The 144,179-nt window shown below is 45.2% G+C and overlaps 1 protein-coding gene across 2 annotated transcripts; it reads right to left on the bottom strand.

Annotated features, from left to right (window-relative positions):
- Positions 1 to 36,662: 36,662 nt before the first annotated feature.
- On the bottom strand, positions 36,663 to 141,919 carry ache (acetylcholinesterase (Yt blood group)). 2 transcript variants are annotated; one of them, XM_080023424.1, is made up of 9 exons: positions 141,773 to 141,919; positions 100,936 to 101,444; positions 90,758 to 90,981; positions 62,924 to 63,184; positions 62,079 to 62,301; positions 61,335 to 61,583; positions 58,842 to 59,034; positions 53,841 to 54,019; positions 36,663 to 39,678 (listed from the first exon to the last, which is right to left on the bottom strand). In XM_080023424.1, the coding sequence occupies exons 2-9, from the start codon at positions 101,363 to 101,365 to the stop codon at positions 39,557 to 39,559; spliced, it is 1,881 nt and encodes a 626-aa protein (XP_079879550.1). In that variant the 5' UTR covers positions 101,366 to 101,444; positions 141,773 to 141,919; the 3' UTR covers positions 36,663 to 39,556. The 2 variants fall into 2 exon arrangements, with proteins under 2 accessions (XP_079879550.1, XP_079879551.1); XM_080023425.1 differs by lacking the exon at positions 141,773 to 141,919 and adding an exon at positions 141,489 to 141,498.
- Between the last annotated feature and the right edge of the window lie 2,260 nt (positions 141,920 to 144,179).

Genomic DNA, 144,179 nt, shown 5'->3' with positions numbered 1-144,179 from the left:
CAGATGCTCTATCTCAATCCAAATGCTATATTTTAAACAAATGCCAATATCTCTTCTCCCCTTGTCACGTGGTACACACCAGGGTTGTCCCTTGTCTCCACTTTTCTTCTCATTGGCAATTGAACCTCTCGCCATCGCTATAAGAGCACACCCTGTTATAGAGGATGTTTTGGTGGAACAGGAAAAGCATGTAATCTCGCAATATGCTGATGATATTATGTTGTACTTGACCAATGTGGGGTCATCTCTCCTGGCCCTCCGTATTGGATGAATATAGTTGTATCTCAGGATACAAAGTAGACACAAATTATAGTGTGATAATGCCTCTCAATTCAGAGGCCCGAGTATTACCAAGGGAAAAAATCCCCTTCCGTTGGGAATCCCATATGCATTTTTATCTTGGTTTGCAAATACCCAACCAATTAGACCAAATCTGAGGGCTTCCAGATCTGATCTGATCAGATCTGGAAAGTTGGAAGTCTTTACCTTTATCCCTAATTGGATGAATAAAACTGTATAAAAATGAATACCCTACCCAAATTTCTTTATCTGTTTCAAGTACTTCCAACACCAATCCCGAAAGCCTTCTTTAAAAATTTGGATAGACAGAATTATAGATTCCTGTGGAATGGTAAAGTTACTAGAGTCAAGCTTAAAACCGTATGTTGTCCCACTGAACCTACCTGACTTTCAGTTATACTATCTGGCTGCTCAATCCAGAGCTATTTGGACATGGATTAAAGACTTGGAACTCCCTCCAGCGTGGAAACAAATTGAACAGTCTCATGCAGCAGAAGTGTTGTCGAGTATTCCACTTATTCACTGTTATCACAGTCAGAAAAACGTAACCCAAAATCCTTTGATAAAACATACATCTAAAGAATGGCATGAAATGAGAGTAAAGTTCCAAAGTTGCTGCGCAATATACAGATTTACCCCATTCCATTTCAATCCTGTTTTACCCAGAGGATTGAGAGATGGCATTACTAGAGACTAGTATAACAGAAGTATATGTACATTTGGACATCTTTGAGCACAACAATCTGAAGTCCTTTGAACAATTGAGATCCTCTTTTGGGCCTCTGTCGGCACACTTTTTAAAATACCTACAAGTTAGATATTATATTAGAGTGCAGCAGTGTGGGAAACTTGTCCCGTTAGAGAACCTCCAGATAGATTTCATAATTCAGGAAAAACATAACTCTAAAGCTTTTCTATCCTTTGCCTATAACAGACTCATGAGTCTCACAGAAAGTAAAGTTCTTACTGTAAAGGCTAAATGGGAAATGGACATTGGCTATTCTTTCGGGGACTCTGAATGGAAATGGATTTGTGACAGCTCTCAATCATTCTCCCATAACAGTCGACACAAACTCATACAGTTTAACCTTATACACAGGGCTTACCTAACACCTCAATGCCTCCATAAGATTAGTTACTCAGAATATTTTCCTAGATGCAAGACTAAAACAGGGAGTATTTTATTATGTTCTGGATGTGTAGATGTCTGGAGCAATACTGGAGGTCTATCTTGGATCCCATAAAAATAATTGCGGGAGTGGATAGCCCGACTAACCCAGGACTGGCACTTCTGGGGGACATCTCAGTTTGCCAGTCAATATGAGGTGCAATGTTTGCTTTATCAGGCTAGCCCTAATTGCAGCAAATAAATGTATAGCCATTCGCTGGAAAAGTGGGGCTTTGTAACGTTTTTACAGAATAGGACTTCTGTGGGGGTCTTGGGTGCTCCCTGGGGCTGTCGGCTCTGTTTGCTGGCCCTGGTGTGTGCGTAGGGCTTCTGTATGGTTCTATAAAGTCTATAAAGTCTGGGTAAACCACCAGAAAGGCTGAGTGCACTGTAACAATAAGGAATAATATAGTGCTTTCATTACCCTGTTAGTATGTCTACCTCCTGTACTATTTCTGTTTTTTACTGCTATACCTGTCATAATGAATACTGTTAGTATAAATCGTGTTATAATTATGATTTATTTTATTTTATTTCACTTAATTTATTTACTTTATTATTTTATATATTTTTACTTATTAACTTATTTATTTATATATGGGTTTTTTTTGTTTGTTTTTTTCTTTGTCCATTATGGACATTCTAAAGGCGGGGGGGTCGATGTCTAATGCTGTTGTTTCTGATTGTATTGTTGTATTGTATCTTTTGTTGTGGAGGGGGAATAACAAACTCAATAAACATTTTGTTAAATTAAAAAAAGAATGGTTACAGAGATTAATTCAGCCTCCACCATGCCTCTGCACATGAATACCGCTTTCATTTTATTTCAGTTTTGCTCAAACCCATAAGGACTGTTGGGATCTGGAAAAATGGATCCCTCCCAGGTTGGTTGATGTGTGGAGCTTCCTCAATAAGATGGAGACGGGTGCGATGCAAAATGGATCCTTTATTGGTGCAGCGACAAAGACCAAGAGACGAGCCAAACGCAAGAGCGCGCCAGAGAGGGTCAGAGAGAGGGATAGAGAGCGAGATTGTGTGTGTCTTTTTAGACACACTCCTATATATTTCCTCCTAGGCAAGTCGTCATAAAGGTTATTTGGATGAGAGATGTCATAAAGAGACATTTTCTATGTTGGGCGCCATTTTAAGTAATATGCCCTGTCATTTCTATCAGGCGCCATTTTGTGCGCTATACTACATCCAACAGGACCCAACCCTCACCTCCAGTGATAGACCCATAATAGTTATTAATTGTGATTTAAATATTATTAGTAAAACACTAACCAACATAATTGAAAAAGTGATTCCATTTATAATTCACCCAGACCAAACAGGCGTTGTCAAGGGCAGACACTCAGCCATCAATATGCACCGTTTAAGCAGTCTGATCAGAATATCTCAAAGGAACAAATTAAATACTATTATTGCCTTTCTAGATGCCGAGAAAAGCATTTGACAGAGGACATATCTTTTTAAACCCTCAACAAATTTGGCTTTGGCTTTGGAGAGTCACTCCACAACACGGCACAAGACAAGGATGTCCGCTCTCCCCTTCACTTTTTGCCATCTTTATTGAACCCCCTGTAACAGCCATCCATCAAAACAGTAATATCGTTGGCAAACAAACAGGAAACTCTGTTCACAAAATCAGTTTGTATGCAGACAATATTTTGTTGTACTTACGGAACCCAATATCATCCCTACAAGAAGTGTTTAATCTTATATCTAAATTCTAAGCTATCTCAGACTCTTCAGTAAATTGGACTAAAACCACAGTCTTACCAGTCAGTGGGGGGGACTGCAATGCTGTTGTGATTGCACATGCGAAAAAAAAAAACGAGTGGGAGACAGTTTTCCAAGGGAGGCCGGTTTGTTCGCACATTTTAGCCAGGTTGCTTTTGATGGTACCGTTTTCGCGTTCTCTGGCGGCAACCTGCGCGGACAGATGATTAAGCCAATCCGTCCGCACAGAGGGAGAGGTCTGGGTCAGGGATATGGTCCTCACGGAGGTCAACCCTAGGCCTGCACATGATTTAGATGGTTCGTAACAGTCGTGTGGTGTTTCATTTTCTCTGACGTTAGTGGGGGTGAGTAACGTGGCTGGGTTGAGTGGGGAACAGTGTTGGATTTTTATGTTTTGCCTGTCAAGCAGACACACATGGTAACGCTAAAATCTTTGTGGTGTCATTTGTGCACAAGTTTTTAGGATCAATTCCACAGCATGGGGCACCATCAGCGTGCACTGCGAGTAGCCCACATACGGTGTGGCAGCAGTTACTGCCTTTTCCGCTGCGGCCACTGCACGTAAGCACGCCGGGAGTCCAGCTATTACTGGGTCTAATTTAGAAGAAAAATGTGCCACTGGGTGGAACTTTCCCCCATGGCGCACGACAGTGCATGTATCGGTGCTGCGTGTACATACGACAGAACAGCTAGCGCCCTAATCTATGAGAAATTCCAAATCATGATTTTCAATTTTTTATGTGGTGGTTTCATGTCCGAGGAGCCGTAACTCCAACACGTTTGTGAATTGTCTTTGCCAGAGCCTGAAGTTCACAGCTGGAGACATCAGATGCAGCTAGGTCGACGTCAGTGTCTGTCCATGGCCTATACACTACAATAGGTCCATCTTGGCCAGATACCTCGAACATGGGGTTCAGTTTTTCTATTGGTTCTTATTTTGGTCTCAAGATCATGATGGAGGTTCTTTTCTTGCTGTCTTTAGGCGGGTTGGGTGGAGGTAGAGGTGGCCATACCTGCGGGGCGGCCGCTCTTTGTGGGGCATCGTCGTCGTCACTGTCGAGGTCGATCACTGGTATGTCAGCGTTGATGATGTTAGGCTTGTCCTTAAGGATGAGGTTTGGTGGATTATTTGGAGGTTGACGCCGTAGGGTGGTGGGAGTCCAGGTCCAGATCCAGGGGAATTCCGGCCGGTAACATAGGATACAAAGAAGTACATCATGCATCATACATGGTGATGCTGATAGTTTCTGTATTCCTTGTCCCTTTTCCTGGCCCTGTCTCTTTCCCTGATCTTCATCTATCTGTCGCTTTTCCTCTCCCTGTCTTCTATTCTTTTTCTTGTCTCTATTATTAGTTTCCGCTACCTATTCTCCAAATGCCACCAATCGGCTTTGTACTTCCTCTTTTTCTTTTCTTTGTCCTGTAGTCTAAATTTCAACTGTTGTAGTTGATTTAGACTAAAACTAGCACCCGTGGAGGGTCCCACTCTCCCATTCTACCAAACGGCCTTCATCTTTTCCCTTCATACATTTGTAACATTCTTTCGATTCCCTAACTTGCTGATCCTTCTGTTGCGCCTTGATATTACTGGTACCCATTGTAAAATTCAGCTAACAGTCCCAGACGGTACTCTATATGTCTATTAGAGGGCGATTTCACAATTCCTTCAGCTTCCAAAGCTATTTTATTTAAAAAAAAAACATTTTTTTATTTTTTTTTAGCTAGCTTTATTTTAAATTTTTTATGATTGCCTTTTAACCCGGGGATTTCCTTATTCTCCCTTTTTATCTATTTTATGTAATTAATACCCAGTATGTTATTACAGTCTCAATAGATAAACCAAATTCTATTTCACGTATTTTATGATCTTAATAGAATTCTAGATTCTATTTCACTTGTGTTATTACGGTCTTAATATCAAATATCAAATGACCAAAAGGTGATGTTCCCGCTCTGCAGATGCAGTGTGGCGAAAACGAAAGCAACGACAGCCACCAGCAGGAGCCCAAGGCTGACCGCAAGCACCTACACGTGTGTATGAGAGTATGAGAGTGACATTATGTGCTGACATAAAGACACAGTATGTGACTGGGCCTTTATAAGGTTATATTCTTCATTATGTGTGCTTGCATTTGTATACTGTATGTGTATGTGATTACATAGTGTGGTGTGTGGTTGGGTTAAGCAGCTACACTTGACGCTAGTTGGTTGGGCTAACGAGCAGCAGGTTTAACAAACCCATCCACACACTCACTCAGATAAAAGCCCATGTCATGACATGTTAAATCTGCTCCTGGCGAATTCCACCGAGCCTTCTCTCTACAATAAACTGGTGTTAACAACTCCCCATCGTCTGTGTCTCTGTGCCGGAGGGCCTGAAAACCCCACTTGGGTGGCGGGTGGTGGCAAAGCTACCACACATAGATTTATTGTCACACTGTAACCCAGAAACTTCCCTTAACCATCACAACGGGCAACATTAGATACCTTGGTATTGATATCTCCACCAATCTGTCAGATTTGTTTACCCTTAGCTTTACTGCATTGCTCAAATCCATTGAAGAAGATCTGATGCAATGGATCAACCTACCCATCTCACAAATTGGTAGGATAGCAGCAGTGAAAATGAATATACTACCAAAAATAAACTATATATTTTCAATGACCCCAGTGCAACCAACAGAACATTGTTTTAATACTCTAGACTCAATAGTCAATACATTTGATTGGAAATACTGCCCCAAACTTCAGATACTACTATCTAGCGAACCATCTTCAATTTAAAATTAAATGTATACAACCAGAGCAACAATTGGGCCATGGATGGCAAGACATTGAACAAACAGAATGTCAGTAGTTATCAATATCTGATCTACAATTTCTTACTGAATCAATAAGGAAACATAATTGCGTTAAAACCCATTCATCGCAAACGACTCTGGAGATTCATCAAAATCAGTGGTCACACTCTATATCCAAACAAATCCATGCCAATATGACACAACCTAGATTTTCTTGTTTAAAAAACCCAATAATCTTCAGGTGATGGAAAAGGCAAGGAATTACTCATCTGGAACACGTTTTTGAAAAAGAATTGCTTATATCCTTCCCAAACTTAACCCAAAGGTATCGGTGGCCACGGCTTCCTTCAATTCTTTCAACTACAGCAGTCTCTTAATAGTTAAAATAAAATTGACAAACAACATCCTACAACCACCTTCAATGAATGAACATCTAACTTATATCAGAAGTTAAAAAAAAAAACTATTTTCAAGAATATACAAACTTTTATTAAAAACAGATGACACTTTAACTTTACCTACAATGGATTTGGAAAGAGACCTTGCTGTTCCCACCAATATCAACTTGTGGAAGCTTATTTGCAACAACACCCTTTCTCCCAACTCCAAAATGCAATTCATCCAATATAAGTTTCTGCACAGCACTCATGTCACGGAACACAAAATGTTCAAATGGGTTTTGTGGATGGGGACGTTTGCGCTCACTGTTCCCTTTAATACCAGAGATGACTCTTTTCATGCCTTTTGGCTCTGCCCACATATCCTAGCATTCTGGACCAACATCACCATGAAGCTATCAACTCTTCTGGGTCGCAGCATTCCAGTCTCCCCGACTGTATGTCTTCTCGGTTACCTCTCCTCTCCACCAACCCATTTTGATTGCCTTAACAATTGCCAAGAAAATAATATTACTCAATTGGAAAAACAGAGATAATCTCACCACATCCCATGGTTAAATTTAATTATAGAATACATCTCAATGGAAAAACTATTGGCAATATTCAAAAACAAGCTCCTGGGGAGTACCTGCAGCTGGCGTCTGTTGGTTTGGGGCGTGGTTGCGGTTTTGAGGCTCTGGTTGGGGACGGGGGTGCGGGTTGTGGATTCAGATTTTGGCCCTGTGGTCGCCAGCTCGACGCACTGCTGGGGTCGCCTGCCCTGGTGCCGAGGCTGGTTAGGCAGCTGGTTCCTGCTGTTGTTTCTGCTGTTGCTGCTACTGCTGTTGTACTTGTTGTTGTTGTTGCTTTTGTTGTTGTTTTTGTTGTTGTTTTTATTGTTGCTGCTGCTGCTGTTGTTGTTTTTGGTGTTGTTTTGGTTGTTGTTTTTGTTGTTGTTTTGGTTGTTGTTTTTGTTGTTTCTGCAGTTGCTGCTGCTGTTGTTGTTGTTTCTGTTGCTGCTGCTGGTGTTGTTGCTGCTGTTGTTGCTGCTGTTGTTATTTCTGCTGTTGCTGCTGTTGTTACTACTTCTACTGTTTCTGCTGTTGTTGTTGTTTCTGCTGTTGCTGCTGCTGTTGCTACTTCTGCTGATGTTGCTGCTGTTGTTACTACTGCTGTTGTAGTTGATTTTTTTGTTGTTTATGTTGTTGTTTGTGCTAGTGATGTAGCTGCTGTTGTTGCTGCTGCTGCTGTTGCCGTTGTATTTGCTTGTTGTTTCTGTTGCTGCTGCTGTTGTTGTTGCTGCTGCTGTTGTTGTTTCTGTTGCTGCTGCTGTTGTTGTTGTTGTTTCTGTTGTTGCTGCTGCTGTTGCTGCTACTGCCTTTGTAGTTGTTGTAGTTGTTTCTGTTGTTGTTGTTGCTGCTGCTGTTGTAGTTGCAGCTGCTTTTGTTGTTGCTGCTGCTGTTGTTGTTTCTGTTGTTGTTTCTGTTATTGCTGCTACTGTTGCTGCTGTTGATGCTACTGCTGTTTTAGTTGTTTTTGTCCTTTTTGCTGTTGTTTTTGTTGTTGTGTTTTTTGTTGTTGCTGCGGTTGATGCTGCTGCTTTTGTTGTTGCTCTTGTTTCAGGGGCATTCTTTTGAAATGACCAGCTGACAACAATGTTCTTTCTTTTATTGTATTTCTTCGTAAAGCGCATTGTGTTGCCCTGGTATGAAATGCGCTTCATAAATAAAGTGTGACTTGACTTGACTTGACCACTATTATGTTGAAACTGTCATGAAGGAAACCCTAATTGTGGCGCAAAGACAGCTGAGGAGACAGCTGCTGAGGCCGCCGGTGACATCAGCCTCCAGAAACGTGGTCAGCAATAGTGGTTTGAAAATAGTGGTGGTGGGCAATACACACAGGATTCCTCACAGGCGGATCCTGAAAGGTGAGCACCAAGAATAGGTGTGTGCAAAGGTATAAAAGTGTGTGACATGGTTCAAAAATATGCTTTACTGCAAAACTGTTCAACCTGCTTACTACTGGTTTAAAGTTTAATAAAGGTTTTTTTGAAGTTAATTCCTTGGTTTCCTAATCTGTCTCTTATTTGTTCAGTGTTATTTTTCCATGACAAAGACCAGCAACTTTTCTGACCATATTTCCTCTGTCTCACGATCCTGCAAATTCACAATGTACAACAGGAAGATGTTCTCCAGGCGTTTGTCATCTCACAACTATACTGCAGGGCTCAACTGGCTCGTCTATTAGCGGGCTCTGTTAAACCTCTGCAGATGACTCCAAATGCAGCAGTGCACCTGGTTTTCAACCAGCCAAGCATGCGTATGTCACGCCTCTCACACTTCATCTCTCTCCACTGGCTCCCTGTAGCGGCCTGCATCAAGTTGAATTTCTTGATGCTGGCCTTTAGGGTACTGGATCTGCACCCACACATATTGCATCACGTATCAGGCCATATGCCCCAAACCACACTCTTTGGTTCTGCAAATGAGCGGTGGCTGGTGGTGCCTCCACAGCATGGAATGAGTTCTCAATCTAGCGTCTTCTCATGCGTGGTGCCCCAATGCTGGAAGGAGCTACCCAGCTTGTTATGTTCTGCAGAGACACTCACAACCCTCGAAAAACACCTGTTTCAGGAACTGATCCTATCCCATCCTATGACTAAATATTCTTGTTCTTCTTGAAGTTGACTCAATTCGTTTTAAGTTGTTGTAATGCCATAATGCACTAACAACATATTAGTACTTATCACATTCTCATCACATATCGAGAAAAAATAACCCAATTTCTTTTCACTAGTAACACAATTTTTATTCTGATTCCTTACAGCTATCTTGCACTTGTATCTGGTTGAATTTAGAAACAGGTGCCCTGGCCCTTAAATTCAAGGTTGCTCCAGTGGTTGATGTATGATTGATATTTCTAGCCTCTCATGTAAGTTGCTTTGGAGAGAAGTGTCTGCTAAATGAATAAATGTAAATGTAAATGTGAATATGCTATCCTACAACTTCTCTGTAACTGGCCTTGTGAAACTATCAGTAACCTAAATGCCTTCCACAAAGCTATGTGGCATAGATTCACAGGCAAATACAATATGGAGATCTCGTCTTTCCCGCTTAGTTGCTTGAATGCGGTGCCAAATCATCCTAAGCACCCAGAAAACCCTCTAAATAATGCTTTCTATAGTAAGGTGCCAAATTACCCGTTTGCCTTTATTTGTGCAACCAACATGTGTGCCTCTTCACTAAAGAAGACCTTACCTTTTACATTAAAAAGACAGATGTCCGATTTCTACTGCAAGTTTCTACTTTAGTATGAAAGCCCCCCCCCTAAACTCCAAGCCATTGGAATTATCTTTCCTTTTTCCACACTACAACCATTAACTTCCATAAACACTTCAAAACATCATGTTCATTCTTATATAGACATTGGACTGGACTGGACTCTCATCTTTCATCAACATACAATTATTTGTATGCATCAGAATTTCATAATTATTGTCGAATCATTATAACTGCATTTTTATTGTTAATACTGTTGTTTATTTCTCAGTGTATGTCTGCATCATAAATTGTATGTTTTTCTCTGTTTGCAGATCAGGCAAAGCTACCTCAATGTTCCCTGCTAATGCATGATATAGTCTCTATTATTGTTCATATACTACCTCAGAATTCTATCTATCTATCTATCTATCTATCTATCTATCTATCTATCTATCTATCTATCTATCTAGTCTAGTCTAGTCTATCTAAAAGGGGTCAAAGGTAAATTCTGCATCCAGTGTTTTGATTGACATTTCAAGGTTGGGAGTGTCTTGTTTGACAACAAGTGATTCCACAGGGTAACCGTTAAAGTCCCAGAGATTGAAAATAACATGGGTGTCTGGTCATGGCTGTCCGCCGTTACGTCAACCAGTCAGACTATGCAGAAAATGATTGCTGTCCTTTTCTACAAAGGTGACATTGCTTATTTTTCTGTTAGGGAGTGGTAGATATATAGAGAGAAGGGTACAATAACGTTCTTTTTTACGATTGTAACGGGTGTGGTTAGGACCCAATTGCAGCACAAAGACAGGCAGGGATGTACTCGTACTCGTACTCGTACTCGTTGGAGACCCCGTCCATCTCCACGTCCTCCGCTAAATGGGCCACGTGATCGTCATCAGAGTAGTTGGAGACCCCGTCCATCTCCTCGTCCTCCGCTAAATGGGCCACGTCCTCATCGGAGGAGGGACCTCCAGGGTCGACATCCTCCGCCTCTGAAACATCGCTGGAGGACGCAGACAAGAGAGGTGGTGGGGTCTGCGGTCGGAAGGGTTGACCCGGTCTGGAGGGCTGGTCAGGATGGTGCTGATGGAACCTCCTGATGAGGGTGTGGTCCAGAATGTGCCTCGCAGCGACCCAGGACCTCTCCTCCGGGCCGTAACTCTCCCAATCCACCAGGTACTGCAGGCCTCTCCCACGCCGGAGGGAACGTAGGAGACGGCGGACAGAGAAGGCAGGACCCCCGTCAATGAAGCGCGGAGGAGGCGGGGGAGGTGCCAAGGGGAGCAGAGCACTCTCCCGGACTGGCTTGACCTTGGACACGTGGAAGGTGGGATGGACGCGCATGGACCTGGGGAGCTTGCGCCGCACTGCCACCGGTTTGACGACCTGCTCGATCTTGAATGGGCCGATGAACCGAGGAGCCAGCTTCTTAGAGTCCACCTTCAGGGGGAGGTCCCAGGTGGAGAGCCAGACCTTCTGGCCCGGCTGGTACCTGGGGCCTGTAGGTACCGGGGCCTGGGAGTGGCGACGGTTGGCGGCAGAGGCGTTGCGGCCAGCGGCTCGGAGGAGGGCGGCCCGGGCCCGGGTCCAGGTCCTGCGGCAGCGGCGAATGAAGGCCTGGACGGACGGGCAGGAAGCCTCCTTCTCAAGGGCCGGGAACAGAGGCGGTTGGAATCCGTAGGCGCACTGGAAGGGGGAGAGGCCTGTGGCCAAACTGGTCAGGGTGTTGTGGGCATATTCCACCCACAAAAGCTGCTCGGACCAGGACGACGGGTGTTGTGATGTCATGCAGCGAAGGGCCGTCTCCATCTCCTGGTTCTTCCGCTCTGTTTGGCCATTGGACTGGGGTCTGGTACCCTGAAGAGAGGCTGACGGTGGCCCCCAGGAGCGCACAGAACTCCCTCCAAAAGACAGAGGCGAACTGGGGACCCCGGTCGGATACAACATCTACCGGGATGCCATGGAGGCGGACGACGTGGTACAATAATAGCCTGGCGGTGCCCTTGGCACGAAGTGAGCCATCTTGCTAAACCGGTCCACCACGGTCAGGATGGTAGTGTTGCTGCTAGACGGTGGCAGACCGGTAACGAAGTCCACGGAGATGTGAGACCGGGGCGATGAGGAACCGGCAGTGGGTGTAGGAGACCAGCAGGAGCAAGAAGAGAGGGTTTGTGCTGGTTACAGGTGGGGCAGGCATTGACGAACCCTCGGACATCCTCACCCAGGGAGGTCCACCAGAAGCGACGCTGGACAACCTCCTTCATCCGCTGGATCCCCAGGTGGCAGGTGAGTCGGGAGTTGTGGGCCCAGGCAGGACGAGCAGACGGTCGGGCGGTCAGCGCTGGGTCCAGGTTGGTCCTGGGCAGTGGCTCTGACCCTCTCTTCCACCTCCCAGGTGAGTGTGGCAACTAGACGGGAGGACGGTAGAATGGTGTCAGGGTCAGCAGCGTCTTCCTCCTCCTCCTGGAACTGCCGGAACAGGGCGTCAGGTTTGATATTGCTTGACCCCGGCCGAGCACCCAACGGGCCTGACGGGAGTTCAGTCTCCTGGCGGACAGGATATACTCCAGGTTCTTGTGGTTGGTCCACACCAGGAACGGCAGCTGGGTTCCCTCTAGCCAGTGTCGCCACTCCTCCAGGGCCAATTTGATGGCGAGAAGCTCCCTATTCCCGATGTCGTAGTTCCTCTCGGCCGGGGTTAAACGCCTGGAGAAGAAGGCGCAGGGATGAAGCTTCTGGTCGGAGGCGGTTCTCTGGGACAGAACAGCTCCGACTCCCACGTCGGAGGCGTCCACTTCAATCACGAACTGCCGTTCGGGGTCAGGCAATACCAGAATGGGGGCTGAAGTGAACCGTGCCTTCAGGGCCAGGAAGGCGTCGTTGGAGGCGGTTGACCACCGAAACGGCACCTTGGAGGAAGTTAGGGCTGTGAGGGGGGCAGCCACCGTGCTGTAGCCTCGGATGAACCTCCGATAGAAGTTGGCAAAACCGAGGAAACGCTGGAGTTGTTTGCGGGTGTCTGGGGCGGGCCAGGTGGTGACGGCGGAGACCTTAGTGGAGTCTATCTGGATGGTCCCCCTCCCTACGACGTACCCCAGGAAAGAGACAGACGGGACGTGAAACTCACACTTCTCCGCCTTCACAAAGAATGAGTTCAGGAGGCGCTGCAGGACCGTCTGGACGTGGTGGACGTGCTCAGCTTGGGATCGGGAGAAGATCAGGATGTTGTCGAGGTACACGAAGACGAATTTGTTGAGCATGGCCTGGAAGATGGCGGGGGCGTTGGTGAGACCAAAGGGCATCACCAGATATTCGTAGTGACCGGAGGGAGTGTTGAACGCCGTCTTCCATTCGTCCCCCTCTCGAACCCAGACCAGATGGTAGGTGTTGCGTAGGTCGAGCTTGGTGAACACCGTGGCCCCCTCCAGGAGTTCGAAGGCTGATGAGATGAGGGGCAGCGGATAGCGGTTCTTGACCGTAATGTCGTTGAGACCAGGATAGTCAATACAGGGGCGAAGCGACTTGTCCTTCTTCTCCACAAAGAAGAAGCCCGCCCCCGCCGGGGATGAGGAGGGACAGATGATGAGGAGGAGCCAAGGCCGCTGGTTCGATCCCAGGCTCCTCCTGCTAGCATGCTGTAGTGTCCTTGAGCAAGACACTTAACCCCTAATTGCTCCTGATGGCTGCGTCCGTCGGTGTTTGAATAATTGTAAGTCGCTTTGGATAAAAGCGTCTGCTAAATGCAATGTAATGTAATGTAATGTAATGATGCCTGCCGCCAGGGCCATGGCCTCTCTCTCCGGGGCGGACAGGGAATACAGGCGGCCTCTGGGGGGGGTGGAGCCGGGCTGGAGTTCGATGGCAATATCGTACGGCCTGTGCGGGGGAAGGGATGTCGCCTTGGCCTTGCTGAAGACCTCCCTGAAGTCGAGGTACTCGGCGGGGACCCCCAACATGTCGGGTGCGGAGCTGGAGCTGTTGGGTGGCTGAGGTGCGGCGGCTTGCTTCAGGCAGACCTGATGGCACGCAGGACTCCATCCCAGAATAGCCCCTGTGGTCCAGTCGAGGTGTGGGTTGTGACGCCGGAGCCAGGGGAACCCCAGGAGGAGAGGGTGAGTGCAGGATGCCGAACTGTATCGTCTCGTGGTGGTTGCCGGACAGGAGCATGCGGATGGGCACTGTCTGATGGGTGACTGTCCCCAGGAGGCGGCCATCCAGGGCAGTGACAGGTACCGGAGAAGACAGGAGAACTCGACCAACACCCAGCTGCCGTGCTAGGTTATCGTCGATGATGTTAACATCGGAACCAGAGTCAATAACTATGGCGAGGGAATGTGAGCCTTGGGGCAGGAGCAGCCGAGCCTGGCAGAGGGGGCGTAGGTTGGAGGGGGATTTGGAGGTGTGGCTCACCAGGACCTCCTCCCTCACTGGCAAGCCCGGCCCTTTTACCGGACACCCGGAAATGTAGTGTCCAGCTAGACCGCAGTAGAGGCAAAAGTTCCCCACCTGGCGTCTCTCCTTCTCTTCTGGGGTGAGGCTGGACCGTCCAACCCGCATGGGAGGGGCCTCACTCGTGGCTTGACGGGCCGGAAGAGCTGGCGGCCCGGAGGAACCTGGAAGACGGGTTGCTGGGTGGCGCTCCACTTGCCTCTGACGCCTCTCTCGCTGGCGGGCCTGGAAGGGGTGGGTCGATACGGGAAGCAAGCTCAATGATGCCATCAAGAGAGGTGGGCAGGTCGTGGGAAACTAGCTCGTCCTTCATGTACTCTGCTAATCCCATCAGGAATGCGTCAATCTGGACTGCCGGGTTCCACTCGCTCAGTCGAGCCTGAGTGCGGAAGTCGATCGCGTAATCGACCACGGAGCGGGACCCTTGACTGAGACCCAGGAGACCACCAGCAGCATCGGGACCTCGTGATGTCACCCCGAACACCTTGCGGAGCTCGGCGGCAAAGGCGTGGAAGGAGGAGCAGGCTGGTGTGCGTCGTTCCCACTCGGCCGTTCCCCATAGCCGAGTGCGGCCCGTCAGGTGATTTACGGTGAACGCCACCCTGGCTTCCTCGGAGGTGAAGGTGTGGGGCTGCAGAGCGAAGAGGATGGAACAGTTCATAATGAACGGACTACAGCCGTCTGCGTCTCCGGCGTAGCGTTCTGGAACCCCCACCCGGGGCTCCAGGGAGTACCCAGGCTGGGCCGGTGCAGGTGGGTCCGGGGAATGAACTGACCAACAGCGATGGCGAACTGCTGGACCTGGGCAGCTAACGTGGCGAGCCCTTGCTCCTGGCTAGCCGCTGCTAGCCGAACGTCCGCTGAGGTGGAGGCTCGGACAGCCTCCTGGTGTTGGAGCTGTGACTCCACCCTTCCCAGGCGTGCCAGCAACTCGGGGTTGTGTGCTGGGTCCATTGTTGGCCAGTTTGTACTGTAACAGGTGTGGTTAGGACCCAATTGCAGCACAAAGACAGGCAGGGATATTTGGTAATGTCTTTTATTTGTAGAGCAGACGGAAGACAGGCAGGGAGCAGGCAGGATACATCGTCGGGGACAGGCAGGTTCGATAACTAGGAGTGCAGACAGAAGACAGGCGGAGTGGCAGGCAGGATACGTGGTCGGAGCGAGGCAGAGTCGGTAGCAGGGAATCAGTCCGGAGAACGCTGGAGAGTCTGGTGCAAGCATCAAAGACAAACTGGCAATGGGTGACTGGTGAGAGAGGCATATATAGTGGTTAGATTACAGATCGGGAACAGCTCTGTGCGCAAGTGAATGGAGTTGGACTTCTTCTTCTTCTTTCGTATATCATCAGATGGCCAACTCAGTGTCATATAGCCACGCCCTCGTCTCCAGTCCTAGGTCAAAAAGGCCAGCTTCTGAGGGTGGGCTGTATAGGGGGCAGCTGGTGATTATGTGCTCGGCAGTCTGTTCAGGTTCGCCACACTCGCATGACGCACTGTCGGATAGGCCCCACTTCTTTAGAGAGGACTTGAAGCGCCCGACGCCAGTACGCAGGCGGTTCAGCGAGGTCCATAGGTGGCGTGGCATGTCTTCTCCTTTTACACCTCCTCCTGGGTCCCGGATGTATCGTTGGATGCGGGAGGGCGCAGCTGACTCCCACGATTGTCTCCAGGATGCTGCCAGCCAGGCGTCCTTGGACAAGTCGTCAGGGATCGACTGTAGCATCTCTGTGCTGCCTTGTTGTAGGGATGGCGAGACTTGAGCCTGCATGGTGGTGCCGGTGTTGTTGTGGCTTTGTGTAGGATGTGCCAGTCGTTCTTCTGGGCTTTCCTTGAGTTGGACTAATGGGACAGGAAATGAGAGGGAGGGAAAGTAGAAGAAGGCGGAGATCATGACAACGATAGTGATGGTGATTCCGTCAATAACCCGACCCCACTATGTTAACTCGGGTTTTTCAGTAATGGCATTATTCCAAACGCATGTAAACACCTTAATCACATTATTATCTTAACCTGACTATTGAGCTTAATCAGGGTTAAACATCTGTTATTACTTATTGATGCCACCATGTGGCCTAAAAATATCTTACATTTTCTTACCAAACCAGTACAGCTCATTTGGATCCTCTCTGATTGCCTACACCATAAAACCACATTTAGCAGATGAGAAAAAAATATTTAATTGTTTCCTTGAAATGTAAATCATTGCCTTAAATGTCTTAATCTGTCCCTTGAGATTACTTAATGGATGCCCTTCAATTATAAATGTGCTTCCTTAAAATAATAATTTGTGCCCAAAAACTGATTCTTCTTATTGACCTGAATAGGCTACCATGTTTCAACGGTAAGCGATAGGAATGAGAGATGAGTGATGAGTTAGAATTCGGTCATTAACGAATCACTCTGTAAAAAGCGGTTCAATGGTGGATTGTTGTCTTCATTTGCATACATTCATCTTATTTAGGGAGTTCTCCAAAGTAGAGGGTAATTGGCCCTGATGTTGAGACGGCGGGTTGTTCTGTGTGGGGCTTGTGACGGACTGAAATTTACTGCCAATACGACTGAGGAAAGAACAAGTCATAAAGGGTTGGTATAGTACTTAAGTATATTTATTAGAACAAGTACAAAGCAATGGTGCATACTGGTCTCGATATCATGATATGAGCCTTGAGAGGGGGCTCTGTCCTAACTTTATAGCCCACATGATTGGAAAATTACAGGAAGGACGGCATACAGAGTACAGTGGAAAGTTACAGTTACACAATATCGAAACCGAAAGTTACGGAGTTACAGACTTCAAGAGTGTGAGAGAGAGAAATATAAGGGGAGAGAGAGAGAGAGAGTGGGAGAGAGAGAGACGGAGAGGGAGAGAGAGAAGGGGTGGTTAACAGAAGTTCAGAAAATAGACTTCATATAGACTGTGGGGATAGCAAAGCGGACACTTGTTGCTCCAGTAGTTCTAGCATGAAGCTAATCAGAGGGTTAAAAAGAGAATATAGATAAAGGGGCCATTCCTTCATAATTATTTGTTTGGACACACCTCAACCTAGGGGTTAGCTGTACTACAGCAAGGCGGCACAGAATAAACCTGAGCTACGGCTTTCAACTGCATCATCATGTTGATCTCCATTGAGTCCTATCTGGTTAACACAGCCAAAATCCACATTGGTGTTAGAGGTGGGACTGGCTTTCTGTCATCGTTATCTAGACAGCCATGGAGGAGATAGGGATGCTCAAAGCCTGCTTTATAATCACAGCAAGTGAGCCGTGCGGCTCATGGCACACGCACTACCAGACAGCACAAGCTTTATAGTTCATGCACTGCCGTGTAGATGCCCTGGCGATATTCTCCCGAAAAACTGGGGTTGCTGTGCACAAACCACCAGGGGAAACTCAAAGAACTGACTTCTGGCTTTATGACTTCCGGCTTTTATTACCAGAAGCAAACATAAACAGACCCAGTCTATGAAAACAGACATGGCAGTTTACAATATGGAGTTGCTGAACCTCAAGGAAGAAGAATCAATCTGTTTATTGTTGCTTTTGGAAAAAAGACGACACAAGGAGATGGAACGTCATTAAAGCCATTGCGTGCTGTAGACGAGGAAATGCACTTTCGATATTTTCGCATATCGGCCCTCTGTTTCAAAGACTTGTATTCTCACTTCATCATACATACATCAAACATATTGCATCAGGCCATATAAACATCGAGGTTGGAACCCCCGAAGCCCAGTGAGTTTGCAAGAACGATTGACTGTTAGGCTGAGAATTCTAGCCTCTGGCAGTAGCCAGCAAATTGTTGCAGCAAGCTACAAATTGGGCACAATAAGTCTCACTGATAGTGTTACAGAAATTAAAGGGTTGCTTTAATCTGCAGTTTGTCAATTGGTGGTCTTAAATTAAGTGGCAGAGAGACGTTGGTTTTACTCGTACAAGGGTTGGATCAGAGATGTGCTAAGGAGCAGCTCTCTGAGTCTAACAGTTTCTTTTCAGGGAGTCAGAGAATATATGGTCAGTTTGACGTCACAGATACAGAGAATATACAGTCAGCTTGAACTCACACGTGCAGAAAATTATCGGTCAGGCAAAGATAAGGCAAACTTTGAGGATGGGGCAAGCTTTTGGGCAGGAACCCAAGGGAGGACACAATCTAAAAGGTTTGTGAAACTTTACCCTCTGTGCTAAAATAAAAGTGTGTGACTGGAAGCTACATGAAGTTGTGTTCTTATTTATTTGTGTGCATATATGTTTATGTGATAACATGGATTTAGATATATTGTTACAATAGTTTTGGAGGTTTGCAAAGCCATTTCGAAGCCGTGGGGAATGACACAATACTCGGTTTTAAAAGTGACAGATCTGCCAAAACATACTCTGTGAACCAACCACACTATCAAAACAATTGACCAGAAGGTGTTGAGACAAGTGAAAGATTCACTAAATCCCTCCTGGTGACTGACGACGGGGAGGACGGTGCCATGCCACAACACCTATGACATTCTTTCATCTGCTCTTCTGTGTGCCCAGTGAATCTGTGTGGCCGAGAACTGATGTGTTCACTGGGTATTTCCATGATTTGTGACAGTGCGGGTGTTAGGGTTGAGAGAAAGCAAGATAAAGCTGTGTGTCAATTAGTAAATTACTATTTGTGGGATTTAATCCCAGAGGGCCCAGTTCCATTTCCCATGATCTGTTAAACAAGCCCACATTTTGTGGGGAGATAGCCCTGACGTCTTTCCCCTGAATGACTAACACATTACAACACACACTGTAACTACCATTGACAAGTGTTATGACGGAAAATGGTTTGAGAAAGGGAAAGAAATAGATTTGTTGCAGGGAGAGCATGTGTATATCAGGAAGAAATATTGTTCTTTGTCCTGGACGATCTGAAACCCAATGGAAATTCTTGATGTAACATGTAGCTCACCACATGTCTTACTTTGTTAAACCCCTGACACCACATGGCAGGGTGTCTGCCCATGGATTGCTGATTGTAGGAGGGCGGCAGTTTGGACCCTGCATGATGATGGGAGCAAGCATTCGACTCATTTTGCTGCACTTTTTCTGAGAAACGACAAATACATCTCGTTCCTCAGAAATCTGTCAGTAACTACCAAATTACACAATTTGCCGCTGATCTTCTAGCGAACATCCCAAAATCTTTTTGGGCAAAAGACAAGTATAATTTGGGGTGCATTAAGGGGGCTATACTGCTTGTGGTACATCCAAAGGGGTCCTACAGACCATGCAAATATCCATATCTGTCATGATCCTCCCATGCCTTGATTCAATGTCTGTCTGTCTCTGGCTCCCTCTGTCCCTCTCTGGCTCCCTCTGTCTGCTCTGGGTCTATCTGTCTCTGTCTCCCTCTAGCCCTCTCTAGCTCCCTCTGTCTGCCTTTAGGTCCCTCTGTCCCTCTCTGGCTCCCGATGTCTGTGTCTGGTGTCATGTCACATCCCTCTCACTGCACACCTGTCCCTAGTTGGTAATCTCACCACCTGTCTCCACCTTCCTCGTCACTTCTTCGGTATTTAACCGGGTCCCATTCACTCTGTCAGTGTCGGATCATTGCATGTGTCCTTGCATGTCTTCTCGCATTTGTTTGATGTCTATGTTCCTGCCTGTTTCCGTCGTTGTGTGCCCCGAACTCCCAATTTCTGATTCTCCACCGGCTCCTCTGCTCCTGGTACCTGGTTCCTGACTCACTGCCCGGTTGTGAGCCCCTGCCTTCCCCGTCATGAGTCCTTGCCTGTCCTGATCCCCCTTCTGTTGCCTGTTCCTGATTCCCTGCCTGTCAACCCGTTAAACCCGCGTACAAACTACTAAAACTGTGTGTCCTGCGTTTGGGTTCATCCTGACCACCATCCCTAACAATATCCCCTTAGAGGAGATGCGGAAAATAGTATTACTCCAGTGTTTGAGTCTCTCCTCGAGAGGGGTATTGTTACATTGTGTCTGACCTCCCATGCAAAACAACACGAGACCCCATCCGGCCAACAGGCAGGGACCAATGTCACAATGCTTCGCTGAGTCTCGAGCGGTTTTTAGAGCCGCCCTCAAAGAAAACATAGAGACTTTCTTTTTCCCTGCGGGCAGCACGCTGATCCAACACGTGGATGATCTGCCTATCGGTTCTACAGGTCATGCAAAACAGATACAAAGACATTGTTAATATTTCTAGCGGAACAGGGCACAAAGCTAGCAAAGCTAAAGTCATGTGACCCGATGCAGCAAAATCCGCTATCTCGCGCATTTCTAAAATCGCCAGGAGCAGCCAAATAAGTTGAAAAAATCTTTCTTGGAGGAAAATTTGATTTTTCCAGATTTGTGTTCGTTGTGTTTTTTTTTTTTTATCTCTCAACATACTTTCAAAACCGAGTTTGATTTATAAATATTAGAGTTACATTTTCCCATGTAACTGCGTTTCCCCATGTAATCTAATGGGAAAATTTGTTCTGAATAGCGCTGATCACCGATCGATCGTTTCCTTTAAAGCGACCGTCCAGGTGAAAATCATTCCTCTATATTCCATGTGATGTGAGGTCACAATGTGAAACCGTTTTGATAGAGTTCAACCTTTAAATTGTACTACTTTTACACACACACGGAGACATTATTGTGTAGGGGGCGTATACCACCAAAGAAGTAATGCTGACGTCACTTCCGTAAACAAGGCGAGGATCCTTTGGTTTCACTTGTCTGTGAAAACTTTCATTGTTATGTTTTACAAGAAGCGGGTAGCGGAAGATCTAAATCATATCGTGGACCTTAATCTGATCAGTGCGATAGATCCTAGTCAGTGTAAGCAGCGCGTACTGGACTTTTTCGCCATGATAGTCAGTTCTCCGACAGTAATGCTGAATCTTATACCGGCGTTATCCCAGACTTGGAGAAGCTTTCAAACAGCAGATTTCAACCTGAATGTGAGGATGAAACAGAGCATTTTCAAGAACCACCGAAGACACCGACGATAAGCCTGTTGTTGTGACAACAGAAGAAGTTGATGAAGTGATAAAGTCCGTTGAGGTTGGTGATGCAGATTATGAACAAGTGGCAATGGACAAAATTCTCAAGTTTACTTTTAAATGCAGCCAGAGGCGAAAAGTAAATGAAAAGAGGCAGCCCCAAACAGGCTCTCAGAGTGTAGCTGGGGTAGGGTTAGGGTTATCCCACATAATAACTCTTTGAAGAAACTTTCAACATTCCATCAAAACACAAGAGCAAGAAGATATTGCCCCATTCAGCAGGGCGTCAAGTGGCCATGTGACAAGTAGCCATGCAGCTTTGTTGGTCCTCCAACCAATTTGCATTCTGCAAAAGCTGGCTGAATGAAGCCAAGTGTGGGGGAAAACTTTGAAGGTGATTATCTTAGAAACACAGTTTGCCACACCCTTGTCATTATCAAGTCATAGCTTTAAAAATATTTGCTTGATTTGCACAAGTGACACCTTGTTTTGAAGCTCTGATTCTTCACTTTCAAATAATGCAAAAAAAAAGGTAAAAAGCCACCAAATTTACCTAAAGTCTGCGGTGGGTCACATATGTACAAACACAAGTCACATATCTAGGCCGTGAAATTTTGGCTACAGGCCGCACCTTAGGCCCAGAGAGAGTTAAAGCCATTTTGGAAATTCCTAAACCAATAACAAAAACATTATTATCATTATTATTCTAACATTATAATTATTATTTTTCTTTCCTTGGTTGTGTTGGCTACTGTAGAGAATGGATTATTGATTTTTCCCATCCAGCACAACCTCCACATGATTTGGCACACAACCACGGCCTGTTCCTTAAGGAGCCAGTCTCCCTCCTTGTATGCGTTCTGTCGCTTCTGTGTTAGCCCCATCACAGTCTCTGCACCGCTTGTGGCCAACCACCACTCACAGGAAGGAGTGAGTGAAGCTATCCTGTCATATTGCCATAACCTCTCTAGAGCTCTCAGTTCTATTCAGGCACAGGTAAATGCGGCCCTATCCAGATCCTTTGAAGGACCTCTGCATGACCTACAGCCAGGCCAGTGGGTGGTCATCCAAAGCTTCACAACGAGAAACTGGAGTTTTCCCTGGTGGAAAGGACCTTTCCAGATCCTACTAGTCACAGCTTCGGCAGTGAAGGTGACTGGATCAGACACCTGGGTCCAGGCCAGCCACTGCAGGAGAGTTCCAGAACTGGCCGAGGATGTGGTCAGCTTTGTGCCTTAAGAGTCTTACTACCTAGGGGGAAAGTCCAGACAAGGAGGGGGAGATATCTTATAGTGACTCTCGCCCCGCCAGCCTGGCAAAGTTAAGAAATAACCGAAAAACATAGAAGGCTCTTACAACACCATCTGCATCACACCTCCCGGGGAAAGACATCGAAGACATCATGAACCCTGATGACGAGAAATGCCCATGGATGCCATTCCGCCGGACGGGTGGAATTTAATGACAATATGGACATTGGTTGGTATCTCTCTGCTCATCGTCCTGCCAATGTCATGGTATCACACAGGGCGATTCTTCAATCAACCCCGAGGTAATGCCCCTACCTCTAATCCATCAAATTCAACACACACCCGATATCGTCACCGTCACCAGAAGTTTCTCCTGCCCAGCAAAGAACTGTTCCTAAAAAAATTGTGATGTGTGGACAATCTCTGCCAAAACTGGTTGGCAAAGAATAAAAGGTTGTATATCTCATGCTCTGTTTTTTCCCCTTGTGTGATACATGTGTTGTCTCATCTCAACCAGGACTAGGATGCTCACTGATTGCCCATTCTAGTGTTTCAAGGTAGACCAAAGGACAGCGTGCAGGGATCAGCAAACTACTAACACTACCTCAGTAACAACGGCTTGAATGCATGGTGTCAATGGGTAACAAAGAATTTGAAGAGAAACGTAAATCAAATTGAGGAATCTGATAACACTGCCATACAATTGATGTTAGATTTCGCTGAGCATAGGAACTACACCAAGTGTTGGATTTGCCAACATTTACCTGAATCGACAACCTAACCTATGCTAGCCTCGGCATCGTTTACTAAAGCAGACTAGAAGTTGTTTAATTGGGGAAATCTAAAAATGTACTCTTTTGATGCTGATTGCTATACTCCTGGTCAAGTTCTACCCAAGACAGGCCAGGGTCGTCAGCCTTCATTCGCTATAGCTGATTACAACAAAAAACGCCCACCAGGAATAGCTGTCATATGCCGTATCAGAGTAACTCATATTAAGACCCCTACACAAGTAGGGCCTCAAAACTAGAATCCAAATGTCTTTAGCCCAGACCAATTGCTCCTCATTGTACTCAAGTCCCAAGCTCACATGTCTGCCAGTCCCATTTGCCCCAACAGTACGTATGGACGTCATAGTTAAAACCCTGCAATGGGCCAACATGATTTCTATCATCTCTATTACCACTCACCTACACAAATGTTCACTGTCACAACTAAGACACAAAATAGGAACTGTTCGGTGGAATGGCCTCTTATTAAAGTATATTCATTGGGAAATGTGTCTAATTGCCTCAATGTTACCCACGATACCCCCATCTCACTGTTAGGCGAGAGTTACTATACAGGAAGCCACACCATCAGTTCCTCAGCTCTGCCCCCCTTGCCGGAACAAGTGTACCTCGTGTGTGGTGATTAAGCCACAGTCCTCAGGTGACGGCGCTGGCTTCTTCCTCCCATGGTGCTGCTGTACTGGGTCCGCCCAATCGGTGCTAATGGGGCTGATTAGCACCGTCACCTGCAGACCATGGCTTGACCATGCCCCCCCCCACCCCGCCACATACCTCCACCGCCCAGAGTGGGAGAGGAAAGTTGGCTACCACCATCTGCGCCCCTGGCCTATGGATCACCCTGAACTTAAAGGGCTGAAGAGCCAGGTACCAACGGGTGATCCGCGCATTTGGTTTCCTTCATGCGGTAGAGCCACTGCAGCGGGGCGTGGTGCGACCAGAGGGTGAAAGGGCGCCCCAGGAGGTAGTATGGATGCTGACTGCCCACCTGATGGCGAGGCACTATTTCTCGACCGTGCTGTACCTTGACACCCGCTTGTGGAGCTTTCGGCTGATGTACAGCATCGGTCGGCCCTTCCCCCCAGTTTACCTTCATTAGATCCAGCACTGCTCGGGTCTCCTGCCAAAGAGGAGTCAAAGGGAGAAAATCCCATGGAGGCCCTAACCACACACAACGCAAACAAAGGAGGGTCCAACCATTTATCCCAATTACAGCTATTGTCCTGCACAAACTTACGAACCATGGTCTTCAACGTCTTATTGAACCGCTCCAGCAGGCTGTCAGTCTGGGGTTGGTACACACCGGTCCGAACTGAGCAGACACCCAACAGCTCATAAAGTTTATGAAGTGTATGTGACATAAAAGAAGTGCCCTGGTCAGTCAGGATTTGCTTTGGAAACCGACTCTGGAGATGACCTGAAAGAGTGCCTGCGCCACACTTTTGGCCATAATACTCGCAGGGGCACTGCCTCGGGGTACATAGTATTGCATAGTGGTTGCATAGTACTCTAGGATCGACACAAAATGATATCCGTGGGCACTGCAGTCTTACAGCTGGATGAGGTCCATACTGAGTCCAACGGCGCCTGTTCACTTGGGGGAGGTGCCTTAACAGCGCAGTTGGTGTAGCCACAGGATTGGCTGATTGACACTTGGGACACACGGCACACCATTTATGCAAATCTGCCCAAATTCCAGGCCAATAGAAGCGGGCCATTAACTGCTCCAGTGTTTTATCGTGTCGGAGGTCACTGGCCATGGGGTTATGGTGAGCAACAACTGGGACAATTTTTGGAGGCAACAACTGGGATGTTTGCTCTCCTGAGTGTCACGGCTCACTCGATTTAACCCGTCCCTAATAACCGAAAAATACTAGTGAGCGAGCGCAGCGTATGGGCGCACCAATACGCCATAGATTTTCACCATCCCTCAAAGTCCCCACATAGGGTATGGTCTACCTGCTGAGTCTACTACTCTAGCGGAAAATCATCGGCAAAGGAAGACCCCGGTGGGGACTCCTCTGGCCCTGATACCGCCGCAACCACTGACGTCCCCTCAGTGTCACCTAGTGCCACGCCACACTCACATTTCCCTACCAACCGCAACAGCACTCCACCAGCCTCCCCCATTAAAGCGTCAAACCCTGGCCAATCCATACCCCAAATCAGGGAGTGCGACAGGCAGGAGCTAAACACAGCCTTCACCTTGTGCTTTTTCCCATATAACAAACTTCAAGCCGCACCAACGGATATGTGTGAATATTCCCATGCACACATCGAATCTCAACCCGTGACGCCTCCACCAAAGCCCGGGTGGCACCTGAACAGGATTGTGGGAGGGGCAGGACACAAGATGAGAGGCGCCAAGGAGCTAGTCCGCTGGCTACGGAAGTGCCTTGCAGACCTGCAGGATGAGTGTGACTTCCTCCACTGCCAGCTGGGGAGTGTCCTCGCCAGCGTGAGCTCCTGGGAGGATGGGTTGGCCTGCTGCAGGCGGTAAGTCTCCCGTCCCCTGCAACGGGGTTTCCCTCTCCTCTGTCTCCCAGGGGGACCGGATCGGTCCCTGCCCTGCACCGCCTGCAGGGGCCCGGTGCCACCACTGCTGTTCCAGTACCCAAGGTGCCGGAGCACACCGCGACCCAGAGCTGGCCCACCCAAGGAGCCAGCCAGCCGGCCGGCCCCGCATCCGGCCCCGCAGATGGACAGCACGCCATGACGAGGGCTCCTCTTCTGAGTGTGTGTGGGGATGGGGGTTTTACCTGTTGCTCATTAGACCAAGCAACAAACAACAGGTGTACAGCCACACTGATCCTGGCCCTGATTACCTAGACCCAGGACAGGTGTGGCTGGTCAAACCACACCATCCCCACACCACAGACACCTTGCAGAAATAGTCAGAATATTTGGCCAGTGACAACCCTATCTCCTGCCTTGAATTCAGCGCTATCTGGCTGTCTTTATGGTCACACGTGAATGGGTCGAACAGACGCCTGTACCTGCAGACATCTTTGCACAACTTTCCTTCGAACACGTCAATCTTGAATAATTAATTCAAACCTCTCTCCCTTTCCATATTTAATATACATTTTATAGAGAGATGGTGCCGTGTCTCAAAAAAAATCACGTAAATTATCTTTCCATCCATCCCTTCAAATAAAGAACTGTCCTTGGCCTTCCATAAACTTGAAGAAACCTTCTCAACTTTCGTTGTCGCCGTGAAAGTTGTGAGCTCGTCACCGGTGTCGCTTCACCCCCAGCACCTGGATGAAGCCGAGCTCCGTTTCAAATGCACTGCAGCCTGTCGCATTGCAGCCTGTCGCTTTACAGCGCCCCGTCACCAGCGATGTGATGATTACAGTCACCCCTCTCCCTGACCACCATTTTGTCTTCTCCCTTCTCATCTCATCCTCCCTCTCCCATTCTACTTTAACTCAAACTGCCTCCACCTGACACAATCTAAAAACCCTCTCACCTACCACTCTTCTGCTATTCTTTCCTCGCTTCCTTCGACTGAGCAGTTCTCTCAACTGTCCACTGATGAAGCCTCTTTTACTATTCTCCTCTCTCTCTCTCTCTCTCTCTCTCTCTCTCTCTGCGAGACCATGGAATGGACCTCCGGAAATCACACGATGACCTCTCTGCTTACCATCAGCTCCTCTCCAACTTCACCTTGGCAGTGTTCACAGCGAAAACCACCTTCTACATCTCGGAAATCCACTCATCTGCCTCCAAACAGCAGTTAACATTTTTCCTTTTCACCTCCCTCCTCAACCCTTCCTCCCTTTCCCCACTGTGGAAGAAATTCTTCTGCAATGATCGGTGAGGTTAATCTGCCGGCTACAAGAAAACAAAAACTGAGAATATTCAAGATATCTATTCTGCAGAATAAAGAGAAAGGTTCAGTACTGCCCCAAAGCAGTGTTCTGATCAGTCTAATCTTATTTCTGATCAAAAGGGCTTTATACAAAAACAGAGGGTGTGGCTTGGGTCAAAAGTCATTTACAAGTCTGTGTCCCTCAACTGTCTCCCTGGATGCCAACCTCAAACAGTAAATTCACAGGAACTTGTAAATGACCTGGCAGACGCGGATTACAATCCCTTACAGTGTACCTCCAGGCTCCCTTACAAGGTAAACAGGGCCAAATGTGATCTGGTTCTGTTGATCTGTTAGAATTCACATTGTAGAGAGAAAGAACATTTCTCTTTACATAAAGTTGAGGGGTTCCTGGGAAAACAGAGACAATGTTTTAAAAAAACTCCCCTCTGGAGGTGAAGGCCTTTGTCCTCTTTCAAAATAAATGATAGTAAGCATTTTTCTCTCACACCACCCTCTTCACTTTCAGCTGATGACTTTGTAACCAACTTTGTCAAGTACGTGGAGGATCAATTGCTCCTTCGCACACAACAGCTCCAACAACACCACTGCTCATCTCAAACCCAACTCGTCACCTCCTCCCTCCACTACCTTCCCTCTGGATCTGATCCTCTCCACTTTCCACCAAACCATCTCACTGTACATCCTGGCCTTCCTCACTACAGTCATCAACTCCTCTCTGTCCTCAGGCTCTGCTCCTATTGCCCTGAAGTCTGCCAGAGTCAAGTCTTTTCTCAAGAAACCATCCCTGGACCCAGCTGCTGTCCATAAATATAGACCTGTGTTTCTTCACTCCCTCTATACCCAAGGCCCTCAAGCCAGCTGTTTCCAATTAACTCACTCTCTACCTCTCTCAGAGGTTGAGAGAGAACATGTGAGTCCTCAACCCACGTGTTCTCAAGAGTCGTTAATCCCAGTCGCATCTATTGTCATCACTGGTGGAACGAGTTCCACCCATCCGTCAGAGCGGCTGAATTGTTTCCATCGCAGACTGAAGACCCATCTTTTCAGACTACACCTGGACCCTGCCTGCACCGACCTGTCTAACCCATGAGCATCTCTTTTCCCTTTACTGTCTAACATACTTTTATTAATAAATAATTACGTAATGTAATGTAAGTCTACCTGCCTCGCTGCTGCACATCAACAATGTACGCTGTGATGGGAAAATTGCCTATATTCCACATTTCATATTCTTGTTTATTCATCCTGTATTTTGACCTTCACCTCAGCTAGAAAAAGTCCCATTGTTTGACATCCATCCAAAGACATCCAGAGTGTTTATCTAGTCAAGTCCAGTCACACTTTATTTATAAAGCGCATTTCATACCAGGGCAACACAATGTGCTTTACAAAGGAATACAGAAAAGAAAGAGAGAACGTAGTTGTCAGCTGGTCATTACAAAAGAATGCCCCTGAAACAACAGCAACAACAAAAGCAACAGCGACAACAAAGACAACAAAAACAATAATAAAAGCGACTCCAACCACAGTAGCAACAACAGAAAACAACAAGAGCAGCAACAATATGCAATAATGAATAATGGAAGTCGCTTTGGATAAAAGCGTCTGCTAAATGACTAAATGTAAATGTAAATGCAAAGACGTCACCAGAACAGGAAGTGGTAGTTCTCACCGGAACTGGAAAAGTCACTCAGGTTAGAGGTGGTTAAGTTGAGGTATAAGGTTAGAGATGTTTACCAATACCAGCAGCAGACAATAGCAGCAACAGCAGCAGCAACAGTAGCAGCAACAGTGCACAGGCGAAGACGTCAATGGAAAACGGAAATGGTAGCTCTCACTGTAACCAGAAATCGCCTCATCTGTATTGAGTCAACAGTGTGTACCATCTCATCTCAACGAAGTAACGCACAGCAAAGATGTCACCGGAACCGGTAGCCCTCACCAGAAACGTAAATTTCAACTGTGTGCAACATCTCATCTTAATCCAGTCACGGTCCTTTAATTAGCATCCCTCAGTTATGGATTCAGTTTTCAGACCTCGGGAGGGAGATCCTTTTGACTCTCTCTCTCCGAAAACACACCCTTCTTATGATCCTCTCACTGTAATATCGCAACAGAAACAAAAACAGCAACAGAAATAGCAGCAGCAGCCACGGAAGACAACAACAACAACAGCAGCAACATCATCACCAGCAGCAACAACAGCAAAACAACAGCAAGAACAACAGACAGAAGGGCACATGCAAAGACCTCACTGGAACCGGAAGTGGTAGCTCTCACCGGGACCAGAAATATCCTCATCTGTATTGAGCCAACAGTGTGTACCATCTTATCTCAACGAAGCAACGTACAGCAAAGACATCACCTGAACCGGAAGTGGCAGCCCTCACCTGAAACGGAAATTTCAGCTGTGTGCACCATCTCATCTTAATCCAGTTACAGTCCATTGATTAGCATCCCTAAATTACTGGTAAAGTTTTCATTCGGACCTCGGGAGGGAGATCCTTTTGACTCTCTCTCTCCGAAGACACACCCTTCTTATGATCCTATTACTGTAATATCACAACAGAAACAACAGCAACAGAAATAGCAGCAGCAGCCACAAAACAACAACAGACAGCAGCAGCAACATCAACTCCAGCAGTAACAACAACAAAAAAACCCAGCAAAAAAAGACAACAGCAACGCACACACAAGGACGTCACCGGAACCGGAAAATTCACTCAGGTTAGAGATGGTTAAGTTGAGGTATAAGGTAAGAGATGTTTACCAATACCAGCAGCAGACAATAGCAGCAACAAAAACAGCAGCAACAGTAGTAGCAACAGTAGCAGCAACAGCAGCAGTGCACAAGCAAAGACGTCACCGGAACCGAAAGTGGTAGCTCTCACCAGAACCAGAAATATCCTCATCTATATTGGGTCAACAGTGTGTACCATCTCATTTCAACATAGTAACGCACAGCAAAGAAGTCACCGGAACCAGAGGATGTAGCCCTCTCCGGAAACATAAATTATAACTGTGTGCACCATCTCATCTTAATCCAGTCACGGTCCTTTGATTAGCGTCCCTAAATTATGGGTCAAGTTTTGATTCAGACTTCGGGAGGGAGATCCTTTTGACTCTCTCTCTCCGAAAACACACCCTTCTTAGGATCCTCTCACTGTAATATCACAACAGAAACAACAACAACAACATCCACTCCAGCAGCGACAACAAAAAACTACAGCAAAATAGACAACAGCAACACACACGCAAAGACAAGGGTTAAGTTTAGGTATAAGATTAGCAGCAGCCACAACACCAGCAACACAGACAGACAGACAGACAGACAGACACGTTAGTCATTCATAGACTGTAGTGAACAGCAAGGTTTTTAACCTGCTTTTAAAAGTGGTCAGTGTGGGGGCCCTCTCTCAGGTCCCTCGGTAGGGTGTTCCATTTACTTGGGGCATACATACAGAAGGCAGCGTCCCCTGCTTTAGAGTTAGTACGAGGGATGGTAAAAAGACCACTGCCTGTGGACATGAGAGTTCTTGCTGGTTCGTGTATAATTAGCATTTATTTTATATACTGAGGTGCAAGGCCATTAATAGCTTTATATACAATAAGCAGAATCTTAAAATCAATTCTAGTTTCAACAGGGAGCCAATGTAGAGATCTAAGAACAGGTGTGATATGTTCAAACTTTTTTGTCCCAGTGAGAACGTGTGCAGCTGCATTTTGGACTAACTGTAGCCTCTGCACAGCTGATTTCGGGAGGCCGGTGAATAGGCCATTACAGTAGTCTAATCTACTTGTTATGAATGCATGGATTAATTTGGGGTCTGCTTTTGACAAAAAAAAAGTCTTAATTTTGAAATGGTACATTACATTTAGCAGACACTTTTATCCAAAGCGACTTACAATTACTCAAACAGCGACGGACGCAGCCATCAGGAGCAATTAGGGGTTAAGTGTCTTGCTCAAGGGTGTCTTGCACTACAGCATGCTAGCAGGAGGAGCCTGGGATCGAGCCAGCAACCTTGAGATCACTAGATCACCAGCTCTACCTCCTGAGCTACGACCCCCACAAATGTTTCTTAGATGGTAGAAGGCTGATTATGTGATGTGTGTTTTTTGATATGGCTCTTAAAATTTAGATCGCCTTCTATGATTAGACCCAGAGTTTTGGCTTCATTATTGCTCTGCAGGGACAGAGAACTGAGATGAGCTGCAATTTTCTGTCTTCGAGCCTTTGTTCCAAAAATGAGTTTCTGTTTTGCCTTTGTTCAGTTGTAAAAAGTTCTGTGACATCCATGCATTAATATCATGAATACACTGAGTGAGGGATTGTATGGGGAGTAGGTCATCAGGAGATAGGGATATATACAGTCATGAATCATCTGCATAATTATGGTAATTTATTTTCTGTTTCTTACAATATGTGCAAGTGGAAGCATATAGAGGTTAAAGAATAATGGTCCCAGAATCAAACCTTGGGGCACTCCACATACAATATCCACATTGTTTGACAAAAAATCTCCAATGGACACAAACAACTGCCTGTCCTGTAGGTTGGTTTTGAACCAATTTAGAACAGGGCCAGATAGGCCGACCCATTCTTGTAATCTCGCTAATAAAATCTGATGGTCAACAGTGTCGAAGGCAGCACTGAGATCCAGGAGCAGAAGAACAGATAGTTTTTTTGCATCAGTGTTTATGTGTAGATCGTTCAGAACTTTAATAAGTGCTGTTTCTGTGCTATGGTGAGGTTGAAAGCCAGATTGATAGGTGTCTAAATGCTGTTTGAGGTTAGATAGTTGTTAAGCTGAAGGTAAACTGTTTTTTCAAGTATTTTGCTGAGGAACAGCAGGTTGAAAAATGGGCCTGTAGTTGGCAATACCTGTTGCATCGAGATTGGTCTTCATTAGGAGTGGTTTATGACAGCTGTTTTAAATGCTGCAGGAAATATATCTGATTGAAGAGAGACATTTAAAATTTCTAAAACCTCATGTGCTAGGCAGCTAAAAACTGTTTTAAAAAAGGTGGTTGGGAGGGGGTCCAGGCAGCAGGTGGAGGACCTGAGCTGACCAACAATATCGTCCAATTTCTTTATGTCTCAGGGGACGAAATGAGACATGGCAGCAGTCATAATACTGGGGAACTGAAGGGTAGATTCATTTTGGGATGTTGAGGCACTAATATTCTGTCTGATAGCTATAATGCTGTTACTGAAGAATGTAGCGAACTCCTCACATTTTTCAGTGCAGAACATCTCTAACGGGGTTGTAGATGGTGGATTAATAAGTCAATCAACAGTGGAGAAGAGCACTTTACCATTGTTGAGATTTTCCGTTATGATTTTAGAGAAGAAAGACTGTCTGGCCTATTTAATTTCTATATTGTATTGATTGAGTCTATCCTTGTAAATTTCATGATGACCCTGAAGATTTGTCTTTCTCCATTTTCATTCTGCCTGGCGACGCTCTCTCTTAAGCTGCCTAACAACTGCTCCATTTCTCTCGGGGGCTTTTTGTTTTTGTTTTTTAGTTTTAACAGGTGCAATCTTATCAATGATATTTTGTATTTTGGAGTTGAAGTTGTTCACAGGATCCTCAGTTGATGATGCCATGAACAGTGGTAACTGATTTACAATTCTCTTAAAGGTTTCAATGGTATTATTGTTAATGATATGTTTTTTAATTGTTGGGGTACCCCTCTGTTGCACAGGAAGCGCAGACACATCAAAGAAAATGCAACAGTGATCTCAAAAAGCAGCATCCATGACACAGGGTACAGTGATATTTAGTTCTTTTGATATGACCAAGTTAAGAGTGTGCTCCTTATTGTGGGTGGGTCCAGAAACATACTGAGTGAGGTCAAATGCCTCCAATAGGCTCATGAAGTGTTGAGCATCTCGGTCTACTTGATTGTCAACATGAATATTAAAATCACCTGAGATAATTACACAATCATAATCAGTGGGGACCTTGGACAGTACCTCAGAGAATTCATCAAGAAAGCCACATTTAGATTTTGGTGGCTGATAGACAGCAATGATTAAAATCGAGGCACTGCAGTTTATAGATATAGCAAGGTGTTCAAAAGACGTGAATTCTCCGAGGAGGATTTCCTTGCAGGTATAGATCTAGATCACGTCCTCACGTAGGCTGTGAATGTCTTTGAAGACCGACTTCTCTAGAGCACAGAGTCTGTTGACCAGGTGCAAACAGTTCCCACAATCCGTGGAGGTAGGCATTGATGCTGGCATAGTTAGCAATATGCTAGGCTAACAGGTTAACTAGCGTTAGCCGAGCGCTAGCCAAGCCGGAGTCCACGTTTCAAAATCTTAAAAGACAGTTCAGGCGAAGGTCAAAGCCATGAAATAGTAGATATATCACAGTGCAAACAATCCAAAGTCCGTATTCCAAAATCAGGTAAAGTTGGGAAACGATTCAACAAAGTAGAGCACACACAAGGGATGTTACCGGAACCGGAAGTGATGCAGTGATCTATTCCCTGAAACAAAGAGCCATTGCCAAGTGGTCTGAATAAAAACGTTTGTCTACTTACCTGGCCCAAACTGAGTGATCATTATATGCACCTAAACACATCAGTAGTTTATTATTGTATATATATATCTATAAGGGATGCCCATTTTTTCTTTGCTGTGCTTAAGAGCTCCCTCTGGACAAATTCTGGGCAGACAACGCTCTTTCACTGTTTGAAAGCGCATCACTTTATCGTGTCATTTATTTTGCAAAACAAATTCTGTTAATAGATCAAGAATCTCAGTTTTCTTCCTGACAGCGAAGCAGGTTTAACTCACTGACCACGCTCCGGAAAATTTTCAGACAATGCCAAGGCTCCAGCCCAGATGTCCTCCCGGCCCACAGCCCAGCTGCTGCTACAGTATGCTAACATGCCCCAGCCAATGCTTGATATGTTCCCACTTAGCCTGGGGAGTGTTAGCAGTGTCCCAACCAGCCCCAAGAGCGAATGAGTGGAGATGCAAAGGGAACCTGCAAAGAAGTCTGTCTCCATATGCCTGTCAAAACGGACTGATTCCAGCACCCCACTCCCAGGCGGCCCGGTCCTACCCCCCAGAACCTACTGAGGCTGCACATTGAACATTAAATCAGTAAACTTTGGAACATGGAAAGCTATATCCTGTTGTGAAGAGAAGAGGAGGAGCTGAATGGTATAATGCACAGAATTCATAAATAAAAATTATTGTTTCCGAAGTTGAAGCCAGAAAATTCATCTTTTATGTAACATCTCCTCTGAAGTGACTGTGGCATTTTGGGGCATTTATTATTAGTAAATATTTTGTATTTAATCATTTTATTTGTGTCGTATAATATTGAATATTGGCATTTTTTTTAAGTAATTGTGGTTCTAATATGAGAATGATGTTTAGTTGAAATTTGGCTATATAATTTGTAGGTCTGAGGCAGTTCTAAATTTATGAAGATCAAGATTTATGAATGCAAAATTCTAAATCAGATTTTTGAATGAGACTCCTGTGTTTAAATGTGAATTGTGAATGAATTAACTTGTCGTGTTTATTTATAAATACCAAAAATGCAAGCAAAAGCAATAAAAGTCTTTGAGTAAATATTAAAATATAAGTAACAATGTACTGTAAACAGTTTATTAATGGAACCAATCACTCCCTCAATGAAATTCTGATGGTCCGTCACCATCATCCATGCAGAGTTTGATATCTGTATCCTAAATCTGTAAGTATCTGTCACTGTTTTCAATGTATGCGTTGCCCACCTGGGGCTCACAGAGCTCCTCCATTGACTTAAATGACTTCCAATGTTGCCAGTAATTGTAAAGCACAATTTACTCATTTTAGAGAACAAATTATTAATTTGAAGGAACAAAATTGTAATTTCAGCATAGCACTAAACATGTTATTCACCTGTGACACCTAGGGGGCTTTAGGTTTATTTAATTTCACTTTAAAAAGAACAGCTGTAAGTCATCTATCGCAAATCAAACGTTTATTATTGTTATAGTGAACAGTTTAAGGAACAAATGGCTGATTTATTTTTTCACAGGCCGCATGTAAATTGTGTTCGCTCAGTGCAAGGCTGCAGGGGAAATCAATTAGCCTAGCTCCTGATAAATGAGGGAAATAAACGTCTCAAAAGCTGAGTCATTTAAGCAATACCACTTGTTACTTAATGAGTTAAAGTAAAAACCTAAAAATTAAATCTTTTGTTGTTTTCTATGCAGTGACATTCTTAACAATTTTGAACACATGACCATGTATACTGTACATTGCGGTAAGCTTCAAAAAAACAGAGTCAGTTTGCTTGGGTGGAGAAGAAGCGGGATGTTTTATTTCTGTTGGTAGTTTTGCAAAGCTGGCATACATGGATAAATACATACGTACATATATGCTCGCTACAGAAGCCTTCACCATTAAAGAACCAGCGACCCTAACAGGCAATGACAAGGTGTAGTACTGGGTCGATTAGGAGGAAAAAAAAACAACAACAGTACAACCAAAGGAGTAAATTCGTTTATGGCACTCATTTTTAGTTCATACTATTTCATATTGCTTTTCAATAGAGAACCCTATCCATCATCATTATTGTTTCATCACAACATTATATGTTCACAGCATTTCAATATCAAATATATAATTGATGTAGTATATTATTGCTAACATCAAATGTACTGTACCTATTAGTTAGATATAAGATATTAATTATTTTGATTACAGTATGTTCAGAAGTATACATCAGCATTGAGCATATTTATTTCATGGGAAATAACATTCACCATTCGGAGAATAATACTGGGGACATGGAGGAGGGTTCATGGGACATGCACGCAAGGTTGCTTATTAAATGGAGGACGGAGAATGAGGATAACCGCCGTCTCTAATTGCTACCAGAGGAGCTTGTGTGTCTAGAGCGCTCATGCTGCTGGTCACACATGTAGCCTTTTATTTATGATCAAAATCCGCAAGTAGCTACAGGTTGTCTCTAAAGAGCGCTTTTCAGTGTAAGGTACGTAATTTCCTTGCATTATCTAGCATTGTCATTTTCTTAATAAAGCTAGCTCCTTTACATGCCTGATGGAGTCAACCAATTGAGACATTTGGTTAAAGAATAGCAGACCTTCTAGTGTCAAGATAAATATTGCGTTGCACCGTCACATAGAGACACACACATCACCTAACAAGTCAAAGCCACACACAGTAAATACTTTAGGCACACAGAGAAATAATACAGGTGAGGGGACACACATAGGACAAACACGGCTTACCACACACAGACAGATGGAGTTACACACCAGCGAGCCGAAGATGCAGTTGTTTTGGAAAACGGAAATAGACACATTATGAATGCACACAAAAGGCCAGACGCAAATGCAAGCGAAACACCCCAGTTACACATTGTCACACACACACACACAGACAGACACACACAGACAGACACACACAGACAGACACACACACACACACTTTATAGACAGGACAGGATATAAGTTAATTTTTTTTTCCATCTCTCTTTGGTTCTGGGCTTTCATCTTTCTACCGTTTCCACCTCCCCTTCTGCCCAAGCTGCTCAACCCTCCCATGGCAACTAATCCAGCTATCCATCAATCAATCCATCTATCCATCTCCACTTCTCCTCTTATCTATACCCTTGTCTTAGCCAATGCCCCCCCCCCCCCCACACACACACACACTGTTCCAGGAATGTGCTTTGCTGACACAGCCCCCCCGCCCCCAGATAATTCCTTTAGGCTCCATTAGCGGACATATTCTGGGGTGGGTGGTGGGTAGTGTAGTATGTGTATGGAAGAAGGAGAAGAAGGGACGGTGATGGACTGAGAGAGGGGCAAACAGAGTGGTGGAAGACAACCTGAGGACGAAAGGATGTATGGAGGGGTGATGTGGAAAGAGACAGAGCGAGGAGGGTGGAGGCGGAAGAAACGAGGACAGGATGGATAATTAAGAGATAAGGCGTTGGAAGATTGAACAAATGGACACACGCACACACACACACACACACACACACAGAAACACACACAAAATGTAACACAAAATTGCAAATTAAAAGGGTAACTGGAAGCTCAGACAAAATTCTCCATTTCTTCCAACACCTTTTTGGAAGAGATGATGCACAGAAGGAAAAAATAAAATACATTTGGGGGAGCAAAGGAAAGAGCAAAGACACAAACACACAAGCAAAGTTTACGCACCCACACACACACACATTAGCCAGGGGCTACATATAGGTCCACGTTGTGAAATCCAAATGCGAGATGCATGCACGCTGCTTCAGAACATGTCGCTTTAGTGTTTGGACATCGGGAAAACCTTCAATCACACCAACTTGTGGGATGGATGAAGAGAGGCCAACCACAGGGAGATGGGGGAAAAAACGTGATTATTATTAAATCGTTTAGTCCCAGTGAGGGGTCCCGAGTAGCTGTGTGGCGAGAAATAGCTTGGTTTGGATTCATTACATGTTCACACACACACACACACACACACACACACACACACACACACACACACACACACACACACACACACACACACACACACACACACACACACACACACACACACACACACACACACACACACACACGTTTTGCGACGTGATGAGAAAATGTCCGACGGTTAAACCACCTGCGGTGTTTAATTGAAAAAGACTGAAAAAAAAGTAAAATCTTGAAAGCACAAGAAAAGTGAAACCAAAAAAACAACAAAAAAAAACCCCAAAAACAATCCCTGTAAAGTTTGTGAGAAAGACAGAATGGCAGTGAAGTTACAGCATGAAACATGAAACACCACCCTTTTCTCATTGTCCCTCACCAGTGCGCGCGCACACGCGCACACACACACACACACACACACACACACACACACACACACACACACACACACACACACACACACACACACACACACACACACACACACACACACACACACACACACACACACACACTTATTAGAGGTAATTCCATGCACCTTTGATGTGTTGTTTTTTTTTTGGACCACTTTCCTGCATGATCCAGCGGTCCCTCGCAGAAAACATCTTCGTGGGTTCAGGCTTTTAAGTTTTTATTTACACAAATATTTGAATTGAGGGTAAACGAATACCCATACCAGGTCATCTTATTAAACCTGAACGAAATCATTCATCGTTTACGTTTGGAGAGTTGCGAAAGAAAACACCAAACAACACGTTAGCACGTAGCGCTCCCTCAACTCGGCAACATGATATTCTTCGAACATCCAACATACAACACTGGATGTGACTGCCACCAGGGTAACCTTTAATCCCTCTTGATTAGTCTATATCTATATCTGGGGTGGGAGTTTTGACCAAGCATTTCTACGGCTTCCTTTTCGTGGCCAAATTGTCAAATTCTACTTTAGGGAATTCAGTTGAGATGTTTGTTTCTTATGCAAGCAGACCCCTGGACCAAGAAGCATAACGCACAGAGATCAGAACATGGCGTGGCTCATATCATGGTCAATGTCAACGAAACACACAATTTCAGATAGTATTGAAATAAATAAATAAATAACATAAATAAGTAAAGACAGTGCTTCATGTTTTGTGTGGTGCGTAAAAAAAGTAATAATAATAACAACACAAATTCAGTTATTTCAAAGACAAAACACTTACAATGGGGGGATGAAGGAAAGTGGTCATCGATGTTATATTCCGCTGTCTCTCTCTCTCTCTCTCTCTCTCTCATACTCCCCCCGCTCTCTCTTACCCCTTTTCCACCAAGGTATTTTGAGGGACGGTTCGGAGTCGGTGCCTAATCTGGAACCAGTTCTTCATGTTTTGATAGCAAAAGATCTGGCTCTGGAACAGGAAAACTGGCTTCAGAGTGGCACAGCTCGGCTGGCTTCAGCAATACGGAATTCAAGGACGTAAAATCTGGTCCGTGGAGATCTCAAGTGGCTATATATACATAAAATACATCATATTTTATTGAGTTGGAGTGCACTTTTTCTTAAATTATTAGAATGCACAAGCTGCGAGGCCGCGCTTAAACTCGGGCAGTCCGTGGAGCCAGGGCAGCGCCAGAGCTGCTGGGGCGAGGGAGCTCAGGGCTCCGCAGACTGCCAGAGTTCGAGCCCGCTCCGCCCCCCGATTTTAACTTTAACTTTCCCGACAAAATTGTCCTGGTTTTCACAACAGTTAAAATAAGAATAATAAAATTATATTTGTTTTCAGCGCTTACATCGATGTTTATCATGTTCTGTCCCACTAATTACCTAACCCAATAAAAAGAAATCAATGCACCATGACACATAAGCGATAATAATAATATCAATAGTAATAATAACAATAATTGTCCCCCATCCTGATGAAATGCGGAGACCTATGCTGACGCCTACAGTGATGTTATGACGTGGTTCTCGGACCTGTTTTCACGTGGAAAAGCAAACCAGTTCTTAGAAGGTTCGCAAGTTGAACCAACTGTGAACCGGCACTAGCACCAATTCAGAACCAGCACTAGGTTCGCATTGGTGGAAAAGGGTTATCTGTCAGAGATTCAAACACACACACACCACAGGCACTCCTTTTCCATGTTTTCCTTCTGGCTCCTTTCTCTCTCCATTCAGAGGTCTGTGCAGCGCTCCTGCTTGCTGTAGTGGTCAAACTGACTCTTCCAGTGCATCATGTAGGAGGACCAGCGGTGGAACTCCACCTTCCACTGCCGCTCTGCCTCATCAATGTTGTCTGCAGACATAGAGAGAGAGAGAGACAAGAGGGGGAGAGGAAGACAGAGGGAGAGAAAGAGAGTGTGAAAGAGAAGAAGAGAGGGAGGGGGGGTGAGGGAGAGAGGGGGAAAGAGATAGACATGGAAGAAGAGAGAGAGACAGAGAGAGAGAGAGAGAGAAAGGGGAAGATAAAAAAGAAAGGGGGTTTCGGTGAGTTGCTCCAATTGCTCACACAAGCAGTGGCGCCCTCCGGGTGCACTGGCCATATCACAGCTACCACTTACACCACTTTCCCACTGCACCAAAAACCTGGAAACACCCGCTTCCATCAGGCATTTGTCATCAGTGGGAAAGGAAAAACTCAGTCCCGGGTCAAATGACCCTGCAATAGACACAGGTTTTAATCGGCTCCACCTCCAATCGGCTCTGAAGTGAACAGGACACCCGGGTCGACCTGCTAATGTTGGCCCTTTTACCATGATGCGACTCGCTTTGAAGTTCCAGACGTTGGCGCAGAAATAGACAGGAATATCCGTGTATCCTTTGATTGTTTTGGGTGTGGAGATCCCGCCGTGGGGAACACAGCAGAGAATCTCCACGCTCCCCGCTGGGCTCCGAGTCACTCCAGCATCGCCCCAAGCACCGGTCCCAAGCAACGGCATTTCTTCTGGCAATGGGAAAGGTGTCAATCGCCTGTTTTTAACTTTAATGGTTTCAAATTTTGGTGTGAAAACGGTATTAAAGGGTTAGGATTAGGTAGGGTGATGTGTTGTGGGTATTCACTATGTATCACTATACAGTAGCACTGGCCTACTGAGTAACAGGAGGAGAAAAGATGTTTTTTATAGGGGACTGGGTTGTAGCTGTAAAATGGAAATGAAAGAATTGAAGAAAGGAATTTAATGTAATAAGGATGTTTGACTGTGTGAAGGGGAGCTCTGTCACTCTCTGTAGGTAGCGCGCACACACACACACACACACACACACACACACACACACACACACACACACACACACACACACCCACCCCCTCCCCTCTGCTGTTCCCCCTTCCCCTCCACAACTTTCTAAGTAGCACCGGGCACGCTATGCGATGGTCAGCTGATCCAGAACACGTATATTTATGTTTATGTTATGTTATATTGTTTAGGTCATGGTCTTGAGTGTTTTATTGAATTTCTTTAAATTATTAATATGAGTGTATATATTATGGTATTTTTTCTATCAGATTAAGCCATAGTTTGAGGCTCTAGTGAAGAGAGACCGATATACTGTACAGGTACTCCTCCCTTAACGACCTACAGTACCTGTTTAACAACTGTTCAGATGACCAGATCTCTGACCAGTCTGTATTGTGTACGGCGTACAATACCGGGGCGTGCGTGCGGCGTGCACGGCGTCTCAGTGTCAAGCATCTCAACGCACATCACCGTTCTCAGTCTCAGTCTCGTTCCCGCAATCTGTCAGTATTCACTACACTAGCGTTGTCAATGGCCACGCCCCCTTACCATGAAATAACACGGGTCCTCGCTTATCAACCAATTCACTTAACAACCTGGTCCTCAGAACGGAAGTCGGACGTTAAGTGAGGAGTACCTGTAATACAACCTGGAGGTAAAGTTAATTGAGCCTGTGGGAGGGGCATAGGGGAGGAGGGGCATAGGGAGTATAAAAGGACTGCCATGGAGGCAGGTCCTTAGTTTGATCTTGGGTTAAAGCGGGTTCAACTGCTGTTTGGTTTCTCATCAGTAGTAAATTCCTTTAAAAATGATTGGTATTTTATTTGGTTCCAATATTTTTCCATTTTTATTTTTGTAAGTATTTGTCACAATCTTTGCACTTTGGGAGGACTGCACAATAAATCAGTGTGCTCACTGTGTGTCTATGACTATGCCTGGATTTTATATCAGGACTGATGTCCAAGAAACTGAACCCCGCGACATATGGTGTCATGGCAAACCGGCAGATAGTAAGCTGTAAGGCAACCGAACACCTTCCAAAGCAGTGAACAAGACTGCGCTCCCAGAAACATGAGCAGCAGCAGCAGCAAGACAGGACAGTGGCAGAGAATGAAAATGTGGCCTGGGATACGGAGCCTTCTTCATCATCAGATGGTGAAGATGGTGATGGAAAATCCGGCCCGAGGGGGCCTGGGTCAGGAAGTGCACCAGGAGGAAAGCTGCTGGCCATGATGAGGGACTTCCTGACCGCACTGCAGAGGAGAGAGGAGGGCATCTTAGTGGAGCTGCTTGGCCTGAGGGTGTCTCTACAGCCTGCTCCCCAGCCATTTCAGCCTGCCCAAGTGCAACCAGCTGGGACGACCACCCCAACCACAATGACCACATCCAGCCCCAGCCAATGCCAGAGTGGAGGCATCGAAAGTAGCATAAAAATCCACCCTTCCAGTGACGTTTGATTCGGTCAGAGCAGCACAGCAAAGAGTAGATTGGAGAGGCCGTCATCCTAGAGCAGCTACTCCGTGGTGAGGACTTGGGTGAAGGAGCATGAGACACCAGATGGAGGTGTAGCTGCTAAGCTAGCCCTCTAGTACATCAATGCATGGCAACGAGGATCAGCTACACGTCCATCCAACACTGCACCAAGACTTGCTAGGGGGGGGACCAGCTATGAGCCCCGAGAAACCATGGCAAGCCCAGCCCCAATCCAGCGATCACCTGATAATGTTTGTTTTCATTGCCAGCAACTGGGCCACAAAGCTTCTGTGTATCCAATGTGCAAAGCAAAGGTCTCTGGTGCATGCTCTGTGCCCCGAAATGGTGATAAGCCCCCGGGCAATGATGGCAATATTGGACAACAAAAATATATAACTGTGACAGTCAATAGCCAACAGGTTACTACTCTTTTAGATGCTAGCAGTGTCATGTCTCTAGCAGACATTGTATGTGGACATGGGGACAAACATGCCTACCCCAAAGCAGACTTGAATGTTTTGATCAATGAGCAGCTTTACCTGTTGACTGATGGGGTTGTGGAACACTTACTAGTGGATGTTGTACTGGGAAGAGACTTTCCCTTGCTGATGGACATGCTGCAGGAGGGGGTCGGAGGGGTTGGTTCCCCTACCCCTACCCTATCTCCTGAGGAAAGGATGGGAGACTCCTATGACATCAGCAAACAGAGGTGTGGTCCAGTTTGTGTTGGAGATGAGGGAACAGATGGTGAGATACCATGAAAAAACAAAGATGAACCTACATGAGGCCCAGAAGGCGCAGAAGACCTAGTATGACCAGCAACCCCGGCACCCTGACTTCAAACTGGGCCAAAGAGTTCTTCTGCTGCTTTCTTCCTCCACCAAAAAACTTTTGGCAAAGTGGCAGGGACCTTACATCATCATCTGCAAGGTGGACCCATATGAGGTTCATCACCAAGATAAAAATAAACAAAGACAAACATACCATGTGAACCTATTGAAAGAGTGGAAGAAGCGCATGACAGAGGCTCCAGAGATGGCAATCCTGGTGAAGGAAATCGGCATGGAGGAAGAAGAGGAGTCAGGTTTGGAGAGCCTAACCAAAGCTGCCATCTTACTCATCTTGTGCCAGAACAAGCAGAGCAGTTCCTCCAGGTTTTCAAGACAGCTCCTTCGCTCTTTGCTGCCAATCCTGGAAAGACGACTACCGTCAAGCACACTATCTGCCTGAAGGAAGGTCAACCTATCAAGGTATGAAGGACAACAACAGTCGCCTCACTCACTGGTACCCTGCCCTACCACTCTTTAATTTCACCATCTGCCACTGATCAGAGGAAACAAATGAAACTGCTGACTTCCTCTCCAGATAGCCGCACATCGTCAATCTCCGGGAGGAGTGGGATGGTGTGAGGTCTCTGTCAATCTCTGCGGGTTGCGCACCTGCAGGTAGTGAACACACACAAACACACACACACACACACACACACACACACACACACACACACACACACACACACACACACACACACACACACACACACACACACACACACACACACACACACACACACACACACACACACACACTCCGCTCCCCTCCACTTGCCAATTACTTGGTTTTGCCAAGATTGTCCTCCCGTCACGGTTTCATTAGCACAGGGACAGGCACGCATGCTCAGTGTGCCGATGATTAGCTGATCCGAAACATGCATTTTTATGCTTATTGTTTAAGGCCATGGACCTGAGTGTTTTGTATCATTTCTTTAAATGATTATTATGAGTTATGGTAACATTTTCTGATGAACTGATGTCCAAGGAACATAACCCTGCAACAGACAGGTATAGTAATTGTGTCATATTGTCTAATGAAAATGTAATATGAATGCGTTATAACTGTGTAATAGAAGCATAATGATTGTGTAAGAATAAGCAGTGTAATATGTGTCATGCATGTGTAATAAATAAGTGATTGTATAATGGATAAATAATGTGTAAGGATTAAAATGTAGTAAATGTAATGACTGTATTGACTATGTAAAGAATAAAAGAACTTGGGACCACTGTTACACACCTTACAAAAACGGATACAAGACTGTCTCGCTCCCTGCTTTTGGGAACAGATCACTCCGCGATTTTGCTGGTTCCGGTTTACAAGCCGTGCATCGTGCGTGAAGCGGTGGTGACAAGGGATGTAAAGCGGTGGTCGGACCAATTAGAGACCATGCTAAGGATGCTCTTACTGATTTAGACTGGGGCATGTTCCAATCAAGTTCCAGTGACGTCAGCGAGTTTACGGAAGTAGTTGTGAGCTTCATAGCTAAGTTAGCGGACAGCATGGTTCCCACAGTGAAAGTTTGGTTATTCCCGAATCAGAAACCGTGGGTCGATAAATCCATCCGTGGCGCTCTGAATGCTCTCACGGCCGCTTACAACGTAGGTCTTGTATCCCGAAACATGGACAATTACAAAGCGGCGTCGTACAACATGTGAAGGGCGGTGAAGGACACCAAACGGACGTACAGAGAAACAGCGGATCTACAGATGGATCAACGGGACACAAGACAAGACGCTTGTGGCAGGGGCTGCGGACTATTACTAACTACAAGAGAAGCCCCTCCCCAGCCACGAGTGTGGACGCCTCCCTAGCCAACAAACTGGACTCCTTTTATGCACGGTTTGAGTCTGGCAACAACACCGCTAGCTCGCCAGCTAATTGGAGTTACACCGCTGGGGATGAGCGTGCACTCTCAGTGTCTGAGCATGACGTCAGGAGGGCTCTGATCCATGTGAACACCAGTAAAGCTGCGGGCCCAGATGGCATATCTAGGCGAGTACTTAAGACCTGTGTTAACGAGCTAGCCCCAGTGTTCACGAGGATATTCGACGCCCCCCTGGCTGAATCAGTGGTCCCGTCCTGCTTCAAGAGGATCACCGTCGTTCCTGTCCCGAAGATCGCCTCTCCAGCCTGCCTGAAGGACGTCCGGAAGCCCTCACCTCAGTGGTCATGAAGTGTTTCGAGAGGCTGATTAAGGATTACATCTGGGCCCTTCTCCCCCGCACCTTGGACCTGCTGCAGTTTGCGTACCGGCAGAACAGATCCACGGATGACGTGGTTTCCCAGGTACTCCACATCATGCTCACGCACCTTGATTGCCGGAAGGGGGCCTAGGTGAAATTGCTGTTAATCGATTATAGTTCAGCTTTCAATACCATAATCCCCACCAGACTGGCTGTCGAGCTGCGGGAGCTAGGACTGATAACTCCGCTGTGTGCCTGGGTCCTGGACTTACTCACAGCCAGGCCCCAGGTGGTTAGGGTGGAGAGGCACATGTCCAGCTCCCTCACTCTGAACACAGGATCCGCCCAGGGCTGCGTCCTCAGCCCCCTACTGTACTCTCTGTACACACATGACTGTGTGGCCAGGTGCAGCTCCAACACCATCATCGAGTTTGCTGACGATACCGTCATGGTGGGCCTGATCACTGATGACGATGAGAAGGCCTACCATAAGGGGGATGCTGACCTGTCACTCAGGTGCCAGGACAACAGCTTCCTCCTGAACGTCAGCAAAACTAAGGAGCTGATTGTGGACTTTAACTGAGGACGCATGCGCCTTCGGTGATTAATGGGACTTTTGTCGACAGGGTAAGCAGCTTCAAGTACCTGGGAGTCCACATCACAGAGGACTTAACATGGACTGTACACACAGACACTCTGGTGAGAAAGGCGAGGCAGCGTCTTTACCACCTCAGGCAGCTGAAGAAATGCCGGGTCTCGGTGAGGATCCTCAAGTCCTTCTACTCTGGAGCAGTGGAGAGCATCCTGACATGCAACATCGCTGCCTGGTTTGGGAACTGTACTGTTCAGGACAGGCGGGCCCTGCAGAGTGTGGTGCATTCAGCTGAACAGACCACCGGAACTACCCTCCCCTCCCTGCAGGACTTATACACCAGGAGGTGTAGTAGCAGAGCCCGCAGGATCATGAAGGATCCTCACCACTCCAACAATGGACTGTTCCAGCTGCTGCAGTCGGGCAAGCGCCTCCGTTGTCACACAGCGAGAACAGAGACTGAGCCGAAGTTTCTTCCCGCAAGCCATAAGAACTGTCAACGCTGAACTCAACAGGGGTCCTCACTGAGCCACACACATAGGCCCCACTACCTTACTGTACTGTATGTATCATTCTGTACTGTAAACTGTATCACTGTCCTGGGTTACTGCATACTGCGCTGTATTGCTGTTCTGTTTGGTGTTACTGTATAGCTGTGCCGTACTGTATATGGCATACTGTACTGTATATCTCCACACACACTACCTCACTTTATTCACATGCCACTTAAATGCTCATATCTGTATATACATAAGTCTATTCCCTTTATTTCTATTTTGTACCCCCACTGTATTACCTATGAGTTATTTTATTTTATTTAATTCTATGCTATTCTATTTACTTACTGCATTACGTTTTAGGAATCAGTTAGTTTCAGTTAGTCAAGTAGAAATTAGGTAGCTATTGTGTTCAGTCTAGAACAGGGTAAAATAAATATTTACAAGGGGCCACATGAGAAACCTGAGCTGTGTTGGAGGGCTGAACCAACAATAACTTGAACTTAATTCTGCTTAATATGAATTTTCTCCCATTGTAAAAATCAGTAAGTAATATATTTTGATTAGCCGCTACTGGTAATCAGAAGAATACGGATATTCTGTAAATATTTATATAAATATATGAAATTGTGGTGTAGGTCAAATAGGAAAATACTCCTATAGAAGTAATAAACAGTAAAAACAAAAACAATCATTACATCACTGTTTCATTTTATTTATAACATGTTAATCTTCACAAATACTGAAAAGTATTTTGCAGTATGTTAAAGATAAGCAATTGGTCAACTTGATACAAAAAGCAATAAGTGCTTTTAATGTTTTTCAATTCATTTTATTTGTTCAGTGGTAAAATCCAGTCTGTCTTGGGCTTGAACAAGTGCATTGAAATCAGTCTGAATATCTGAGGTGGATATGCGAAGGACAGTTGAGAGGTGATCATCAGTGATAGAGGATCTGTATCTGGATTTGTTGAACTTCATCACTGACAATGTCTGTTCACATACGTAGGTAGATCCAAAGAGGACTAGAATCTTCTGAGCATGCCTCCTCATGTGTGGAAAGTTCTCCTCTTTGAGGGAAGAGTAAAAATCAAGCAGTGAGGCTGATCTAAAGCGCTTCGCCAGAAATGTGTCAGACTGCAGGTCAATGAGTTCCATCTGAACATCAGTGGGTGCATTATCCACACTGCAGGTGAAGGTAGAAGAAACCATGTGCATTTCACTCTCAACTGTTTTAAAGTCTTGAAATCGCCTTGAAAACTCACCATGCAGTGCTTCGAACATGGATGAGTACCTGTGGAGGTGATCAGCTGATGGTGTGGCTTACTTTAATGTTGGCAAGTGGGTGAGAATGTTGTCCTCCATTTGGCTTGAGGGAAGCTACATCTTCCTCATGAAAGCCTTCACTGCGCTGTACATTTCATGCACAAAAAGGCCCTTGCATTGCAGTTTGACATTTAGTTCATTCATTCGTGCAGTCACATCTACAGCAAAACCAAGGTCTGCCATCCAGTCTGTATCTGAAAGCTGTGGGATGGCATTTCCTTTCTTTACACAGAACTCGTGAATCTCTTCTCTCAGGTCCCAGACACTTTTCAGCACTTTGCCCAGGCTGAGCCACCTGATAGCTGTGTGGTAGCTTATGTCACGATGTTCAGTCTCATTTTCCTTCAAAAGTGCAACAAACTGTCTGTGATTCAATGCTCTTGCCCTGATGAAGTTAACTATTTTAGTTACAACATCAACATCATTTTTATCACTGACTTACACAACACTTCCTGATGTATAATACAATGCAAAAATGTCAATATCTGCTCAGGGTTCCTTTCTGTAACTTTATCCTGGATTCTCTTCCATTATCACTGTTCTTCAGCTGAAGCTCCAGATTACCCAAAATGTCCTCAACCCTCCTCGTTACAGTGCGTCAGAAGAGGGGCACGTTCTCAAATGATCCCTTTTTCTCTGGGCATTTTAGTGCTGCAGAGTCCAACAAACACTCATTAATAAAATCTCTGTCAGAAAAAAGTTTACTTTTTCTTTCGATTTTGTAGGATATGACAGAACTTGTCTTGACAGCTGCATCTCTGGATGTGCAAAGTTTAGTAAAAAGTCCTTGGTGGTTTTGCAGCTTAGCTAGCAAAGTATCTGACTCCCTTGCGCGCTCTTGATCAGACGAGTTCTTGTATTTCTCCTCGTGTTTGGTCACGTACTGGCGATTCAAATAGTAATCCTTGACCACAGCGATCTGTGTACCACAAACTAAGCACATGCTTTACCTTTGACTTCTGTAAATAAATATTTAGCAGTCCATGTTGTTCCATGTGTCTTGTTGAAAACGTGGCATTCGGTATCAATTCTTCTTTTTCTGGCGTGAGCTCACATTTTGAGGGCTAGCTGGCCAGCATCACTTGTAGCTGCTCACCCACACATGTGCGCCCTTACGAAAAAAAACAAAAAAAACGCATGCTTTTTGTTATAAGAATTTTATGTCTATGTTTTTCTGTACTTTTCACCTGAACTTTTGTAGAAAGTATGTGTACTTTGCTTTTCTTATAAAGGCTAAATAGAGTTCATGTCTTATAAAAGACATGAACTAGTCACTTTGTGCCTTAATGTAAAGAGGAGAAAGGCAACATGTCTCGACCATCAGATAAGGGAACTTCAACAGATGATCTGTTGAAACTGCCCCATCAGCGAAACTGTCTCATCAGCAGGACCCATGCGGAGGCATCGTGACATCTGCTGACGACTCGTCAGCTCCGCTACTCCAAGAAAACTGTATAAAAAATCCACTTCCTCTGTGGCACTTTGTTGTGTTGTTACACTGAAACTGCTCCTCTTGTACAGGATTAAATACTTTATTAACCTAAAAGTATTTGTCTCCCCGATTTCCTCTGTAACGGTTAGTCCGTCCACAAACAAAGTTTATAACAATTTAACAGGGTCATAGTAAAGTTCAGTTCACAAATAAAAGTTTTCATTGGTATTGATGTGCAGTTTCTTATAGAGTTTTGCAACGAGGGAGAGTAATTACGCACTCGAGCATACCGTTCCAGGACGGAACTCTGTTCAGTTTGTTCCTGTGTGATACAATGCTGAGCAGGACACAACTTCAACCCCCCTCTCCTGTCTGCATTAAATGGGCCAACAGACGAACGCCTTTTCTCCTTTTCTGCACTTTTGTCATTTCAACCACCATTAACAGCTTCTTGGCACAAGCTCCAATTCTGTGCATGCAGCCATGCTTGCATGCTGTCTAACGTCTTTGTTTACTACTTCCTGCTTCACATGGTACTGTCTCTCTACTGCCACCCATTGTTTCTGAGAATACTGCAACAGACAATGTGCCAGCTATAAACACCCTGTGCTCCCTGCATAGGCCCATGGCGCCACGCCCCGCCTGCGCAAAGGTATAACCATGGCTTTGCCTGGTGCAGTCCCAGTCAGCACCATACGTGCCACAGAGTGAGAGACGGAGCAGCAGGGCACGCTTGTGTTGGGTCGTTCATGAGCCACCAGATCCACTTGAACGGCTCTGCTGTGGGAACGAAAGGAACCGAGTCTCCCTGGGTGCCGTTCTTTTTTTCCAAGTTTTACAGACAGGTATGTCTTGTTATTTGCAAATGTTTCCTTCTCCATTTAAGAGAGGAGTATAGAGCCTATACTCCTCCCTCACCGGCAGGTACCCTGGCTGAAAAGGAGCACACTCACTGTCACGTCAGGTTCACAAAGCGAAGGCACACACACACTGGTCTTAGCGCAAAAGTTCTGATGGTATTACTTTGATACTTTTTCTTTCTAAATGTTTTATTTCAAGTTATTTTACTATTATTACTTATGTGTGAACATGTTTGTGTTTTATACCTGTTCTGTACGAAACTAACTATAGTACTTGTTTTATTTATTTTATTGTGAAACTTAAAAAAATAAATAATGGGGAAAAAACCCAAAAGTCGCTCTTTTGAACAGCTCTCGGAAGTGAATGGAGCCATAACATCCGGTTCCCTTCAAAGAGCCGTAATTCCCATCACTAGTGCACACAGCTCTTTCATATGCGTGCACAAAGAGGATGTATGTGGACGTAGCACGCAAATGAAAACAAATATGCCTATGAAATAAATCCTGAAATAAATAAATGAGGCAATAAATATATAAATAAAAGTAAATATAAATATAGAAATGAGTAAATATGCAAGACAGTGCCCACAAGGGTAAGAGAGTGTCCGTTATGCACGGTCCATTATGCATGGCGCATCTTTTATTTAGTTCAATGAGGAACGGAGTAAAATAAAATAGCCTACATCCATAATAAAAAAAACACAGTTTTTTAATTTGGAGGAACAGGGCAAGAGGACGCACAGCGGAGCGCAGTTCGCGGGCACCCCATTGCACATTGAGGGTGCCCCCTCACTGGCACACCTATGGGATTGGCCCCTAGCGGCAACTGGGCTCCGGTGCAGCTGCACCGTCGGTAGTCACGCCACTGGTGACCCCACTGTCCTATGCCATGTCACACATGACTCCCCATTGCTTTTCATTGGTATGGCACTTAATTTAGTTATTATCTGCCTCACCAGATTCTGACAGCAGTGGGATAGTAATGAAGGTGATTGATTTGTTAAACCGTTGGCAATGTCGATGATTAGTTTAATACATTCTAAGCTCAAAAAAAAAATTCTAATTGTGAATAAGCCAGCCACCTCTTGTGGGTAAGTGTTTGGAATTTGAGGCTCTTTGTATCTGACAGCTGCTGCTGTCAGATACAAATTAACCCCCCCCACCCTGAGCTGTGAGTCAAGTCGTCGGACAGTCTTCACACACAAATACAGGTTAAGCATAAATCACAACTATAGAGAGACCTTATGGATTTTGTTGAATGTCGGCATACTGATTAGTCCAATGGCAGTAAAGAATATGATAAATAATATAATATCCACGCCGTCCCCCTGTATAACAGCAGCAGACACTGGAACTACTACAAAAACCGTTAAAAGGTCCACTGAAGTTGAAAGATCTTTGCAGACTTCATATACAGTACAAGTCACTTGCCAGAATGTGATCACATTCTGGCAAGTGACTTGTATATGAAAAGTAGTGTGCCACCCTGAGAGCTTTAGCTACTATTGCATCCTGACTTAAGGCACAGGGAATAAATTGGGGGTGTATGGCAAGCCATTTCAACATGTAATCCATAGGATGAACTAGTCACTTTTTGAAAGTCACTTGTTCTTTTATTTTAGTTACTATTCCGACAGTTACTTATAACTATTTCAGTTATACTAGTCAAAATGTATTACGTGTACTATTTCTAATTTATTGGATGCTCCTTACTATTTCAATTGTTACTCGTAACTATTGTCACGTGTCTATTAATTTGGACAGTTTTGTCATTGAATGTGGGTGTGTCTGGGTCTTTAAAGGGGACCTATTATGCAAAAGTCACTTTTTCAGTGCTTTTACACATACATTTGGGTCTCTGACGGGGCTAGTAACACACAAACTGTAAAATAAGACAACCCAGTCAGTTTTTTGTGAGCTGTCTGCTTCAGAAAGCATCTGCTTAAATGAGCAGTTCAGCTGTTTCAGTACTTTGAGAAACATTCTAATTGGAATAGTCCCCCATCTGAGTAACTCCACCCATGGCTGGAGTGCGACCGGACCCACAAGCATCGAATCTAAGAGCTTATGATTGGGAGTGCTCTATTGTTGGCTGCAAAGAGCACCGCAAATCTTTTTAAAGAAAGAGAAATTGTCCGTGACAGAACTGCAGACGAGGAAAATGTAAGTACAGTGGTACCTCGACTTACGACTGTAATTCGTTCTATAAGAGCAGTCGTATGTTAAAACAGTCGTATGTTGAAGCAATTTTTCCGATATAAATTATGAAATCATGAAGGGTGAAAATAAACCAAATACACATAGTAAATATGAAAAAAATATCGATAAGCCACGAACTACGTGCACACACGATGTAGGTCGCCCGCTGACTGACTGCTAACTGGCTGCTGACTGGCTGCTGACTGGCCGCCAACGCGCCAACTGCAAATTTCCACGGTCGTATCTTGGAGCAGTCAGTCGCAAATCGATGCAAATTTTCGCGACTATCGCTACTCGTATCTTGGATTAGTCGTAAGTAGATGTAGTCGTAAGTCGAGGTACCACTGTAGGTAAAAAATAATTCTGCTTTGTATTTCTGTGTGTGTGTCCACACTAGGTTACTGTAGGCTACGCCGCCCGATGAGCTCTGTATTTCTCCAAAAAAAAAAACCATAGACATTCATTTTATTATCTGATGTTTTTGTAATTGGAAAAAAAAAAAGCCTCAAACCCAGCCGTTTCCCGCGGTGCTCTAAGCTCTGCACTGCTCCAGACACTGCAGTGTTTTTCTGTGTGTCCACTATCCCCCTATCCTATGGGGCTTGGTGTTTCAGATATTAAATATTTGCCTTTGACTAGTGTCTATTTAAATTTTACAAGTCACTATTAATTGCGTACTAGTAGTTATTCATTAGTGACTACTGCCTTTTCCTGTAGTTACGAGAAACATTTTTATTTTTACAAGTAACATTTTTAATTAAATCAATCTATCAACAAGCTGTTTTCCCTTGTAATTTCTCATGATGGGTAAAAAATACATTGTGACTGTAAAACAAAAAATGTTAGTAACAGCAAAGGCAAAATCTTTTATTGCGCTAGACTGGTGTGGAAGAAGGAAGGGGCTTAGCTCTGGACCGCTTGAACCCTGCGTGTGCAAGTTTACAAGCTGATTAAACTGCTGATCTCGCCCAACTTCAATCTCAAAACAAAGCAATCTGCACACTCTCTGCCTCAAGTCTTTTTATAGCTTTTTCCCTCTCTCTCTCCCTCATTTTTCCAATTATTACCTTATTTGGTTATAAGTTAGCGAGCATAGATATAGCCTTCTAATGTACAATAACTGTTAATACAAAGCTCGCAAAATGGTGTTTGTGTTGCTCTTGCTTTCCCACATACACTCCCAAACCTCCACAAAATAAGTCATGCTTTGAAATTCTGGTGGTGGCGAATCCAATGTATAAATATCACAGTGACATAATAGTAAAAGGTCGAATCCAGATTCTATTTACTTGGCCTCCTTTTTCTTACCAGGGAAGTTTCGAGCCAGCTAAGGCCATCTGGCTTGTTTCCTTCATTGTGTATTATTAATTTGTCTCTTATGTTTTATAGGTCCCCTGTGAGCGTTCTCTGCAGCAGTAGACTGGAGGCTTTTAAATGATAGTGGAGCCCATGGGCAGAAACTTGATAAAGCAATAATTCCACAGCAAAAAATGATATTTTGCCTCTTATGTTTTTTTCTATATTGACTGGCATTGAACTGACTATATAAGATTATCCAGCTAGCTTTGAGAAAATATGTCTTCAACTCTCGTGCTTAGCAAAACACATCTAATTCTAGGGATTTTTTTCAACTTCTAATGCTCTTCATACTGAAAGAAGACACCTGAAGACACTGTTAAATATTGTAAGAATGGGCTTTTTGAACTGTTTAATAAGATTATTTCATACTCTTGCATTGCTGTAGTCCAGAAATAACAGATGTTCATGCTGTCACACCTAACCTTTGTCACACTGTTATTTTGTAAAACATATCATACTTCTCCCTACCGGTGATGTTGAGAAGGCGTGGGAGAAACCGGTTCCAGAAAGCACAGAGCTGGTTTCGCAAGCCCTTGTGGATCTTCAGCGGTTCTGTGTTCAGACCCACGTGCCTCTGCTCGCCGACGGTGAAGAGTGGCCAGCGCTTCCTGGTGTCTATAAGCCCCTCATGGTTCACATTGGGGTTCCTGTAAGGGGGTGGTTGGGGGTCAGGAGAAGGGAAGGTGGGATTAGGAAACGGTATAGCATATTCTTTCTATTACTGATATTACTGTATGCCATTTTATAAGTAGTAATGCTGCAACACTGTAACTTGTATTTACCATAAACTAACTGCTACTTGCCTATATTGGGCTCACGACTAGTTATCTGTGTACATAGATAGATAGTGTATGTATCTCATTTTAAACTGTATCTCTTTCTTGACTGCACTGTTACGCCTTAATTTCCCTACCGGGATTAATGAAGCATCTTATTTTATCTTATCTTATTGTGATCTGTCTTTAATTCCATGTGGTAGGAAAGTATGTCAGTGTTCTGGGATGAACAAACAGTAAATTACTTCTCTAGGGTCCCATTTATTTCAGCGAGAGTTGGAGTTAGGAGGTGAGTGGAATATCATGAGCTCTGACTTGAGAGTGCAGTGGGCGATACATGATCTTGTTAAAATGCAATCTGCATGCACAGGAATGCAATGAGCTCTGCTTAACCTCTGCTAAAGAATATATTTTTAAGAGAAACCATCTAAAATATGTACACAAATAGCCAGTGTGTAATGTCCCACCCAGTCCCTAGTGTCTTCACTTCCTGGTTTTGTTGTTTCCCGGCTGTTTGATGGTCTTCCCTGCCCTGATTAGTTCCACCTGTTCCTCGTTAACATTCCCTCTCCAGTGTATTTGGTCTTTGTGTTTGCCAGTTAGTCTTGGTACCATGTGTCAAGCGTTCCAGCATCTTTCCCTAGTCTCTCCCCCGTCAGATCGTTTGCCTTATCTACCGACCACCTGTGTACCGAACCGTCTCGCCTTGCCTACTCCATGTTGGATTGTTTGTGCCACCGCCTGTGTACTGATCGTGTAGATCGTTAAGTAAAGCCTGTTTTTTTTGTTATATCAAAGTTCCTGTCTCTGAGTCGTGCTATTGAGTACTCTTGTCTTTCCACCAGTCGTTACACAGTGAGCCATAATGGCAGTCCATTAATGGCTGTACATTTCATTGCCTACTTACCAAGGCACCATTCCACTGGCACTGGTGTGCCAACGTGTGCAGCATGAAACCATGCCTTCTCCCCGTCAGATCATTTGCCTACCACCCGTGTACTGAACCGTCCTGCCTTGCTTACTCTTGCCTACTCTGCCCCCAGCTTCCGTCTGGGGCAGCAGGTCTGGCTCTCCACCAATGACCTCCCACTGTGGGTTGTCCAGTAAGCTGGCACATTGATTAATCTGCCCATTTCCTGTTTACAAGGTCCTGAGTCTAGATGCTCAAGCTACCACGCACCCTTTGGAGGGTCCATCTGAACTTTCAGGTCCAAGTTCAGGCCAGTGGTCCACTGTCCTCTGGCCCTCCTGCCAATCCCCCTCCATCACCCCTGCTTATCGATGGAGATGAGGTGTACACGGTGAAGCACTTGTTGGGGGCCTGTCGTTTGTGTCCGGCTCACACCTGAAGTTCTCTGCCAGTACCTCCAGTTCCAGCAATAGTTAACTACTCATCCACTCAGCCTGCATCCTCTCTAGATCCCTCTGTCTGTCAATCTGGTTCTGCATTTCTGCCACTGCACAGCTGACACCCATTCTGAAATCTAGCCAGTTGTCTTCACCTTACTCATTACTCCACCAGTAAATAAGCAGTTCTGCAGTCACTCAATCCTTGCCAGATTGTGTTATTGCTCAGCTTTGACCATTCAACCGCACTTGACCCATTAGTAAGTTCCAGTTTAAGCCCTCTGCTTTGTGATTTTTTGTACATCTGCCTGATTGGACTACCTACTCGTTTTTTTGACCACTGCTTTGTATGGCCATGCCTTCGTTCATCGTCAACAATGTTTTTGAAACTTACTCTGTCTCCTGCCTGTTTGTCTGCATTTGAGTCCTATCAGTACCCTGACAGCTCATGTGGATTCCTGGCTCCAGCAGTAAAACCCCAGACACACCAATCTGAGTGTATTTGCGGTGTGTACGGGACTCCTTGTGTGTCAGTGAGAGTCAGCTCTCTGATTGTCTGATCAGCTAGCAAATAAGTACACAAGAGAGAATTGGAGGAGTTTTTTTTTCTTCAGACAGCGGCAGTGCTGTGCGTGCCGGTCTTCCGTGCCAGTTTACTTGTGTTTTTATTTCAGATTTATTTTTTCGTTAGTTTCCTATTTTTATGAAACAAAAAATGTAAACACAACTAAGCGACTGCTCCACAAGTGTTGGAGAGCCGGAGCAGCCAGTGCTGTGTATATGAAGCGAGCTCTCTGGTGCCAAATAGAACAACAGACTGTTTTATTTTAGATGTATTTATTCATCGTTAGTATCCTATTTGTACGACACGAAAAACACAAACAAAATAAGAGACTGTCCCACACTGTCTGGGAGAGATTGTGTGAACTATATATATTTCTGGGATCCAGGGACTTCTCAGCCACCTAGTTTGGCATGCAGTTATTTCCTCCTGTGTAAGCGCAGAACATACGTGCACGTTGTCTGTCAGTTGGCCTCAGCTGTAGTATTTGCGGTATGTTCAAGTGCAACTATATGTAGCTACATCAGGTGACATGAGGGAAACGCAGTGGCGTTCGCCATCTCTAATTCTTTGATGTTGTTTTGGTGTGTCTGGGCCTTTAAAGGGGACCTATTATTCAAAAGTCACCTCTATAGTGCATGTGCACGTACAGTACATATGAGTATACTAACACACAAGCTGTGAAATAAGACAACCCAGTCAGTTTTTTGTGAGCTGTCTGTTTCAGAAAACATATCCTAAAATGAGCCGTTCAGCTTTGTGTCTCAGTACTACGTTGCATTCAGACACATTCTCATTAGAACAGTCCTTCATCTGAGTAACTCCGCTCGTCGCTGGAGTGCGACTGGACCCACTAGCATCGAAGCTAAAAGCTAATCATGGGGAGTGCTCTATTGTTGGCTGCAGAGACCACCGCAAATCTTTTAAAAGAAAGAGAAATTGTCTTTTAATTAATTGTAGTAAATTGACAAAGGTGCAGACGAGGGAAACATAAGTATTTAAAAAATAATTCTGGTATATATTTCTGCGTTATGTGTCTACGTCAGTTTACTGTAGGCTGCGGCAGGCTATCCGCTCCACGTTTCTCCAAACAAAACCGTAGACATATATATTTTATTTTACAATGTTTCTGTAACTGAATGAAACAAAAAATGCCCAAGCCCTGCTGTCATTAAAAATCTTTAATTACAAAATTACAAACTTGTGCCTATGCTATCCATATTTATAGTACTCATGGATCACCATCAGTTAACAATAATTAGTGACAAAAGGTTACTTTGGTAGCATGATGGTTAACTCAAAGAACATCTACCAAAGACAATTTCATACTTAGGCTAGTGCTCTAACACTGTGTTGTACACATTTCAGACTGAATGAAATCGCCTTGCTTTGGGTGATTTACATTTTAAATTTGTGTTTGCAATTCACTTAATAAACACAGTAATCACTAAATCACAAAATAATGTAGATTCAACACAGATGAAGTAAAATTAAAAATCAAATAATATTACTTAATGGCATCTTTTAAATTGAGAAAACACTATGGGCCGGTCATTATCTATTTTTCTCATAAAATGCTGTATTACTAACTAATGAACTTACACATTTACTAATTATGCACGAAAATCTTGGTCTTTGCGAGTCTTTAGCTACAGTATAATCATTGCGTACCTTTGCTCTTTATCCAAGAAAGGGGAGTACTAATCTATTTCTAGCTAATTCAGCTTTCCTGTTCTTTGAGGAGATCCTCCTTTTTTGGGTCTATACAAACTCTATTTATCTTCTTTGGTGGATCATGAAAATGTAAATAATTTGATCTGTTTGATTGCGCTGAGAATAACTTTCGGATTAATTTCAGATTTATTATAAATAATTTCTAACTTTACCACAGTAGTGACGCATTGTGTGTTTTGCTCACAGGTGAGGGCAAAGATCAGAGACAAATGTGACCCGCCGCAGATTTTAGGTACTTTTGGTGCAGTTCCCCTTTTGTTCCGCGTAATTTGAAAGTGGAGAATCAGAGCTTCAAAACAAGGTGTCACTTGTGTGAATCAAGCTAATATTTTTAAAGCTATGGCTTGTTAATGACGAGGGTGCGGCAAACCGTGTTTCTGAGATAATCACCCTCAAAGTTTTCCGAAGGCTCCGCATCTTGTTTTACGGAAGTGATGTCAGCTTTCCTTCTTTGCCTGTTATACCGCATACACAACAATGAATCCAGGTGTGTGTATAAAACACGTAAGATTTAAAGGTTTAACTCTATCAAAACGGTTTCACATTGGGACTTCACATCACATGGAATATGGAGGAATGATCTTCACCTGGACGGTCGCTTTAAAGGAAGCCACTGATCAGCGTTGCTCAGCGCCGTAAGTGAACTGCGTTTACCCATGTAATCTAACAGGAATATCTAACTCCACCGTTTAACAATTACCTACTATTAATAAATCAAACTTGGTTTTTGAAAGTACGTTGGGAGATAAAAAATACACAAAGAAACGCAAATCTGGAAAAATCAAATTTTCCTTCTAGAAAGGTTTTTTCAACTTATTTGGCTGCTCGTGGCGATTCTAGAAATGCGCCACAATGCGGGTTTTGCTGCAGTGGGTCACAAATGACAAGTGTGGATCGGATGGCTTGGTGGCACACAGCCTGTGGTGGCTCTATGCTACCAAGCTAGAAGCCAGAAGTAAAGAAAATGGAGTGGAATAAAGCGGTGCTGCGTCAATTGCATTATTTTATTTTTACATGTTAAACTTCTCAATCTCTGTCTTTCTCTCTTACCCAGTGCGGGCAAAGTTGGCCCAGTATCTCATCATGCGCTTGCTGAGTTTCTCCTCCTCCACTGTGTAGTTCAGCCTCTTCTCGAGGGGCAGGCCGAAGACAAACTCAATTTCATAGCCATGAATCACACCCATCCACTCAGGCCAGGCCAGGTTGGAGGCTCGGTGGTCAAACAGGTAGAGGTAGATACCACCTAGGGGGGGAGGGGAGGGGTTGGTTATTTAAGTTAATAAAAAAAGGTACACATGGAGTGGAATTTTTTCTTCCTTTTACAGTGTAAGTAATCAAAGAAATGTTACTAGAAGCTGCTTGTGAAATTTGCTACACTTTAAAGGAAGAAAAGATTATTATAACAGAACAGTAGAAACATGAAAACAATGGACTATGAATACACTAAATTTCTTTAAAGAAAAGAGAGGGGATCTGGACCTGACAACATACTTTGCTCCCTCCTTAAATGAGACACTGAAGCAATTCTATTGTGCTGTCTGGATGATAGAGGACTACAGTTTCACAGATTTTCCTTCCATAGTGGGGATACAGTTCTACAATATCCCTGTGATGCAGTGTCGATAATAGTTGCTTAGAAAATACTGTTATCAACATGCCCATTACGGCACGCTATGTGTTTGCAGTGCAATTTAAATCTATTTTAATATACACAATTTGAAGATATAGTACATCCATTTTCTTTGGGCTAATGAAGTTATTTCACTCATGTTTACAGATGCTGTACCTCAGAACTCGAAGGCAGGAAGACTAGAAAATGGTTTCCTAGACAATTAGGTTCTGTTTGCCGTTTGGTTTCATATTCATATCATTAAAATGGCTTCACTCATTGAAAAATTATGTTGGGATTAGGAGCCTGTTTTTTCCCCCGCATCAAATCAGGACACCAGTTCATGGTTTGGGCCAGCACGATGTGGATTCATTGGTTCGAACTTTAAGTCAATAAGGGGGGTTATGGGAAATATAACATGACTTATTATGGCTGTAAAACTACAGCTTTAAACAAAGCTGCGCTGAAGAAGCACTGGTAACAGAGTAACAGGCTTAGTTAGCTGCCTTATAAACAGGCAAGAGGTGGGAACGGAAGACATTTGAGGGTTGCAACCACATGAGTCTCTTGATGTATTTCTTATATTTTGTAATTTAGCAGATGCTTTCATCCAAAGAGACACACATTAAGTAATTAGTAGTACAATTTGTAAATAGTAGTCAAAACCAACTAAGCATTGTTGTATTTCTCTGCAAAGCTGGTAATTGGTTAAGTCATTTTTTTTTCTTCTTTGATCTGTTTATTTTTTGTAATGTTAACGATAAAGAGGGGACAATCCTTAGGAGGTTGCAAGGTAAGAAGATGAACAATAACGGGAATCAGAGGAATCGGTTGGCTCTTAGTTGTGAATTTAATTCTCACAAGAATTATTAAATCTGCGAGTTAAAGATTCACTTTAGTGACTCCCAAGTAATATAAAAGATTTTTCCGCTGTGGAAGAATTGTTCAGGATTCTTGCATCACTAGTATCCAATTCAGTATTTTGCTTTGTTTCACTTTGCGGTGGCACACTAGTCTGCCGAGAGGGCACTCTAGGTGTGCCATGAAAATCTTTCAAATTCCACTTCAAATAAATAAATAAAGAGTCTTTTGTGTTGCAAGATCAGAATCGCAAGACTGTTATTCCATCGGTTGCAGCCAGAATAGTAGTTCATCACAATAAGCTCAAGTTTAAAAATGAAAGTGAAAACGTATAGTTGGCCATAATAAAGTACAGATATTGGGTTTTTTTAATTGTGAAAAGTGTGCTGAGGCAGGAAAAAGATTGTGAAACACTGGTGTAATTGGCCTTCTTCTTCACTCACAGTTATGTTCTTAGTAGTGATAGAGAGCACCCTAAAGACAAGCATGTTAGATACACTGAAGTTGATCCTCGGGCATCATGCTGTGGCTGCCCGTTGCTCCTAGATAGGATGACTAAAATGCAGAGATTTTTTTTCTGCTTTAGAGTACCTTAGCGTATTTAAGCGTACTTTAGGGTACTGAGTCATCAGTATATGAACATGCACGATAAATACATTGCAAAAGATGCGATAAATGAGAAAAATCACAAGGCTCCACAGTGCGATCGTTTCACTTCCATTTGCGACTAAAAATCGAAATGCACAAAGTGTAAAATGTATTTGGAAATGCCACGGTGAAACGCGCTTGTTGCACTTTTAGCTGTGGTGCTGCATTATAGCCACTGCTCATTCACAAAATGTCATAACAAGTAGCAACATAGCGCGATGTACGGTAAAGAGAAGTCACGTGGTAATAACATTGAGTGAGCGAAGGCAACACAGCGGAATCTTATATATGCAAAAATAATGATTATAATAATAATAATAATTATAATAATAATAATAATATTCAAGAAAAAAAAAAGAGTATTGGCACATACTTGTCGGAATGGTGAAAAAGTCGATCTCTGGATCTCTTAAAAAAAAGCCTACCTTGGGAGTTTCCACTTCCACTGTTCATCATCCCAGAATTGGCCCCTCCCATATTGGCCCTGAGCGCGTTGTACTGGGCGTAGGAGCGGGCAAAGTATGCAAGCGGGCATATAACATTGTGGTCGCCCACAATGTCATCCATGGCATCACGGTTCTTCACACCGTTATTCTCATCCATCCAGTCAGTGTACTGGAGCACGACTGCTTCCAGGCCAATATCGTTGGCGTGGGGGACACTCAGTTTGACGCCTATTGGAAAAGGTAATGGGAAAGATATTGTTCTGTGTGGTAGAGATGTGTGTCTTTTCAGCATTGATTGTTGTTGCGGTCACACCTGCATTTGCGACAGAGATATTTTGCAATAAATTCAATGAATTGTAATGCATTTTCCACAGTGGAATGGCAGTGAAGTGAACTCTGTGCAAAAACTTTGTAGAGTTTGACCTTGGTCAACTTTGACATGCAAAATCATGAATTTGACCAATAGCATGAAAGCTCAGTGTTTAAAAAAAAGGCTAAAGTGTAAGCCGTTAAATAAAAGGCAGGAATATTATCTATTTATATAAAATATTTCATAAGCAGGAGTTAAAAAGAAATATTTATTCAACTACTTTTTTGGGATTGCAAAAGCTGTTGAGAGCTATAAACACAGAGACATTCAGCAAGTAGTATAGTCAGATATGAAAGCAACACACTGGCGAATGTGAAAATGTATTATTTCTAATAGTGACATGGTCTGTATACCTTCTAGGAATTCCTCCCTGGAGATGAGGCTTTCATTGTCCTTACTGAAGCCTGGTGCACCATACAGCAGGAAGTAGGAGCCCTCATCCTGGTTCACTCCGAGAAGGATTTGGGTGTCCTTGAAGTTGCCAGAGCTCAACATGGCCTCGGGTGTATCTGGTATGACCACTCCGTCCACAACAGGAACAAATGAGAAACGGAAGAGGGCAGACCACGGCAGGACCTGGCCAAAAATGGACCATGAATTCAAGTGAAGTGAAGAATTGTGCAAAAAAAAAAGCTGTAAAAAACTGACAATTCACTAGATCCATTAGATCTCCATTTTTTTATATTTCTGGCTGCTGGCATCTATTTTTGGAATTTCTTGAATTCACAAAATGATAACTTAGACCTATAACTGAGATTGTGAGGAGAAAAAACAGTTCCATGCATTAGATACATTACATGCACCCAAGACACGTGTTAAATACTGTTTATAAATGATATATCCTTTTTTAAAGCAATGGAAATGTGTTAAACTGCCATTGGCAGGAATTTAAATTCTGACAAAAACAGTAAATATGGATAGTGAAGAAGTATCAAAAATATAGAAAAAAACTTTATTCTTTAATTTAGGTAGATTCAGTGAGATAATCTTTAAAAAAAAGTGTATTCCATTCCAACAGCATGTATTTCTTCAGACCAGTTTTCCCCAATTACATGATGGTACAAGGAACTTTTAAATCTTGTCAGTCCTGTGATCTATTTGTGTGATAGTAGCTCACTTAAATCTAAAAATGTAGCTTGCAACCTGTGAAATGAAAAAAAATAATGATAAAGTAACTGACTAAACGTATTGCAGTTACCTGCCATTCCTGGTCAAGGAGTTCCTGAGGAGTTTTACCGCGAAGACAGTCTACCAGTTCTGTGTCATTACCCCCATGGCAGTCCACCAATTTTGCCAGATGGGTGGCACGTCTCCTTGCCTCTGCAGGACTAACAGAGGCCCAGGGGCAATTGGGGACTCCGCTCTGGAGGATGGCCCTTGTAAAGGTGGGTCGGCTGTCTGGGGAAAGAAGATGGAAGCCAACCGAGGCACCACCAGCGCTTTCACCGAAGATAGTCACCTGTTAACAGAGAAATGCATGCAAAACAATCATTTTTAGTCCATCTCAGTCTTTAAGTGGCTGTGGAAGGGCTACAAAGTAATGACACAACAAGAGGCAGTACTTGCAGTGAAATGCTGCTTGGCTTCTCTCAACAATGGTAAAAGTCAGATCAATTAAAATAAAAATAGTGAAAATGTGTGGGTTGATGGGAACAAAGAAAGCTGAAATGGGCTGAATGGGCAGAACTACTAGAAGACACAGTAGACTTAAATGACAGCTTAAAGGTAGCTAGGGGCTCTGCAGTTACATATTGAGGAGGCAAAATAGCTAGCTACCTCCAATCCAAGATACAAGCCATCAACACCCATTCATCTATCCATTTTCATGCTGCTTATTCAAGTCCAGGTCGCAGAGGTAACAAGCTTATCAAGGTGGCCTAGACGTCCTTTTCACAAGCAACTTCCTCCAGTGCTTCCCTGGGAATGCCTGTCATGGCTCTTGGGTCGGCGCCGGGGTCTTCTCTCAGTTGGCTGTAACTGGAATACCTCCAAAGGAAGGCGCCCAGGGGTATCCTTAACAGATGCCCTAACCACCTAAACTGGCTACTCTCGATGCGGAGAAGTGGCAGTTCTACACTGAGGTCCTCCACCGTAGTGGAGGGGCTTGGGTGCCCCAATGAACCTAGGACCAATGCTGTCTGGTGCTTCGGTGCCTGGTAGGGCCACCCATGGCAGATTGACCATGAAAATAGGCCAGACAATTAACAATTCAAACAACCTGATGAGACAACTAAGAACGGCTGGAAGTACCTCGCCTGGGCTAGGGAGACCGGGGGCCACCCCGGAGCCAGGCCTTGGAGTGGAGCTCACAGGTTAGCGCCTGGTGAGCGGGTGGTGCATGGAACCCGGTCGGGCATAGCCCCAAAAAGAAACAGGCAGCCGCTGCCTTGAAGGCAGGCAGAAGCAGAGTGGGCCTAGGCGTGCTGGACCCGGGCAATGGAAACTGGCATTTTGCACATGGAAAGTCACCTCTCTGACCATATACACATCATTAGATACCCAGTTGTATAGTTAGCAGGGCAAGAGAAGAAATGGAAAAACTGCTGATATCAAATACAGAAACAAACAATGAGCTGAGCTGGGATATTCTACCAGTAGATAGCCAAAAAAGATTGAACTAAATGACAGAATAGAGGAACTAATCATAGTAGCACAAGAACAGCAGCAGATTAATACAAGTAAGCAGGAGCGCCTGGTATAAATGGGCTTACAGGGCTAAGCCCTCCCCATATTTTTTCAAAAAATATGAGAAAATTAGGGCTACCCCCAGAAAGAGTCAGACAACCCATCAGTCGACTAAGATTCTTCAAGTTGAGCAGTTGTTTTTAATTTTTTTGTTTTTTGTTCCAGTTAGTGTGCATTACAAATAACAGGATAATCAGATGGAAACTTATAAAATGCACAGGGATAACATTACAATGAGGAATTATAATCAGAAATCAATTTTTATGTGTATGAATCGAACACGGCTCTCTGTGCACGCCGTGCCGTGCCCCGTTTCTCCAAATAAAACAAATAAAAACAGTGTGGGCACGGAGGAACGGGGCACGACTCGTAGACTCGTTAATATTGTATTCTGCACATAATGCATGGACAGGGGGTGATCGGGAGAGAGTCAGGGAGAAAATGTCCCCACTATGCATGGTTTCGTTCTATACCTTTCCATACACACTCCTTTTGTTCCATAAGAAGCAATAACTTTAAAATAAAATACCCTTGTAGAGCACATATGAACTCATATTCCATATCAATAACTACCTTGAAACAGATTAAAAAGACGCAGGGTCTGAGTAATGTCAGGTTGTGCTACAGGGTCAAATTCCTAACTAGCCCCAAGCTCTGCATAGCATTGTATATATCAGCCTATTACAGCCACTCGCTTAAAAAAAAAAGTGTGAAACAGGGCGAGAAGTATAGGTGTGAATCTTCACTGGCCTCATGATTCGATTACGATTCACCTGTCAACGATTCGGAAGCACAACGATTCTTGATGCTTCTCGATGCATCTCAATGGAACGTATCCCCAAAAGATATTAAAAACAAACCTCAAAGTTATGGATAATAGTGATAAAGTGGTCATAATTGGCATTGAACCACAGATGGCATCAAACCTCAGGACCTTGGACAGCTCCGCAGGCCGCGGCCTCAGGTGCAGCAGCCCATATCTTGGTAAAGTAGAATAAATGAAATTGACTGTCACCATTTCAATATTGTAATACAGGTACTCCTCACTTAATGACCTACATGTTTAATGACCCTTCAGACTTACAACCAGCTCTCCAACCAGTCGGTATTATACTCTGTGCATAATACCGCAGCGTCTCAGCATCAAGCAACTCATCGCACATCACCCTTTCTCAGTCCCTCTTTTTTTATTTTATTTTTATTTTAACCTGTACTGTCTCGGCAACCAACAGTATATAGAGTAACTGTATGCTATTGCATCTAGGACAATGTTAGTCTGCAAGTAGAGTTCAACTTCTCAACCTGCAATGCAACTCTTTTTTTATCCTTAAATCATCAAGAACTGCTACAATACTGTGTCCTGTGGACGACCTATAGGATGACAACAGCACAGTTTTTTGTTATACAGAGCCGCCACAAATCCCCCTCTTTGGAGACCTATTTTACCATGTTTGGGTCTACAAACAACAAATCATTACTCCCAGAGTGGTAGACTCACTAAGGGTGAGACAATTAAACATAGAACCAAACAATATTTACACAGAAAACATCGGATGACAACATGTATTGAAAATTGAGTTAATCAGGTCCAGGAAAACTGGAACAGCAATTGGGCACCTGGCCTCTTCCTGTCATAGTTATGACAGTGAATGAGGGAGGAAAGGAGAGGAATGCAACCAGGAGGGTGCTGGGGTGTGTTCAAAGCAGGTGTTGGTGGTGTGTGTGTGTGTGTGTGTGTGTGTGTGTTTGTGAAAGGTTTCAAACAATGAGTGAACAGGATTTATCTGAACTGGTTCTGGTGTATAAGGTCAGCACTGTCGTGCCTCCAAGCAAGGGAAAGGACCCCGAAGCCCCCCCGAGCTCCGCAGCTGTAAAGACATCCTATGGCTACAGAAAAGCCCTGAGCATCCTGCCCTACAGCAAGAGAAGACCCTCAGGTCTCCAGAGAAGCCAGAAGCCCGCGGAGAAACCTTCACGACTTCACCTCGAGGAGCATAATCCAGTCCCAGGGAGCTCGAGGAGACCCCAAACCCCCGGGGCGCACACATACAACCCACCCGCAAGTGCAGGCACAAGACGCAGCTGCAGGTGCAGAACCCAGGCCATGTGTGCAGGCAGGACCGCAGGGCTGGAGCCAGGCCACGTGCCCACAGACCAACGCCCCGCCCCACAGGCGAGCCCCCTATGCCCACCTGCGCCCCAGGCAAGGGTGAGGCCCACCCCACCACAGCCGACCAGGTGCCCCATCCGGCCGCAATCCCTGAGCTCGCCATACAGTCTCAGTCTCATTCCCGCCGTCGGTCAGTATTCACTACACTAGCGTTTGCAAGACTGAAATAACGGTAAGGGGGCGGGTCCTCGCTTATCGACCAATTCGCCTAACGACCTAGTCGTAGGAATGGAACTCGGTAGTTAAGTGAGGAGTACCTGTATTAAGATTCAGTGACAACTAGAACGCACATTTTATTTATGCAATAAATGAACTGTGTGAGAAGAGAAGAAGTTTTATTATATATTTACTAATACTATTGAAATGTTATACAGTCACTTAAAAATACAAAGTAAAACCGGATCACCCGACCCGACCCATTTTATTAAACACTTCAAATCAAAATAACTACTGTATGACAGTTATTTTAAGTTTTATTTAAGACTGATAATTTGTAAAACACACAAGTGCAGAGAAGTGGCATAAATGCGTAATGACTCTCCAATGGTGACCCCCCCCCCACCGCCTCCCCCTCCCCGCTGACACAAATTATTTACTTTGCCACATGGATAATTGCGATCAGACTCAAAACAAAGGCAAATTGCACTCAGCAGCAAAACTTTATGACCCTGTTTGTGCTGGCATATCATTAGCGCAATATTGGACACTAAGACGACGCAGATAGCGGGCGCAATTGATCCGCAATTTATGGTGCTATTAGCGGCCGCAATACATTCTTTGTGAATTTTCCCCTGTGTACTATTCAGACTTTCTGGGATAGCTGTGTGGTGTCATGATGAGGGTAAATGATGGATGTTAGCCACCAAAGAGACCCTGTACAGAAACGGTGGCACTAATAAGGCCTTGTCAGTCAGCCAGTCAAATTACTGGGCAGGCCAATACGGTATTCGTGGTGGTAGCTGGGGATTGGTGATAGCCACCGAGGAGGCTTGTATGGAACTAATGCCACTGTGTATGCATTAACTGTGCAAATGGGGTTAGTAACTGGGGAGGCCCGTTCAGCACTGGTGGTGGTAATAAGATATCCGAAGGAAGCCATGTCTGTGCCATGCCAGTGGCGGTAGTTAAGGATATCACTGTATATATATATATATATATATATATATATATATATATATATATATATATATATATGTGACCCACCGTAGCAAAACACGCTGTCGCGCAGTTCTAAAATCGCCACAAGCTGCCAAATAAGTTGGAAAAAACTTTCTAGAAGGAAAATGACATTTTTCCAGATTCGTGTTCCTTTGTGTTTTTTTTTTATCTTTCAATGTATTTTCAAAACAGAGTTTGAGTTATAAATAGGAGATAAATGTTAAACCGTGGAGTTAAATATTCCCGTTAGATTACATGGGAAACAGTTCACTTACCAAGACACTGAATAGCGCTGAACAATGCTGACAGATTGTTTCCTTTAAAGCGACCGTCCAGGTGAAAATCATTCCTCCATACTCCATGTTATGTGAAGTCACAATGTGAAACCATTTTGATAGAATTCAACCTTTAAATCGTACTACTTATACACACACAGAGACATTATTGTGTAGGGGGCGTTTACCAACGAAGGAGTAAAGCTGAAGTCACTTCCATAAACAAGACGAGGATCCTTCAGTTTCACTTGTCTGTGAAAACTTTCATCTCCGTGTTGTTATGGATTAGGAGAAGCGGGTGCTGGAAGATCTAAACCATATTGCGGACCTTAATCTGACCTGTGCAATAGATCCAAGTCAGTGTAAGCAGCGAGTACTGGACTACATTTTTGATTTGCGACGATAGTCAGTTCTCCGACAGTGACGCTGAATCTGATACCGGCGTTATCCTGGACTTGAACATTTCAAACAGTGGATTTCAACCTGAATGTGATGATATTCTGATGTAACAGAATGTGTGACCCCCCTAGACTTTAGGGTCATTTGGCAGCTTTCGGCTTTTTTTTCCCGCATTTGAAAGTGGAGAATCAGAGCTTCCAAACAAGGTGTCACTTGTGCAAATCAAGCAAATATTTTTAAAGCTATGACTTGTTAATGACAAGGTTGTGGCAAACCGTGTTTCTGAGATAATCACCTTGAAAGTTTCGCCGAGACTTGCTTCAGTCAGCTAGCTCCCAGAATGCAAATGGGGTAGCCAAAGCCACATGGCCCATTCAACATACTGCTGAATGGGCCAATCACAGCTTTTTTCTTGTGTTTTGAGGGAACGTTAAACGTATTTTTGTTTTGAAAAAAGCTTTTATTTCACAGTAAGAATATACATGTTTATAAAAGTGGAATTAGTTTATTTTATTTTAAATCACCAACCTCAAGGGACTTCATCACGTCGTCAACTTCTTCCGTTGTAACAACATGCCTTGGTCTCCTCCAGTGGTTCTTGAAATATTCTGTTTCATCATCATATTTGGGTTGAAATCCGCTGTTTGAAATGTTCTCCAAGTCCGGAGTAATATCAGATTCAGCGTCGCTGTCAGAGAACTGACTATCATCGCGGAAAATTAAGTCCAGTGCGCGCTGCTTAACCTGACTTGGATCTATCGCACTGGTCAGATTAAGGTCCGCGATATGATTTAGATCTTCCTCCACCCGCTTCTCGTAATCAATAACAACACAGAGTTGTCACAGACAAGTGAAACCGGATTCTTGTCTTGTTTACAGAAGTGACGGTGACATTAGTGACACGGCCCCTCCACAACTTTGTATCCGTGTGTGTGTAAAACACGTTAGATTTAAAGGTTGAATTCTATGGAAACGGTTTCACATTGTGACTTCACATCACATGGAATATGGATTAATGATCTTCACGCTCGCTTTGAAGGAAACAATCGATTTGCATTGTTTAGCACTGTTCAGCGTCTCGGTAAGTTAACTGCATTTCCCCATGATATCGAACGGAGATATTTATCTCCACGGTTTAACATTTTTCTACTATTTATAAATCAAACTCGGTTTTAAAAATACGCTGCGATATATAAAAAAACACAAAGTAACACAAACCTGGAAAAATCTCATTTTCCTCCAAGAGAGATTTTTTCAACGTATTTGGCTGCTCCTGGCCATTTTAGAAATGCGCGAGATGGCGGGTTTTTCTGCGGTGGGTCACATATTTTCAAAAACCACCGGAGGAGACCAATGACACGTCCGTTGTTACAACGGAAGAAGTTGATGACGTGACGAAGTCCATTGAGGTTGGTGATGCAGATTATGAACAAGTAGCAATGGACAAGATTCTCAAGTTTCCCTGCAAATGCAGCCAGGGGTGAAAAGAAAATGAAAAGAGGCCCCAAACAGGCTCTCAGAGTGTAGCTGGGGTAGGGCTGAGGTTAGCCCACATAATAACTTAAAAAAAAAATTAAGATATTTGGCATATGCACATTTATATATTTAAATGACACACCGAGCTTGATATACAAAGACTAATATTATTGACAGACCATACATTTTGTTGTGTTGTACACACATTTAAAGTCCTAAATTATTCCACTTTTATCAAACATGTACAGTATATTCTTGCTGTAAAATAAAAGCTTTTTTAGAAAACAAAGATGTTTTGTATCGATGACCGTATCCTATCGATGTTTTGTATCGATGAGGCCAATCTCTGAATGCAGAGATTGGCCCATTTAGCAGGGTGTCAAGTGGCCATGTGGCAAGTAGCCATTCAGCTCTCTTAGTCCTCCAATCCATTTGCATTCAGGGAGCTGGCTGAATGAAGCCAAGTGTGAAGAAATATTTTAAGGGTGATTATTTCAGAAACACAGTTTGCTGCACCCTCGTCATTAATAAGCCAAAGCTTTACAAATATTTGTTTGATTCACACAAGAGACACCTTGTTTGGAAGGTCTGATTCTCCACTTTCAAATGACGTGAAAAAAAAAAGTCAAACGGCACCAAAAATACCTCAAATCTGCAGTGGGTCACATGTGTATATAAACATGTATATACAATATATATATATATATATATATATATATATATATATATATATATATATATATATATATACACACACACTTATATATTCTACAACATTTAACTATACATAGTTAAATTATTATGTTTAGCTTGTTGTCTTTTTTTCAGCTGCATGTCTAGTCCATGAATGTACATTGAGAGTAATGAAATCAGACTCAAATTCCTTGTATGTATGTGAACATACTTGGCGAATAAAGCTGATTCTGATTCTGATAGAGGGAGCGGTGGTAGACTGGTTGATGGAGTCAAACATGGACATGAAAGAGGGTGGAACTGTGAAGGCAAAATTCTCCTTTTCCGCTTCCACAATAACATGTTTGCCAAGCACTATCTGAACAGCATGCACCTTAGGCAAGGACGCACTATTCCCATAACAAGGAACACCTGTGACCCGCTAGCAGAACACACAAAGACACATATTCAAAGGCAAATCCTTACAAGGACTTCAAGGTCACCCCACCCCAACTGTCTCACACATCGCACCACATATATACACGTGTACTTCCTGTATCCAGCAGGGATGGGTGAGCTCGACTACAGGCTGCGTCCTGCCATTCGCTCTCTCCCTCTCCTCTCTTTGCAAATACTAACTCTGTTCCTCTAAAATAAATATACACACAACAACAAATTTGTTCACGATCCTTTATTACAGAAATTACCACGACAAACTTGGTGTCAGAAGTGGGATCCCTGGAATATCGTCAGACCAGCGGCAGAGAGTGACTGGACATCCAGGACATCACAGATTAGACCTAGAGTCCTGCCTCTTACCCAACTGCTTGAAGGACGGGAGGACCATCTGCTGTTGGACCGGCCGTCTCCGCGTGATCTACACGTCCAAAAACTTCTCCAGTAAACAGTAAAATACTCACGGATCAATTGTGATTTTGAACAAAATTCTGAAATTGTGTCTATTTATAAAATAGAGGACCGTGGGATAATCTGCAGAGGTTAAAGTCCTCTACAGACTTACGGTGCAGAGGTTAGAGTCCTCTACAAACTTACGGTACATGCATGCTGGCCTGAAGGCCCATGAAAACAGAAATTTCCTCTAGAAATTTACGCGTTTTGGAAAAAGGAATTATTTGAGGTTGAAGTCCTCAAATAGCAGTCCTTTTTCAAAAACATAATTAGTTTCGTCCGTTTCCGGAATGAATAAATATATATTTAATATATAAATAATAAATATCGCGTGGGTTTCATAAAAAAAAAAACAAAAAAAAAAACATGGGGTCCACGCCGAGTAAGGAGAAACCAGATTGGGGTTCTCCGATCAATATGTGAGTGAGAAGTAAACATGGAGACAAATGCATGTCATGTCTGAAAGACTGGGTCGCGTACGGCCGGTTTCCCGCGAGGGGAAGTTTAAGTATGACCCAGTTAGGGAAAGTGGGTGAGAGAATTGCGGAGGAAGAAAAGAGATTGAGAAAGAAAAATAAAGTGTCAATGAAAGATTTAGACAGAATGGATGTCCATAAACAATGTCTAGGGATATGGACAAAAGAGGCAGAAGCACAAGCTAGAAGTCAGGAAACGGGGAAAAATTAGGGTTTGAAATGTGAAAAATCTAAAAAAGCTGTGCTTGCCACTGATACACCTGTGTCTCCCCCCCCTCTCTCTATCCGAGTCTGACCCAGGATGATCGTCACAGACGAAGGGACGACTGGGTGCCACCATATCCACCCCCTTATGTGCTGCCTAATGCTGCATCAACACCACCCCCCACGGAAAGCTTCGTGTCCACGTCCTCTGCGTCCACAACTGACGACTCCACCCTGCTGACTTCCCCATCAACACCACCTACCCTACCACGCCCCATGGTGGTTCCAACGTCACCAAAGACTGTCCTGTCAACCCTGAATCCCCTCACCTCCAGCCCACACACAACTCGGGGAGGCGCTGTTTTCCATGCTTTAAGCATGCCATCAGATTTCCAAGCCCCGATGGTGGAGTTCCCCGGACCGGACGGCACTGCAGTCCTAGTCCATCGCCAAATGGATGGTGAGATGTGCGATTCCATCAAAGACTGGCCGGATGTCACCCGTGGAGGAAAAGCCCTCGCGGACGTCCTCGGCATCTGGTGCCGTGCATGGCGGCCCACCGGTATGGAATTCAAAAGACTTCTCCTTCTCCACTTTAAGCCAGAAACTACTCCCACATTGCGCGCGATGTAGAAGACAACAATCCAGACCTGCTCCGACCACGCACCGCGGTTTGGGACGATGCTGGCCTGTGGGAAAGATGGGTCGAATCAGTACTCAGATCCATCGAATGCAACTTCCCAGTCAGATTCGACCTCGGAAAGATCAGAGACTGCCGCCAAAAGCCCAACGGACCAGTCACTGATTTTTATCATCGCACAATGGACGTTTGCATGTCCTTCTCAGGGCACGTTCGTCCTCCTACGTTCGATGGTGGTGAGGAATCCGCGTTCGAGAACATTTTCAAAATGGCCTTCTACGATGGGCTCCGACCGCTGCTCCTGAGACGACTCACGGACAGTTTGATAGGCGGGTGGAGAGATAACCGACTGCCAGACATCCTGTGTCACGCCAAACACGCAGAGGCGAAGGAAAAGGAGGGAGAGAAAAAGGCCAAAGACAAACACGAGTTGGCCTACCTCCATGCCCACCTCGCCTTGGCATTGCTGAGCACCCCACCTTTCCAGGGACACAGACGAGGCAGAGGACGAGAGCGCGAACGGAGCTTCGGACGGGGACGCGACCGAAGCTACCGAGATCGTGAGGGCCCACCCCCGGAGGGCCCACCACCAAACCAGGGTGACGACGACCGCGACCGCTGCTTTAATTGCGGAAAAACCGGACATTGGTCCAGGGAATGCTCTGAACCACGTCGACGCCAACGGCGCTACCCCAACCCCAACCAGCACGCCCAGTCGGCCCCGTTTGGATCTGACTGATCTCCTGCCGTCACGACAGATGAGGTGTCCACGGGGGGTAACGTACAGACACACACACACACACACCGCACCTACACTCGCTCCATGCAATGAAGACGCGCTTGACACTGATACACTGCCTGCTTTGCTACGTCAGAAAATTGCATTATCAGAAAACTCCCCCTCCGACCCGGTGGGCACATATGCCATCTGTGATTCCTCAGCTTATCAGAAAATGCCTACCATAACGTGCATAATAAATGATAAACCTCTCACCTTTCTAGTGGACTCGGGCGCCACTCATTCTGTTATTCAAAGCAAGGAGATATGTTTTAATTAAGCGGCCGCTCCTCATGGTCTACTAGCGCGAGCAGTCAAACGGTTTTAGAAAATTTCTCTACCCCCGCCCGTTGCACTTGGCACACGGATGAAGGTGAACGGACCACGAAGCACTCTTTTTTGATATCTGCTTTGTGCCCTATAAACCTAGTGGGTAAGGGACCTGATGTATTCGCTCGGCATCTCCATCACCTCCACACCCAAAGGGCTGAGGGTTGTGGCGACGCAGACAGATCACACACTTCTGCCTCGACGTGGTCCCTCCAACCAGTGGTGGACGGGTGCCACCACTGGCAGCGGACTGTCATGCACGGCGGCACCATTTGTTAATCCAGATTCCGATCACTTGTCCAGTGAAGATCTCCACTGCACATACACCGCAGACCAGACAAAACATACGAGGACAAGTTTTATCGTCACCAAACTGACCGCCTCATCACATCTGATATCTTCTTCGATTCAGAGCGTTGCATAGTTTCTATACGCCTCGACCATGACCAACAGTCATTGTTTACCGTCCCCGATTCGGCCCCACATGTCTCTATTTCCAAATCCCTGCATGAAACATGGCAACACTTGGGCGCCTTTACGCGCCGTTGCGTTCAGGCCTCTGACTGGAGGCCAAACATCACACACCCGCAGTGTCTTTTTTCTCCTACAGCGAACGTATTTAAACTACCATTCATCGCGCCGCTCTCCACTCTCTGAACCATTCAGCTCGTGCGGGACGAGGCCCACACCGGTCGTTACCTATCCAAACCGCCAACACCTTCTGACATCTCCCCGTTGCTGGCCCAGGTCCCACCCACCCTTTGAGCGGCCGGCAAATACGACGTAGGCCTCAAAAAATTGTCCCCCGGTGCACATCAAACCCAAATCCTCTTTCAGCCCGTGAAAAAAACAATATCCATTGCGACAGGAACTGTCGATGGCATCACCCCCGTCTTTGAGTCCCTCCTTGACGCGGGAATTATCATCCCATGTGATGACTCCCCTGTCCAAACACCTATATTCCCAGTCAAGAAAATCCGACCTCAAGGGCAGGCCACTGAGTGGCGCTTTGTCCAAGACCTACAGGCCGTTAATGCGGCCATCAACCCCCGCGCTCCGAATGTTCCTAAACCATACACTATAATGAGTCAAATACCTTCGGGATCCACTTGGTTTTCTGTCGTTGACCTCTCCAATGCTTTTTTCTCTGTCCCAGTCCACCGAGACTCCCAGTTTTGGTTTGCCTTCCACTTTGCTAGAAAACGCTACACCTGGATGCGCCTCTGCCAGGGCTTAACCTGCAGCCCAACCCTCGCCCACTTCATCCTTTCCGAGGGAACGGCCCTCCTGCAGTATGTGTCCACATACTGCAGGAGGGCCGTTCCCTCGGTTGGGCTGCAGGTTAAGCCCTGGCAGAGGCGCATCCAGGTGTAGCGTTTTCTAACCTTCTCGTCGCCTCTCCCACGGCGTGTGAGGGTGTCCAACAGGACACCCTCACACTCCTGCGGCACCTCTCATCTGAGGGTCATAAGGTTTCTCTAAACAAACTTCAGTCTCCCAGAAGGTGGTCTTCCTTGGTCACGTCATCACCCCTCAGGGGAAAACTTTGTCCCCCGCCAGAATCTAGGCCATCATCGACGTCCCCAGACCATATAACAAAAAACAAATGCTCTCTTTTCTCTGCATGTGTTATTACTGCCGCCACTTCATCCCCAATTTTTCAGCCCTTGATCAGCCTTACGGCCTCTTCTCCACTAACATGGACCGAGGATGCCTGCACCGCCTTCGGGGCCCTTTAGGTGGCCCTCCAGACGTCTCCAACCTTGGGTTTTCCAGATCCCCTTCAGCCCTTTGTCCAGTTCGTGGACGAACATCAGCGCAGCATGACCTCTGTCCTATTACAAAAACATGGCAACGCCCTCGGGCCTGTGGGCTTCTTCTCATGTTTATTAGATCCGGTAGCTCGTGGCCTTCCTCCTTTCCTGCGCACTGTCGCGGCCTGCGAAAAAGGCCGTGCTGGCCACATGCAACTTTGTTGGTTTCGCACCACTCACCCTTCTTGTTCCCCATTCTGTCTCCAACATCTTACAGGAACAAAAATCCTCCCATCTTTCGGCGGCACGTTGGCTCCGCTACCACACAGTCCTCATAGGGCTTCCACGTGTCACGGGGCGCCGCTGTACCACCCTCAACCCTGTCACATTACTACCTCTCCCTGACGACTGCACGCCACACTCCTGCTCCGCCGAACTTGACCTCATCTCTTCACCCCGCCCAGATCTCACAAATGTTCCGCTGACTAACCCCGATTTTGTTTTCTAGGAAGATGGATCCACTTTCCGCCACCCCGACACCGGCCGCTCTCATGATGGGTTTGCGGTTACAGACGACCATTCTGTTGTCCTCTCCTCCCCGCACAAGCAGCAGAGCTCGTTGCCCTTACTGAGGCATGCAAATTGGCCGAAGGCCGTTCAGCAACGATCTACACCGACTCTCGTTACACTTTTGGCGTTGTGCATGACTTTGGCGCCCTTTGGAAACACAGACGGTTTTTGAAGTCCAATGGCAAGCCCATCCTGCACCACCATAAAATGGCGGCCCTTTTGGAGGCCATCCTTCTCCCCCTCTTCAACGTGTTTGTAAATGCGCCGCACACACCTCCAACACAGACCCCATCTCCCTCTGCAACGCTCGCGCTGACGCAGCCGCCAAGGCCGCGGCACGCAGCCCCCTCCCTCATTCCTCCTCCCTCTACTCATTCCCTCCTTCCCCCCCCACCCCACTCCCTCACTGACCTCCTCTCCCTCTCTTCCCCAGACGAATGCAGGCTTTGGTCCAGCTGTGGGGCCACCCTCCGTGACGGTGTTTGGATGGGCCCTGATGACAAACCCTGCCTGGCCAGGCGCCTGTTCCCCTGTTTTCGCTAAGTTGTCACATCTCCCTAGGCAAGGCCCATGCCAACGCAGCCGCCAAGGCCGCGTCACACAGCCCCCTCCCTCATTACTCCTCCCTCCACTCATCCCCCCTCCCTCACTGAACTCCTCTCCCTCTCTTCCCCAGACGAACACAGACTTTGGTCCAGCTGTGGGGCCACCCTCCGCAACGGCGTTTGGATGGGCCCCGCAAAATAACCTTTCCCCTTAAGAGGTCCTTTTTGCAGCCCCTCCCAATGTGGGACTGAGACCTCCAGGCCCGCCGATGGACACCAACCTCTGCGAAGACATGCTGGTAAGATATTGCATTTCCTTAACCAAATCTCTTTCTGAAATCAGACAACAGGTAGGCTCTGCCTTACCCCAAGGCGCCACCGGGCCCCTGCACAACATTCGACCAGGCGACTTCGTGCTGATAAAGAATCACCGCCGGAACACCAGCACTGGCTGGGCCCTTACCAGCTTCTTCTCACCACCAACACGGCGATAAAAGTCACTGCAAGACCATCAGCCTCCAACCACAGCCCAAAATCACCACGCCCGGTAACATCCAGCACGGAGGGTCACACACAACCCCTCCCATCCCCTAAAAACAACTGTTATGAACACTGACGCGTGCTGGCAACCGTCCACCTTAGGTCATAGACGAACGCATCCATAGGTCATAGACGAACGATGCTGACCACCACACACCGCACTACCTCAAGGCAGCAGAAGCAGACGACACCATGGAGCGCCGTCCACCCTGGCACCCGTTCCGACTCCCCGGCTTCTGCGGTGTGCGCAGCCCGCTAACCATTTGTTTAGCCTATGTGGTCGTCATCTACCGTCCACCAGGACAACTAGGTGACTTCCTACATGAGCTTGACACCCTGCTGTCATCAATTACTGAGCATGAGTGTCCCATGCTCGTCCTCAGAGACATGAAAATCCACTTGGACAGTGCAAGCTCGGTTGACTTCCTGTCTTTGGTTCGCTCATTCGACCTAAGACAGGTCCCTACTCCACCGACTCACAAGGCTGGCAAAGAGCTTGATATCATTCTTGCTCGGAGCTGCACCACGGACAACCTAAGGGTCACCCCTCTTCATCTCTCAGTCCACTTCTTTATCCACTTCAATGTCCAGCTACCAAAACAACCCCCCACCTCCCCACCCATGGTTACCATCCACCGCAATCTCTGCAACCTGTCTCCCACCCACTTCTCCTCTGTGCTCTCCTCTTCTCTTCCGCCTCACGGCACTTTCTCCTCTCTGCAGGTTAATCATGCCACTGATTCTCTCTGCTCCACCTTGAGCTCATGTCTGGATAGCCTGTGTCCACTATCCACCAGACCTGCTCGATCAACCCAATCGCACCCTTGGCTGACTGACACCCGCGCACTGACCTCAGAGCAGCCGAGAGGAAATGGCACAAATCCAAAACAACTGAAGATCTTGCAAGCTACCAGACACTGCTGCCCCCCTTCTCCTCCAGCATCACTACTGCAAAGAAGGCCTTCTTCAACGATAGGATCAACGGTGCCACAGACACACAGGTGCCACTTACGTGTGTAAGTTATTCTCCACCTTCAAGTCTCTGCTTTACCGTCCACCACCTCCTCCAGCTACTAACCTCACTGCTGATTTCCTTGCCTCCTTTTTTACTAACAAAGTGGCAGCCATCAGCAGCAAATTCACTAAACAACTTACTCACAACCTGTCTTCTCCAGCCCTAGGCTCATCGTTCCCTGGTTTTACCCCCCTCGCTGAAAGTGAGGTATCTAAACTACTAACATGTAGCCGTCCTACTACCTGTCCGCTAGATCCGATCCCATCCAACCTCCTTCAAGCCATATCACCGACTATCACCCCGGCAATCACACATATGATTAATTCTTCCCTAACTTCCGGCACTTTACCCTCTGCTTTCAGAGTGGCTGGGGTCGCACCACTGCTCAAAAAACCTTCACTCGATCTCACTCAAGTAGAAAACTATCGGCCGGTCTAACTCCTCCCAGTCCTTTCCAAAACCATAGAGAGATTGGCCTCTAGACAGGTAACAGAATACCTGTCAAGAAACAACCTTCTCGATACACTTCAATCTGGCTTCAAAAGTGGTCACTCCACCGAAACAGCCCTGTTGTCTGTGACAGAGGCCTTAAAAACTGCTAGAGCTGCTGCCAAATCCTCGGTTCTCATTCTGCTAGACTGATCAGCTGCTTTTGACACTGTCAATCACAGCATACTCCTGTCCATACTCTCAAGCATGGGCATAACGGGCAGTGCGCACTTTCCTGGTTTGAATCTTACCTTACTGGGCGCTCGTTCATTGTGACATGGCGAGGCCAGCTGTCTGTGCCTCACAACCTCACCACAGGGGTGCCCCAAGGCTCGGTGCTAGGACCCCTCCTCTTTGCCATATACACCACCTCACTGGGCCCGATCATCCGCTCACATGGCTTTTCATATCACTGCTATACGGATGATACTCAACTCTATCTGTCCTTCCTGCCTGACGACCCCACTGTCTCGACGCAGATCTCAGATTGTCTCGCTGACATATCCACATGGATGAAGGATTATCATCTTCAACTAAACATGGCGAAAACGGAACTGCTGGTCTTCCCGGCCAAACAAGGTATTTATCACAACATTGATATTAAAATTGACTCTATCTCTTGTTCCTACCAAAGCTGCAAGGAATCTAGGTGTCATTATTGATGACCAACTGACCTTCTCGGACCATGTTGCCGCCGTCTCCCGGTCCTGCCGCTTCGCACTATTCAACATCCGAAAAGTCAGGCCCTAGCTGACCCAATATGCCACTCAACTGCTGGTACAAACCTTGGTGATGTCCCGTCTCGACTACTGCAACGCTCTCTTAACAGGCTTGCCGGCCAGTGCGGTGAAGCCACTGCAGATGATACAGAATGCGGTGGCGCGACTGGTGTTCAACCAGCCAAAGAGGGCACATGTCACTCCGCTGCCCATGGAACTCCACTGGCTACCTGTATCCGCGCGCATCAAGTTCAAGTCTCTGATGCTTGCCTACAGAGTGATTGTTGGGAATGCTCCCACTTACTTAAATGCTCTTGTAAAAGCACATGTTACCCCCCAGATGCTGCGCTCATCAAATGAGCGTCGCATGGCTCTGCCGGCCGTACAACCACGGCAATCCAGGTTATTCTCATTTGTAGTTCCACGTTGGTGGAACGAGCTGCCAAAAACGACCAGAGCAGACCAGAGCTCTCTGTCTTTAAGAAGCACTTGAAGACCCAGCTCTTCAGAGAGCACCTCCTCTCCTAACTTACAATTACTTAGCACTACTTAGCAGTATTTATTGTTACACTAATGTCTCTGTCGCAATGTAGCTTGAATGTTATTCTCCCTTGTAAGTCACTTTGGATAAAAGCGTCTGCTTAATGACTAAATGTAAATGGAATGTAAATGTTTATAATCACTGTAATAATAGTTGCACCTTGGATCTGGTATGACATGCACTCTCACGCTACACTGACCACCGACCCTGACACCAACGTCACCCCCTCGGTCCGGCCAATTTGCGTGATGCGCGCCATTTATTCGGGTAACGGACAAACTAGATATGTCATGGGTGTCACAGAGCCTGGCGCACGAAACGTTACTTTCTCTGCGTCGAACGACACTACCCTCGCTGGCGTCATTGTTAACCCCTGCGATTACTTTCAGATTCAAGATTCAAGAGGTTTATTCATCACATACATATACATACTTTCATACATATATGCAGTGAAATGTAATGCAACGCACCTGGTGATAACACACAATATGTCCTAGGAAAAATTACTTTCTAATAGACCAACTAACTCACTCCTAAAACGTAATACAGTAAGTTGAATACTTATAGAATAAAGTAAAAATATATAGAATAAAATAAAATACAATAAAATAAAATGAGATAAAATGGAATAGATAGAAGGAATATGCTTATGTATATGGAATAGGCAATTATGTATATACAGATATGTGCATTAAAGTGGCATGTGAATAAAGTGAGGTAGTGCTTGGGATAATACAGCACAGTATACAACAGTACGGCACAGCAATACGGCATCACGAACAACCATGAACAGTGACACAGTATGCGGTACAGTATGCTACATATAGTACAGTAGGTAGTGGAGCCTATGTGTATGGCTCAGTGAGGACCCCTGGAGAGGTCAGCATTGACGCTTCTAATGGCTTGCGGGAAAAAACTCTGTCTCAGTCTCTCTGTTCTTGCTGTGTGACTACGGAGGCGCTTTTCCTGACCGCAGCAGCTGGAACAGTCCATTGTTGGGGTGATGAGGATCCTTCATGATCCTGCGGGCTCTGCTACTACACCTCCTGGTGTATAACTCCTGCAAGGGGTGGAGGGTAATTCCAGTGGTATGTTCAGCTGAACACACCACCCTCTGCTGGGCCCGCCTGTCCTGTGCAGTACAGCTCCCAAACCAGGCAGTGATGTTGCCTGTCAGGATGCTCTCCATTGCTCCAGAGTAAAAGGACTTGAGGATTCTCACCGAGACCCGGAATTTCCTCAGCTGCCTGAGGTGGTAAAGACGCTGCCTCGCCTTTCTCACCAGAGTGTCTGTTTGTTAAGTCCATGTTAAGTCCTCTGTGATGTGGACTCCCAGGTATTTGAAGCTGCTCACCCTGTCAACAGAAATCCCGTTAATCACCAGGTGCGTCCTCGCTTGTGATCCTCGCCTAAAGTCCACAATCAGCTCCTTGGTTTTTCTGACATTCAGGTGGAGGCTGTTGTCCTGGCACCAGAGTGACAGGTCAGCCACCTCCTAACCGCAGGCCTTCTCGTCGCAGTCGGTGATCAGGCCCACGACAACGGTGTCGTCAGCAAACTTGATGATGGTGAAACCGCGTCATCCGTGCATCTGTTCTGCCGGTACGCAAACTGCAACGGGTCCAAGGTGCGGGGGAGGGAGGCGCAGATGTAATCCTTAATCAACCTCTCGAAACACTTCATGACCACCGAGGTGAGGGCCACCGGACGGTAGTCATTCAGGCAGGCAGGAGAGGCGATCTTCGGGACAGGAACGACGGTGGACCTTTTGAAGCAGGACGGGACCACTGATTCAGCCAAGGAGATGTTGAATATTGTAGTGAACACCGGAGCTAGCTGGTTAGCACAGGTCTTCAGTACTCACCCAGATATGCCGTCTGGGCCCGCAGCTTTCCTGGTGTTCACCCGCATCAGAGCCTTCCTGACCTCGTGCACAGACACTGAGAGTCCGCGCTCATCCCCAGCGGTGTAACTCCAATTAACCGGCGAGCTAGCCGGCGGTGCTGTTGCCAGACTCGAACCGCGCAAAAAAGGAGTTCAGTTTGTTGGCTAGGGAGGTGTCCACACTAGTGGCTGGGGAGGGGCTGCTCTTGTAGTTTGTGATCATCCGCAGCCCCTCCCACAAGCCTCTTGTGTTCCCCCGCTCCATCTGTAGCTCCACAGTCTCTCTGTACGCCCGTTTAGCGTCCCTCACCACCCTCCGCAGATTGTACGATGCCGCTTTGAAATTGTCCATATATCCGGATACAAGACCGTCGTTGTAAGCGGCCGTGCGAGCATTCAGAGCGCAGCGGATGGATTTATCAACCCATGGTTTCTGGTTTGGAAATATCCGAACTTTCACCGTGGGAATGATATTATCTGCTAGCGTAGTCACAAAACTCACTGCCACCTCCGTAAACTTGCTGACATCACTTAAACTTGATTGGAACATGTCCTAGTCTATGTCAGTCAGAGCGTCCTGAAGCGCAGCCTCTGATTGGTCTGTCCACCACTTCACTTCCCTCGTCACCACAAGTTCTCGCGCGATCAGAGGCCTGTAAACGGGAACCAGCGAGATCGCGGCGTGGTCAGATTTACCGAAAGCAGGGAGCGAGACGGTCTTGTATCCGTTCTTGTAAGGTGTGTGACAATGGTCCTAAGTTCTATCTACCCCTGGTGGCACACGTGATGTGTTGGTGGAAATTAGGCAGAACTTTTTTAAGGTTGGCCCTGTTAAAGTCCCCAGTCACCACCACAGCCGCATAGGGATGTTTGTTTTGAAATCCGCACAACACATTGTACAGGACCGACAGAGCTGCGTCAGTGTCTGCTTGTGGTGGGATATAAACGGCTGCAATGATGACCGTGCTAAATTCCCGGGGGAGATAAAATGGACGGTGTAGGATGGTCAGCTGTTCCAGTTTGGGCGAGCAGGAGTGGGAGAGAAACTTGGTGTTTTCGGGGTTACACCAGCGGTTGTTTACCATTAGGCAGACGCCTCCACCTTTGTTTTCCCCGACTCCCCTGTTCTGTCGCCGTGGAACACGGAGAAGGACTTGGCGTATGACGTATGACTTCATCCGGTACCAGTGGGTTCAGCCATGTTTCCGTCAGCAGAGGACACAACATTTCCTAGTGTCTCGTTGGAATTTAATCCTCGCTCGAAGTTTATCCATCTTGTTCTCCAGGGACTGGACATTGGCAAGAAGGATGCTTGGCAGAGGTGGACGGTAAGGTTGCGTCCTCATTCTGACCCGAATGCCGCCTCGTTTACCTCGGTGCTTCCTCTGTGGGCCCGCTCGTGGAACAGCGGCTCCATTTTTGTGTTGTTGTTGAGAGTGTCTGCGGCGTAGGATTTCCGCCGGCCACTCTGCTTCCACGGATAAAAGTCCCCAAGTTGTTCGTTTAGGAAATTTTTATATCCATGAGTGCATCGCGGTTGTATGAGGTAACTGCCGATGCTTTTTTTGGCGTACATTATGATAAAAACAGAAGAAAATACTAAAATGTGCAAAAGTCAATCGGAGCGCCGGCACAGGCGACCGCAGGGGGCGCCGCCACTATCGCCAATTCCCCATTCATGTTATGACAACGGACTCGCCCTGGGCGGGACGACGATATATAAGTTATACGTTGGTTTCGAACCCTGGAAATGTTCCCAGTCCAGCAAATTGGGGCCCCTGTACAAACTGGGCTCAGGCTGTGTGGAATACAGATCATATCCCCTGGGGTTATACTTTACCCCAAGACCAGTCTGACCTGACCAACCGACTAAAGGTCCAAAAACCCTCTAATCTTAACGCCACGGTCATGATTAGCCTGTCCAAAACGACTCTGGTTTCTTCGTCATATGCCCCTACGTTTCAGGCACCGATCCATGCGGCTATTTTTGGTTGGAAGTTCAACCCCCACCCACTGCGCCGTATTCCTCCTCCCCTGACGCCACCGCCTTTAAATCTGTCCATTATGTGAATCTCGGCCTCATGGAGTATGTCCCACCCGTGTCCCAGATAACAAAGACCTAGGAATGAACCTCTGGTGGCGCCTACTGCGCTCCTGGACTGAGGCCGCAGAAGTTAATATCTCCTGCTACGCCTGCACCCTTTTCCCCCCATACAGCGACAGGAGCCCTCCCCGTCCACCCCGTTCCCCTCACTTCTGATGAATGGTATTGCACCCTCCTTTCACTCACCGATCCCGGAGAGGGCCCAAATAGGTTGTGGCTCGCTAGGCTTAATCTACCTTCCCCGTGTTCCCTGTACACTAATCAAGCATTACGTGCCCATAACGGCACCACATTCCACTCCCGAGCTGGCCCGCTACTTGAGCCGGTTGCTACCGTTCACCCGACCTTCCTTTTGGGTCTACGTCACGCACTCTGCGTTTCACGACAGACACCCCACTTGTGTATATCTCCGCAACACCACAGGCTGTGCAGTTACCTATGATAACAACTGCAGCCTTCCGCCCATCCATAATGTCTCATCCTGTCTCTCGTTCGCCAACTCCTCCCATCTCTTCTGTAATGTTTCCTGGGAGCGACTCTCACCTCTACCATGTTGTTCTTGCCCACCGATTGCGGTGCTGGCATGAGTCAAGATGCCTTGTGGCTTTGCGGCCCTCACCTACATCAGTTCCTTCCCCAGTCTTGGTCCGGCGTTTGCGCCCTCGTTAAACTACGTCCCGCCATTACCATACTGGATACATTACTTCATACCACGCATTATTATCCCCATTATCGCAATCCCGCCACCAACGGCCACCATATCGCCAGACGAGAACTCACGTCAGGCGCTGTAAAATACTTATCCAGAGTCCTCCCCTGGTGGGGTGCAGTCAATAACGCCCACAACATCGACGCTCTCGACATGGGTTTAGAGAACCTCACCGCACTTGTCACTGACGGCTTCTCCGCTCACTCCCTTTATGACAGCCACACGTAATGTTACTACAACACCAAGCCGCCCTCGACATCATCCTAGCTTCCAGTGGCGCCCTCTGTCATGTTATCGGCGACTCGTTCTGCACCTACATTCCAGATGCAACAGGCAATATCTCCCATACGATTACACAGCTTAACTCCTTTCTCACAGATATGAAGGCTCACGACGTCCCTCCCCCCTTGGGGTGGGACTGGTGGTCCTGGCTCACAGACGGCGGCTGGCGTCTGTGGCTCCTTCATGCTGGCGCCATTGTCGTGGTGGGCTTGGGCCTCCTTTTGGTTTTATCATGTTGTATTGTTCCCCTTGCTCGCGCGGCCGTCACTAAACTTGTTTCTTCTGCTTTCGTCTTACGATCCCATTCCCTTATCCCTCGACTTCGACTCAGATGACGACAATTCCACAGCTTGCTAGGGACCTCTGTCCCTCTTCCCTTTATGATGGGGTCTCTTAAACCTTCGGGTGTGAGTCCCTTGATGTTCTCGGGTTCGCCGATGGAGGTTTTCTATATATCTGTCGACTATCTGCTTAATTTTTGAGTGCTAATGCTTTGCTGTTACTGTTATTTAGACATAATAGAATGATAGATAAAAATAGGTGAAAACAGCAAAATATTGTAAGTGTGTTCATATTTTGCTGTTTCTTTTAGATGATTTTCTTTCGTACTGTTGTTTAAATATAAACAAAAGGAGGGATATGTGTAGGCAAAATCCTCCTTTTTTCGCTTCCACAATAACATGTTTGCCAAGCACTATCTGAACAGCATGCACCCTAGGTAAGGACGCACTATTCCCATAACAAGGAACACCTGTGACCTGCTTGCAGAACGCACAAAGACACATATTTAAAGGCAAATTCTTACAAGGACTTCAAGGTCATCAACAGACAGGGCAGTGCATTACCCCACCCCAACTGTCTCACACATCTTCTTGTCGTGTCCACAAAACAGTCAGTTACAAGGCTTGGCTAGATGTGGTTCAGCCACAGCTGAACACATTGCTGTCCCTTCTCATTAAACTCTGCTAAGTCCGATGCTGTGCAGGGCTGTTCCAGCAGGGGACATATCAGGAGGTGCTCCATGGTCTGTGGTCCAGTGCCACAGTCACACACAACGTCCCCCATCAGGTATCCCCATTTGGCAAGAGTGGCTTTTGCACGTCCAACACCACATCTTAGTCTGTTAAGGCATTTCCACACTGCGTAGTTGGTGTCTGCTCCAGGATGCAGTGCCTCGCTCGCCTTTAGCTCCATTGTTGTTTCTGGTGGGAGGTTGTCAAGTCTTTCTTCCTACCGAGTGACTCTTTCACTGCTTGCGCTCGGTGTTCTGAGAGGTGGGACGCTCTTCAGGAAACTTTTCCTGGATTTAAGGTGGCTTTTGGCTGGCACATGGCCGAAGAAGGATGTCTTTGATCATTGGACTGTTGTCGCCGCTCTTTCTTGCTTGCTGCATTTCGTCGTATCTCTGGTGAGGCTATGCCTGCCAGGATGTATAGCCGGTCTGTAGGTGTTGGTTTCAGGCAGCCAGTGATAAGGCGGCAGCTAGCATTGAGGGCGGGGTCCAACTTCTTGGCATGGGCAGCTCGCTCCCATACTGACCAGGCATACTCGGCAGCTGAGTAGCAGAGAGCCAGTGCGGTTGCTTTCAGAGTCTGTGGATTAGCACCCCAGGTTGTTCCAGTGAGCTTGCGGGTGATGTTGTTCCTCGAACTCACTTTACACTTGGTCTTCACAATGTGAGTCTTAAAAGAGAGGCATCTGTCCAGGGTTACCCCTAGGTAGACCGGGTGCTCACAATGTTCGAGGGAGGTTCCTTACCAGTTGACCTTCAGTTGGCGCTTGGCTTCACGATTTCTCAGGTGGAAGGCACACACCTGTGTCTTAGATGGATTTGCACGTAGGTGGTTCTCTTCATAGTAAGGTGTTAGCTCTGCCATAGCATTGGAGAGTCTGTCTTCCACAACTTTGAAGTCAGTGGCTTGTGCACCTATGCCAAGGTCGTCTGCATAGATGAAGCGGCGAGTGTCTGCACTTTTTGGTTGGTCGTTGGTGTAGATGTTAAAGAGAAGTGGTGCAAGCACACTTCCCTGTGGAAGGCCATTATTGAGTCTTCGCCACCTGCTTTTCTTTCCTCCAAGCTCAACAAAAAAGTTCCTGTTTTCAAGCATGCTTTCGATCAGTTCTGTCAGACGGATGTCCCTTGTGGTCTCCAGGATCTTGCTGAGGAGACGTCTGTGGTTGACTGTGTCATAAGCAGCTGAGAGGTCGACAAGCACCACACCAGTTACCATCCCTTCCTCATAGCCGTCTTCGATGTACTCAGTGAGGTTGAGTACTTGGCTAGTTGTCGACTTGCCAGGGCGGAAACCTGCTTGTTCAGGGATGAGGCGTTCTTCAACAAAGGTGCCAATTCTCTTGAGGATCAGACATTCGAAAAGCTTGTCGGTATGACTCAAAAGTGCGATTGGTCTGAAGTTCTTGGGAGCGGATGGATCTTTCCCAAGTTTCAGCAGTGCTATAATGTAGGCTTTCTTCCAGATGTTAGGGAGTTTGTGTGTTGTTTAGCACTCATTGTAAAGCTGTAGAAGCCATGTCTTTGCCTTGTGACCGAAGTGCCTGATCTGTTCGGTTGCGATGTTATCCAATCCGATTGCCTTTCCTGGTTTGAGGGTAGAGATTCCCCCTCCCAGCTCTTCCATAGTAAGCTGTCTTGTAAAAGCAGGGTCCTCCATGTATTTCTTGCGGTTCAGCTTGGTCTTTTTCCCTCTCTTTCCACTCTTTCCATTCAAGAGCAATTGGTTGGCAACTTGGTTGGCAGTGACTTTTGGGTGCTGAGGAGCTGCTTTAGGATCACCCCCTAGCTTGTGAATAAGTGTCCATGCTTTCTTGCTATTTTTTGACATGTCTGTGGACTCAATAAGAGCATTCCAGGTCTTGCTTCGCTCTTGGGCAATGTTTTCCATCACCTTCTCAGCTTGGGCAGATGTTTCATCTGAGATGGGATCTGCTTCAAACATGCTGACATAGTTGTCATAGAGTCCTGCACAGTCCTTTGAAAGCCCAGGTATATATTCAACTCTACAGCCTCGTGGGATGTGTTTCCAAGCAGTTTTCAAAAGGTTAGCAAATTGTTCCAGGTTAGCAAATTGGTCGTCGTTCTTGCTAACTGGTATTATATTTTTGATTTTCTCTTCCAGCTCGTTGGTGAAGCCTTTCCAGTCTGCTTTCTTGTAGTTGAAACGCCTTTTAAACGGCACGATGGTTAGGACTACAGCTGCATTAATTTGGATCCCAATGGGACGGTGTTGGCTTGATGGAATAGGGTCCAGCACAGTCTTTTTACACAGTCCACACAGTTACTTGTGACCATGGTGAGGTCTGGATTATAGCCACGTTTCCAGCAAGCACTGAAAAACGAGTGTGGTAGCTTGGGGTCATGGATAAGACTTAGTTGGTTAGTATCCATCCAGTCCTCTACTGCTTCGTTCATTTCAGGGTAGCCCCACTGGGTGCTGTGGCTATTGAAGTCCCCAATGATGATCTGTGGTTTGCTGTGTACTTTGGGGATTGGCTGGGAAAATATAAAGTCTACAGGTGGTGGTTTATAGACAGATGTTACTACAGCACTGCTTAGCTCAACGGATAGGACTTCGATGTCGTGGTCGTCTGACATATCTGTATCTTCTATAGCTAACCCTGTTTTTACAAATATAGCACTGCCGTACTGCGGGTAAGGTCGCTCAGTGGCCAGGACCATTCCTGGTATGGTGGGGCGGTTATTTTCACTCCCTCTGTGAGTCTCTTGCAAGCAGAGAACATCACAGTGTTGCTTGCTGCATAGATCGGCTAAGATGGTTTGTTTTGCAGAGGAGAACCCTTCAATGTTCACAGATATGACTGTCAATGCTGGTCTTGAGGAGGTTCCTCGTTTCCGACATCGACCTTTGTGTCTATCTCTGTCTGCTAAATGCAATGCAATGCAATGCAATGCAATATCTCCAGGCATGATGTTTTCTCTTGTGTTCTGTAGCTTTGTGGCTTGTAGCTTACAGCTTTCAGCGTAGCTTGTAACTGCTGCTTGTAGTGGTGATCTTGCCGATATCGTCGATCTCATCAATACTCCCAGGGCCGCGACGTGGACGCTCCTTTCTTGGCCCCTCTCACACATCGCACCACATATATACACGTGTACTACCTGTATCCAGCAGGGACGGGGGAGCTCGACTACAGGCTGCGTCCTGCCATTCGCTCTCTCCCTCTCCTCTCTTTGCAAAGACTAAGTCTGTTCCTCTAAAATAAATATACACACAACAACAAATTTGTTCACGATCCTTAATTACAGAAATTACCACGACAGAACTGGGACACCAGAACTCACTGTTGAGCCTTTTAGAGGTGTAGCAAGCCTAATTAATTGAAACATGAACATGGCCACCTGCTCCATGGGCACCTCAGGGAAATATACAATAAGCTTGTTGCCATTGTTGTAGCTCAGTAGTCAACCAGTGTGTGAAGTTGTTTGGCATGACTGGGATTCTGTGTGTAACCCTCTAATTTCAGTGCAATACAATTTCAGATCAACTGTATTATTGTTTGCAATAGTTTTTATGATATAAAACTAAAATGAAAACTTTAAATAGTACAGAAAACAAAACTAATTTGAAAAGCTGCAACTAAAAGAATGTTGTCATAAGAATGAGGTGTTCCTTTTTTACGCCGCCCCCTCAAGTAGCAGAAAGGCTACTTGAGCGGGCGGTGTAAAAAAGGAACTGCTACAGTGGCAGATGGTACAGACAGCTGCGGTGGAAACATCTTTCACAGAGGGCGGCTAATGTTTTTAGACTCATGGTTCTTTATTTTTCTTCTTTTTTTTGCTTGATGGGGCAGTTAACTGCAGTCCTAGAAATTATGTGGTACTGGAAATTGTTGTTTGGTCAAAGTATTTATTTTTTATTCAGGGAAATGAAGTGGATGAAGACTCAAGGCAGTTCATCTTAGAATATTTTTTTCTGTTGGTTAAAAAAATCGATCCATCCGTGACAGTTGTATGCCTGGACAGTTGGTTTTGTTTGCCTCCAATTACTCAGGGGCAAATTCACAAATAATGGATTGCGGCCGCTTATAGCACAATGAACTGCGCAGCAATTTGCGGCCGCTATCTGCTCCGTCTTAGCATCCAATACACAAAGGATATCACGCTAGTGATATGACAGCGCAAATACGCCCATAAGGTTTTGTCTCTGATCACAATTATCCCTGTGGCAAAGTAATAATCTGTGCATCTGTGTGTCAGTGGGGAGGGGGCGTGTCCATTGGAGAGTCATTACGCATTTATGCCACTTGCCTGTTTAACGAATTATCAGTCTTAAATAAATATAAAACTTAAGATAAATGTCACACAGTAGTTATTTTGATTTAGTGTTAATACTGTGTAGTGTTAATGTCAAATGTAAGGAATTTCTTGGGAGGGGCTGCGCCGGCACTATGCTAATTCCTAACGGGGGGGCAGGGGGGGGCGGTGGGATTGAAAATAATGGAAATTGCCCCTCCCCGTTAAGTACAGGGAGACCAGGGATTTTGTGATCAGACACACAGGGAAACCCCCAACCGTTGGGAGCTCCATGCACATCTGATCACAAAATCCCCATTGAGCGTTACGCATACCCCGTTGGCGGTCCCCCGTACATTACCCGCTTAGATGAGTCCTGCCCTTTCATGTCATTCCTGTCTTATCTGGCCTGCACCATGAATTCATGAAAGAACCTTACCTGTTTGGGGTTACCGCCAAAGAAGTGTATGTTGTCCTGGACCCACTGGAGAGCCATTCTCTGGTCCAACAAGCCAACGTTACCAGGGGCTTCGGATGAGCCATGCAGAGCCAGGAAGCCGAAGGCGCCGATCCGATAGTTCATAGAAACCACTATGACTGTCTCGGTGTGGGCCAGATAGCGGCCATCATACACATCCAGTGAGGAGGAACCACTGTAGAATCCTGCAAATGGTAAATACAGTATTTTATTAAGGATTATCATAATTGCAAAGCAAGTATAAAACTAAATATAGCCCTAAGTGGCAATTGGTGGGTCAAAACAAAATAGTTTTGGGTGTGTCACGGCTGACCTAGGCTCCTCTCCCCACCTGCTTTTCACCTCAGCGTTCCCTTCTGTGTCTGTTCCCCATTTCCTATCATCCCTCTTCTCTATGTCACATGAAGTGTGGAGTCTGTGGAAGACTGCATTCAACACCCAAGTGGGAATTATGTATATTACCTGGTTCTGCTATTTGGACTTTCCAATGCGTGTGTGGTAGTGGGGTGGGGTGTGGTTTTGGCACCATTTGCAGGTGAACAGTGGCTCAACTAGAATGGCAGCTAATGGAGATTGAGCTGAATAACAGATACTTTCAAAGCTTGAATGTGTCTCTCCTGACAGTGAGGCTGGACGGCAACATCAGAACAAGGGTGACATTTTCTGAACCTGTATTTGTATTGTGCGTAAAACTTATCTTTATATGATGTTGATTCTGTTTGGTGTTGAAAAAAGTGCTGAGTTTCTCCTGCCTAACTTACTCCATGTCAATTACTCTGAAAATGCACAGACGTGTCATAGAACATTTCACGTTAAGAATCTTTCTTTCCTGGGTTAAATCATCTCTGAGGGGCACAATGAAATAGATCCTGCCAAGATAATGCAATGGTAGATTGGCCCCAACCTACCACACATAAGAAATGCAGCATGCTCTGGGGTTTGCTAACTTCTACTGCTTCTTCATTCACAGTTACAGCGCCTTTGCGGTACCCCTCACTGTACTAATTTCTTGTGCCACTACCTTCTCATGATTGTCATGAGGCTGGCAGGGCCTTCCTGGAGCTCAAGCATAGTTTCACCTTGGCTCCCATTGTTATCCACCCTGATTCTGCTCTCCAGTTTGCAGTAGATTTGGACGCCTCAGATGTGGGGGCTGTTCTTTCCAAGCATTCCTCCAAGGACCAGAAGCTCCATCCTTGGGCCTTCTTCTCTCACTGACTCTCCTTGAGAGAGAAAAATGATGACTCCAGCAACAGGTAATTCCTGCTGCCGATGGCCTTGGAAGACTGGAGACATTGGTTGGAGGGGGCTGAGCAACATTTCCTAGTATGGACTGACCAGAAGAGTTTGGGAGTACAGACGGTTTAACTAGCAACAAGCAAGATGGAGGTATATTTCAACCTCTCCTATTGCCCATGTTCCAAAAATGGCAAACCAGATGCTCTCAGCCCGGAAGAGACCGGCCTGGAAGACATGCCACGTCAACCTGAACCCATCATATCTACCACATGTTTTCTCTGCGGTCACCTGGGAAGTTAAGGCAGCGATCAAGGATGGCTTAGGTCAGCAACGTGACGCCTGCAAAATGCATGTTTGTTCCTGAAGTTGTTTGGTTCCAGGATTTGCAGTACATCATTCCTCTAAGATAAGCTTCAGGCTCACTCCACTTTGGGAACAGCAGCTGCCAGCAATTAGAGTCCCGCATATAAGCTCTGCTGTTCCCTTCCTCTGGTGCCAGATCATCTTCGACAACTGACTATGCTTCTAGCCTCTCTCCTATGTTCCCTTGTTAACGGTTTCGGATCTTCCAGTCCGACCAGCTCCTGTTTGTCAGCCACCAGCTTCCTCTGCCAACGTGTCTGCCTGTTCTCCCTGGATTTACCTGAGCCTGTACCTTTCCCCAGTCTGCAGTAAAAACTCTGTTAAAACTTCTGTCTGTCTCCCGTGTCTACATTTGGGTTCTGTTGCCAGTATACCTAAGGTCAAAACAGCCCACCGCCAAGCAGAGTATGATCTGTTTGACAGACGTGTTTTCCAGATCTACTTTTAGATGACAAGTTTAGTACCTCAATATTCTATCTAAATTAGGGATTTTAACAACTAATCAACTATCGATTAATTGCTTATAAGTATTTAATCGATTAAGATTGTCTTATTGATAAGAACTGAAAAAACTGCAGTCTTGTAATTGTATCAACAGGAGTCATTATGGCGCAGGGCTTTGAGAAAAATATTACCCAGCCAGGAAATTGTAGTATTCACCGGACCGACAGGGGGCAGTCGAGAATAAAAAATGCCCAGTGAGGGAGAAAGAGAGAGAGAGAGAGAGATAGCTCTTGCCCTCTCCACTCAGAGCTGTCCAGTAACCACAGGTGACTTCCCCGCTTTACAGTCCCGTGCAGAGACTATTAAAAGGGGAAGGTTCTCAAAAAAAAGAAAAGACATGAAAATAAAAAAAAAGAAAGAAAATATCTAGCTCCAGTGCTCTGCATTTTTCCACTGTGGGCAAACAGAGCAGCACTCCGGAGCGGATCACCACTCCAGAGTGCTGAATAATTTATTTATTTTTCCTCCAGACAGTGGCACATGAAGGCTCCCATGCCTGTCTTTTTATTTTAGATCTATTTCTTTTCGTTCGTTTCCGACATGTATGAAACAATTTTTCTAAACACAACTGAGTTAAGCAACTTTCGAGATCCGTTCCGTTCCGTTTTGTCCCCACTGTCAGGACAGTGATTATTGGCGATCAAATAATCCACATAATAGAGAATACAAATATTATTCACCACCCGACCAAAGCTTCTCGAGAATTGACATTTTCTTGACAAGTAACTCTGTAATGTCCAAAATCACTAATCCTGAAATCCACTCTATTGTAATCTCCGATCACGGGCCGATTAGTTTCAACCTCTTAATTGAAAGTGGTGGTTTAACACCTCGCTTTTGACAGATAAAGAATTTAACCATTTATTTTCCATAGAATTCACTTCCTTCATTGAAATGACTCTGCAGAAATATCACAATCCTTATTCTGGGAAACGGCTATGGCAGTTATAAGAAGTAGTATTATTTCTTTCGCCAATGACAAGAAGAGGAAAGGATAAGAATGCCAAAATAAACTACAACAACGTTTAAAAGACTTGCACTCCCAACAAGCCCACCCACCCACTGAGAAAATCCGAAATGAGATCCGGACAATTACATCTCAACTTGATAATATCAGCCATCAAAATACACAATTCTGCAACGAACAAGAGCAAATTATTTTGAATTTAGTGACAAAACAGGTAAATTTCTTGCCAATCAATTTAAATGCGAAAGAGAAAAATCAAAGATCCACAGGGTAGGATAACATACACCCCACAAGACTTCAATAACATATTCAGAGACTTTTATAATAAGCTATATCACTCAGATAATGAATCAAATATATGAAACATTAACTAATTTCTTGATGATATTGACTTCCCTAAACTTTCCACAGAGCAGGCTATCACATCAGATCAACCGCTGACTCTATAAGAACTCAGGAAAGCTCTCTTCTCTATGCCTAACAATACCACAGCACCTGGATCAAATGGCTACCCAGTGGAATTCTATAAACACTTCTGGCCACTTATATCCCCATTATTCATCAGAATGGTTACAGCGATTAAGTCAACCTCCACTATGCCTCTGGACATATTGGTCTCATTTCGGTTTGGCTCAAACCCTCACCTCCAGCTATAGACCCATAAGCCAAATTAATTGCGATTTAAAGATTATTAGTGAAACACTAACCAACAGAATAGAAAAAGTAAATCCATTCATACTTCACCCAGACCAAACAGGCAAACCTATGGCAGAAAGTCATCCAGCAATATGTGTTATTGCCTCTTGAGATGCCAAAAAGGCATTTGCCAGAGTGAATTGGAAATATCTCTTTTCCACCCAAAACAAATTTGGCTTTGGAGAGTCACTCATTCAATGGATCAGAATCCTGTACAACTCACCATCTGCTTCTGTCATCACCAACTTGTTTTTAATATAACTCTACAATGCAGCACAAGACAAGGATGTCTGCTCTCCCCTTTACTATTCACCATCTTTATTGAATCCTTGGTGGCGGCCATTCGTCAAAACTAATATTGTTGGCATATAGACAGGAAACTCTTCACAAAATCGGTTTGCATGCAGACGACATTTTGTTGTACTTACGGAACCCAATATCACCCCTATTGGAAGTGTTCAATTTTATATCTAAATACACAGCTATCTCAGACTATTCAATAAAGTAAACTAAAACCATGGTACCAGTCAGTGGGGAGGACTGGAATGCTGTAACCCAGAAACTTCCCTTGACCATCACAACGACAACATTAGATACCTTGGTATTGATATCTCCACCAATCTGTCAGATTTGTTTACCCTTAACTTTACTCCATTGCTAGAATCCATTTAAGAAGATGGATTTGATGGAACAGCCTACCCATCTCACTAATTGGTAGGACAGCAGCAGTGAAAATGAATATACTACCAAAGATACACTATACCGCGTTCCAAATTATTATGCAAATTGGATTTAAGTGTCCTAAACATTAAATGTTTTGTTTTTCAAGTAAACTCATTGATGGTATTGTGTCTCAGGGCTCTTTGGATCACTGAAATCAATCTCAGACACCTGTGATAATTAGTTTGCCAGGTGAGCCCAATTAAAGGAAAACTACTTAAGAGGGACGTTCCACATTATTAAGCAGGCCACAGGTGTCAAGCAAAATGGGAAAGAAAAAGGACCTCTCTGCTGCCGAAAAGCGCCAAATAGTGGGATGCCTTGGACAATGTATGAAAACATTAGATATTTCACAAAAACTTAAGCGTGATCATCGTACCGTGAAGAGATTTGTGGCTGATGAGCACAGATGGGTTTGTGCCAGACAAATTCATCAGATTAAGAGAGTATTTGAAGCTGCTGGTGCCTCTGGAGTCCCGCGAACCTCAAGGTGTAAGATCCTCCAGAGGCTTGCAGTTGTGCATAAACCTACTATTTGGCCACCCCTAACCAATGCTCACAAGCAGAAACGGTTGCAGTGGGCCCAGAAATACATAAAGACTAATTTTCAAACAGTCTTGTTTACTGATGAGTACCGTGCAACCCTGGATGGTCCAGATGGATGGAGTCAGGGGAAGAGAGCTGGTAGGCCCCTTTAGGGTCCCTGAAGGTGTGAAAATGACCTCGGCAAAGTATATGGAGTATTTCTATATAGTATTTCTGACTGACCACTTTCTTCCATGGTACAATAAGAAGAACCGTGCCTTCCGTAGCAAAATCATCCTCATGCAGGACAATGCACCATCTCATCTGCGAAGAATACCTCTGGGTCATTGTCTCCGATGGGCATAAAAGGAGAGAAACTCATGGTGTGGCCCCCATCCTCCCCTGACCTCAACCCTATTGAGAACCTTTGGAGCATCCTCAATCAAAAGATCTATGAGGGTGGGAGGCAGTTCACATCAAAGCAGCAGCTCTGGGAGGCTATTCTGACATCCTGCAAAGGAATTCAAGCAGAAACTCTCCAAAAACTCACAAGTTCAATGGATGCAAGAATTGTGAAGGTGATATCAAAGAAGGGGTCCTATGTTAACATGTAACTTGGCCTGTTAAGATGTTTTTGATTGAAATGGATTTTGATTTCAGTAAATATGACCTCCTAATGCTCAAATTCAACAAATGACCATTTTCAGTTCTTTACAACCTATAAAATGTTTTGAAACTCTATTGTGCATAATCATTTGGAACAGTGCGTTTTGAGTTTTTTATTTTTGAAAAAAATATTGTTATCATTGGGAGGTTTGTTCAATAACATTCAAATTATACCCTTAACGGTTGAAATATCATTTGCATGATAATTTGGAACGCGATGCCTATGTATATACTGTATATATTTTCAATGACCCCTGTCCAACCAACAGTACATTGGTTTAATACTCTAGACTCAATAACCAATAATTCTATTGGAAATACAAGAAACCAATAATTAAATTAGCAACACTACAGATAAACAACACTACAGAAAAAACAAGATTTAGCAAACCATCTTCAATATGTAATTGATTAATTACAACCAGAGCAACAATTGGGCCATGGAAGGAGAGACATTGACAAACAGAATGTCAGGAGTAATCAATATCTGATCTCCCATTTCTTACTGAATCAATAAGGAAACATAATTGCTTAAAAAAAAAAACATTAATCGCAATGACTCTGTCAGCCTGGTGGAGATTCCTCAAACTCAGTGGTCCATCTCCAAACAATTCACTCCAATCTGGCACAATCCGGATTTTCTGGTTAAAAACAGACCAATAATCTTCAGTTCTTGGAAAAGACAAGGAATAACTCATCCGGAACACACTTTTGAAAACAATTGGCTTATATCCTCCCCAAACTTAACCCAAAGGTATCGGCGGCCACAGCTTCCTTCAATTTCTTCAACTCCAGTAGTTAAAAAAATCTATTTTCCAGAATATATAAAATTTTATTAAAAACTAAATATTATTTTTAATTATTAGTTAATATTATAAATTATATATTAATTAATTATTATTATTTTTACCTACCATGAAATGGGAAAGAGACCTTGCTGTTTCCACCGATATCAACCTGTGGAAGCTTATTTGAAACACCTTTTCTATGACCCGCAATCCCAAAATGCAACTCATCCAATTTAAGATTGTGCACAGAGTTCATATCACCCAACACAAAATGTTCAAAATGGGTTTTGTGGATAAAGAAATTGGCTCTCACTGTTTCCTTGATACCAGAGATGACTACTCTCATGCCATCTGGCTCTGCCCTATTATTGAAACATTCTGGACCAACATCACCAAGAAGCTATAGACCCTTCCTGGTCACAGCATTCCAGTCTCCCTGACTGTATGTCTCCTCAGTGACCTCTCCTCAGTTGACCCACCACTTAAACACAACTAACCCATTTTGATTGCCCAAACAATTGCCAAGAAAATACAGTAATATTACTGAATTGGAAAAACAGCAATAATTTCACCACGCCCAATGGTTACATTTATTGATAGAATACATCTCAATGGAGAAACTATTCGCAATATCCAAAAATAAAGTTTATTCATTTAATGAAAAATGGGCTGCTTTTATCACTGACATAACTCCATCCAATACACTTGAGTCTTCCTGAGTCGGGGCACTGTATGGGTGCATTGGGGCATGTGGGGGTCCCCCTGGTCTCACCAGGGCTCTATGGTTGGGTGGGTGCCCGACAGCTGTGGGGACGTCCGTGGCACTTAGTCCTGTGGTCATCGGGGGGTCCCGGGGTCCCACAGGGGTGTTAGGGGGGCCGGGAGGTGACGCCCACTCTTGTTCATGGGTTGAACTGGCCTGTCTCCATATACTTGAGTCTTCCTAAATCAGGGCACCGTATGGGTGCTTTGGGGCATGTGGGGGTCCCCCTGGTCTCACCGGGGCTCTATGGTTGGGTGGGTGCCCGACAGCTGTCTGGACGTCCGTGGTGCTTTGTCCTGTGGTCATGGGGGGGTCCCGGGGTCCCACAGGGGTGTTAGGGGGTCCGGGTGGTGGCGCCCACTCTTCTTCCTGGGTTGAACTGGCCTGTCTCCATGGGGGGGGGGGGGGGGGGGTGCTCGTGGGTGGTGCCTGCGGCTATTGGTTTGAGGAGTAGTTGCAGGTTGCAGGGTCGGGTCATGGCCCTGTAGTTGGTGGGTTGGTGCATTGCTGGGGTCGCCCGCCCCACGGGCGGGGTGGTGGGGCTTGCATGTCCCTCTGCATCCCATAGGGGAGGTGACGCGTCCGGGGCTGGCTAGGTGTTCCATCTGGTCTTTTGAGCCGGGTGGGGACCTGAGCCTGGCCGGGTGTGCACGGCGCAGGGCTCACCATGTGGTCTCCTTTGGTAATGGGCGGACTCCTGTCGTTTCACCGGGCTGCCTGGGTACCTACCTGTCCTGTGGCGCTCGGGGGGCGGGCTGTGGGTGGGGGGGCTGTCTGCCGCCCTCTGTTCTTTTGTCCACATGCACAGCTGGGGGCTGACCAGGGTGCGGTGGGCGGCTGTGGGCCTTTGCTCCTGCTACACAGCTTCTCTGCGGCGGGTGCTCCGGGTGGTGGAGGGCCCATATATCTGCCGGCCTGCTGGCATGGCTAACATCCAGGTGCCCTGCGCTGAGCACACTCGGCTATGTGGATGGGCGCTTGGGGCTTGTCACGCCATCGGCAACTGCTTTGAACACACTCCACCACCCTCCTGGTTGTATCCCCCTCCTTTTATTCCTCATTTACTGCCATAACTATGACAGGAAGAGATGATGACAATTGCTGCTCCAGTTTTCCTGGACCTACTGTAATTAACTCAGTTTTTTCAGTACATGTCATCCGATGTTTGTGTGTTTCCGTGTACATGTTGTTGTTTGTTTCTGTGTTTGTGTTATTCCATGTACATGTTGTTGTTTGGTTCTATGTTTATTTGTGTGTTAAAATAGTTCACCAAAGAGGGGGATTGGTAGCGGTTCTGTACAACAAATAACTGTGCTCTTGTCATCCTACAGGTCATCCACAGGACAGAGTAATTGCAGCAATTCTTGATGATTTAAGAATTAATAAAGAGTTGCATTGCAGGTTGATAACTTGAAAAAGGAATTTTGCATGATCACCCAAGTCTACTCTACCCACGACTATCGATGTTGGTGAATGGTGATAAACGTCGCTTTGATAAAGGAGCTTTGACTGCTATCTGCAATATAATTGTAGTTTACTGAAAGTTAAAAATTCCTTGGGGGACCTCCCAAACAAAGAATTAATGTCACAGGATATGCCAAATTCAAACAGGAATTTTCACCAGATCTTGAATAAGCCAGGTCGTCAACCTTTATTCTGTTTTTAGGATGATGGTGAAAATAAAATAGCTAAAGTTAACAATATTCAGCGACACACCACTATATTTTATTTCATATTGATATCAAACAACTGAACTATAAATAGTGCCACAGCCTGTCAACAGATTACACACATCAAAGCCAGCCTCTGTTGTATCAGGCTGTTCTCATGGTAACATTTAACTGTAACATTATACAAGAAACTGCAACAAATTATATTATGTTGGTTCCATACACATAAGGTTACTGATGCAACACACTGCATTCCGGGAGCTGCTTTCAGCAAATCAGATTTTGCTGTCTTTTAAGACAACAACACTTTATTTAGCTTCAAAGCTGCTTCTAGTACAGTGGCATCTCGAATGGTATGTTAAAACAGTCATACGTCGAAGCAATTTTCCCCATGTACACCACGCTCATATTTTTCGATGATTTCCTTCTTAGTTTCAATAGGAATCATTGCCTTTTTCTTTTTCCCATCATCCATCTTCTTATGAAGGGTGAAAATAAACAAAAAGCACAGCACAAACACAGTAAATATGAAAAAAATATCGATAAGCCACGAACTACGTGCACACACGATGTAGGTCGCCCGCTGACTGATTGCTGACTGGCCGCCGATACGCCAACTGCAAATTTCCACGGTCGTATCTTGGAGCAATCAGTCACAAGTCGATGCAAATTTTCGCTACTCGTATCTTGGATTAGTCGTAAGTAGTGCAGTCATAAATCGAGGTACCACTGTATCAGGTTCCTCTTTGTAAAGAATATGACATCACGTGTTTAACTAATCTTTAAAATGTAATATTAATTAATTGGTCCAACTGACAGCCTGAAAGGGTATTATATTAATTCTCATATGTTTAAAGCTTTAATTGTGGTAAATATAAGTACTTTTTATTTTTTCGATTTTATAATTTAATCTAATAGAGTAGCGGCAGTACCATTTTCATACTTTGTCCAGTTATTGTTGTATTGTATATCTTAATTTAGTTTGAATTTGTTTTTATAAAGGACGGTATGAATGGGGAAAAATTCCTGGTGACCTTTTATGATTCATTAACTTTCCTCTGAGGGTGTACTTGAATTTTTTTTTGTTTTTATCCCGTGCTATTTCGGTGGTTTATATGTGACAAACTGAATAACTGACCCTAAATTATGACACAGCTCTGCAAATGAAGAACCATTTGGAAACATGTTATCTGGGAGCTATTATATTCTTAATCCACAGATAAATTGTGGGCACCAACCTCCACCGTAGATCCACACCATGACAGTGAGATTGTGCGGCCGCGATGAGGCAGGAACCCAGATGTTGAGGTAGAGGCAGTCCTCACTCATTTCCCTGTTGGGGTTCCACATCTCAGTCCCTTGGAAGCCTGGGTAGGCGGTGTCAACTACCTGGTAGCAGGCATTGGGGTATGCAACGGCCTCATAGATGCCCGTCCATGGCCTCTTGGGCTCTGCCCTGCGGAAGCGCCGCTTCCCAACGGGTGGCTCGCCGAAGGGGATGCCCAAGAAGGCAGTGACAAAGCTCCGGTCTGGGACAGGCAGACGGACACCACGGACACGCCCGCTACGCGTTTGGACGATAAGATCCCCCTCACTCTGTGAGAGAGCAGAGAAGATGAGGAGGGAGAGGAGCAGCAAGGGGAGGATGAACTGTGTATAGGTCTGCATGCTCGCAGCTACGTTCTTCTATTTGTCGTTGTTAATCTCCTGGATGGCAGCTGGCAGTCTGGTATGTTTCACCTCAGTTCTGGAAGGAAAGACAGGTAGGCAAAGATGAAGAGATGCAGGGATGGAGAGAGAGACAGATATAGTGTGATTATATTCAAGTTTGAAACCCTTGCACAATGTTTTGTGCGCATCCATCAAAAAAAAGCACACTCAAACACAATATCTAATGTCCATTGGAGGTGGTCATAACGGGTATATCAGTTACACCCCACTGTATTACTGTATTGGCCCGAATATAAGACAGGTTTTTTTTCCTGGAAATAGGTCTGAAAAAGTGGGGTCAACTTATATTCGGGGTCTAGACTTTTAAATGTCAATAAACAGTAGAATTATAAAAATAAAACACGTGCATTAGGAGGAGTGTTTCAATCTGTTTCCGCTCACATACCCTACAACTGTCGAACAACGCCGACACACCATCCTAGTCTGGTCCACCACTCACTCCATAGCTGTCGTAGTTCACTGGGAACCCAAAATGTTCCCACACAGCTGATTTAAAAGAAGCAGGCAACTCCTATGTGTCAGACTCGTTTGCACTCCCCAGAGTGTGACTGACTCAGTCAGACACCAGTCAGCTTGAGCTAAGCTTGGCATGTTGCTAACTTGCTAACGGCTTCCGGGTGTTTAGTTCCGCAGCTTGAGGTTTCCGGGTGGAACTCGCGCTTGTGAAATTTGGTTCCGCGTTACGTCACACATAGGCTACCGCATATTCTCTGTACGACTGCATGCTGCGTTATCAATATTTTCAAATAAAATTATTTTCTTTATAAAAACAAGATTTGGTATTCAAAAAGTGCTTTTCCAAAAATTAGTCTTGAAAAGGGGGGGGTCATCTTATAATCAGGGTCGACCTATATTCGGGTCAATACGGTACATGCAGCCTGGAAATTATGGCAATGGCATGCAATGACATGAACGTGCTAAATTGAAAGCACCAAGCAACAAAATAACAGTTGACTGCCATGTACACTAAGCCATAAGTGCAATACTGATTTGCCAGTACATTATATTACCTTTCATACCCGAGGCCCAACAAATAGTGTGGTGCAAGCACAGAACGCATTATGAATTACAGATGTATGGCACACTGTATGGTGACAGGTTGTTTACAAGCATTTGTTCGTTTAGCAGACGCTTTTATCCAAAGCATTTCAAGGATTTCTTATGATTCACCTTCATAACTGAATCTCAATTTGGCGAGAACTATATGGAGTGGCAATAGAGCAAACCTTCTGACCCAGTACGCTGGTTGCATTGGAAACTAATATGTATTCACTGTGATTTATTTTCAATTTAACTATAAAAATTTAGCTTCGCTGGTGTCTTCTGTAAAAAAAAAAAAAAAAAAAAAAAAGGGCTGCCCCCGAATAAAGATTTTCCTAGTCGGCTATCAGTTGTCAAGTCAAGCCATTAGTCGACTAATGATTGCGCGTTTATGATATTAATTTAGATATATGTTTTTGGAGCATCAGAAAATGGTTTGAGTTCCTGGGCTGAGAAAGAATATTAATACATAACATTGTTAAAACTGTGCTACATTACAGATAAATACAAAACCAAATAACCAGCCAGCCTTTAAAATGTAAATTTAATTTACAAGCACTGCACACACGAAGCAAGCCGCCTGTTAATTATACCGGTTAAACTTCAGTTACACTATTGGTTCAACTTATTAGGCCCTACTATTATTTGATTAATGTACACATTTAAATAACATATTGACATAATTTGTACTGAAATGTGCTGTACGGAAGATAATTTTCCTGGTGTCTGTGTCCCCTCGTTAGGGATGCCTCGTCCGGCACATTTCCCAGGGTTGCGGATCCTGTTAATCCGTGCTCCCTGCTGTAAAGCTGGTGGCTGATTGGGTTCGCTGCGCCTTCCCAGTCCTCCCGGGGCTCACCCCACCGCCGCTGCTGCGGCATTTAAAATCCGATTTGGATAATAAAGAATGTGATTAGCGGTTTCAAATGGCTCTTATAATATCCAGAATATTTTTTACAATATACGCAATATTTATTCTGACTTTTAGACTAGTCGATTTCATGCGGCGAGCACGCAAGAAGCGAGCCCCCTGTTAATTACCAGCAAAATCCTAATCGAAAGCTGAAATTATTCTCCTGGAAAAAAAAAACAGCAAGGAGACTGAACATTTATTTTTGTTAAAAATGTGTTTAAAAATTAAAAGCCTTCTAGTGTTTCATACACAGGTCCAGCCATATAGGTTTTAAGGTTAATGTTGCCAAGGCGCAATTTTTCAACATTTTTTCAAGAGGTTTTTTTTCCTGTGACCAACCGACTGATGAAAAACCTGATCAACTAAGACTCTGCTCGTTGACAAACGTTTGGTTGACTATTTGGGGGCAGCCCTAGTTAAAAGGGATAACATTTTGATACTGCTTTTCTAGATACTGGTATTATATTCTTTGCAGATTCCTGAGTGATATTTGAAGCAACCTAAGAAATACAGGGGGAACAGCAATGACAGCAGTGACAGATAATTCCATCATCACCTTTTACACATGGTCCAAATTAAGTATAAGAAAACATCCAGAACATTAAAATAACATCTTTCTCTTGCACTAAATTAAACTTACACTCCATTCCAATAAACTTACTAGTAAGGACACTGCTTTTCCTTTCTTTTTGATCTCCCTCTAGTTTTGACTATAGGCAAAAAGCTAATCAAATTGTGGTAAAGGTTTGAAAATAAAATTACAGTGCAAATAGATTTAATTCAGACAGGACCATTTTTGTCGAAGTTCATTACATTGAGAGAAGCAATACAATTATGTTTGTTGATATGGTTCTGTTTTGTGAGTTCCCTGCCAATCCATGCAAGCATGAATGTGGGCCAAAGGCTGGGAGAGCAGCAATTGACGGCCCCAGGGACACTAATAGAACAGAACCTGCTGCAACAATGACATCAGAACTATGACATTGTTTAAGTTTGATAAGGATCAAAAAGTGGAGTAATATTCCCCATTGCAAGGTAGCTGCATATGGGTTTATCAGCATTTTAAAAAACCAAGTTATTTGACAGCAAGAAATTGTTTGTGTGTAATCAATCAGATTTCAGCTGACACGGGTGGTTATGGATATTGTAGCCAGACATTGGCTTCAGTTTTGCTCTTCTGATCACCTGGCCAATGTGAGAGAAAAATGCACATGATCAATTCTTTGAATGATGTTTTACATGTTTTAGAAAGGACAGTAGCCTTTTGTATGTTACGTAGCTTTTTAAACACATTGCCTCTAGGTTTTAATGAGTATCTCAGAGTTTATATGAAGACAATGTTCGTTTCCAACAATGTATACTGTAGTAAAAGGGTTTACCAGATCCCATTGCATCTTCACTCAACCTGATGTGGAGATAAGGATAACCCCAAAGGGGCTCGACAGAGCATTGTGGTTTGGTTTATGGCACAGTGAGATTATATCTGTGACTGGAGTATGACTGTTAAATCATTGTATGAGGGTAACACCCGGGGATATACTGTAATTGAGGGCCACAGTCTTGTGAATGACACCTGACCGATGGCACACAACCTCTTATCAGTATAAAGCCCTCTTCGTCAGAAGCGGGAGTAGACTGATCAAGACCACAGATTTGAAGCAGCTCTGTATCTTTCTCTTTATTCTGCAGAACAAATATCTTTAATACTCTTAGTTTGTTTTTCTGTAGCAGACAGATTAACCTAACCGACCACGCAGGAGAAATTCACCAACAATCTGGAGAACATGATGGGACTCTGATTATTTCTGTTGGACTTGTGTCTAGTTTGAGTGCACAATGGCAGTGAGAAACCGCAAGACATCCGCAAGACATCCGGGAAGAAGTCGCCTGAACGTGACGGCAGATCCAGAAGAGGCAACACGAGATTCCGAACAAATTTAGGTGAGGACTTACTGAGATAATGTACCAATCAGGGATGATTGTCGGAAAATGCTTTAAGTAAGCTTAGATATAGTGAAAGAAGCTTTTGTTAAGCTTAGAAATCCACCCCCCACCCTCAGACAGATGTGTCCCCAGCCGCGGATATATCAGTCTGGAGGACTGCGGATAAAGTGGCCAATTTTGCATCGATCAAGAGAGATTGTGGGTTTTGTTTGTTAATTATTTTTTTTTATGTTAATCAATACTAAAGTCAACTTTATTGATTACATAATTATGAAACTATAGGTATACAGATTACTCTTTACCCCTCTGTAGCCAAGCATTGAGGGGAAAAAAGCAGAATAGTACTCTTGTTCTTGTTCCCCCTGAAGATAAGGTATATATGATAATAATAATGAAAAAAGCCACCTGTTAGTCGTGCGGTGTATTGGGACACAGGTTGGCATCCATTCCTATTGGTATTGCGGTGTATTGGGACACAGGTTTGGAAATAAAGACACTCATGTGATTTAGAAAAAATAAAGAAATAAATGAAAAAACACATATACATATACACATATATATACATATATATATATATATATATATATATATATATATATATATATATATATATATATATATATACACAGTGTGGCAAAAAAGTATTTAGTCAGCCACCAATTGTGCAAGTTCTCGCACTTAAAAAGATGAGAGAGGCCTGTAATTTTCATCAGAGGTACACTTCGACTATGAGAGACAGCATGTGGGGAAAGAATCCAGGAAATCACATTGTAGGATTTTTAATGAATTAATTGGTAAATTCCTCGGTAAAATAAGTATTTGGTCACCTACAAACAAGCAAGATTTCTGGCTTTCACAGACCTGTTACTTTTTCTTTAAGAGGCTCCTCTGTCCTCCACTCGTTATCTGTATTAATGGCACCTGTTTGAACTCGTTATCAGTATAAAAGACACCTGTCCACAACCTCAAACAGTCACACTCCAAACTCCACTATGGCCAAGACCAAAGAGCTGTCAGAGGACACCAGAAACAAAATTGTAGACCTGCACCAGGCTGGGAAGACTGAATCTGCAATAGGTCAGCAGCTTGTTGTGAAGAAATCAACTGTGGGAGCAATTATTAGAAAATGGAAGACATACAAGACCACTGATAATCTCCCTCGATCTGGGGCTCCACGCAAGATCTCACCCCGTGGGGTCAAAATGATCACAAGAACGGTGAGCAAACATCCCAGAACCACACGGGGGGACCTAGTGAATGACCTGCAGAGAGCTGGGACCAAAGTAACAAAGGCTACCATCAGTAACACACTACGCCGCCAGGGACTCAAATCCTGCAGTGCCAGACGTGTCCCCCTGCTTAAGCCAGTACATGTCCAGGCCCGTCTGAAGTCTGCTAGAGAGCATTTGGATGATCCAGAAGAGGATTGGGAGAATGTCATATGGTCAGATGAAACCAAAATAGAACTTTTTGGTAAAAACCCAACTTGTCGTGTTTGGAGGAGAAAGAAAGCTGAGTTGCATCCAAAGACCACCATACCTACTGTGAAGCATGGGGGTGGAAACATCATGCTTTGGGGCTGTTTTTCTGAAAAGGGACCAGGACGACTGATCCGTGTAAAGGAAAGAATGAATGGGGCCATGTGTCGTGAGATTTTGAGTGAAAGCCTCCTTCCATCAGCAAGGGCATTGAAGAGGAAACGTGGCTGGGTCTTTCAGCATGACAATGATCCCAAACACACCGCCCGGGCAACAAAGGAGTGGGTTCGTAAGAAGCATTTCAAGGTCCTGGAGTGGTCTAGCCAGTCTCCAGATCTCAACCCCATAGAAAATCTTTGGAGGGAGTTGAAAGTCCGTGTTGCCCAGCGACAGCCCCAAAACATCACTGCTCTAGAGGAGATCTGCATGGAGGAATGGGTCAAAATACCAACAACAGTGTGTGAAAACCTTGTGCAGACTTACAGAAAACGTTTGACCTCTGTCATTGCAAACAAAGGGTATATAACAAAGTATTGAGATTAACTTTTGTTATTGACCAAATACTTATTTTCCACCATAATTTGCAAATAAATTCTCTAAAAATCAGACAATGTGATTTTCTGGATTTTTTGAATCGTGAATCGTTTCCCAACTTTACCTGATTTTGGATTACTGATTTCGGATTGTTTGCACTGTTTGCTACTATTTCCTGGCTTTGACCCTCACCTGAACTGTTTTTCAGATTTTGGAAAGTGGACTTTGGCTTGGCTAGCGCTAGTTAGACTTTTAGCTTAGCATATTGCTAACTATGCCAGCATCGATGCCTACCTCAACGGATTGTGGGAACTGTTTGCGCCTGGTTGAAAGACATCCAGCCTGAGTGAGGTCATGAACAAGAAGTATGAACTGTTTATGCGTCTGACCTCCATCGCTAGCGCTCAGGCTCAGCACATCTTCTGCTCCATGTCCTCCGCTGTGATCGGACCGGACTCCACTCTCCCATGGCCCAGATCCATTCTCACTGCGGGTGAGTCAGATCCATCTGACGCCCCGCCGGCTGTGATAGAGGAGTTATGGCCCAAGTCCTGGATCTGCTCCACCCCAGAGCCTTGGATCATGGCGGTGAGCCGTGGCTGGCTTTGTGTGCGCTCCTTGTGCCGCTCTACTCTCCGGCTGAAGAACAGATTCCAAGCCCTGGAGCCCCCAGTCGATGTCAGGGATATGCGGGAATTCCCCCCTTTTGGGGGGGGCTCAAAGTCCACCGTGGCATCGAGGGCACCAAGACGGTCTTTACCACAGCTGGCTTACCAGACTATCCATCGTCTGCCCGGGCCTCCGCTCCCGAGCAAGTTGATGGCTCTTCCGCCGCCTCGGCTCCCGCAGCGGGATCTCTGCCCCTCAGGGCTGCCCCGCGGCCACTGACTCGGAGTGCCTGCCTGCACTGCCTCCGGGAGGACGGTGCTCTTCTGCTGCTGCTGTCCTTCTGAACTCCTCTGTTGCCGGACCTCCATCCATGCTCATTGTCGGCTCCTCCATGGTTCGACACATCACCCTGCCTGCGGCTAAAACCCTCTGCTACCCAGGGGCCTCCGTCCAGGATATACTGTAGACTCCAGAATCCCACAGCTGCTAGATCAAAACCTATCTGCCTCCACTTTTTTCATCCACGTTGGAACCAAAAATCTCAGGAACAAACAATCAGACACTTAAAGAAGACTTTACGAAGCTTATTGACAGTCTCCTACAGTTGGACCATCGGTTCATCATCTCCGGCCCGCTGCCCTGTCCCAGCTTTGGAGAGGTAAAATTCACGCGTGTCCTTCAGCTACATACATGGCTCAAGGGATACTGCTGCTCCCTCAACATACCGTTTGTGGACAACTTTGGCATCTTCTTAAACCGTCCAAACGTCTTCAGACATGATGGAGTACATCCAAACTTTCACGGATCACGTCTCCTCGCCTTGAACATTGAACTTATGTTAAATCCTCTGTTCACTGCGGAGTCCGATCCACTCTACTGACATTAATGACTGTCACGCTATTTACAAATTCCTGTAATTATAAACCATAGACCGAAATCACGTAACTTCCATGGAACATACAGGAATCTAAACAATTTACTACCGGTTCGGACACCAACAATCAGTCCCCCACATGCACCCAGAGCAATAAAAATGTCTCTATTAAATGTTAGGTCACTAACTTATAAGCCATTTTTAGTTAATGAGCTTATAAGTACCCATAACCTGGATTTCTCGCTATTGACTGAGACCTGGGTGGACAGAAATGACACAGTCGCACTCACTGAGACAGCACCTCCTAATTTCAACTTCATCCAAACCACTAGCGCTGATAAGAGAGGCGGTGGAATAGCTGCTGTCTTCTCTGATATCTATACCTGCAAGGAAATCCTCCTTGGAGAATTAACGTCTTTTGAACACCTTGCTATATCTATAAACTGCAGTGCCCCAATTTTAATCATCACTGTCTATCGGCCACCAAAATCTAAATGTGGCTTTCTTGATGAATTCCCTAAGCTACTGTCCAAGGTCTCCACTGATTTTGATTGTGTAATTATCTCAAGTGATTTAAATATTCACGTTGACAATCAAATAGACCCAGATGCTCAACACTTAATTAACCTGTTGAAGGCATTAGACCTCACTCAGTATGTTTCTGGACCCACCCACAATAATGGGCATACTCTGGACTTGGTCATATCAAAAGGACTTAATATCACTCTACCCTGTGTCATGAATGTTGCTATTTCAGATCACTGTTGCATATTCTTTGATGTGTCTGCTCTTCCTGTACAACAGAGGGGTACCCGAACAATTAAAAAACGTATCAATAACAATAACACCACTGAAACCTTTAAGAGAATTGTAAATGGGTTACTACTGTTCATTGCATCATCAACTGAGGATCCTGTGAACAACTTCAACTCAAATATATAAAATATCATTGGTAACATTGCACCTGTTAAAACTAAAAACATAGAAAAACAAAAAGCCCCCTGGAGAAATTGTGCGGTTGTTAGGCAACTTAAGAGAGTGTCGCCAGGCAGACTGAAAATGGAGAAAAAACAAGTTTCTGGTTCATCATGAAATTTACAAGGATAGACTCAATCAATACAATATAGAAACAGGTCAGACAGTCTTTCTTCTCTAAAATCATTAATAAAAATAGTAAGGTGCTCTTCTCCACTGTTGACTTATTAATCCACCATCTACAACCCCGTCAAAGATGCTCTCCACTGAAAAATGTGAGGAGTTCGCTACATTTTTCAGTCACAAAATTATTGCTATCAGACAGAATATTAGTGCCTCAACATCCCGAAATGAACCCACCCTCCAGTTCTCCAGTAATATGACTGCTGCCATGTGACTGGTGCCTGGACACTCTCCCTACCACATTTTTGAAAAACAGTTTTTAACTGCCTAGCACGAGGTATTAAAAATTTTAAATGGCTCTCTTCAATCAGGTAAATTTCCTGCAGAATTTAAAACAGCTGTCATTAAACCACTCCTGAAGAAGAACAATCTAGATGCAACAGTTATTGCCAACTACAGGCCAATTTCCAACCTGTCATTCCAAGGCAAAATACTTGAAAAAACAGTTTACCTTCAGCTTAACCACTATCTAACATCAAACAGCCTCTTAGACACTTATCAATCTGGCTTTTGACCTCACCATAGCACAGAAACAGCACTTATTAAAGTTCTGAATGATCTGCATATAAACACTGACGCTAAAAAACGATCTTTTCTTCTGCTCCTGGATCTCAGTGCTGCCTTTGACACTGTTGACCATCAGATTTTATTAGCGAGATTACAATAATGGGTCAGCCTATCTGGCCCAGTTCTAAACTGGTTCAAAACCTGCCTACAGGACAGGCAGTTCTTTGTGTCCATTGGAGTTCTGTTGCACAAAGTGCAAAATACATGTGGAGTGCCCCAAGGTTTGATTCTGGGCCCATTATTGTTTAACCTCTATATGCTCCCACTTGCACATATTGTAAAGAAAATGAAAATAAATTACCATAATTATGCAGATGATTCACAACTGTACATATGCCTATCTCCTGATGACCTACTCCTCATACACTCCTTCACTCAGTGCATTAATGATATTAATGCATGCAATCAAATAACTTTTTACAACTGACAAAGGCAAAACAGAAACTCATTTTTGGTGCAAGGGCTCAAAGACAGAAAATTGCAGCTCATCTCAGTTCTCTGTCCCTCGAGAGCAAGAATTAAGCCAAAAATCTGGGCGTAATCATAGACGGCGATCTAAATTTTAAGAGCCATATCAATAACATCACAAAATCAGCCTTCTCCCATCTTAAAAACATTTCAAAATTAAGAGGCTGTCTGTACAAAGAAGACTCTGAAAAATTCAGATCCATGCATTCATAACGAGTAGATTAGACTACTGTAATGGCCTATTCACCGGCCTCCCAAAATCAGCTCTGCAGAGGTTACAATTAATCGGAAATGGCCTTCTCACTGGGACAAAAAAGTTTGAACCCATCACACCTGTTCTTAAATCTCTAATCTCTTGATTTTAAGATTCTGCTGCTTGTATATAAAGCTATAAATGGCCTTGCACCTCAGTCTATAAAATGAATGCTAATTATACAGGAGCCAGCAAGAACTCTCAGGTCCATAGGCAGTGGTCTTTTAACTACCCCTCGTACCAACTCTAAAGCAGGGGAGGCTGCCTTCTGTATGTATGCCCCAAGTACTGTAAATGGAACACCTTGCCGAGGGACCTGAGAGAGGCCCCCACAGTGAACACTTTTAAAAGCAGGTTAAAAACTTTGCTGTTCACTACAGTCTATGACTGACTTCTGCTTGTGTGTGTGTGTGTGCGCGCGCACGTGCGTGCGTGCGTGTGTGTGCTGTTGTTGCTATTGCAGTGGTTTTTGTTGCTGGTTTTGTTGTTGTTGTTGTTGCTGCTGCTTTTGTTGTTGCTGTTGTTTCAGCATACAACTATGTTCTTTTTTTATTTATTTATTTTGTTTTTTATTGTATTTCTTTGTAAAGCGCATTGCATTGCCCTGGTCTGAAATGCGCTTTATAAATAAAGTGTGAATTGACTTGACTTGTTAATTTTTGCCAGATACTCCACTAGGGTTTTTGCTTGTTTGCTTTTTTTCTCTTTCTTTTGTATTTACTCTATTTGCAGTGATACACATTCACATGAATCCTGGGTGATCAAATTGGTGTCCGGGGCGTGTGACTCCCTGGCCAATGCACCCCTCTGGGGCACGTATCAATGAGATGAGTTCGGAGCGATTTTATCAGTGTCTTTGGGTATGCCAGCTACCTGGCTGATAAAAATCTCAATGAAACAATCGAAGGAATAAACGCAAGAAAAATAAAAGCGTAGTGTGTGTGTCGATAAAAACAAGATAAGCGTGGTATGAGTGTTGTACATAACATATCAAACTAGCTTCACACATTAGTCCCTGGTGAAACATTAGCATTATAATCTAAATATCTGGTGGGATTGCTGGAAAGGATACTGCAAGGCTTTAATTAATTTGTGAATAACTACGTAAAAGAGACAAGTCTGTATGTGTGGTAATAACGTGTTTTTTCTCTTTTCTTCTTTTTTTCTCTCTATCTTTCCCGGATCAAATCGCACGCTGAAATGGGAGCGTTCTGTATGAAAACCACTCCGAGAACGGAATGGACCCGTCTGGCGAAATGTATGGTCGACAAACATTGGAGTGACACGGTACAACAATTACAATTATGGAAGAAACTGGGTTTTCCAACTAACAGCAGCTTTCGTTTAAACCAACTACGACAATTGAAGGAAAAACTGAAATGTTATGAGAAGGGAAAGGAAAAGGAAAAGAAGATTGGAAAGCGTATGATGAATGGGTAAAAGAAGCACAAAATAGGGAGACAAGGCAGAAACAAAGTAATACCACTCATCAGATGGTAAATGTCTCAGGGCCACACAGAATTGATCCGATGGCCTGCATCACCTGTACAGGGTATGAGGGTGTTCGCCTCGATTAATTTAAACGGCACATGATACTAGCTTTATCCCACCATAATAGACAAAAAGCAGTAATAAATGTAGGCTGCGTTGCGACCGCTAATAGCTTGCAAATGGCTCAACTGTCTTTCTTTGAGAGGAACCAACGAGGAAGAGGACGAGGACAAGGATGACCAGGCGGACGAGAGAATGCACCAGGCCGAGGAGGACCAGGATACGGCAGTGACCGTACAATCATGTGCTACTACTGCAACGAACATGGACATTATGCCCGTTCCTGTCCTACCAGACTCAACAGGGACGAGGAAGAAAAGAATGGTGACTGGAACGAGGATAAAGTGTCTGTTCGCTTCCCACAATGAAGGGGGCGAGGTGGGCATGGCAGATACCAAGGACGCCATCAACAATGACGGTGTGCCGGGGCAGGATTGACAGAAAACAATGACCCTGGCCCCACAATAGACACTCCTCCTCCAGATGCCTCAGTTGATCCCGAGTTAGATGATACATTTTTACTTCTATCCTCAGCCAGCAGACCGCCATCGTGGGAGCAGCAGGACTGAGATTGACAGAGCGTTTCACTGCACCCTTAGATGTAGTGGACAATGAAGATGAAGCTAACACTGTGACATTCCATCAGTTTCATACTCTTGAACTGTTGCCCCGTTCACCTGTGTGGCTGGGAACTAAGGTGTTTGTTTGGCATTATCATCGAGTGTACAGAGAGTGGTCTTAAAATCTCACGTGTTGGGAAGGATGTCGATGTGGCCGTAGAACATCAGCTTATGTCTATGTGTAGGATTTACAGCAAGGCGGTCCACATTCTATCAGTGGTGAATTGATAGGGAAAGCTAAGGAATTGTGGAAACACAATTTTATGAACCCCTCAGAATTGCAATGTACTGACAGGATTAGTGAGCAAGGAAAATATTAGGAATTTCAGAAGATATGGTTTCGGGAAAGTCATGCATGTCAATTGTTATTAGGAAAACCAATTCTGTGCTCACTACAATATTGTGCGTTAACGGTCTGATTGACCCCCAACACAGGATGCTTGCTATGATGTTCATGATTCCCTCCTACATGTGTCGTTGGCAAACGTATCAAATTTATCATGTCAATCTATTGGCCCTTGGGTTGCCAAATGTGCGAGCATAACAGATTGGCAGGTGCATCTGACAGGAGTAATTTTACCTGAAAAAGTAATGTTTGGTGGTTTCCTTATCAATCCACCTTTACAATGTATGATCAATCCACCTCCTCTCTGTTGTTACGACAAAAGAAAACGCAACAAGGATTTTTGCTTACTCTAACGCTGAGGAACACCCCGCATTAGAGGCGGCGCCTGAGATACTCTGGCCAAAACCAAATATGTTGCACCAAAGAAGAGGGCAACTCCCCTCATGGTCACACCAAAATCCTCCTACCGACTGCAAAAACTGCTAAATTTGTTGCGACCAGACGCCATGTTAGGTTGAACCCCAGTGTTTGAATTGCTCTTAGAAGCAGGCATTGTTGTACCGTGTCCCTCATCTCCATGCAATACACTGATACTGTCTGTTAAGAAGGCAGATGGAGTCTCGTGGCATTCTGTTCAGGATTTGCGTGCTGTAAATGACGCTGTTCACCTGGTGTTCCTAATTCCAATAAGATTTTTTCTCAATCCTGGGTACATTAAAATGTTTCACTGTTATTGACCTTGCAAATGCTTTCTTTAGCATCCCAGTAGACAAGGACTCACAATCTTGGTTCGCTTTCACTTTTCAAGGGAAACATAACACATGGACTCGCATGTGTTATGCAGAGGATATGCAGAGTCAAGGATATGCAGTCTCTGGCAGTGTTCTCCGCTGCATTATGTGAAAATCTAGCTGGTTTCAAAATTATGAATGGCAGCACATTGATCCAATATGTAGATGATTTACTGATCTGCTGGTCAGATGAGGAGTCATGTATCGCAGATCTGCAGATACGCAGATGCACATTCTTTCTCCCCAGGGTCGCACCCTGGCATGGCCTTTCTGGGCTGTTGTGGTTATTGTTGTTTTTGGATCGTGGAATGAGTCAATGAGAACATTTATGTTGCTTTTCAAACAAGCTCTTGCAACTCTGCCAGATTCCTGGGACCGTTCCTGATCCTCCTCACCGCCGCAGTAGCAGTTAAGGTGGCAGAACGACCAACGTGGGTATACGCATCTCATTGCAAGAAAGTCCGCAACCTTTCAGAGGACCAGATAAACGACAACAACGGAGAATCATCTGACATTAACTGAGATCACGATCCCAACGGAGTATGTGCTGGTAACCTCTGTCTCCACGAAGAGGATTTGCCACTACAGTGGCAAAGACCTGTACTTGAAAAGGATGACCCAACGTCAACAGGAAAAGATTGGTCACGTCTGTGTGATCATCTTCCTCATTACCATCGCCCTGTTGATCACCCTACCCTGGAACACCGTTCCACAGAGGGACTTAAAAAAATGCCGCTCCCCCACCCCACTCTCTCTCACACACCAGATCCAGAAGAAGAGCTCCAAGTGAGAAATGAAGGTCCTGTCACGAACCCATGGTCCACCCATGGTTAAATGTTTACTCCACTGGACATTCATTTCAACAAAATATGTGGTGGAGGTTTTTGAATCATTCAGTTAAAGAGTATGGTGCAGATCATTCATGTTATGCATGTACTTAAATGCCTCACTCAGTGCAAGCACCATTCCTTCTCTCACCTATATCAACATCATGGTAAGAATCTAGATGTTGAGCATCGGCTACAAGTTCTTTGGGCAGACGTTTGAAGACATGGTCTCCTTTTCAAAAGGTGAGAACAGGGATTAATATTAAAGATTGGCTTTGCGGGTTGAGAATTTGAATACCACTTGTATATAAACTCTGTCTTGAATGCAAAGGTATACAAATACTATGTGTTGTATGCCCAGCCTGCTGACATCACAGGTTTAGCGCTGCGACCTGAAATTTGGCTATTTGAATATTTGGTCACAGCGCCCTCCGTCGACTCTTTGAGAGGTAAGTTTAACCACCGACATTTGGACATCAGAGCAAAGGGAAGTTTACATTAAGCTTTTATAAGAGGACTCGAGACATTTGCTTTGGAAACAAAAGAGTTCGGTGAGAGTGATCCGCCACAAACATTTAACACAAAGACTAAGCAAACTAACAAGTCACACATATGTGTCCCACCACAGCAAAACTCAAGATCTCGCGCATTTCTAAAATCACCAGGAGCAGCCAAATAAGTTGAAAAAAACCTTTCAGAAAAAAAAAAAATGTTTTTTTTATCTCTAAACGTATTTTTGAAAACAAAGTTTGATTTATAAATAGTAGAAAAATGTTAAACTGTCGAGTTAAATAGTGCCGTTAGATGACATGGGGAAACGCAGTTCACTTACCGGGATGCGGAACAGCGCTGAATAACGCCGATGGATCGTTTCCTTTAACGCGACCGTCCAGGTGAAGAGCATTCATCCATATCCCATGCGATGTGAAGTAACAATGTGAAACCGTTTTGATAAAATTCAACCTTTAAATCGTACTACTCTTACACACGGAGCCACTGGTTATGAAACGGCGAAGAAGAAAATCCCTTTGCGTCACGCACCTAGGTCACTTCGGTAAACAGACGGTTAAAGCACAGTACGGGGGTGTTTCGGTCTCACTTGTATGCGAAAACGTTCAACTCGTATCGTTATGGATTAGGCAAAGTGGGTGGTAGAAGTTTGAATCATATTTCGGACCTTAATCTGACCAGTGCGATAGATCCAAGTCAGTGTTAGCAGCGCGTACTGGACTTAATTTTCCCTGATGATAATCAGTTCTCCGACAGCGACGCGGAGAACGACAGCGACACTGAATCTGATATTACTTTGAACATTTCAAACAGCGGATTTCAAACTTAATATGAAGATGAAACTGAATATTTTCAAGAACCACCGGTTGAGACAGACAATACGTCTGTTGTTGCTGGAAGAAGTTGATGACGTGATGAAGTCCGTTGAGGTTAGTGACAAATTTTCAGATTTTCTGAGATATTATTGAGAGACTCTCATTTTGTTGTGTTGTCCGTACTTTTCCACTTTTATAAAACATGTATATTCTTAAATAAAATATTTTTTAAAAACAAAATGAGTTGTGTTGTTGAGCTGTTCGTGATTTGCCCATTCAGCAGTATGTTAAGTAGCCATGAGGCTTTGTTTGTTTGTCAACTCCATTTGTATTCTGGGAGCTGAATGAATGAACCTGGTGAAAGTGAAACTTTGGAGGTGATCATCTCAGAATCACAGTTTGCCACACCCTTGTTATTTGCTATTTGCTTGATTTGCACAAGTGACACCTTGTTTGGAAACTCTTGATTCGCCATTTTCAAATGTTGCGGAAAGAAACTATCTCGAAAGCCACCAAATGTCCTTAAAGTATGTGGTGGGTCACATATGAAGCATTTGATTTTATTTGTCTACCCCGTTAAATCATTCGTTTTGTGCAGGAAAAGACTGAATCATCTTTAACAAATTTGTGTTTAATTTGTTTATTTATTTGCTCGTTTACATTTGTAATTTCATAGGCTGTGTTAATACTGAAGACTTGAAGTGGACACTTATTAATTTTAAAGTTTCCTTTGTGTATTACATTTTTACATAATTTTTATTAAATTTTAAAACAAAATAAAGAAGCTCATAGTTTTGTTTAACCAGAAATAACTAGGGATGCGCTGATCAGATACTCAGTATGTGTATCGGTCCAATACTGGCCAAAAATCACTGGATCAGATATCAGACAGAAAGGAAAAAAAAAAAAAAAAAAAGTATAATCCGATCCATTACCGAAAACGATCAAGTAAATGCTTAACTAAACTGTGAGCGACATGCCATAAAGAGGTGTGTCACAACCTGTGCCATGGCCAGCGCGCACTCCTCCACGGAACACAGGAAAGCAGAGGAGACCGTGTCAACCGTCATTCCGTACAGAAAGTGATATAGGCGCACATGTCCGCTCGCTCATGCCTGAGTCTAGGGATGAAAGGTTAGACTATTTTTTTAAGATTCAGTTCCTGACGAGTGACTCAGTGAAAGAAGGTTGATTTTCCAACTCTTCGTTCATTTGATCCATTTGAACATTCAGAGAGGGGATTGGGGGTGAAGGTGGGAGGCAATTCAAAAAATTTTATGCCTTACATAAAATAGATAAAAAGGAAAGAGAATAGAAAAATAAATAAGTAAAAAATATATAAATACATAAAAATAATAAAAAGTCAGTTTTTTAAGTGATGTTTGCATGCAGAAGAACACATCCTTTTGGGTACTATAAATTAATAGGATTGCTTATATTCATTATTATGCCTATAATAAACAAGAAATATTAAAACATTGTTGATATTTGTGACAAAGATACAGCATTTAAATGGAAATTCTACATTGAAATTATTTAACTGATCGACAGACCAATGTCTTTGTTGCCGGCAAATGCATTCTGTGTTTAGACCAGCAGTGGAAGTGGCAGATTTCATACCTTCTGTACCTTGTTCTACCTTGTTTTTTTTATGTTACACAATCTAAACAATAGGGCTGTCCAGGGCCGGCTCTTCCTATAGGCCAGTTAGGCGGCCACCTAGCGCACCATCCCGGGGGGGTTTGGGGAGAGATCGGGGAACATTTTGCGCACCTCTCTTCTTTTGGGACGGTATCGATGATGCGTGTGCCAGAACAGTGCATTTTTATTTTGCGTCTCCTAATGGAAAGAAACAAGTGCATAATGGGGACACTCCCCCCCCCCCCACATACAGCGATTGTTTTAAGTCTCCGCGCTGCCCCTGGTGAGACCCGGTGCTCCAGCCCAGTCCACAATGCGCTGGCAGAGCTCGGAACACCTGTGGAGTCCGGAAGGAGCCTCTTCCATGGAATTGGCTGTTGTCAATACGTATTTCAAGAAGAGGGAGGAACACAGGGTGACATACAAGAGTAGAGGAACGTGCACACAGGTGGAGCACATCTTATGCAGGAGGTGCAATCTGAAAGAGATTAGTGACTGCAAAGTGGTGGTAGGGGAGTGTGTTGCTAGGCAGCATCTGATGGTGGTCTGTAGGATAACTCTGGAGGCCAAGAAGAGGAAGACAGTGAAAGATGAGCCAAAGATAAAATGATGGAAGCTGAAAAAGGAGGAGTGTTGCATGTAATTTAGGGAAGAGGTAAGGCAGGTAATAGGTGGGAATGAACGGCTACCAGATGACTGGGAAACAACTGCAGAAGTGAGGGAGATGGCCAAGAAGGTACTTATGCAGGAAGAGGAAGGAAGACAAGGACTGTTGGTGGTGGAATGAGGAAGTACAGGAGAGCATAGAGCAGAAGCGGTTGGCGAAGATGAAATAGGATAGTCAGAGAGATAAAGAAAGTAGACTGGACCAGTACCAGACCAGCTGATGCACAAGGTGTAAGGCGAAGAGAGAGGTGGCAAAGCAAACGAAAAGGCATATGGTGAGTTGTATGAGAGGTTGGACAGCAAGGAAGGAGAAAAGGACTTGTACCGATTGGCAAGACAAAGGGACCGAGCTGGGAAGGATGTACAGCAGGTTAGAGTGATGAAGGATAATGATGGGAATGTGCTGACTAGTGAGGAGAGTGTGTGGAGAAGGTGGAAGGAGTACTTTGAGGAGTTGATTAATAAAGAAAATGAGAGGGAGAGAATAGAAGAATGGATGATGTGGGGATAGTGGATCAAGGAGTGCAGCAAATTAGCAAGGATGAGGTGAGAACAGCATTAGAGAAGATGAAGAGTGGAAAGGCAGTTGGCCCAGATGACATACCTGGGGAACCATGGAAATGTTTAGGTGAGATGGCAATGGCGTTCCTAATGAGACTGTTTAACACCATCCTGGAAAGGGAGAGGATGCTGGAGGAGTGGAGAAGAAGTATACTGGTACCCATCTTCAAGAATAAGGGAGATGTACAGCGCTTTAGTAACTACAGGGGAATACAGTTGATCAGCCACAGCATGAAGCTATGGGAAAGGGTAGTGGAGGCTAGGTTAAGAGGAGAGGTGGGGATCAGTGAGCAGCATTATGGTTTCATGCCGGGAAAGGGTACTACAGATGCAATTTACTGAAGGCATATGATAGGGTGCAGTGTATTGCATGAGGAAGTCGGGGTGGCAGAGAAGTACGTAACAGTGGTACAGGATATGTATGAGGGCAGTCAAACAGTAGTAAGGCTTGCAGTAGGCGTGACAAAGGCATTCAAAGTGGAGGTGGGACTGCATCAAGGATGAGCTCTGAGCCCTTTCTTGTTTGCAATGGTGATAGACAGGTTAACAGATGAGATCATGCAGGAGTCTCCGTGGACTATGATGTTCGCGGATGACGTTGTGATCTGTAACGAGAGTAGGGAGCAGGTTGAGGAAAGCCTGGAGAAGTGGAGGCATGCATTGGATAGAGGAGGAATGAAAGTCAACAGGAGTAAGACAGAATACATGTGCCTGAATAGGAGGGAGGGCGGCGAAAAGCTGAGAATGCAAGGAGTGGAGGTGGAGAAGGCGGTTGAGTTCAAGTACTTGACCATCCAAAGCAGCGGAGAGTGCAAGAGAGAGGTGAAGAAGAGAGTACAGGCAGGGTTGAGTGGGTGGAGAAGAGTGTCTGGAGTGATCTGTGACAGAAGAGTTCCAGCAAGAGTGAAGGGGAAGGTCTACAGGACGGTAGTGAGACCAGCTATGCTGTACGGTTTAGAGGCAGTGGTACTTACAAAAAGGCCGAAAAATGTTCATTCATGTTCATTTATGAATCTGTTGCACTTGACTATGATAACGTGGTCTAAATCAACACTGAAACCCAATTTACTGTATTTCCCTATTGCCAGAAAGTCTGTGAAAAAACAAACAAATATGTGAATATTTATATTAACTGCAGAACCCTATTAGAATCAGAAAAGTATATTTTTTTAAAAAGTCAAACTTGTCGGACTTTATAAGATATCCAGAAATAAATCTTTGCAAAGTGTGAAGTTTATCAGGTTTTCCAGGATTTTATTGCAGCAGAAGACCACACCAGATTCCACACTTGTCAGCTAAGAACAGGACTGTGAGGCTACTGTGGGCATAGACTCACCAAAACTGGAAAAAATGTTGCCTGGACAAATCTCCAGTTGTGCTGCAATATGCAGGTGGCATAATTTTGTGTACATGGCACACATTACGCCCCTATATACCAATTGACCATGTGCATACCTTTATGGCCACAGTCTACCCATCTTCTAATGGCTACCTCCAGCAGGATAACGCATCATGTTACAAAGCACATATCATCTCAAGCTGGTTCCACGAACATGACGATGAGTTCAGTGTACTCCAATGGCCTCCACAATCACAAAATTGCAATCCAGTAGAGCACCTTTTGGATGGGGTGGAATGGGCGATTTACAAAAATGTAATAAATCTACAGCAAACAGCGTGATGCTATCATGTGAACATGGACCAGAATCTCTAAGGATTGTTTCCCGCACCTTGTCGAATCTGCCACGAAGACTTCTGGCTGTTCTGGAGGCAAAGTGGGGTCCTATCGAGTATTAGAAAGCTGTATCTAATAAAGCGTTCACTGACTGGATACAAATGCACTCATGTAAACATTTCTGTGCCCTTGCATTGCAATTTTATTGAGCACTGTGTGAAAATGTCCTACTGCAATTTTCTTTTACGAGCCTGAAAGACACCTGTGAGGATATAGGGCAATATTTATATTTTGCAATGTATAGTTGTTATAGTGACAGGATTAGCTTGTTGGGGCACTGTAAGGAACAGGGGGCAGCTGTGTTTGTGTGCCAGTGTATATGCTATTTCTGAACCCCACCCCCCCACCACCACCTTCTGGTACGGCTAGGATCTATTTTTGAGATATCACCTCTCCGTCCCACTCGTACTCGCCCATCATGTGGAAGCACACACACACACACACACACACACACACGATTATGAAGACAAATTAATTGTGTCTAATTTATCTAATTTAGACTTCTATGTGCTAACTTCTTTTAAGAACTCTTCTCGTTAAAAAAAAAGAAATCTCATAAAAGGAATCCCTAATCTTGACTCCCAGTATCATGGAGTGGTTTTGGGAGACAACACGGCGACACAAATGTGAAATGTGAAAATCCAGGACTGGCTACTACAGATGACAGGCTGAGTGTAAACATTACTAACAGCAGTCTAATTTGTGTACTCATGTGTAAACAGCTGTCTCCACGTGTTGACATTAAAGTTCAGCCACAGCAAAACTCATATCATTATGATGTATTTATTTAAATCCCTATTCCCTTGCTGTGTGTATGTTTGTGTGGAGTGTGGGATGGCTGCCACTTTCATGTTACGTTGCGTTCATGAAACCAGACATGTTTTATGCAGAGTTTAGAGGTGCCGATTAGATATGTATATAATATAATATATATATGAAGGTTTATGTGTGCATGCATGTATGGGTTGCCTAAATAGGCCCTAGGCCGTGTGTGACAATATATTTGTGTGCCAATCCATGTAGCCAGCAAGACTAGTGGAGCCCACCAACAGAAAGCGGGGGATGACCACTGTGAAAGAGGGGGGCTGATAGGGAGCAAGCGGAAAGAGCTTCACGGTGGAAAAAATTATGAGAGGCAATGGAGGGGGGTAGATTTGCAAATGGAGCGCGAGTTTAAGTGTCTCATTTGAGTTATTTATACCAGTAAAGACAGCTGCGCAGCAGGAAGCAGGGGGTGAAGGGGTGTGAGAACAAGGAGCGGGGTGGTGGGCAGAGGGACCAAGTCAGACCGTGTAAAGGTGCTAGTATAGTTACAGAGAATAACCTTTTTGGGCAGAAAGTGAGCAAAAACGGTACAGCATTTTGGGTTTGAGTATTGTGCTCTACACAAACTATTATAAGCAATTCGCCAAATATTGTCTAACATTCCGTGTCTGCAATTGCTCCAAACATCACATGATCATTTGCATCATGGTTTAATAATGTCGGCTGGTGGTTCTATTTCATAAAGTTCTTACTTTGTTTGTGTATAGAATGATAGATGTATAGATTGTAAGATTCATATTGCTGCCGATTTCGGCAATATGTAATGAATGCCGTTGGCGCTTGATAACACAATATGGACTTCCTTCTTTTATTTCAAGATTTTTTTCACAAACACAAATGTAATACTGGTATTAAATGATTGAAGATCATTTAATCCAGAAGCAAAGCATCATTTATGTAACATGTTTTTAAAGAAACAAGCAAAACTAAACACCAAAGCAGGAAATTTTACTTCCTTGTGAGAACATATCATCTCCGTGTTGTTATGGATTATGAGAAGAGGGCGGCAAAGCTCTCATTTATACTGTGGAACTGGCTGCTGGCAGGGGGTAGCGGGGTGCGTCCAGAAAACAACATTTCCCAGAACGAAAAGGGTGGGGTGCTCCACGCCATTTTCATTCTGGGAATTGTTGTTTGGTGATCGAAAAGTAAAAGATCTGAAAAGTGCCATTTTCTTAAAACTATCAGTTATAAAACAAGAGGCAGGAAATTGGAATGTTTAAAAGTTACAGAATAAAAGAGAGCTCATTATAGTATAGTGAGCATGAACTTAGAATGAAAGAAATAAACTTAAAATTAAAGTATCAACTAGAATGAGGTATTTTTAATATTTTTATAAAGTGATGATTGAAATCAATATTACCAAAAATAAATAAATAAATAAATAAATAACCTAGTTAGTATGGGAGAGTATCATATATTTTCCCGTGTTATTTTTTTTGCTCTACACACTTTACCCAACTGACAATGACAGGTAGTCTAGTTGGGAAGTGGTTGGGGGTGGAGTTAACAGCTATTGTTCCCACCCATTCCCTGCCCCTGAAGTGTGAAAAAGTTCAGGATCTTTGAGGGGCATTGTCTCTGCTAGAGGAGTTTAGGTGTACCAACATTCAAATAAGCATATCTTCTTAAAATAGTGTCTGATATCAATATATGACACATAATTTGAAAGCTTACAGCATGCACTTTTGCAATCTGTAAAAAACGTAAAAAAAAGTTACCTTGGCCTACTTGAGACCCAAAACTCCAGTGACTGTCACATATTATCAAATTCCTTTATTATAAATAAACATTCATTGTTCGATTAACAAGTAATTGGGTATTTATCTGATATTCCATGTGAGAATTTCTGAACGGAGAAAACCCAACGTGGGGCCTGATCACATCATTACACGGTGTTTCAGAGAGATACTGAAGATAGGAGCTGGTTTCGCTGTTATCGGCTATTTCCGTTGTTTCTCTCTAAGAGTGACTAAAACTTGTTTTTTCCTTTGGGCCTGAGAGAGCTGTGTGTGAATTCACCCTGTGTTTGTCTGAAAACGTTACATGTAGTGCTGAAGCACTGTTGTTTATTTTTAAGCATCACTACAATTGTGCATGCTTTAAAGTGCCGGAATATGCTATTATTTTTAAGGCCTAATTGACAAGTATTTGATAGCTGTGCTGTGCTAGTATCAAATTACTATTTTCTGGGATTAAATCAATTTGTTACGCTGTGTCAAAAGTTAAGATTCCTTGCTCAGGTCTAACTGGTTGATAGCAACCGCATCTGCGGTGGGAGAAAATAGTCCAGATCGCCACAAGCTCGGCCACCAACCCGACCTTTTTAACCATGTAGTTCAAACTCTTACATTAATCCTCTTAGAGTCTATTTTTTGATAATGTCAATTCCCCAGGGATCAATTTCAATAACCCTTGCAGTTAAAATTACAGGCATTGAATACTTTGATTAATTGAATTTATTAGGAATAGTGTGACATTATTAAATTCAATAAATTAATCTTAAATGCATTGCAATAAATTGTAATAATACATTTTAATCATCTAAGTATTTTTTATTTTTAATTATAATTTTTTTTTGGTTATTCAAATTAGAATTTAGAAAAAAACATAATTAAAAGTTAAAACTCTTAGCTAATTCCCCCACACGTTAAGTCACCGTACGTCAGTGATTCAACGGGGCCGTGACCACAGGGAATGCCCTCCTGCAATTTAGAGGCCACTTTAGCAGAACAAATAGTAGTGGGCATAAAAAGAAAAAAAATATATATATATATATATATTTTTTTATAAAATATGAGTCGAATATAAAAAATAAATTAAAGAGTAAGAGTCAATGTTACAAATATGGGCAAGAGGTCACAGTGTATGTACATAAAATGAAAATAAGAAAAATAATCCTAAAACAGAAACTAAAATAATTGGAACATTGTAGCAGTTCCAACAGCAATAGGTCAGTCTATTGCACAAGACATGGATATAAATATAAAGTGAAGGAGTGCCGGTGGATATGTACATGTAGTTGTGGTGATGTACATTTAATTTACATAGGTGACTACAGATATTGCAGGTTGAGAAGTGTTATGGCCTGAGGGTAAAAACTGTTCGTGGGTCTGGTAGTCCATGCCTGGATGCTCCGGTAACGTTTACCAGACGGCAGCAGTGTAAACAGTCCGTAGCCTGGTTGACTGTAGTCCTTTATGATTTTCCATGCTTTCCGAGGCATTGTGTGCGGTAGATGCCTTGCACAGAGGGGAGGTGGCAGCAAATGATGCGCTCCACTGTCTTCACCACCCTCTGGAGCGCATTGAGATCAGCAGCGGGGCAGCTGCCGTACCAGGCAGTGATGCAGCCAGTGAGAATGCTCTTAATGGTGCATCGGAAGAAGCTAGTGAGAGTCCTGACAGACATGCCAAACTTCTTGAGTCTCCTCAGGAAGAATAGGCTGTCGCTGTTGTTTCCTGTAGTCCGCGAGTCGAATATAAAAAATGAATAAAAGAGTAAGAGTCAATGTTACAAATATGGGCAAGAGGTCACAGTGTATGTACATAAAATGAAAATAAGAAAAACTCTTTAGTCTTGCAGACGTTGAGAGAGAGGTTGTAATCCTGGCACCACGTTGCCAAGACGCTGACCTACTCTCTGTAGGAGGACTCATCGTTGTTGGAGATGAGACCGAGGATGGTGGTGTCGTTCGCAAACTTCAGGATGGCCACACAGTAATGTGTGAACAGGGCGTACAGGAGGGGACTGAGTACGCAGCCCTGTGGGGCTCCGGTGCTCAGGGTCAGTGCAGAAGAGGAGAGATTTCCCCATTCTCACCTGGTGTGCACTGCCAGGGCGATGGCGTCGTCCGTAGATCTGTTCGGGCGATATGCAAATTGAAGGAGTCTAGGGTGTCAGGAAGGAAGGAGCAGATGTGGATTCTGACTAGCCGTTCGAAGCACTTCATGATGGTAGAGGTCAGTGCTACGGGGCGATAGTCATTCAGGCAGGTGATGGGTTGTTTCTTTGGTACCGGGACAATGGTTGTCTGTTTGAAGCAGACGGGGACTGTAGACTGCAGGGAGAGGTTGAATATGGAGGTGAATACCTCCGCCAGCTGGTCGGCCCACGCTCTGAGGACATGGCCTGGAATGCCATCAGGCCCTGGAGACTTCCGAGGGTTTACTCTTTTAAGAGCTCTCCTCACGTCAGCCGTAGACAGGAACAGAGTGCAGTCATCCTGGTCCTCCGCTAGCCTTGCAGCCGGGATGGTGTTGCTCGCGTGTCTTTCCTCAAGGCCTCCATGTCCCCAGAGCTATAGGAACATCTGCCAGTCCGTGGTTTCGAAACAGGCTTGGAGAGTGGCAGTGGATTCCTCATTCCAGCATTGGACTGTTCGACAAACCGGTTTTCCTTGCTTTAATCGTTGTCTGTAGGTTGGTAGGAGAAGAATGGAGGTGTGATCTGCCTTACCAAAGGCAGGGCGGGGGAGGGGTTTGTAGCTGTTCTGTAGTTGTGAATAACAATGGTCGAGAGTCTGATCACCCCTGGTAGGAATGTTGATATGCTGGTGATATTTAGGCAAAACTTTCCTCATATTAGCCCTATTGAAGTCGCCACAAACAATAGAAGCTGCCTCAGGGTGAGCGTTCTCAAGTCCATTGATTACTCCGTAAAAGTCCTCTAATGCGCATGTTTTATCCGCCTGCGGGGGTATGTAGACTGCCGTGATTATAGCGGCGCTGAATTCCCGCAGGAGGTAGAAGGGACAAACTTTTATAGTTAAGAGCTCCAGGTCCGGAGAGCAGTGTTTTGAAAGTACTGATATATCCGAACCCCAGTGAGAGTTAACCATAATGCAGACCCCACCGCCTCTGCGTTTACCTGACTCCGTGGTTCCGTCGTGCCGGTAGATGGAAAATCCAGCCGGAGAAATGGCAGAGTCCAGCACCGTAGCATCCAGCCAGGTTTCTGTGAACGCCAGCACACAGTAGTTTGCGATGTCCCGCTGGAAAATAATCGTGTAGTTCGTCCATTTTATTGTCCAGGGATTGAACATTTGCCAGTAAAATGCTCGGTATCGGCGGGTTGCAGTATCTCGTCCGAGATCTGCATAGAATTCCGGCACGTTTGCCTCTTCTCTTTCTCCTCCGCCAGCGTATTGGTAAACACAGCGGAGGCAGGACAAAGGGATCGCAGCACGTACTCTGGTAAGTTGCAAAAAAGTCTGTATTAAGTGTCGAACGGACGTCCAGGAGTGCTTGTCGTTATATTGTTAGAGCGACAGTGCACTGCGTGCAAAAATAAGAACAATACAAATAATAATAAACACAAAAGGACGAGTTGAATGCGTAGCCATTGCCAATGCGTCCATACTACGGCGCACCCGGAAGACTGCCGTCAGTACAACCCAAGTCAAAGATGCTGGCCACCACAGCAAAGTGGTCAGGGCCGAAGCTACACATTCCAGCCTGGTGAAATGAGGCCTCTGCGTTTAACCCATCCTGGCTTGTCCTTCCTCCGGGGGCACAGCCAGGAGCAGTGGGCAGCATTTGTGGACACGCCCGGGGACCTGGTGATGAGTGTCCATCGCTGGTCAGACGATGATGGGTGCATGTTTTTGGGGGGGGGGTCCTTACTGATGTTAGGTGGAGGAAACCCCATGTGAGCACGGGGAGAACATTCAAACTCCACATAGAAAGGCTCCTATTTGGGAGATAACCCGCCGGAGTATGGTGCCAACAGCGCCCCAGGCGGGAATCGAACCCAGAACCTTCTTGCTGTGAGGCAGCAGTGCAATGCACTGCTCCTCAAAACCACATTCTCCTTCGCCCAGAAAAACCTGGTCAAGAGCACAGAGGGAGGCAAGGCCCACTATGACCAAAAGGCATCCCATGACAGACTCCAAGTTAGAGACAAGGTATGGCACCATCTCTTTGCCCAACAGACAGGAAAGAACAAGCAAGGAACAGGAAAACATGTTCGCAAGTCCTCCCCCACTGGACATGCCCTATAAGATCACAGATAAACTCTCGTCCACAGTGTACCAAATCAGGGTCAGAAAGGAACAGAAAGTGCCAAAGTTTAAGTGGGTCCACCGCAACCAGATTAAACCACACCAGAACTAGATGCTGTGGTCCCAGTTAGCTCATATATACTAGAGAGAACGCCTAAGCACCCAAAGGTGCCAGTCACTAGTAGTTCAGTGAATAGAAAGATTATAAAAACTCAGAGTAGAACGGATAAATGGGGTTTCCACATGGGGTTTCCTCCACCTCACGTCAGTAAGGACCACCACCAAAAACATGCACCCATCATTGTCTGACCAGCAATGGACATTTATCACCTGGTCCCCTGGCGCGTCCACGTATGCTGCCCACGGCTCCTGGCTGTGCCCCAGGAGGAAGGACAAGCCAGGATGGGTCAAAAGCAGAGAATCCATTTCACCGGCCACCATCAAAGCATGTGCATGTGTGTGTGTGTGTGCAAGCATGTGTTGTAGTGTGGTGTGTTGCGTGACGAATAATGACTGTTTCTGTTCTTCTTTTCTGTTTCTATAAATTGAAACTCCTCCCCTTATTGAGGGGAAAAAAGCAATTCAGTGAAATAAGTAACCTTTTATGGAGAACAACAGGGTTTTAAAACATCTCTCCTTATTTGAAGTACTAGTACATGCCCGTTCAAAATTGAAGACACTATAATGGCACATGCACTGCACATACACTGTCAATCAGTCAAGTCCAGATTTCTTCAGTCAATTTTAATTGCGTTTATGTGGACTGCCAGGCGCTCTGCTCGCAGTGCATGTGTGACGTTGAAGGTCACTGCCAGGCACGCACCTTGTGCTTCACGTATTGGATGATGTCAGAAATTGCCCCGCTTAGTGGAATTAGATGATGATGTCACAAAGTGCAATAGCTGCACAGAGCGGCTCGCCGTTTGCCTGTTTATTCAAAGTGTATTAATAATACACGTGACTCGTGTCTAAATTCCAATAAATTTCACACTGCACATCCTCGGGTCCTCAGCCATACAGCCGCTAAGTGCAAAGTCGATCGAATGAACGGTTGTAGAGATAATCGAAGGACATACATATAACATACAGACAAAAGGACAGACAGAGATTCCTAGAATTATAGATAGATAAAATATCAATTAGGGTTGACCATTATGGAAGATTATAATTTCTATCTCAAGAATATTTCTTGTTTTAAGAAATCCTGTCAGGTGAAATTATCTGTAACCTAACGGGCATTCAATTTTTCTTAATCTAAGTATTGTAATTTTTTCTACATTTAATTTTTCTTTCATGTGACGTTGACTTTCTGCATAATGTAAACAAAACAAGGGAGTGAGTGATGGAGTAGGGGGGCACTTAGGGAGGCAAAACACACTGGGAAGACATTGGGCAGAGGGTGACAAGCTGTTAACAGAGGCATGGAGGCGTGAACTGTTGAGGTTGCATCTGAAATTAGATTCTGGTGGAATCTGTATGAAGTTCACAGAGAAAAGTATGCTTAGCCTCCCCCTCACAAGTTCCAATGAATGTCGCTGGAATAAATACAAATAATTGCAGTTGAGGAAATGTTATTATGATATTAATATCAAACTTAAAAGAATCATTACTCAGAAAAGATCATACTTGGGAAGTTTTTTAAATATCCAGTGATGAGCTTCAATCCCTGTTGGCCCCACGGCCTCCCAGCGCCACTAGAGGCCGCCCTTGCACCATCTGCAGCTCCCTACTCAGACCCAATTGCACATACCTGGGATCAATTACCCGCACTGTATTTAGCCCCAGCTTCCTTGCCATTCCTTGCCAGACCGTCAACTAGCTTTCCCCGAGTTGCATCGCGATTGGCTCCCTTCCTAGTTCCTAGTTCCCAGGTCCAAGTTCCAAGTTCCTAGTTTATGTCTTGTTGTCTCGCCTTCCCTTCACCTGTCTGTCTCCGCTCGTCGACCAGGACTCTCCATCCAGCCTGGTTCCCCGTCTCTCCACCCGGATCCCGGACCCCTTCTCCTGGTCATCATCATCCCTGCCCAGCCCTGCTCCATCCCTCCCTGACCGGGTCCCCCTGGCCAGCTCCACCCTCCAGGCTAATAAACATCCTTTGCCTGCCTTCCATCTCCCTGTGTCGTGCGTTTGGGTTCCTCCCTGTTCTGGTCGTGACAGTACGGTCTGGCCAGGAAAACATGGACCCAGCCGACACAGAAGGGCTCCGCCGCGCACTCCGGGACCAAGGAGTGTTGCTTGGGCAACATGACCAGGCCCTCCGGGACATCGCGGAACACCTCCGGACCATCTCGGCGGCCGTCAGCAGCCTGCAGGGCCCTCCGGCCCCCGTGGCCCCCCCTGCTCCTCCGACCCGCCCTCCTTCCCCCACCAGGGCTCCCAGCGCCTCCTCGTCCCCCCTGAGCCCCACGTTCGGCTCCGGCGCCTTACGACGGCGATTTCGGCACCTGCCGCACCTTTCTTGTGCAGTGCGCGGTGGTATTCCAACAGCGGCCGTCGTCGTACGCCTCCGATAGTGCCCGCATCGCGTTCCTCACCTGCCTGAGAGGGGCGGCTCTCGGCTGGGGTTCCGCGGTTTGGAGTCAGGGGGGTCCCGTGAGTCTCTCCTACGATCTGTTTACCTGCGAAATGAGGAGAGTCTTCGACCACCCAGTTTGCGGCAAGGAGGCCGCCAGAAGACTCCTCTCCCTCCGCCAGGGTTCCCATAGCGTCGCCTCCCTCGTCGTCGAGTTCAGGACTCTAGCCGCGGAAATCGGCTGGAATGACGGAGCCCAGCAGGACGTGTTCCAGCGCGCCCTGAACGACGAGTTGCGGGACGAGCTGGCACGGCGGGACGAGCCCACGGACCTGGACCAACTAGTGGAGACTGCAATCCACCTGGACAACCGGCTACAGGAGCGCCAGCGCGAGAGGGAGGGGGCGAGCCTCCAGTCTCCAGCGCCCGCTACTCTTGGGCGCCTCACAAGTCCCCCGACTCTCTCCGATGCCGAGCCAATGCAGCTTGGTCGCTCCCGGATCTCCCCCGAGGAGCGAGCACGCCGCCTACAGACCGGCGCCTGTCTGTATTGCGGCCGGCTGGGACACCTCCGAGCCACCTGCCCGGTCCGGCCACGAGAGGGTGACTCCTCGGTAGGGTTACGCTGCGGTCGCTCCAGCACCGACCCTCTCTCCCGTCCGCTGTTCCCAGCTACCCTCTCTTGGGGAGATATAACACGCTCTTCCCCTGCTCTCATAGATTCCGGGGCGGATGCAATTTTCCTCGACCAGGGACTAGCACGCCAGCTAGGGCTGACACCCGTCCCTCTCCCTGCACCGCTCGAGGTCAAGGGGCTGGATGGGTCGCATTTGACCCGGAATACCCACCAGACAGCTCCCCTCAAACTGCTACTCTCCGTCAACCACCGTGAGTCTTTAAGGTTCTTCCTTATTGATTCCCCACTGAACCCCGTGGTGCTGGGGTACACCTGGCTCCAGACCCACAACCCTCAGATGGACTGGCGCTCGGGCAGCGTGAGCTCCTGGAGCACACACTGTCATGCCCACTGCCTCCGCTCGGCCCCTACCCCGCCGCCGGGTGCGCCGCCGGGGGTCCCCAGGAGCCCTGACCTGTCCTCGGTCCCATCGCAATATCTGGACCTAGCCCCGGTCTTCAGCTATCCTTACCACCTCATCGCCCCTACGACTGCGCAATCAACCTCCTGCCAGGCGCCCCCCTCCCCTGCAGTCGCCTGTATAACGACTCCCGGCCCGAACAGGAGGCCATGGAGACTTACATCCGCGACTCTCTCGCTGCCGGGATTATTCGCCCCTCGTCTTCTCCGCTAGGCGCAGGGTTCTTCTTTGCTGCGAAGAAGGACAAGACCCTCCGTCCTTGCATTGATTTCAGGGGACTGAACAATATCACGATCAAAGACAAGTACCCCTTGCCCCTGATGGATTCAGTCTTCGTCCCCATCCAGGGGGCCACCCACTTTTCCAAGCTGGACCTCCGCAACGCTTACCACCTGGTCCGCATCCGCGAAGGGGACGAGTGGAAGACCGCCTTTAACACCCCGCTCGGACACTTTGAGTACCTTGTTATGCCCTTTGGGCTGTCAAATGCCCCAGCGGTCTTCCAGGCCCTAATTAACGATGTCCTCCGGGACATGCTCAACTCCTTTGTCTTTGTTTACCTCAACGACATCTTGATTTTCTCCAAATCCCTCTCCGAGCACGTAAAGCATGTACGCCTGGTGCTGCAGCGCCTCCTGGAAAACCGTCTGTTTGTTAAAGCCGAGAAGTGTGTCTTCCATTTTCCATCCATTTCCTTCCTAGGGTTCATCATTGGCCGAGGGAGGCTGGAGATGGATCCCAAGAAGGTGGCCGCCGTGGTGGAGTGGCCAACCCCAGCCAATAGGAAGCAGCTCCAACGGTTCCTCGGGTTTGCAAACTTCTACCGGCGCTTCATCCGTAACTTCAGTCGCATCGCTGCTCCCCTCTCAGCCCTTACCTCCACCGCAGTGGCCTTCAAATGGACCCCCCCGGCCGAGGCCGCGTTCCTCGACCTCAGGACCCGCTTTTCTTCGGCCCCGGTCCTGGCCCAGCCCGACGCCAACCTCCAGTTCGTGGTAGAAGTGGACGCTTCAGACACGGGGGTAGGAGCAGTACTTTCCCAGGATGGTAAGCTCCACCCCTGTGCCTTTCTGTCCCGCAGGCTCACACCACCCGAGTGCAACTATGACGTGGGTAGCCGGGAACTACTGGCTGTCAAACTAGCCCTGGAGGAATGGCGCCACTGGCTTGAGGGAGCAATCCACTCCTTCGTCCTCTGGACCGATCATAAGAACTTGGCCTTTATCCGGATGGCGAAGCGCTTCCACTCCCGGCAGGCCAGGTGGGCACCAAGAACACCAAACCCGACGCCCTGTCCCGTGTGTTCGCGCCAGAGGAGAAGACAGGGGATCCTGAACCCATCCTTCCACCCCTGTGCCTTGCCGCCACACACACCTGGGAGATCGAGTCCCTCGTCACCCAAGCACAGGAGCACCAGCCCGACCCAGGTACCTGACCCCCTAACCGCCTGTTCGTCCCTGACTCTGCACGCTCCCAGGTTCTGCAGTGGGCCCATGCCTCCCGCCTCAGCTGCCACCCCGGGATCACCCGCACCCTGGCCGTCGTCCGCCAGCACTTCTGGTGGCCAACCCTGCTCCCTGACACCCGGTCCTTCGTCTCGGCCTGCCCCACCTGCGCCCGGTCCAAGACCTCCACCCGACCCCGCTCCGGCCTCCTCCGCCCATTACCCATCCCGACTCGTCCTTGGTCCCACATCGCCCTGGACTTCGTCACCGGTCTTGCACCATCCCGGGGCAACACTACCATCCTCACGGTGGTGGACCGCTTTTCTAAGGCGGCCCACTTCCTCGCCCTGCCCAAGCTACCATCGGCGAGGGAGACCGCAGACCTGCTGGTGGCCGAGGTGTTCCGCCGCCATGGCATTCCGGCAGACGTGGTGTCAGACAGAGGACCCCAGTTCACCTCCAAGGTCTGGCGCGCCTTCTGCTCGGCCCTGGGGGCACAGGTCAGTCTCTCCTCCGGTTTCCACCCCCAGACCAACGGCCAGACGGAGCGGGCGAACCAGGAGGTGGAGGCCAGGCTCCGCTGCCTGACAACCACCAGCCCCACCTCCTGGAGCGACCAGCTGCCATGGGCCGAGTACGCCCACAACACCCTGGTGAACGCCTCCTCCGGCCTGTCGCCCTTCCAATGCTCTCTGGGCTACCAACCCCCGCTGTTCCCGCAGGTAAGTCTCTCTTCCCGTTTCCACCCCCAGACCAACGGCCAGACGGAGCGGGCGAACCAGGAGGTGGAGGCCATGATCCGCTGCCTGACAACCACCAGCCCCACCTCCTGGAGCGACCAGCTGCCATGGGCCGAGTACGCCCACAACACCCTGGTGAACGCCTCCTCCGGCCTGTCGCCCTTCCAATGCTCTCTGGGCTACCAACCCCCGCTGTTCCCGCAGGTAAGTCTCTCTTCCCGTTTCCACCCCCAGACCAACGGCCAGACGGAGCGGGCGAACCAGGAGGTGGAGGCCATGATCCGCTGCCTGACAACCACCAGCCCCACCTCCTGGAGCGACCAGCTGCCATGGGCCGAGTACGCCCACAACACCCTGGTGAACGCCTCCTCCGGCCTGTCGCCCTTCCAATGCTCTCTGGGCTACCAACCCCCGCTGTTCCCGCAGGTCAGTCTCTCCTCCGGTTTCCACCCCCAGACCAACGGCCAGACGGAGCGGGCGAACCAGGAGGTGGAGGCCATGCTCCGCTGCCTGACAACCACCAGCCCCACCTCCTGGAGCGACCAGCTGCCATGGGCCGAGTACGCCCACAACACCCTGGTGAACGCCTCCTCCGGCCTGTCGCCCTTCCAATGCTCTCTGGGCTACCAACCCCCGCTGTTCCCTGCCCAGGAGGCTGAGATCGCCGTACCCTCCGTCCAGGCCCACATTGGTCGCTGCCGGAGGACGTGGAGGAGGGCCTGCTCTGCCCTACTCCGGGCCTCGGCCAGGTCCCAGCGGCAGGCGAACCGACACCGCGTGTCCGCACCTACATATGTCCCCGGACAGATGGTTTGGCTCTCCACAAGGGACTTGCCCCTCAAGGTGGACTCCCGAAAACTCGCTCCCCGGTATGTTGGCCCCTTTCCCATTGAGTCAATCATCAACCCCTGTGCCGTACGCCTCCGTCTCCCTCCCTCCCTCCGTGTCCACCCTATCTTCCATGTATCCCTGCTCAAGCCAGTGGTTTCCAGCCCTCTCTCCCTCCCCGCCGAGGCCCCACCACCCCCCCGCACCATCGACGGCCACCCGACCTACACAGTGCGGCGCCTGCTGGACGTGCGGCACCGGGGGAGGGGCTTCCAGTAAATTGTGATTCTAATATGACAATTGCATCGATTTAAAGGTTGGCAATATAATTTTCCAGGACTCTCACATACAAGCGCCTCAAGGCTGTTCTAAATAAGCTCCTAAAGTAAGAACAAATTCAAGTAAGCAAATATTGATGGATCCCAAATTCTAGCTTAGAACGTGCATACGTGCAATTTAAGCACAGCAAGGCGCCCTGTTTGTGAATGAGGCCCAATGTGCTGCTCACAAGTTGACAGCTCTAATGCCAGATGTAAACCCAATGTGTCCTCAATGCAGTTTGAGATCCGTTCGCTCAGACCATATTCAGGGTGGTCTGGGCCACATTATTTGGCCAGTGTAAACGTGAATGTGTCCTGGTTCACTTGAAGGACTGCCTACTCAACTGACGGCCTCAGCGTAAGCGCTTACCATTCCGGTACCACACCAAGTGTCCCTGTTACAGAATTGCAGGATTCATTATTACAAGAAAAGTATTTACTAAAATTAAGTCCCGTTATAACTTAATTTAAATACTTAATATACAATGTTGTTAGAAGGCTTCAAATAGACCCTGTGATCATTACCGGCCGATACTGCTTCCAGCATTTGGTGATCAGTCCCAAAAATTCTCATCGGAGCACCTTTAGGTTCCATGGAGGAAAATATGTGAACCCGTGTTTTTTCTATATAAATATAGAAGAAAAAAAAACATGATTTTGAGTTAGGGGGAAAGGGATAAGGAGGTTGGCTGATGGGAGGAGTGCCATTTTACTTGGAATGGAAGGCAAGATTGTGAAACTCGGGTATGGCAAGCCAGGCAAGGAGGGTAATCACATTAACATCATGGAAGATGAATGGGTTAAACAAACCAGTTAAAAGGGGGGAAATTTCAATCTCATTTAAAACTGTTGCACGCGGATATAATTTTGTCACAGGAAACCCATCTAATAAGGTACTAGCACTTAAGACTGAGAAGTAGATCCATGAGCCAGATCTATCATTCCAGTTTTGTAGCAAAAGCCAGAGGAGTGGCTATTTTGATAAGGGAACGAGTAGCTTTTAAGTAGCAAGCTGCGTTTTCCAACAGAAATGGGAGATGGTTGGCAGCAGTTGGGTGATCTCTCACTCAAATACCACACACACGCACACACACACACACACACACACACACACACACACACACACACACACACACACACACACACACACACACACACACACACACACACACACACACACACACACACACACACACACACACACACACACGCGCGCACGCGCGCACACGCGCGCACACACACACACACACACACACACACACACACACACACACACCTTTGAGTGTTTTGGATTTATCTTTGGATAGATCAAACCAGGGCATTGTATGGCACATGGTTCAGAGCCAGCCTATGGTCCAGTGACTGGTCCATGGGGTCCAAAATAAACCAATTACTTGTTTGTTTTCATAATAACAGTATAACATTCCGGAACACGTAAAAATGAATTTAATTCGAAGGCGGCTTGCTGCACTGAAAGCTCTTTCAAATGTAAAGCTTCACCCAGTTCCTTAATGCAGCATTTTTAAGTAGCCAGATAACGTGGAGCTAGCTTTATTTCAGGATATAAAGGCATAGCTGAGAGGTGGAGTGTATCCAGTTTGGGGGCTGAGCATGGCATCTCTGATTTTGGCAGATGTTGTCCTCTTTGCCTCTCCAGACTGTGATGCCCAGCATCACTGCGGCCAAGTGCCCTGTGGAGACAGGAGTCCATGGTCCTTATGTTTTATTCCGTATTATCGTAATGGAGGCTATGGTGGTATGATCATTTTCACACTTCTGGCGACTAGGACTGTCGATGGTTCGATATTCGAATGTCATTTAAATTGTAAATAAAAATGTTTGAATTTTATATATAAATATAAACACACAAAATGTGTGTTTGTGAATATGTGTGTGTATATACACGTTATGGATTGTTAATAAGCAAATTTGCTCAGTGAATGAGTGTCAGTGAAGAGAGCTTTGCATTTGCAGAATTAAACACTGGCTGTGAAAGAGATGTTTTGACATTTACTGTGATTTTTAAGTCATTCAGAAGTTAAGAACACGAGATCCGCTGCCATATTGTAAGCCATAAATATTTTGGATGGTTCTCAATTTGCATTAATACTAGTGATGTCACGATTCTCGAAATCCACAATTCAATTTGACTTTTTAAGGTCACGATTTGATTCGATTTCCGATTTAAACGTGTATTTTTTTTCCAGTACTGACGGCTATGCAATTGTTTAGCCCCTTTCACACATAGTTCCCTGTAAACAACAGGTAACCTTTCCGGCACCGCAAGTGAGTTTCATTATCCACACATCCAGGAAAATTTCCATTTTGCCACACCCCCCACGCCGGAGAGCGACAGACGGAGCAGCAGCGCATGCAGCTCATTCACTTGTGCAAAAAAGAGGATGTATGTGGACGTAGCAAAAAAGAGAGCAAAAAGAAATCCCGCCCATGTTCTCACGGTCCTGTGGCAAATGCCCCGCGGCCTGGCACTGTCCATGAGCCGGTGGTTGGGAACCTCTGCACTAGAGGAGGTTGGGATTATTTCCCACTTTCTGCCAGGGAGACACGCCAGTGTCTCTGTTGACGCGGCACATCGTTAATATTTCTCTCTAATGTGTGTTCACTGTACACCAAACTGGATGAAATTATATTGAACTTAATTGCTTATCACAGGTGAATTGATTCGCTAATGTTAGTCAAAACATTTATAATAAATTATTTATAAAAATAGAAAAACACTGCGTTCCAAATTATTATGCAAATTGGATTTAAGTGTCATAAACATTTAATTTTTTGTTTTTCAATTAAACTCATGGATGGTTTGTGTCTGACAAGTTCAAGGGATGCAAGAATTGTGAAGGTGATATAAAATAAGGGGTCCTGTAACATGTAACTTGGCCTGTTAAGTGCATAATAATTTGGAACAGTGCATTTTGAGTTTTTTTTTTTTTTAAATACTGTTATTACATTACATTACATTTAGCAGACGCTTTTATCCAAAGCGACTTACAATTGTTCAAACACCGACGGACGCAGCCATCAGGAGCAATTAGGGGTTAAGTGTCTTGCTCAAGGACACTACAGCATGCTAGCAGGAGGAGCCTGGGATCGAACCAGCAACCTTTAGAGCACTAGACCACCAGGTCTACCGCCTGAGCTACCATCCCCACCGTTATCATTGGGAGGTTTGTTCAATAACATTCAAATTATACTGAATGTCTGTATGAATGTATACTGAAAAAAATTATACTGACTGTCATTTGCATCGACTATTTAGGAAAATCAGAGAAAAATATCATTTGCATAATAATTTGGAACGCGATGTACAATTGAATGGCAAATCCAGCCTTACACACTGTGGCAACAGTGCAGATGCACACTCGCTCCCTCTCCCATTTGAAAAAAAGTACTGTTAGTTTTTTATTTTATTTTGATCGTTTTAAAGAGGCTATTTGTAAAATACTAAATTTATTAGAACGTTTTGAATAGGCCATTACAAAAAAGACAGAACACAGTCGATTTAGTCGGAACATTTAGTTCCGACTATACAACCTTCCCTATTTCCCTAGTTTGTACATGTATTTTTAAAGCATCACTGGACTGTAAATTCCAATTTAGGCTGTAATTTGCACACTGCAAAGCTCCGCAACATCGAGCAGGCCCACTGGAAATACTTGAACAACAAATGCAATTACTCAATGATAGCAAGACAGGGAGGGCATGGCTATGCTGCACTCAGAAAAATAACGGTCCTTATCGGATTCCTAGAGGGTGCTTTCACACCTACCTCATTTAATTCACACCAACAGACATTTTTTTTTCCGTACATGTATGAACGCACTTGATTGCACAATTTGTGTTTCCCCATGTAATCTAACCGGAATATTTAACTCAACAGTTTAACATTTATCTACTATTTATAAATCAAACTTGGTTTTGAAAATACGTTGAGATAAAAAAAATAAGCACAAAGGAACACAAATCGGGAAAAATCTAATTTTCGTTCAAGAAAGGTTTTTTCAACTTATTTGGCTGCTCCTGGCGATTTCAGAAATGCGCGAGATGGCGGCTTTTGCTGTGGTGGGACACAAATTTAAATATGCGCAAATAGCACCTGCGCACCAAGACACTGTTTGTGTGGCAGCGCAGTTATCGGTGCATTTTACAACTTGTGGATGCTTTGTGAATCAGACACTTGCTTTTTCTGTTATTTGCGCCGCCAGCAGAAACATCTTAGTTGTGTTTATGTTTTTCATTTCATACAAGTAGGAAACCAGGAAATAAATCAAAATCTAAAATAAAAAACACACTGAGCGTCTCTCGCATCTCTTCTACTTGCCATTCACTATAACTCTAGCTGTCCCGTCTCCACCCTGTGACGTCACGTTCAAGTTTGCGAGCAATGTCAGATGCATTACAATGAGTCCAGCTGAAATTTTAAAGTTAAAAAAATAAAAAATAAAAGTCAGAGTTAAAAAATAATTTTTAACTCTAACTGCTACATAATTTCCCCACACATTAATTCACAGAGTACGCTAACCTGCAAGTTGCCCTTTTAAAAAGGTATAAAATATATGCCTCAACATAACCAAGGAAAAATTTGCAACTGTTGTTGAGGTTAACTTTTACACGACCAGTCCTTGCAAATACTCAATACCTATGGTCTTAATTTGGATATGCATCTTTGATCATGAGTGAGCATCGCAAGTCAAAATTTTTGTGAGGCATCATTTGCCAAAGCAAGACAGACAATACTGCTGCAGGACAACTTTCTCTCAGCAAATCATGAAGGCCAATAAGCCATGCTGATTGCTACAGATAATTGGTTTATCTTTCCCTGGCAGCACATGGTTTTTCAAGAATTGTCTGGGCTGCTGCAAAATTTGAATCAGGAGTATTACAATATGATGATGCCTTAATTTTGATACAAAATAATGAATTATTGTCTAAAGCCACAAATGTAGTGCGGTGCCAGTGTAAGCAAGTTCAAGGATAGGGATTGGTTGCAATGTGTAATACCAACTTGAAATATTCCCTAGAACACCCGTTATAGACCCTCAACTGTCACCGCTGCTTGAACAGGCAGGCCGAGCCCTGCATCTCAGCGCTCTGACAAGCAGCGCTGTAATTGCAGGAATTTTCCGTTTAGTGGTTTGGTCATCTAATGTTTCGCACACACACACACACACACACACACACACACACACACACACACACACACACACACACACACACACACACACACACACACACACACACACACACACACACACACACACCAACTCCAGAGACAGCAATCAATTGGCCCAAGGCATCAGGTTTGAGAGGCAAACTCAGTTTATAATTGGTCATAAATAGATTTTCAGCAGAGAAGCTGATGCCTAAAATATATTTTTCCAAGAACATGTAATTTCTTCAGTCAGTTCAGAACGACAAGACCAAACGTAGGAAGGAACATGAAGATGCTGTCACAACAGTGAGATCCACCATTCAAAGGGAATGCAAAAAGACAACTCAAACAAACCAAACTCAAACAAATAAACAGTGTTAAATTCATAATGCATATCTCTTGCCAACATGAATCTGCTTATTGTCGGGGAGGTTCATGGCACTTATTGTGGGATCAATATTGAAAAGGCTAATATTAGCTTTAGTGTATTTGATCCCAGATCTGCATGTTGCAACCATAGAACTTCCACAATAAAGAGAACGTTCTCATATCCAAGTGGCAACTCCCTATAAACCTGCTGTTACGAAATTATATGAGTTTTTAATTAAAAAAAAACAAACAAAAAAAAAAACAATGTTATGTCAATAAGCTATAACGCAGCATAAAAAAAAATCATAATAAAATTAATAATAATAATAATTTCAAAAATAAATTATGAATTATAATAAATAATACAAGTATTATTAAAACTACTTTTATATTTGAAAAACAGCATCTGACTCTGGTATGTTGCAGGAAATAATGGTGGGAAATTTGTCATGGCTGTCATAATTCACGAACATCGTCTTTCAGTGGTATGGTCATGCAATTATTCATGCATTGTGATAGATAGATAGATAGATAGATAGATAGATAGATAGATAGATAGATAGATAGATAGATAGATAGATAGATAGACAGATAGATAGACAGATAGACAGATAGACAGATAGACAGATAGATAGATAGATAGACAGATAGATAGATAGACAGATAGATAGATAGATAGATAGTGATTTTGTGGAATACAATTTTGAGTTTAACGCAACTGTAAAATATATGTTCCAAAATTCCCTACACCGCGACACATTGACATACCATTAACACCAAAGGTGTCACGAACGAAACTTGCGACGAACGTCAGTTTACGTGATATCGATACCGCATCGCGTAACACCAACCCTTATCGCGATCATCTCTTCCGATGCCCTACGGACGGGGGCTCAGGTCGCAGCCGTAGCCGTCAAGGCGGACGCGCATAAAAGGACGAGTTCTACCAAAATCGACCCAGTGTTCTCGCTCGTCAAATGCAGACTCTCAATTTTTTTGGGGAAAATAGCTCAGCCATGTGCAGTCACGGTCTCCCGGTGTATGAGATGCGTAACGCATAAAAGCACAGAGTGCGTGTGTGTGTGTGGGGGGCGGGGGGGCGTCGCGTAGTGTCCCGCGGGCTGAGCGGTCTTACCTGGGAGCTCGCGTAGAGTCGCCGTTTCCCTCTCGCCCTGATTTGCTCCCGCTCCGCTGTTGCTGGAAGGCGGACACGAAAACCCCCCCCCAAAAAAAAAAAAAAAAAAACACGAGGTCCAAACGCAATAAAGGCAGCTTTTCCCAGGTTGCGAGGGTATCCCGAACCGGTTGCCTGACAAGGAAACGTTAAATAAATGCCCCCGACGCGTTGGAGCGGAGACGGAGCAGGAGCGCCCGGGCAGCCGTACGGTGCCGAAGTGACGGGAGGGGGCGGGGCGCTGCTAATCAACACTCCTCGCGAGATCCTGGCACCAAGTCAAACCAGCACACGCCAAGCTCTCGCGAGAGAACCCCGTCGAACGGGAATGCGCTGCATGTGTACAGAGGAACTGGTACGTTTACGTACGTACATACGCTCTCTCTCTGGAGGTAAACTGTGCAAAGGAGGAAGTCTGGGCTAAAAGGGGAGCTGTCCTTATAGTGAACAGCTGTCTCAAACCCGGTGAAGAAATCAACAGATCCCTGAGGACCTAGTTATCTCTGAAGAGGGATGTCTGTGCTCTTGCTGACGATTTACCAGCTGACTGATCTGTCTCTGGTTTTTGGTGTTGTTCTGGTTCCTTCGTGATCAAGTTGCTGCTGCTGTGACATTATTTACTGAAGATAAAGGAACCTTTAAAGTCAAAGTCTCTCACTCTCTCTTTTTTGGTGCGCAAGCTACGAAGAACAAGTGTGTTCTTAAATAAATTATTCCCAGGGACAGTGTTTCACTTTTCGCCTATAGCAATAAACCCTTTCCCTTTTAATGCTTTCCTATAACCAAACATTCTGAAAACTACTTTAAATTAAGATTTTCTCATCTTGAAATGTACTTCCATCTTACTGCACAAAATGACAATTTTGTGTAATGTACCCTCCTCTATACCTTCCTTCTCTTCCCCTACTCCCCAGGTTTGCCACTCTCTCCCCTGCTCATGGAGTATGTGTGTATGTACAGTGTGTGTGTGTGTGTGTGTGTGTGTGTGTGTACATGGGTGTACTTATACATGCACTTACGCAGGTGCATGCATGTGCACGTCTGCCTCCACTAGAAGATGCGTGGATGCAAGGGGAAGTGGTTTGGGTGAAGGTGGTACAGTATAGCAAGCTGATTTAACATTTAATCCAAAGGACAAACTACTCACATTTTAGTCACTAGTCACTATATATTAGTTACTAGTTGCTATTCCAACAGATAGTAGTAACTATTTTAGTTTTACTCGTCAAAATGTATGAGGTACTAGTACTTATTTATTAGATACTATTAGATACTAGTAACCATTCCAATTGTTACTAGAAACAATGTCCTATGGATTAAATGTTCAAATGGCTTGCCATAGTACAGTGCAGTGAAACTTAACATGTGGAACAGGGGAAAGGAAGGAAGGGATGAGAGGAGGGGTGGGGTGGAGAGTGGAAGAGGGAAGCATTAAGATGAAGCGGGGGCGAGAGCGGAGGAGGCGTGTGCAGTAAAGATATATTTGCTAATCAAGTAGAGTGCCTGGAGACTGACCTGTCCAACCTTGTCTTCATCCCCCAGGATACATTTAAAACACACGCACGCAGGCACTCATTCACTCAGACACACACGCACGCACGCTATAGTTCTCTGTCACCTTATTTTTGCTCGGGCCAAATGACATCAGCAGACACAACTGAGGATGGAGGGAGCCGCAGAGTTATAAATGCAGGCAACCACACCGGCCGATCAATGAGGCCGCTCTTCTCGAAGTTCATTGCTGCAATATAAAAAAAATAAACCTTTGTCTGTGCATCAAAGCATCCAATTCTATCACGTGAAAGTTTAATCGCTAATGCTTCGAGAATAATGACTATCACCGAAGCAATGGAAAGAAGGGTTTAGAATCAGTTAGCGTGGGTTGGATGTGGGAAAGGGCTACTGCTCTAGTGTAACGGTTATTAACCTCATGATGACTGGCAATTGTGTTGCCCTTAATGTTCAATGCCTGACTTGACATCCAAAGAGGGCCCATTCCGCCGTATCTCCAGTACAATCTGATGGGGAGAATGACTATGGGCAGTAAGCTAGGTCAGACGGGAGAGGAAAGAGGGGCATATAAGCATGCATATCAACATGCACAGACGGCATACTCACTTTCTATTTATATATACACACACATATATATATACATATATATATATACACATACATACATACACACACACACACACACACACACACACATACACACACACATACACACACACACACACACACATTTCACCCCCTCCCATGACCAGCAATTGATCACTGATGTCCACTGCTCCCCTACTTAAACAATCAAGTTCTATCCCTTTCCTCTCCTTTTTTTATCTCTCCCTCGCTGTTGCAGAAACTGTGTGCC

This window comes from Zeus faber (genome assembly GCF_960531495.2).
Source record: "Zeus faber genome assembly, chromosome: 22".
Lineage (NCBI taxonomy): Eukaryota > Metazoa > Chordata > Actinopteri > Zeiformes > Zeidae > Zeus > Zeus faber.
The sequence above is the reverse complement of the archived record's forward strand: the minus strand, read 5'-3'. Positions and strand labels throughout refer to the sequence as shown.

Excerpts from the sequence above, each read along its gene's own strand:
- ache (XM_080023424.1), bottom strand. The coding sequence starts at position 101,365 with ATGCAGACCTATACACAGTTCATCCTCCCCTTGCTGCTCCTCTCCCTC. Across the intron at positions 62,302-62,923 it reads TCCTTGACCAGGAATGGCAG|GTCCTGCCGTGGTCTGCCCT; the intron begins GTAACTGCAATA and ends ATTTTTGGCCAG. Across the intron at positions 54,020-58,841 it reads GCCAACTTTGCCCGCACTGG|GAACCCCAATGTGAACCATG; the intron begins GTAAGAGAGAAA and ends ACCCCCTTACAG.